Genomic DNA, 144,179 nt, shown 5'->3' with positions numbered 1-144,179 from the left:
ATATAAGGGAGGCATAGCGTGGGGACAGGTCCACTCAGTCATATAAGGGAGGCATAGCGTGGGGACAGGTCCACTGTGTCATATAAGGGAGGCATAGCGTGGGGACAGGTCCACTCTGTCATATAAGGGAGGCATAGCATGGGGACAGGTCCACTCAGTCATATAAGGGAGGCATAGCGTGGGGACAGGTCCACTCTGTCATATAAGGGAGGCATAGCATGGGGACAGGTCCGCTGTCATATAAGGGAGGCATAGCGTGGGGACAGGTCCGCTGTCATATAAGGGAGGCATAGCGTGGGGACAGGTCCACTCTGTCATATAAGAGAGGCATAGCGTGGGGACAGGTCCGCTGTCATATAAGGGAGGCATAGCGTGGGGACAGGTCCGCTGTCATATAAGGGAGGCATAGCGTGGGGACAGGTCCACTCTGTCATATAAGGGAGGCATAGCGTGGGGACAGGTCCACTCTGTCATATAAGGGAGGCATAGCGTGGGGACAGGTCCGCTGTCATATGAGGGAGGCATAGCGTGGGGACAGGTCCACTCAGTCATATAAGGGAGGCATAGCGTGGGGACAGGTCCGCTGTCATATAAGGGAGGCATAGCGTGGGGAGAGGTCCGCTGTCATATAAGGGAGGCATAGCGTGGGGACAGGTCCGCTGTCATATAAGGGAGGAATAGCGTGGGGACAGGTCCACTGTCATATAAGGGAGGCATAGCGTGGGGACAGGTCCACTCAGTCATATAAGGGAGGCATAGCGTGGGGACAGGTCCACTCTGTCATATAAGAGAGGCATAGCGTGGGGACAGGTCCACTCTGTCATATAAGGGAGGCATAGCGTGGGGACAGGTCCACTCTGTCATATAAGGGAGGCATAGCATGGGGACAGGTCCACTCAGTCATATAAGGGAGGCATAGCGTGGGGACAGGTCCACTCTGTCATATAAGGGAGGCATAGCGTGGGGACAGGTCCGCTGTCATATAAGGGAGGCATAGCGTGGGGACAGGTCCGCTGTCATATAAGGGAGGCATAGCGTGGGGACAGGTCCGCTGTCATATAAGGGAGGCATAGCGTGGGGACAGGTCCGCTGTCATATAAGGGAGGCATAGCGTGGGGACAGGTCCACTCTGTCATATAAGGGAGGCATAGCGTGGGGACAGGTCCGCTGTCATATAAGGGAGGCATAGCGTGGGGACAGGTCCGCTGTCATATAAGGGAGGCATAGCGTGGGGACAGGTCCACTCTGTCATATAAGGGAGGCATAGCGTGGGGACAGGTCCACTCTGTCATATAAGGGAGGCATAGCGTGGGGACAGGTCCGCTGTCATATGAGGGAGGCATAGCGTGGGGACAGGTCCACTCAGTCATATAAGGGAGGCATAGCGTGGGGACAGGTCCGCTGTCATATAAGGGAGGCATAGCGTGGGGACAGGTCCACTCTGTCATATAAGGGAGGCATAGCGTGGGGACAGGTCCACTGTCATATAAGGGAGGCATAGCGTGGGGACAGGTCCACGCTGTCATATAAGGGAGGCATAGCGTGGGGACAGGTCCCCTGTCATATAAGGGAGGCATAGCGTGGGGAGAGGTCCGCTGTCATATAAGGGAGGCATAGCGTGGGGACAGGTCCGCTGTCATATAAGGGAGGCATAGCGTGGGGACAGGTCCACTCTGTCATATAAGGGAGGCATAGCGTGGGGAGAGGTCCACTCTGTCATATAAGGGAGGCATAGCGTGGGGACAGGTCCGCTGTCATATAAGGGAGGCATAGCGTGGGGACAGGTCCACTCTGTCATATAAGGGAGGCATAGCGTGGGGACAGGTCCACTCTGTCATATAAGGGAGGCATAGCGTGGGGACAGGTCCACTCTGTCATATAAGGGAGGCATAGCGTGGGGACAGGTCCACTCTGTCATATAAGGGAGGCATAGCGTGGGGACAGGTCCACTCTGTCATATAAGGGAGGCATAGCGTGGGGACAGGTCCACTCTGTCATATAAGGGAGGCATAGCGTGGGGACAGGTCCGCTGTCATATAAGGGAGGCATAGCGTGGGGACAGGTCCACTCTGTCATATAAGGGAGGCATAGCGTGGGGACAGGTCCACTCAGTCATATAAGGGAGGCATAGCGTGGGGACAGGTCCGCTGTCATATAAGGGAGGCATAGCGTGGGGACAGGTCCACTCTGTCATATAAGGGAGGCATAGCGTGGGGACAGGTCCACTCAGTCATATAAGGGAGGCATAGCGTGGGGACAGGTCCACTCAGTCATATAAGGGAGGCATAGCGTGGGGACAGGTCCGCTCAGTCATATAAGGGAGGCATAGCGTGGGGACAGGTCCGCTCTGTCATATAAGGGAGGCATAGCGTGGGGACAGGTCCGCTCTGTCATATAAGGGAGGCATAGCGTGGGGACAGGTCCGCTCTGTCATATAAGGGAGGCATAGCGTGGGGAGAGGTCCACGCTGTCATATAAGGGAGGCATAGCGTGGGGACAGGTCCACTGTCATATAAGGGAGGCATAGCGTGGGGACAGGTCCACTGTCATATAAGGGAGGCATAGCGTGGGGAGAGGTCCACTGTCATATAAGGGAGGCATAGCGTGGGGACAGGTCCACTCAGTCATATAAGGGAGGCATAGCGTGGGGACAGGTCCACTCAGTCATATAAGGGAGGCATAGCGTGGGGACAGGTCCACTCTGTCATATAAGGGAGGCATAGCGTGGGCACAGGTCCACTCTGTCATATAAGGGAGGCATAGCGTGGGCACAGGTCCACTCTGTCATATAAGGGAGGCATAGCGTGGGGAGAGGTCCACTGTCATATAAGGGAGGCATAGCGTGGGGACAGGTCCACTCTGTCATATAAGGGAGGCATAGCGTGGGGACAGGTCCACTGTCATATAAGGGAGGCATAGCGTGGGGACAGGTCCACTGTCATATAAGGGAGGCATAGCGTGGGGAGAGGTCCACTGTCATATAAGGGAGGCATAGCGTGGGGACAGGTCCACTCAGTCATATAAGGGAGGCATAGCGTGGGCACAGGTCCACTCTGTCATATAAGGGAGGCATAGCGTGGGGAGAGGTCCACTGTCCTATAAGGGAGGCATAGCGTGGGGACAGGTCCACTCTGTCATATAAGGGAGGCATAGCGTGGGGACAGGTCCACTCTGTCATATAAGGGAGGCATAGCGTGGGGACAGGTCCACTGTCATATAAGGGAGGCATAGCGTGGGGACAGGTCCGCTCTGTCATATAAGGGAGGCATTGCGTGGGGAGAGGTCCACTCTGTCATATAAGAGAGGCATAGCATGGGGACAGGTCCACTCTGTCATATAAGGGAGGCATAGCGTGGGGACAGGTCCACTCTGTCATATAAGGGAGGCATAGCGTGGGGACAGGTCCACTCTGTCATATAAGGGAGGCATAGCGTGGGGAGAGGTCCACTGTCATATAAGGGAGGCATAGCGTGGGGACAGGTCCGCTCTGTCATATAAGGGAGGCATAGCGTGGGGACAGGTCCACTCTGTCATATAAGGGAGGCATAGCGTGGGGACAGGTCCACTGTCATATAAGGGAGGCATAGCGTGGGGACAGGTCCACTGTCATATAAGGGAGGCATAGCGTGGGGACAGGTCCACTCAGTCATATAAGGGAGGCATAGCGTGGGGACAGGTCCACTCAGTCATATAAGGGAGGCATAGCGTGGGGACAGGTCCACTCAGTCATATAAGGGAGGCATAGCGTGGGGACAGGTCCACTCTGTCATATAAGGGAGGCATAGCGTGGGCACAGGTCCACTCTGTCATATAAGGGAGGCATAGCGTGGGGAGAGGTCCACTGTCATATAAGGGAGGCATAGCGTGGGGAGAGGTCCACTGTCATATAAGGGAGGCATAGCGTGGGGACAGGTCCGCTCTGTCATATAAGGGAGGCATTGCGTGGGGAGAGGTCCACTCTGTCATATAAGAGAGGCATAGCATGGGGACAGGTCCACTCTGTCATATAAGGGAGGCATAGCGTGGGGACAGGTCCACTCTGTCATATAAGGGAGGCATAGCGTGGGGACAGGTCCACTCTGTCATATAAGGGAGGCATAGCGTGGGGAGAGGTCCACTGTCATATAAGGGAGGCATAGCGTGGGGACAGGTCCGCTCTGTCATATAAGGGAGGCATAGCGTGGGGACAGGTCCACTCTGTCATATAAGGGAGGCATAGCGTGGGGACAGGTCCACTCTGTCATATAAGGGAGGCATAGCGTGGGGAGAGGTCCGCTGTCATATAAGGGAGGCATAGCGTGGGGACAGGTCCGCTGTCATATAAGGGAGGAATAGCGTGGGGACAGGTCCACTGTCATATAAGGGAGGCATAGCGTGGGGACAGGTCCACTCTGTCATATAAGGGAGGCATAGCGTGGGGACAGGTCCACTCTGTCATATAAGGGAGGCATAGCGTGGGGACAGGTCCACTCAGTCATATAAGGGAGGCATAGCGTGGGGACAGGTCCACTCAGTCATATAAGGGAGGCATAGCGTGGGGACAGGTCCGCTGTCATATAAGGGAGGCATAGCGTGGGGACAGGTCCACGCTGTCATATAAGGGAGGCATAGCGTGGGGACAGGTCCGCTGTCATATAAGGGAGGCATAGCGTGGGGAGAGGTCCGCTGTCATATAAGGGAGGCATAGCGTGGGGACAGGTCCGCTGTCATATAAGGGAGGAATAGCGTGGGGACAGGTCCACTGTCATATAAGGGAGGCATAGCGTGGGGACAGGTCCACTCAGTCATATAAGGGAGGCATAGCGTGGGGACAGGTCCACTCTGTCATATAAGGGAGGCATAGCGTGGGGACAGGTCCACTCTGTCATATAAGGGAGGCATAGCATGGGGACAGGTCCGCTGTCATATAAGGGAGGCATAGCGTGGGGACAGGTCCGCTGTCATATAAGGGAGGCATAGCGTGGGGACAGGTCCACTCTGTCATATAAGAGAGGCATAGCGTGGGGACAGGTCCGCTGTCATATAAGCGAGGCATAGCGTGGGGACAGGTCCGCTGTCATATAAGGGAGGCATAGCGTGGGGACAGGTCCACTCTGTCATATAAGGGAGGCATAGCGTGGGGACAGGTCCACTCTGTCATATAAGGGAGGCATAGCGTGGGGACAGGTCCGCTGTCATATGAGGGAGGCATAGCGTGGGGACAGGTCCACTCAGTCATATAAGGGAGGCATAGCGTGGGGACAGGTCCGCTGTCATATAAGGGAGGCATAGCGTGGGGAGAGGTCCGCTGTCATATAAGGGAGGCATAGCGTGGGGACAGGTCCGCTGTCATATAAGGGAGGAATAGCGTGGGGACAGGTCCACTGTCATATAAGGGAGGCATAGCGTGGGGACAGGTCCACTCAGTCATATAAGGGAGGCATAGCGTGGGGACAGGTCCACTGTGTCATATAAGGGAGGCATAGCGTGGGGACAGGTCCACTCTGTCATATAAGGGAGGCATAGCATGGGGACAGGTCCACTCAGTCATATAAGGGAGGCATAGCGTGGGGACAGGTCCACTCTGTCATATAAGGGAGGCATAGCATGGGGACAGGTCCGCTGTCATATAAGGGAGGCATAGCGTGGGGACAGGTCCGCTGTCATATAAGGGAGGCATAGCGTGGGGACAGGTCCACTCTGTCATATAAGAGAGGCATAGCGTGGGGACAGGTCCGCTGTCATATAAGGGAGGCATAGCGTGGGGACAGGTCCGCTGTCATATAAGGGAGGCATAGCGTGGGGACAGGTCCACTCTGTCATATAAGGGAGGCATAGCGTGGGGACAGGTCCACTCTGTCATATAAGGGAGGCATAGCGTGGGGACAGGTCCGCTGTCATATGAGGGAGGCATAGCGTGGGGACAGGTCCACTCAGTCATATAAGGGAGGCATAGCGTGGGGACAGGTCCGCTGTCATATAAGGGAGGCATAGCGTGGGGAGAGGTCCGCTGTCATATAAGGGAGGCATAGCGTGGGGACAGGTCCGCTGTCATATAAGGGAGGAATAGCGTGGGGACAGGTCCACTGTCATATAAGGGAGGCATAGCGTGGGGACAGGTCCACTCAGTCATATAAGGGAGGCATAGCGTGGGGACAGGTCCACTCTGTCATATAAGAGAGGCATAGCGTGGGGACAGGTCCACTCTGTCATATAAGGGAGGCATAGCGTGGGGACAGGTCCACTCTGTCATATAAGGGAGGCATAGCGTGGGGACAGGTCCGCTGTCATATAAGGGAGGCATAGCGTGGGGACAGGTCCGCTGTCATATAAGGGAGGCATAGCGTGGGGACAGGTCCGCTGTCATATAAGGGAGGCATAGCGTGGGGACAGGTCCGCTGTCATATAAGGGAGGCATAGCGTGGGGACAGGTCCACTCTGTCATATAAGGGAGGCATAGCGTGGGGACAGGTCCGCTGTCATATAAGGGAGGCATAGCGTGGGGACAGGTCCGCTGTCATATAAGGGAGGCATAGCGTGGGGACAGGTCCACTCTGTCATATAAGGGAGGCATAGCGTGGGGACAGGTCCACTCTGTCATATAAGGGAGGCATAGCGTGGGGACAGGTCCGCTGTCATATGAGGGAGGCATAGCGTGGGGACAGGTCCACTCAGTCATATAAGGGAGGCATAGCGTGGGGACAGGTCCGCTGTCATATAAGGGAGGCATAGCGTGGGGACAGGTCCACTCTGTCATATAAGGGAGGCATAGCGTGGGGACAGGTCCACTGTCATATAAGGGAGGCATAGCGTGGGGACAGGTCCACGCTGTCATATAAGGGAGGCATAGCGTGGGGACAGGTCCCCTGTCATATAAGGGAGGCATAGCGTGGGGAGAGGTCCGCTGTCATATAAGGGAGGCATAGCGTGGGGACAGGTCCGCTGTCATATAAGGGAGGCATAGCGTGGGGACAGGTCCACTCTGTCATATAAGGGAGGCATAGCGTGGGGAGAGGTCCACTCTGTCATATAAGGGAGGCATAGCGTGGGGACAGGTCCACTCTGTCATATAAGGGAGGCATAGCGTGGGGACAGGTCCACTCTGTCATATAAGGGAGGCATAGCGTGGGGACAGGTCCACTCTGTCATATAAGGGAGGCATAGCGTGGGGACAGGTCCACTCTGTCATATAAGGGAGGCATAGCGTGGGGACAGGTCCACTCTGTCATATAAGGGAGGCATAGCGTGGGGACAGGTCCACTCTGTCATATAAGGGAGGCATAGCGTGGGGACAGGTCCACTCTGTCATATAAGGGAGGCATAGCGTGGGGACAGGTCCACTCTGTCATATAAGGGAGGCATAGCGTGGGGACAGGTCCGCTGTCATATAAGGGAGGCATAGCGTGGGGACAGGTCCACTCTGTCATATAAGGGAGGCATAGCGTGGGGACAGGTCCACTCTGTCATATAAGGGAGGCATAGCGTGGGGACAGGTCCACTCAGTCATATAAGGGAGGCATAGCGTGGGGACAGGTCCGCTGTCATATAAGGGAGGCATAGCGTGGGGACAGGTCCACTCTGTCATATAAGGGAGGCATAGCGTGGGGACAGGTCCACTCAGTCATATAAGGGAGGCATAGCGTGGGGACAGGTCCACTCAGTCATATAAGGGAGGCATAGCGTGGGGACAGGTCCGCTCAGTCATATAAGGGAGGCATAGCGTGGGGACAGGTCCGCTCTGTCATATAAGGGAGGCATAGCGTGGGGACAGGTCCGCTCTGTCATATAAGGGAGGCATAGCGTGGGGACAGGTCCGCTCTGTCATATAAGGGAGGCATAGCGTGGGGAGAGGTCCACGCTGTCATATAAGGGAGGCATAGCGTGGGGACAGGTCCACTGTCATATAAGGGAGGCATAGCGTGGGGACAGGTCCACTGTCATATAAGGGAGGCATAGCGTGGGGAGAGGTCCACTGTCATATAAGGGAGGCATAGCGTGGGGACAGGTCCACTCAGTCATATAAGGGAGGCATAGCGTGGGGACAGGTCCACTCAGTCATATAAGGGAGGCATAGCGTGGGGACAGGTCCACTCTGTCATATAAGGGAGGCATAGCGTGGGCACAGGTCCACTCTGTCATATAAGGGAGGCATAGCGTGGGCACAGGTCCACTCTGTCATATAAGGGAGGCATAGCGTGGGGAGAGGTCCACTGTCATATAAGGGAGGCATAGCGTGGGGACAGGTCCACTCTGTCATATAAGGGAGGCATAGCGTGGGGACAGGTCCACTCTGTCATATAAGGGAGGCATAGCGTGGGGACAGGTCCACTGTCATATAAGGGAGGCATAGCGTGGGGACAGGTCCGCTCTGTCATATAAGGGAGGCATTGCGTGGGGAGAGGTCCACTCTGTCATATAAGAGAGGCATAGCATGGGGACAGGTCCACTCTGTCATATAAGGGAGGCATAGCGTGGGGACAGGTCCACTCTGTCATATAAGGGAGGCATAGCGTGGGGACAGGTCCACTCTGTCATATAAGGGAGGCATAGCGTGGGGAGAGGTCCACTGTCATATAAGGGAGGCATAGCGTGGGGACAGGTCCGCTCTGTCATATAAGGGAGGCATAGCGTGGGGACAGGTCCACTCTGTCATATAAGGGAGGCATAGCGTGGGGACAGGTCCACTGTCATATAAGGGAGGCATAGCGTGGGGACAGGTCCACTGTCATATAAGGGAGGCATAGCGTGGGGAGAGGTCCACTGTCATATAAGGGAGGCATAGCGTGGGGACAGGTCCACTCAGTCATATAAGGGAGGCATAGCGTGGGGACAGGTCCACTCAGTCATATAAGGGAGGCATAGCGTGGGGACAGGTCCACTCTGTCATATAAGGGAGGCATAGCGTGGGGACAGGTCCACTCTGTCATATAAGGGAGGCATAGCGTGGGCACAGGTCCACTCTGTCATATAAGGGAGGCATAGCGTGGGGAGAGGTCCACTGTCATATAAGGGAGGCATAGCGTGGGGAGAGGTCCACTGTCATATAAGGGAGGCATAGCGTGGGGACAGGTCCGCTCTGTCATATAAGGGAGGCATTGCGTGGGGAGAGGTCCACTCTGTCATATAAGAGAGGCATAGCATGGGGACAGGTCCACTCTGTCATATAAGGGAGGCATAGCGTGGGGACAGGTCCACTCTGTCATATAAGGGAGGCATAGCGTGGGGACAGGTCCACTCTGTCATATAAGGGAGGCATAGCGTGGGGAGAGGTCAACTGTCATATAAGGGAGGCATAGCGTGGGGACAGGTCCGCTCTGTCATATAAGGGAGGCATAGCGTGGGGACAGGTCCACTCTGTCATATAAGGGAGGCATAGCGTGGGGACAGGTCCACTCTGTCATATAAGGGAGGCATAGCGTGGGGAGAGGTCCGCTGTCATATAAGGGAGGCATAGCGTGGGGACAGGTCCGCTGTCATATAAGGGAGGCATAGCGTGGGGACAGGTCCGCTGTCATATAAGGGAGGCATAGCGTGGGGACAGGTCCGCTGTCATATAAGGGAGGCATAGCGTGGGGACAGGTCCGCTGTCATATAAGGGAGGCATAGCGTGGGGAGAGGTCCGCTGTCATATAAGGGAGGCATAGCGTGGGGACAGGTCCGCTGTCATATAAGGGAGGCATAGCGTGGGGACAGGTCCACTCTGTCATATAAGGGAGGCATAGCGTGGGGACAGGTCCACTCTGTCATATAAGGGAGGCATAGCGTGGGGACAGGTCCACTCTGTCATATAAGGGAGGCATAGCGTGGGGAGAGGTCCGCTGTCATATAAGGGAGGCATAGCGTGGGGACAGGTCCACTCTGTCATATAAGGGAGGCATAGCGTGGGGACAGGTCCACTCTGTCATATAAGGGAGGCATAGCGTGGGGACAGGTCCACTCTGTCATATAAGGGAGGCATAGCGTGGGGACAGGTCCACTCTGTCATATAAGGGAGGCATAGCGTGGGGACAGGTCCACTCTGTCATATAAGGGAGGCATAGCGTGGGGACAGGTCCACTCTGTCATATAAGGGAGGCATAGCGTGGGGACAGGTCCGCTGTCATATAAGGGAGGCATAGCGTGGGGACAGGTCCGCTGTCATATAAGGGAGGCATAGCGTGGGGACAGGTCCGCTCTGTCATATAAGGGAGGCATAGCGTGGGGACAGGTCCGCTGTCATATAAGGGAGGCATAGCGTGGGGACAGGTCCGCTGTCATATAAGGGAGGCATAGCGTGGGGAGAGGTCCACTGTCATATAAGGGAGGCATAGCGTGGGGACAGGTCCACTCAGTCATATAAGGGAGGCATAGCGTGGGGACAGGTCCGCTCTGTCATATAAGGGAGGCATAGCGTGGGGACAGGTCCGCTCTGTCATATAAGGGAGGCATAGCATGGGGAGAGGTCCACTCAGTCATATAAGGGAGGCATAGCGTGGGGACAGGTCCGCTGTCATATGAGGGAGGCATAGCGTGGGGACAGGTCCACTCAGTCATATAAGGGAGGCATAGCGTGGGGACAGGTCCGCTGTCATATAAGGGAGGCATAGCGTGGGGACAGGTCCGCTGTCATATAAGGGAGGCATAGCGTGGGGACAGGTCCACTCTGTCATATAAGGGAGGCATAGCGTGGGGACAGGTCCGCTGTCATATAAGGGAGGCATAGCGTGGGGACAGGTCCACTGTCATATAAGGGAGGCATAGCGTGGGGAGAGGTCCACTGTCATATAAGGGAGGCATAGCGTGGGGACAGGTCCACTCAGTCATATAAGGGAGGCATAGCGTGGGGACAGGTCCACTCAGTCATATAAGGGAGGCATAGCGTGGGGACAGGTCCACTCTGTCATATAAGGGAGGCATAGCGTGGGCACAGGTCCACTCTGTCATATAAGGGAGGCATAGCGTGGGCACAGGTCCACTCTGTCATATAAGGGAGGCATAGCGTGGGGAGAGGTCCACTGTCATATAAGGGAGGCATAGCGTGGGGACAGGTCCACTCTGTCATATAAGGGAGGCATAGCGTGGGGACAGGTCCACTGTCATATAAGGGAGGCATAGCGTGGGGAGAGGTCCACTCTGTCATATAAGAGAGGCATAGCATGGGGACAGGTCCACTCTGTCATATAAGGGAGGCATAGCGTGGGGACAGGTCCACTCTGTCATATAAGGGAGGCATAGCGTGGGGACAGGTCCACTCTGTCATATAAGGGAGGCATAGCGTGGGGAGAGGTCCACTGTCATATAAGGGAGGCATAGCGTGGGGACAGGTCCGCTCTGTCATATAAGGGAGGCATAGCGTGGGGACAGGTCCACTCTGTCATATAAGGGAGGCATAGCGTGGGGACAGGTCCACTGTCATATAAGGGAGGCATAGCGTGGGGACAGGTCCACTGTCATATAAGGGAGGCATAGCGTGGGGAGAGGTCCACTGTCATATAAGGGAGGCATAGCGTGGGGACAGGTCCACTCAGTCATATAAGGGAGGCATAGCGTGGGGACAGGTCCACTCAGTCATATAAGGGAGGCATAGCGTGGGGACAGGTCCACTCTGTCATATAAGGGAGGCATAGCGTGGGCACAGGTCCACTCTGTCATATAAGGGAGGCATAGCGTGGGGAGAGGTCCACTGTCATATAAGGGAGGCATAGCGTGGGGAGAGGTCCACTGTCATATAAGGGAGGCATAGCGTGGGGACAGGTCCGCTCTGTCATATAAGGGAGGCATTGCGTGGGGAGAGGTCCACTCTGTCATGTAAGAGAGGCATAGCATGGGGACAGGTCCACTCTGTCATATAAGGGAGGCATAGCGTGGGGACAGGTCCACTCTGTCATATAAGGGAGGCATAGCGTGGGGACAGGTCCACTCTGTCATATAAGGGAGGCATAGCGTGGGGAGAGGTCCACTGTCATATAAGGGAGGCATAGCGTGGGGACAGGTCCGCTCTGTCATATAAGGGAGGCATAGCGTGGGGACAGGTCCACTCTGTCATATAAGGGAGGCATAGCGTGGGGACAGGTCCACTCTGTCATATAAGGGAGGCATAGCGTGGGGAGAGGTCCGCTGTCATATAAGGGAGGCATAGCGTGGGGACAGGTCCGCTGTCATATAAGGGAGGCATAGCGTGGGGACAGGTCCGCTGTCATATAAGGGAGGCATAGCGTGGGGACAGGTCCGCTGTCATATAAGGGAGGCATAGCGTGGGGACAGGTCCGCTGTCATATAAGGGAGGCATAGCGTGGGGAGAGGTCCGCTGTCATATAAGGGAGGCATAGCGTGGGGACAGGTCCGCTGTCATATAAGGGAGGCATAGCGTGGGGACAGGTCCACTCTGTCATATAAGGGAGGCATAGCGTGGGGACAGGTCCACTCTGTCATATAAGGGAGGCATAGCGTGGGGACAGGTCCACTCTGTCATATAAGGGAGGCATAGCGTGGGGAGAGGTCCGCTGTCATATAAGGGAGGCATAGCGTGGGGACAGGTCCACTCTGTCATATAAGGGAGGCATAGCGTGGGGACAGGTCCACTCTGTCATATAAGGGAGGCATAGCGTGGGGACAGGTCCACTCTGTCATATAAGGGAGGCATAGCGTGGGGACAGGTCCACTCTGTCATATAAGGGAGGCATAGCGTGGGGACAGGTCCACTCTGTCATATAAGGGAGGCATAGCGTGGGGACAGGTCCACTCTGTCATATAAGGGAGGCATAGCGTGGGGACAGGTCCACTCTGTCATATAAGGGAGGCATAGCGTGGGGACAGGTCCGCTGTCATATAAGGGAGGCATAGCGTGGGGACAGGTCCGCTCTGTCATATAAGGGAGGCATAGCGTGGGGACAGGTCCGCTGTCATATAAGGGAGGCATAGCGTGGGGACAGGTCCGCTGTCATATAAGGGAGGCATAGCGTGGGGAGAGGTCCACTGTCATATAAGGGAGGCATAGCGTGGGGACAGGTCCACTCAGTCATATAAGGGAGGCATAGCGTGGGGACAGGTCCGCTCTGTCATATAAGGGAGGCATAGCGTGGGGACAGGTCCGCTCTGTCATATAAGGGAGGCATAGCATGGGGAGAGGTCCACTCAGTCATATAAGGGAGGCATAGCGTGGGGACAGGTCCACTCTGTCATATAAGGGAGGCATAGCGTGGGGACAGGTCCGCTGTCATATGAGGGAGGCATAGCGTGGGGACAGGTCCACTCAGTCATATAAGGGAGGCATAGCGTGGGGACAGGTCCGCTGTCATATAAGGGAGGCATAGCGTGGGGACAGGTCCGCTGTCATATAAGGGAGGCATAGCGTGGGGACAGGTCCACTCTGTCATATAAGGGAGGCATAGCGTGGGGACAGGTCCGCTGTCATATAAGGGAGGCATAGCGTGGGGACAGGTCCGCTGTCATATAAGGGAGGCATAGCGTGGGGACAGGTCCACTCTGTCATATAAGGGAGGCATAGCGTGGGGAGAGGTCCACTCTGTCATATAAGGGAGGCATAGCGTGGGGACAGGTCCGCTGTCATATAAGGGAGGCATAGCGTGGGGACAGGTCCACTCTGTCATATAAGGGAGGCATAGCGTGGGGACAGGTCCACTCTGTCATATAAGGGAGGCATAGCGTGGGGACAGGTCCACTCTGTCATATAAGGGAGGCATAGCGTGGGGACAGGTCCACTCTGTCATATAAGGGAGGCATAGCGTGGGGACAGGTCCACTCTGTCATATAAGGGAGGCATAGCGTGGGGACAGGTCCACTCTGTCATATAAGGGAGGCATAGCGTGGGGACAGGTCCGCTGTCATATAAGGGAGGCATAGCGTGGGGACAGGTCCACTCTGTCATATAAGGGAGGCATAGCGTGGGGACAGGTCCACTCTGTCATATAAGGGAGGCATAGCGTGGGGACAGGTCCACTCAGTCATATAAGGGAGGCATAGCGTGGGGACAGGTCCGCTGTCATATAAGGGAGGCATAGCGTGGGGACAGGTCCACTCTGTCATATAAGGGAGGCATAGCGTGGGGACAGGTCCACTCAGTCATATAAGGGAGGCATAGCGTGGGGACAGGTCCACTCAGTCATATAAGGGAGGCATAGCGTGGGGACAGGTCCGCTCAGTCATATAAGGGAGGCATAGCGTGGGGACAGGTCCGCTCTGTCATATAAGGGAGGCATAGCGTGGGGACAGGTCCGCTCTGTCATATAAGGGAGGCATAGCGTGGGGACAGGTCCGCTCTGTCATATAAGGGAGGCATAGCGTGGGGACAGGTCCACTGTCATATAAGGGAGGCATAGCGTGGGGACAGGTCCACTGTCATATAAGGGAGGCATAGCGTGGGGAGAGGTCCACTGTCATATAAGGGAGGCATAGCGTGGGGACAGGTCCACTCAGTCATATAAGGGAGGCATAGCGTGGGGACAGGTCCACTCAGTCATATAAGGGAGGCATAGCGTGGGGACAGGTCCACTCTGTCATATAAGGGAGGCATAGCGTGGGCACAGGTCCACTCTGTCATATAAGGGAGGCATAGCGTGGGCACAGGTCCACTCTGTCATATAAGGGAGGCATAGCGTGGGGAGAGGTCCACTGTCATAAGGGAGGCATAGCGTGGGGACAGGTCCACTCTGTCATATAAGGGAGGCATAGCGTGGGGACAGGTCCACTCTGTCATATAAGGGAGGCATAGCGTGGGGACAGGTCCACTGTCATATAAGGGAGGCATAGCGTGGGGACAGGTCCGCTCTGTCATATAAGGGAGGCATTGCGTGGGGAGAGGTCCACTCTGTCATATAAGAGAGGCATAGCATGGGGACAGGTCCACTCTGTCATATAAGGGAGGCATAGCGTGGGGACAGGTCCACTCTGTCATATAAGGGAGGCATAGCGTGGGGACAGGTCCACTCTGTCATATAAGGGAGGCATAGCGTGGGGAGAGGTCCACTGTCATATAAGGGAGGCATAGCGTGGGGACAGGTCCGCTCTGTCATATAAGGGAGGCATAGCGTGGGGACAGGTCCACTCTGTCATATAAGGGAGGCATAGCGTGGGGACAGGTCCACTGTCATATAAGGGAGGCATAGCGTGGGGACAGGTCCACTGTCATATAAGGGAGGCATAGCGTGGGGAGAGGTCCACTGTCATATAAGGGAGGCATAGCGTGGGGACAGGTCCACTCAGTCATATAAGGGAGGCATAGCGTGGGGACAGGTCCACTCAGTCATATAAGGGAGGCATAGCGTGGGGACAGGTCCACTCTGTCATATAAGGGAGGCATAGCGTGGGCACAGGTCCACTCTGTCATATAAGGGAGGCATAGCGTGGGGAGAGGTCCACTGTCATATAAGGGAGGCATAGCGTGGGGAGAGGTCCACTGTCATATAAGGGAGGCATAGCGTGGGGACAGGTCCGCTGTCATATAAGGGAGGCATAGCGTGGGGACAGGTCCGCTGTCATATAAGGGAGGCATAGCGTGGGGACAGGTCCGCTGTCATATAAGGGAGGCATAGCGTGGGGACAGGTCCGCTGTCATATAAGGGAGGCATAGCGTGGGGAGAGGTCCGCTGTCATATAAGGGAGGCATAGCGTGGGGACAGGTCCGCTGTCATATAAGGGAGGCATAGCGTGGGGACAGGTCCACTCTGTCATATAAGGGAGGCATAGCGTGGGGACAGGTCCACTCTGTCATATAAGGGAGGCATAGCGTGGGGACAGGTCCACTCTGTCATATAAGGGAGGCATAGCGTGGGGAGAGGTCCGCTGTCATATAAGGGAGGCATAGCGTGGGGACAGGTCCACTCTGTCATATAAGGGAGGCATAGCGTGGGGACAGGTCCACTCTGTCATATAAGGGAGGCATAGCGTGGGGACAGGTCCACTCTGTCATATAAGGGAGGCATAGCGTGGGGACAGGTCCACTCTGTCATATAAGGGAGGCATAGCGTGGGGACAGGTCCACTCTGTCATATAAGGGAGGCATAGCGTGGGGACAGGTCCACTCTGTCATATAAGGGAGGCATAGCGTGGGGACAGGTCCACTCTGTCATATAAGGGAGGCATAGCGTGGGGACAGGTCCGCTGTCATATAAGGGAGGCATAGCGTGGGGACAGGTCCGCTCTGTCATATAAGGGAGGCATAGCGTGGGGACAGGTCCGCTGTCATATAAGGGAGGCATAGCGTGGGGACAGGTCCGCTGTCATATAAGGGAGGCATAGCGTGGGGAGAGGTCCACTGTCATATAAGGGAGGCATAGCGTGGGGACAGGTCCACTCAGTCATATAAGGGAGGCATAGCGTGGGGACAGGTCCGCTCTGTCATATAAGGGAGGCATAGCGTGGGGACAGGTCCGCTCTGTCATATAAGGGAGGCATAGCATGGGGAGAGGTCCACTCAGTCATATAAGGGAGGCATAGCGTGGGGACAGGTCCACTCTGTCATATAAGGGAGGCATAGCGTGGGGACAGGTCCGCTGTCATATGAGGGAGGCATAGCGTGGGGACAGGTCCACTCAGTCATATAAGGGAGGCATAGCGTGGGGACAGGTCCGCTGTCATATAAGGGAGGCATAGCGTGGGGACAGGTCCGCTGTCATATAAGGGAGGCATAGCGTGGGGACAGGTCCACTCTGTCATATAAGGGAGGCATAGCGTGGGGACAGGTCCGCTGTCATATAAGGGAGGCATAGCGTGGGGACAGGTCCGCTGTCATATAAGGGAGGCATAGCGTGGGGACAGGTCCACTCTGTCATATAAGGGAGGCATAGCGTGGGGAGAGGTCCACTCTGTCATATAAGGGAGGCATAGCGTGGGGACAGGTCCGCTGTCATATAAGGGAGGCATAGCGTGGGGACAGGTCCACTCTGTCATATAAGGGAGGCATAGCGTGGGGACAGGTCCACTCTGTCATATAAGGGAGGCATAGCGTGGGGACAGGTCCACTCTGTCATATAAGGGAGGCATAGCGTGGGGACAGGTCCACTCTGTCATATAAGGGAGGCATAGCGTGGGGACAGGTCCACTCTGTCATATAAGGGAGGCATAGCATGGGGACAGGTCCACTCTGTCATATAAGGGAGGCATAGCGTGGGGACAGGTCCGCTGTCATATAAGGGAGGCATAGCGTGGGGACAGGTCCACTCTGTCATATAAGGGAGGCATAGCGTGGGGACAGGTCCACTCTGTCATATAAGGGAGGCATAGCGTGGGGACAGGTCCACTCAGTCATATAAGGGAGGCATAGCGTGGGGACAGGTCCGCTGTCATATAAGGGAGGCATAGCGTGGGGACAGGTCCACTCTGTCATATAAGGGAGGCATAGCGTGGGGACAGGTCCACTCAGTCATATAAGGGAGGCATAGCGTGGGGACAGGTCCACTCAGTCATATAAGGGAGGCATAGCGTGGGGACAGGTCCGCTCAGTCATATAAGGGAGGCATAGCGTGGGGACAGGTCCGCTCTGTCATATAAGGGAGGCATAGCGTGGGGACAGGTCCGCTCTGTCATATAAGGGAGGCATAGCGTGGGGACAGGTCCGCTCTGTCATATAAGGGAGGCATAGCGTGGGGACAGGTCCACTGTCATATAAGGGAGGCATAGCGTGGGGACAGGTCCACTGTCATATAAGGGAGGCATAGCGTGGGGAGAGGTCCACTGTCATATAAGGGAGGCATAGCGTGGGGACAGGTCCACTCAGTCATATAAGGGAGGCATAGCGTGGGGACAGGTCCACTCAGTCATATAAGGGAGGCATAGCGTGGGGACAGGTCCACTCTGTCATATAAGGGAGGCATAGCGTGGGCACAGGTCCACTCTGTCATATAAGGGAGGCATAGCGTGGGCACAGGTCCACTCTGTCATATAAGGGAGGCATAGCGTGGGGAGAGGTCCACTGTCATAAGGGAGGCATAGCGTGGGGACAGGTCCACTCTGTCATATAAGGGAGGCATAGCGTGGGGACAGGTCCACTCTGTCATATAAGGGAGGCATAGCGTGGGGACAGGTCCACTGTCATATAAGGGAGGCATAGCGTGGGGACAGGTCCGCTCTGTCATATAAGGGAGGCATTGCGTGGGGAGAGGTCCACTCTGTCATATAAGAGAGGCATAGCATGGGGACAGGTCCACTCTGTCATATAAGGGAGGCATAGCGTGGGGACAGGTCCACTCTGTCATATAAGGGAGGCATAGCGTGGGGACAGGTCCACTCTGTCATATAAGGGAGGCATAGCGTGGGGAGAGGTCCACTGTCATATAAGGGAGGCATAGCGTGGGGACAGGTCCGCTCTGTCATATAAGGGAGGCATAGCGTGGGGACAGGTCCACTCTGTCATATAAGGGAGGCATAGCGTGGGGACAGGTCCACTGTCATATAAGGGAGGCATAGCGTGGGGACAGGTCCACTGTCATATAAGGGAGGCATAGCGTGGGGAGAGGTCCACTGTCATATAAGGGAGGCATAGCGTGGGGACAGGTCCACTCTGTCATATAAGGGAGGCATAGCGTGGGGACAGGTCCACTCAGTCATATAAGGGAGGCATAGCGTGGGGACAGGTCCACTCTGTCATATAAGGGAGGCATAGCGTGGGCACAGGTCCACTCTGTCATATAAGGGAGGCATAGCGTGGGGAGAGGTCCACTGTCATATAAGGGAGGCATAGCGTGGGGAGAGGTCCACTGTCATATAAGGGAGGCATAGCGTGGGGACAGGTCCGCTCTGTCATATAAGGGAGGCATTGCGTGGGGAGAGGTCCACTCTGTCATATAAGAGAGGCATAGCATGGGGACAGGTCCACTCTGTCATATAAGGGAGGCATAGCGTGGGGACAGGTCCACTCTGTCATATAAGGGAGGCATAGCGTGGGGACAGGTCCACTCTGTCATATAAGGGAGGCATAGCGTGGGGAGAGGTCCACTGTCATATAAGGGAGGCATAGCGTGGGGACAGGTCCGCTCTGTCATATAAGGGAGGCATAGCGTGGGGACAGGTCCACTCTGTCATATAAGGGAGGCATAGCGTGGGGACAGGTCCACTCTGTCATATAAGGGAGGCATAGCGTGGGGAGAGGTCCGCTGTCATATAAGGGAGGCATAGCGTGGGGACAGGTCCGCTGTCATATAAGGGAGGCATAGCGTGGGGACAGGTCCGCTGTCATATAAGGGAGGCATAGCGTGGGGACAGGTCCGCTGTCATATAAGGGAGGCATAGCGTGGGGACAGGTCCGCTGTCATATAAGGGAGGCATAGCGTGGGGAGAGGTCCGCTGTCATATAAGGGAGGCATAGCGTGGGGACAGGTCCGCTGTCATATAAGGGAGGCATAGCGTGGGGACAGGTCCACTCTGTCATATAAGGGAGGCATAGCGTGGGGACAGGTCCACTCTGTCATATAAGGGAGGCATAGCGTGGGGACAGGTCCACTCTGTCATATAAGGGAGGCATAGCGTGGGGAGAGGTCCGCTGTCATATAAGGGAGGCATAGCGTGGGGACAGGTCCACTCTGTCATATAAGGGAGGCATAGCGTGGGGACAGGTCCACTCTGTCATATAAGGGAGGCATAGCGTGGGGACAGGTCCACTCTGTCATATAAGGGAGGCATAGCGTGGGGACAGGTCCACTCTGTCATATAAGGGAGGCATAGCGTGGGGACAGGTCCACTCTGTCATATAAGGGAGGCATAGCGTGGGGACAGGTCCACTCTGTCATATAAGGGAGGCATAGCGTGGGGACAGGTCCACTCTGTCATATAAGGGAGGCATAGCGTGGGGACAGGTCCGCTGTCATATAAGGGAGGCATAGCGTGGGGACAGGTCCGCTCTGTCATATAAGGGAGGCATAGCGTGGGGACAGGTCCGCTGTCATATAAGGGAGGCATAGCGTGGGGACAGGTCCGCTGTCATATAAGGGAGGCATAGCGTGGGGAGAGGTCCACTGTCATATAAGGGAGGCATAGCGTGGGGACAGGTCCACTCAGTCATATAAGGGAGGCATAGCGTGGGGACAGGTCCGCTCTGTCATATAAGGGAGGCATAGCGTGGGGACAGGTCCGCTCTGTCATATAAGGGAGGCATAGCATGGGGAGAGGTCCACTCAGTCATATAAGGGAGGCATAGCGTGGGGACAGGTCCACTCTGTCATATAAGGGAGGCATAGCGTGGGGACAGGTCCGCTGTCATATGAGGGAGGCATAGCGTGGGGACAGGTCCACTCAGTCATATAAGGGAGGCATAGCGTGGGGACAGGTCCGCTGTCATATAAGGGAGGCATAGCGTGGGGACAGGTCCACTCTGTCATATAAGGGAGGCATAGCGTGGGGACAGGTCCGCTGTCATATAAGGGAGGCATAGCGTGGGGACAGGTCCACTCTGTCATATAAGGGAGGCATAGCGTGGGGACAGGTCCACTCTGTCATATAAGGGAGGCATAGCGTGGGGACAGGTCCGCTGTCATATCAGGGTTGCATAGCGTTTTACCCCTTTCCTATGACTGTCCTGCAGAGTGGAGCACGTCTGCCCTCTACCTGCAGACACCTATCCTCACCCGCTGCACGTTATCCTCCGGTATCTGCACTCGCCCGCGGAGTCTTTCTGGCACAAACACAACAGACATGTTCCCGGCCAGCTTGCAGTTCTGGCGCACACTGATTACGTCACTATTCCCGCGCACTCAATGAACTCATCGCCACGGGGGGGGGGAGTGCCTGCCCTAGTCACATGACGTCAACCTATAGCAGTGAACTGTCAATTTCCTAAAACGCAAGAAAATATTTATTAAACACATTATTTATAGAGTTAGCGACAACTAAAGACGTCGGAACGGGATGTGATATGAGAAGAAATGAGGGGAAACGAAATGAAACCGGAAGAAGCAGTAACAAGGCCCGCCGGCTACAGCTTGGACACAGCTTACTCGGGAAGTCACGTGACATACAGACAGAGATTCCCCTGTAAGCTCGCCATGCTGGAGACTGGATTTCACATACAATGTACAGAGGGTCTCCACACTTCACTCAGGATTGCCAGGGAGCAGAGGTTGGGAGGAAAAATACAATCTTTGTTTGGCCCAGCAGAAGTGCCCCAATGACGTCACATACATGGTGCAGTGCACGTGACCACCGAGGGTACAGAACAGCTATCATGTTCTCTGCCTCCTGGAATGGGGTGTGCAGCCCAGAGAACCCCTTTAGGTCACAGTCCATTTCGGCATTGAGGATACAGCTCTTCTTTTTGTGCGTTTTTCTCCTCGCCTTTTAAGAGACATAATTCTTATTTTTTATCCACAGACCTGTACAAGGGCTTGTTGTTAGTGCATATAATTGTACTTTGTAATGACACATTTAACCCCTTGGGGACGGAGCCCATTTTGACCCTAAGGACCAGAGCAATTTTTTGCACATCTGACCACTGTCACTTTATGCATTAAAGGAGTAGTCCAGTGGTGAACAGCTTATCCCCTATCCTAAGGATAGGGGATAAGTTTGAGATTGCGGGGGTCCGACTGCTGGGGCCCCTGCGATCTTCTGTACAGGGCCCTGACAGCCCGCGGGAAGAAGGTGTGTCGACCTCCGCACGAAGCGGCGGCCGACACGCCCCCTCAATACAACTCTATGGCAGAGCCAAAGTGCTGCCTTCGGCAATCTCCGGCTCTGCCATAGAGATGTATTGAGGGGGCGTGTCGGCCGCCGCTTCGTGCGGAGGTCGACACCCGCTATCTGGCCGGAGAGCCTGGCCCCTGTACAGAGAGATCGCAGGGGGCCCCAGCGGTCGGACCCCCCGCGATCTCAAACTTATCACCTATCCTTAGGATAGGGGATACGTTTTTCACCACTGGACTACCCCTTTAATAACTCTGGGATGCTTTTACTTATGAATTTGATGCCGAGAATATTTTTTCGTGACATATTCTACTTTATGTTAGTGGTAAATTTCCTTCGATACTTGCATCATTTCTTGGTGAAAAATTCCCAAATTTCATGAAAACTTTTTTAAATGTTGCAGTTATATAAATTTGAAGCTCTCTGCTTATAAGGAAAATAGACATTCTACATACATTATATATTGATTCACATTTACAATATGTCTACTTTATTTTGGCATCATAAAGTTGAGATGTTTTTATTCTTTGAAGACATCAGAGGGCTTCAAAGTTCAGCAGCAATTTTTCCCAAAAATTTCAAAACCTGAATTTTTTTAGGGTCCAGTTCAGTTTTGAAGTAAATTCGAGGGTCTTTATGTTAGAAATACCCCATAATTGACCCCATTATGAAAACTGCACCCCTCACCGTATTCAAAATGACATTCAGAAAGTTTGTCTATTCACAGGAATAGCAGCAAAGTGGAGGCAAAAATTCTAAATCTTCATTTTGTACACTAACATGTTCTTGTAGACCCATCTATTTTTTTTTACATAGGGTAAAAGGAGAAAAAAAAATTTTTAACCCAATTTCTCTCGATTAAGAAAATACCACATATGTGGATGTAATGTGATCTGTGGGTGCACTAGAGGGCTCGGAAGGAAAGGAGCAACTCCCAGCATGCCTGGGCATGCTGAGAGTTGTAGTTTTGCAACATCTGGAAGGACAGTGGTCTCCAAACTGTGGCCCTCAAGATGCTGCAAAACTACAACTTCCAACATGCCCAGACAGCCAAAGGCTGTCTGGCATGCTGGGAGTTGTAGTTTTGAAACTCCTTGATACAGCTGTGAAGATAACTTTACGGTGATCTTCACAGCTGCATCTGACACCACTGCCACTTGCCTGCCGCCGGCCTCCTGTCAGCTGCTGGTCCTGGTCCCCGTTTCGGAGGTAACTGCGACCGGTCCCCGCCACATCATCACCGCCATCTTTCCCCTGCTTTGCCCCGACATCCAGGGGCGGGCAGAGGGGGGAAAATGAACTTTCACTCCTGACAAGCCAATCGCAGGGGATAGAAGGAGGTGGCACACCTCACTCCTATCCTTCAGGATGGTCGGAGCTGACCGCTCCAATCATCCCTATTTTCCGGGCTATCGGGTCATCAGGCATCCCGGTCCGATCCCCGTCCAGCTAGCGTCGGGGATCGAAATTCCCACGGGCTTACAGGTACGCCCTTGGTCCTTAAGTACCAGGGCGCAAGGGCGGACCCATATGCCCGTGGTCCACAACAGGTTAATTTTACCATAAAAATTAAGGTGAAACCAAGAAATTATTTAAGGGGGAAGGTGGTCGGATTGACCCAATAAAAAGCAATTTTGCTACTTTTGAAGGGCTTTGGTTTTACATTGCATTTTCCGTAAAACTAGCATGTTTTGTCTATCCTGTGGGTCAACAACATTAAAACGATACCTATGTTCACATGCTTTTCTATTGTACTACTAATAAAAAATACTCTTATAGTGTGTATGCAGTTCAGCATACAAGATAATTAACCCCTTGGGGACGAAGACCATTTTGACGAAAGGACGAGAGCATTTTTTGCACATCTGACCACTATGCATTTATGCAATAATACCTCTGGGATGCTTTTACTTATAAATTTGATTCAAAGATTGTTTTTCTCTATCGGCGCCATTGGGAGACACAGACCGAGGGTGTATCTTGCTGTCTCTAGGAGGTGTGACACTATGGTAATAAAAAAAAAAGTCAGTTCCTCCCAGCAGGATACACCCGCCTTCAGGCTCTGAGCTAGTCAGTTTAAGCTTAGTGTCTGAAGGAGATGGACATGGGCTGGATTCTCCAGACCAGGTCTTTTGTTTTTTGTTTTCCTAGTATAAGGACGTGTTAGTTTTTTTATTCCTTTTTCTTTCTGTTTTCAGGTGGGGACTCAGGGACTGCGGTTCCCTGTTTCCCCATTGCGAGTGAGGGGGCACAGACATTGCATATATGCGCTGTTAACCCCCCTCCAACGGTCAGCGCCTGGGTGGTACCTCATGGGTCCGGGTCCCCCTATGTCTCTGCTCGCGCATAGCAGCCAGACGTGATGCAGGAACCATAAGCTGGCTGAAGACTTCACTGAAGACTCCATTAGGTAAGTTCTTCTGACTGAGGTAAGTACCTTTTTCCACAGGTACAGCCTCGCAACCTCTGGAGACCCCCTGTTTTGGCCCACCTCAGTTTTTGGGGCTTTTTTAACAGGGGCTGCATTTGCTGGAGGAGCAGTTTCACTAAGGGGGCATATATTACAAAAATTCCTTTATTGTGTGTGTGTGGTGTGTATTTTTTGGACACTACTTAGCGCCTCATATGCAGGTGTCAGCCGCGGAGCTTTTCAGCTCGAGCGCTCTCAGCGCCGACTTATATCTCCCTTCACAGCGCCTTATACGCGGCTCAGTTTTACTTTCATTTCGCCGGCAGAGGCTGCCGCCGCTCTGGCCGCCCACTCCGTTCCCCCGAGCGCATATACAGTCAGATGGGCGCTCGGGACAAGGAGCGGGGGCCATGACACTTCTTCCTCGACGCTTGTAGCTCCGCCCACTGACCGGGGGGAGCTATCAGAGGCGCGAGGCAGCGCCCAATCAGCACCGTGGGCACGATTTTCTGTGTTTAGGGGTCAGTTACTTCGTGCCTTGCTCCAGGCACGCCCCTCCCTCCCTATTGGCTGGCCTTATGAGTCTAGCTAGCTGCATGGAGCAATTTCTCCTCACTGCAGGGGACACAGATCTGGGTGAGAAAGTGCCTGTTTTCTCCTTTTTACCCCATTATGTCCGTACCCAGGGCTGTTCATCCCTCTAAACAGAAACCTGGGAATTTAGTGTCTTACTATACCTGTAAGCACTGTAATACCAAGATGCCTGGCTCCGCTGAGCCCGCTTTCTCTGCCTGCTCCCCCAGACCCCCTGATGCCCCTTCGGTCCCGGTGGGTTCAGCCGCTCCTCCAGCCTGGGTTTCTTCCCTGACCCAGTGTATGGCTGACTTGTCCCAAGTCTCCCGTTCGGTGGCTGAGGCCTCCCGCAATATGGTGTCCGCTTTGAAAGGGTCATCCCGGCACAGGACCTCTGAGAGGGCCCGCTCTTCGTCCCCTCGTACCTCACGCTCTCACAAGCGTGCTAGGGGTGCCTCATCTGACTCTTCCATTGAGTCTTCGGATAGACGTGGGCGTTCCCCTCGCGGGTCCCACCCCTCCCTATCATCTGGGCACAAACGTCGCTCCTCTAGAGGATGTTCTTGGAGTCGCCGCTCTGCCACGCCAGAGTCGCGTACCCGGTCTGGATCGCCCCCCTACAAGACTGCCTCTACTCATTCACATTCCCCTGGTGAACTAGTGGACGAGGCTTCCGAACCGGCATCTGACCCAGAGGACCGCTCGGACTCAATTGCTATGGTGAACTCATTGGTGACAGCCATAAGAGACACCTTTCCCTTGGAGGACCCAGGATCTTCGGATGTTAATCCAGAAGTATCCTTTCATCGTACTAAGCCAGCACCTAAAAGGTTCAGCTCTCTCGCTGACTTTGATGACATTCTGGAATCCGCATGGAAACATCCAGACATGAGATTCCCGGGAATCAAGACAATTCAAGAACGTTATCCATTTGACAAGGACCTTGTCACTAAGGTGGCTTCCCCTCCCTCTGTGGATCCACCAATCTCCCGGATCTCTAAGGCGACTACTGCCTCTGGCAGATGCCGCTGCCTTCATGGATCCCACGGACAAGAAGGTAGAATCTTTAGCGAAGTTCGCTTCTGAAGCAGCTGGTTCTTCTCTTATTCCCATCTTCGCCTCGACATGGGTGTCCAAGGCCCTGTCGGAGTGGTGCCAAAAGCTCCATCGGGAGCCCCCCCCAGCGGCTCAATCTGCTCTGGCTCTCCAATGTGCTAAAGCTGGGGACTTTCTGTGCGCAGCTTCCATGCAGGCAGCCCGTTGTTCTGCCTTTGCTGTGGGTCACCTAGCGGCCCTCCGCCGCTCTATGTGGTTTAAAGCTTGGAATGCGGATTCCGCTTCCAAAAGGTCTCTCACTGAGCTTCCCCTTACGTACGGCCGTCTTTTTGGCAATCGCCTTGATGAGATTATCTCTGAGGCAATGGGAGGTAAGAGTTCCTTGTTACCTCAAACTACAGCTCACCCTACTTCCCAAAGGAAGTCCTTTTCCTTTCGGTCCTTTCGGGTTCGCCCTACCTTATCTGTTCCCTCTTCTTCCGCTCCTTCCCAGGGTGCTGAGGAAGCTCGAGGCAGAGGAAGTCTCTGCCATTCTGGTAGCTCCAGATGGGCCCCGAAGGTCGTGGTAAGCCGACGTAGTCAAGTTCCTGAACGATGCTCTTCTGCGCCTTCCGCCCCACCTGGACCTAATCTCTCAGGGTCCACTTTGCCACCCCAATTTACAGTCGCTGTATTTGACGGCGTGGTGGTTGAGACCGCGGTTTTGAGGGCCCGCGGGTTCTTTTCCCCAGTATTTCACACCAGGCTCAAGGCTCGTAAGCCCTCCTCCTCAAGAATTTACCACCGTACTTGGCGGTCTTATTTTCGTTGGTGTGAAACTCAGGACTTCTCCCCGGTGACCTTCTCGGTCCCCCGTCTTCCAACCCGACTGCAAAAAGGAGAGAACTGGGGTTGTCTCTCAGTTCCCTTAAAGGTCAGGTTTCGGCCCCTACTGTTCTTTTCCAGCGGCCCCTGGCTTCTAATCCTCATGTCCGGTCCTTCCTGCAAGGAGTGGCGCACGCTGTTTCTCCTTATCGGTCACCTTCTCCCTCTTGGGACGTGAATTTGGTTCTGAGTGCCCTCCAGGGTGCACCCTTTGAGCCTCAGAGAGGTGTCTCTCCACCTCCTTTCTTGAAAAGTGGTGTTTCTTGTGGCTATCACCTCCTTCCGGAGGGTGTCTGAATTGGCAGCTTTTTCCTGCCGTTCTCCATTTCTGGTGATCCACCTGGACAAGGTCGTTTTCCGGCCAGATCCTTTCTTTTTACCTAAGGTGGTCTCGGCCTTTCCTCTCAATGAGGAGATTGTCCTCCCGTCCTTTTGTCCTGTTCCCTCTCATTCTAAGGAGCACTTACTACACAAGCTGGACGTAGTTCAAGGTGTTCGGTCTTATCTCTCCATCACTTCTTCGTTTCGTCAGTGTGATTCCTTTTTCGTCCTTACGGAAGGTCGTCGCAAGGGACAACCTGCTTCCAAGGCCACCATTTCTCGGTGGATCCGGTCTGCCATTTCGGAAGCCTTCGCTGTAAGGGGAAGATTCCTCCTTTCAGGGTTGTGGCTCATTCCACACGTTCTGTTGGGGCATCCGGGGCTCTCCAGAATAGAGCCTCGGCCTCGCAGATTTGCAAGGTGGCTACCTGGTTGTCTTTGCATACTTTCTCAAGGTTTTTACCGAGTTCATACTTTCGCATCGGCTGAACAGGAATAGCAGCAAAGTTGCGGAGAAAAATCTAAATATAAATTTTTTTACACTAACATGTTATTGTAGCCCCATTTTTTCATTTTTACAAGGGGAAAAGGGAAAAAGCAGGGCTCTGTGCGCTGAGGACAAACAGGGCTCTGTGCGCTGAGGACAAGCAGGGTTCTGCGCGCTGAGGACAAGCAGGGTTCTGCGCGCTGAGGACAAGCAGGGTTCTGCGCGCTGAGGACAAGCAGGGCTCTGCGCGCTGAGGACAAGCAGGGCTCTGCGCGCTGAGGACAAGCAGGGCTCTGCGCGCTGAGGACAAGCAGGGCTCTGCGCGCTGAGGACAAGCAGGGCTCTGCGCGCTGAGGACAAGCAGGGCTCTGCGCGCTGAGGACAAGCAGGGCTCTGCGCGCTGAGGACAAGCAGGGCTCTGCGCGCTGAGGACAAGCAGGGCTCTGCGCGCTGAGGACAAGCAGGGCTCTGCGCGCTGAGGACAAGCAGGGCTCTGCGCGCTGAGGACAAGCAGGGCTCTGCGCGCTGAGGACAAGCAGGGCTCTGCGCGCTGAGGACAAGCAGGGCTCTGCGCGCTGAGGACAAGCAGGGCTCTGTGCGCTGAGGACAAGCAGGGCTCTGTGCAGTGAGGACAAGCAGGGCTCTGTGCAGTGAGGACAACCAAGGCTTTGTGCACAGAGGACAAGCAGGGCTCTGTGCACTGAGGCTCACACAGCGGGATGATTGACAAGCCAAGAGCCTGCACAGAGCCCTGCTTGTCCTGTCCTCACTTCCTGTATTTGGACTCCACACAGGCAGTAGCTGCAGGGACAGCATTTTTTCACCCAAAAATATACAAATGTTTTAATCAATGGGGGAGATTTATCAAAAACCTGTCCAGAGAAAAAGTTGCAGAGTTGCCCATAGCAACCAATCAGATCGTTTCTTTCATTTTTCAGAGGCCTTTTCAAAAATGAAAAAGAAGTGATTGGTTGCTATAAGCAACTCAGCAACTTTTCCTCTGGACAGGTTTTGATAACACCCCCCCCCCCCCATGTTTATTACAAATATACATATAATGGTATTGTCTACATTATAGCAAAAGTTTTTCTTAACGACATGCACACTTTAAAATCAAAAAATGCAGGCAGTGTTCCCATAAAACAGTTCCTATGCCATTAACTCATATATATTACCACAAACCACCAATGCCACAAGGTAAAAAGGTAAAAAATGCAAAGTGTACTAAATATAAAAAAGATACAATGGGGGAGATTTATCAAAGGATTTAGACTGTTTTTTCTCATCTAAATTTGTTGCACAGAAATTCGCATTCTAAATATGTGCAACTGTTTTGCAACTTTTGCTTTAGAGGATTTTTAGAACATGATGCATTCTAGTCTATTTTAGACAGAAAATGCATTGGTGCCGAATTCATCAAAAGCAACTTTTCAGCGACAAGTCGCATCGGCTGAAAGTACGACGAAATGTCAGACCATGCTGGAGCAGGTTTAACACTTTAACGACGCAGGACGTATATTTACGTCCTGCGCCGGCTCCCGCGATATGAAGCATCACATCACGTCGGTCCCGGCGCTCATCAACGGCCGGGACCCGCGGCTAATACCACACATCGCCGATCGCGGCGATGTGCAGTATTAACCCTTTAGAAGCGGCGGTCAAAGCTGACCGCCGCTTCTAAAGCGAAAGGAAAAGTATCCCGGCTAGTCAGTCGGGCTGTTCAGGACCGCCGCGGCATCTCGAACAGCTTGCAGGACACTGGGAGGGCCCTTACCTGCCTCCTCGGTGTCCGATCGACTAATGACTGCTCCGTGCCTGAGATCCAGGCCGGAGCAGTCAAGCGCCGATAACACTGATCACAGGCGTGTTAATACATGCCAGTGATCAGCATAGGAGATCAGTGTGTGCAGTGTTATAGGTCCCTATGGGACCTAGAACACTGCAAAAAAAGTAAAAAAAAAGTGTTAATAAAGGTCATTTAACCCCTTCCCTAACAAAAGTTTGAATCACCCCCCTTTTCCCATAAAAAAAATTAAACAATGTAAATAAAATAAACATATGTGGTATCGCCGCGTGCATAAATGTCCGAACTATAAAAATATATCATTAAACCGCACAGTCAATGGCGTACGCGCAAAAAAATTCCAAAGTCCAAAAAAGCGCATTTTGGTCACTTTTTATACCATTAAAAAATGTATAAAAAGTGATCAAAAAGTCCGATCAAAACAAAAATCATACCGATAAAAACTTCAGATCACAGCGCAAAAAATGAGCCCTCATACCGCCCTATATGTGTAAAAATAAAAAAGTTATAGGGGTCAGAAGATTACATTTTTAAACATATAAATTTTCCTGCATGTAGTTATGATTTTTTCCAGAAGTACGACAAAATCAAACCTATATAAGTAGGGTATCATTTTAACCGTATGGACCTACAGAATAATGATAAGGTGTCATTTTTACCGAAATATGCACTGCGTAGAAATGGAAGCCCCCAAAAAATTACAAAATGGCGTTTTTTCTTCGATTTTGTCGCACAATGATTTTTCCGTTTCGTGGTGAATTTTTGGGTAAAATGACTGATGTCACTGCAAAGTAGAATTGGTGACGCAAAAAATAAGCCATAATATGGATTTTTAGGTGGAAAATTGAAAGGGTTATGATTTTTAAAAGGTAAGGAGGAAAAAACGAAAGTGCAAAAACGGAAAAACCCTGAGTCCTTAAGTGGTTAAATACAGTGTAAAGCATAGATCATGAAGTCCGTGCACAGAATTTATCAATAGCTTTGCGACTTTTGATAAATTAGGCACACAATTGACCAGCGTAATGCTCTGTAGTTTGGTCTATATTGATGCAGGACAGACAGCTTTGATAAATCTCCCCCAATGTATCCAACAGAGGAAAAGTAACAAACAAGCATTACCAAGTGGAAGGTAAGGATAGTAAGCCTCCAACACCCAACATTTCGCACCAATGGCTTCTTCCAAGGCGTCCAGGAAGAAGCCATTGGAGCGAAACATTGGGGGTTGGAGGCCTATTATCCATACATTTCACTTGGTAATTATTGTTTGTTACTTTTCTTCTGTTGGATACTTTGTATTTTTTTGCCATTAGACTATATTTATTAAGTACACTATGCATTGTTTACCTTGTCGCATTACTAGGGTTGCCTACTCTATGGGGGTATAGTACCTTATATCCACTCACCTAATAATTCTATCTATTGTCTATTTGTACTTGTAAGCCTTCATCTCTGTTCGATTCATACCAGTATTACTCTCTATGATATTACATATATTTTATGGATTTTAAATGTATGTGTTTTGCATTTGTGTATTAATAAAGATAATTTTTTTAATACTTGATCTATATAGGTCTTGGTGGTTTGTGGTTATACGCTTTAAAACCAAAAAGAAAACCAGCACTGTTATGTTCTTAGTAGAGAATTAAATATTTTGATTTGCGACCTATGGTAGGACTGGAAGGAGCGGCAATTTGTTACAATATAGAGCTGGGGTAGGAAAAATTTGGCATTGACTGCAGATATAGTGGATATAGACTACACAAGTACATCTTCAATCATAAAGATTTTCAACTTTCACCCCCATAGATAAGGAGGATGGGCCAGTGTCTAAATATAGCGAGAACATCTTTGCAAAACATTTTAAATGCACTTTAACCCCTTAAGGACCAGGCCATTTTACACCTTAAGGACCGGAGCGTTTTTTGCAATTCTGACCACTGTCACTTTAAACATTTATAACTCTGGAATGCTTTTAGTTATCATTCTGATTCCGAGATTGTTTTTTCGTGACATATTCTACTTTAACTTAGTGGTAAAATTTTGTGGTAACTTGCATCCTTTCTTGGTGAAAAATCCCCAAATTTGATGAAAAAAATGAAAATTTTGCATTTTTCTAACTTTGAAGCTCTCTGTTTGTAAGGAAAATGGATATTCAAAATATATTTTTTTTGGGTTCACATATACAATATGTCTACTTTATGTTTGCATCATAAAATTTATGAGTTTTTACTTTTGGAAGACACCAGAGGGCTTCAAAGTTCAGCAGCAATTTTGAAATTTTTCACAAAATTTTCAAACTCACAATTTTTCAGGGACCAGATCAGTTTTGAAGTGGATTTGAAGGGTCTTCATATTAGAAATACCCCATAAAAGACCCCATTATAAAAACTACACCCCCCAAAGTATTCAAAATGACATTCAGTAAGTGTATTAACCCTTTAGGTGTTTCACAGGAATAGCAGCAAAGTGAAGGAGAAAATTCAAAATCTTCATTTTTTACACTCGCATGTTCTTGTAGACCCAATTTTAGAATTTTTGCAAGGGGTAAAAAGGAGAAAATTTTTACTTGTATTTGAAACCCAATTTCTCTCGAGTAAGCACATACCTCATATGTCTATGTTAATTGTTCGGCGGGCGCAGTAGAGGGCTAAGAAGGGAAGGAGCGACAAATGGTTTTTGGGGGGCATGCCGCATTTAGGAAGCCCCTATGGTGCCAGGACAGCAAAAAAAAACACATGGCATACCATTTTGGAAACTAGACCCCTCAGGGAACGTAACAAGGGGTAAAGTGAACCTTAATACCCTACAGGTGATTCACGACTTTTGCATATGTAAAAAAAATATATATATTTTTTACCTAAAATGCTTGGTTTCCCAAAAATGTTACATTTTTAAAAAGGGTAATAGCAGAAAATACCCCCCAAAATTTGAAGCCCAATTTCTCCCGATACAGAAAACACCTCGCATGGGGGTGAAAAGTGCTCTGCTGGCGCACTACAGGTCTCAGAAGAGAAGGAGTCACATTTGGCTTTTTGGAAGCAAATGTTGCTCTGGGGGTATGCTGCATTTAGGAAGCCCCTATGGTGCCAGAACAGCAAAAAAAAAAACACATGGCATACCATTTTGGAAACTAGACCCCTCGGGGAACGTAACAAGGGGTAATGTGAACCTTAATACCCTACAGGTGTTTCACGACTTTTGCATATGTAAAAAAATATATATTTTTTTTACCTAAAATGCTTGGTTTCCCAAAATTTTTACAATTTTAAAAAGGGTAATAGCAGAAAATACCCCCAAAAATTTTAAGCCCAATTTCTCCCGATTCAGAAAACACCCCATATGGGGGTGAAAAGTGTTCTGCTGGCGCACTACAGGTCTCAGAAGAGAAGAAGTCACATTTGGCTTTTTGAAAGCGAATTTTGCTCTGGGGGCATGCCGCATTTAGGAAGCCCCTATGGTGCCAGGACAGCAAAAAAAAAAACCACATGGCATACCATTTTGGAAACTAGACCCCTCGGGGAACGTAACAAGGGGTAATTTGAACCTTAATACCCTACAGGTGTTTCACGACTTTTGCATATGTAAAAAAAAAATTTTTTTTTTTTTACCTAAAATGCTTGTTTTCCCAAAAATTTTACATTTTTAAAAAGGGTAATAGCAGAAAATACCCCCCAAAATTTGTTAGGCAATTTCTCCCAAGTACGGCGATACCCCATATGTGGCCCTAAACTGTTGCCTTGAAATACGACAGGGCTCCAAAGTGAGAGCGCCATGCGCATTTGAGGCCTAAATTAGGGACTTGCATAGGGGTGGACATAGGGGTATTCTACGCCAGTGATTCCCAAACAGGGTGCCTCCAGCTGTTGTAAAACTCCCAGCATTCCTAGACAGTCAACGGCTATCTGGCAATACTGGGAGTAGTTGTTTTGCAACAGCTGGATTCTCCGTTTTGGAAACAGTGGCGTACCAGACGTTTTTCATTTTTATTGGGGAGGGGAGGGGGGTTGTATAGGGGTATGTGTATATGTAGTGTTTTTTACTTTTTATTTTATTGTGTGTTAGTGTAGTGTAGTGTTTTTAGGGTACAGTCGCACGGGCGAGGGTTCACAGTAGTTTCTCGCCGGCAGTTTGAGCTGCGACAGAAATTTTGCCGCACCTCAAACTTGCAGCCGGATACTTACTGTAATCCTCCGCCCATGTGAGTGTACCCTGTACATTCACATTGGGGGGGGGGGGGGGAACATCCAGCTGTTGCAAAACTACAACTACCAGCATGTACGGTCTATCAGTGCATGCTGGGAGTTGTAGTTTTGCAACAGCTGGAGGCACACTGGTTGTGAAACACCGAGTTTGGTAACAAACTCAGTGTTTTGCAACCAGTGTGCCTTCAGCTGTTGCAAAAGCTACAACCCCCAGCATGTACGGACAGCAGAAGGGCATGCTGGGTCTTGTAGTTATGCAACAGCTGGAGGCATATTACTTTGGCTGGGGATGCTGGGGATTGTAGTTATGCAACAGCTGGAGACACACTGGTTTGCTACTTAACTCAGTGTGCCTTCAGCTGTTGCAAAACTACAACTCTCAGCAGTCACCGACAGCCAACGGGCATGCTGGGAGTTGTAGTTATGCAATCACCAGATGCACCACTACAACTCCCAGCATGCACTTTAGCTGATTGTGCAAGCTGGGAGTTGTAGTTATACAACAGCTGAAGGTACACTTTTCCATAGAAAGAATGTGCCTCCAGCTGTTGCAAAACTACAAGTCCCAGCATGCCCATAAGGGAATGCTGGGAGTTGTGGTGGTCTGCCTCCTGCTGTTGCATAACTACAGCTCCCAGCATGCCCTTTTTGCATGCTGGGAGCTGTTGCTAAGCAACAGCAGGAGGCTGTCACTCACCTCCAACGATCCTCGCCGCACAGGTCAGTCCCTCGTCGTCGCCGCCGCTGCTCCTGGGGCCCCGATCCCAACAGGGACGCCGGGGATCGGGGTCCCCAGCACCCGGGGTGCACGTCCCGCACCCGTTCACGTCCTCCGGAAGAGGGGCGGAGCGGGTTGCGGGAGTGACACCCGCAGCAGGCGCCCTGATTGTTCGGCCGGTAATCCGGCCGACGAATCAGCGCGATCGTGAGGTGGCACCAGTGCCACCTCACCCCTGCTGGCTCTGGCTGTTCGGGGCCGTCTCTGAAGGCCCCGATCAGCCAATAATTCCGGGTCACTGGAGACCCGATTGATCCGGAATCCGCCGCAGATCGCTGGACTGAATTGTCCAGCGATCTGCGGCCATCGCCGACATGGGGGGGTCATAATGACCCCCTGGGCGATATGCCCCGATGCCTGCTGAACGATTTCAGCAGGCATCGGGCACCGGCTCCGCTCCAGTTGGTTGCGGGGGGCCGGTAAAACACATGACGTTCTCATACGCCATGTGTCCTTAAGGACTCGGAAATGGAGACGTATGAGAACGTCATGTGTCCTTAAGGGGTTAAAGTGCTTCAAAGTATAAAGTTAACTCAAGAACAACATGGCAGGGAAGAGGCAATGAAATGGATTGGGTACACAGATTTACGAGTCACAACGAACGAAGATGAGGATTAGTTCAAATAATGGAGACATGGACTGTTTCAAGGAAAAATTAGCTAAATCTGTTTGACAAATATTATTAAAATGAAAGACAAAAATTCAAAAAGTTTGGCTGCTGCCCGGAGGGTATCTATTTGCACTGACATGTGGTCCCAAAAAGGACTAACAGCTACATTCCTTGCTGTAAGTTCATGCTCTTTTTGGCCCTTGAACAAGCAGCACACCTACACACTGCAGTCAACTGTGGCATAGCTATAGAGGTCACAAATGCGACCATGCCCCATAGCCACTATACTATGTGCTACAGCAGCAAATCGGACTGATAGGTCGGGCACCCGGGCACTGCCCGGGGGGGGGGGGGGGGGGAGGGAGAGGACTGATTTCTTCTAGCACATTCTTTTTTTCTTAAATACTTTTAACAGTGCGAGCCCTTTAAAAAATCAATGCAGAGCGGGACAGCCTAGGCGCTGCTGGAAGCAGACTTGCCCCGCGCAGCCACTCACGTCTGCTCCAAACCCCTGACGCCTACCTGTGTATGTATGATAAGTGTGTATGTGTGATAAATGTGTGTATGTATGATAGATGTGTGTATACTGGATGTATGATAGATGTGAGTGTATGTATGATAGATGTATGTACATAAAGAAGAAAAAGAAAGCAGTCATGGAATATCACACGCCAACTACAAAAATGAAAAAATATTTATTTTACATAGGAAAAAAAACATTTGAAAACATTCATGTATGGAGTGGAGGCTCACACATCTCTAGCCTGCTTTACTTACCCCTGCAGGGATATTAGGAACCCTCAGTTGCCATCTATCCTACAGGGGTGAGTGTAGCAGGCTAGAGATGTGTGAGCCTCCACTCCATACAATCTATTTAAATGTTTTTAAATGTCTTTTTACATTTTTGTAACCTAGTTGGTGTGCAATATTCCATGACTGCTTGTGTCATGACCGACCAGGGGGACAGGGAGAGTGAGCCCTAATCTGACTCTAAAACATCTCTCCCTGCCTACTTGCCCATGCATCCTAAATGATGGATCGACAACTGGGCGCCGGTCCCTTCCTGCGCTAAAGTGCAGTGGCGTAAAAACACATATTATACATAGTCGGTTAGAACAGAAACGGGAAACTACTAGACAACCAGAAATACCAAACAGGATAGAAGAATATAAACAGGCAAACTGATACAGGAACATAAGACACTGTTCACAAACAGGTACAAGTACAAGGATAAAGATCAGATCAACCAAACAGGATATAAATACAGGACACTGGAACACAGAACAAATAAATTGGACACCCCACTACACAAAATGAGTAGCCATTAATAATAAAGCCAAATTGGCTACTGGCCAGCGGACACACTCCACCATGTGGACAAGATGCTGGCCCAGTAGGAAACAGAAATAGAATACATGAAACACTAGACTAAAACCGGATGAGTCTGAATAGACTCCAGAATACCAAACATGAATATAACATACAGAGCACAGGGTACAAGCAAGACAGTGTGAACACAGACAGAGCAGAACGAACAAACATAATCCTAAAACCGACTAATGTAACACAGACTAAAATACAAGGAGCATGCTATATAACCATGGCTAAAAACCCAGATAAAATGACAAGATAAATATAAGGTAAATGCTCAAGCAGACATAGTCAGAATATTGCACAAATAGACATAGTGGCAGTAAACTAAATAACCAGCACCAGAATGCAGGAGAACTCTGGTTAAATAACTCCACCCGAGTTCTCATTTGTTCAGAGCATTATCTATTCCCTATCCAGGTAGAATAGCAAACTGCTCTAAACAAACTAGTGGTGAATACACACCTAAACAGAAAAATACACAAACAAATAAACGGACATTACAGCTTGCTTTTTCTTCTTTATGTACATACACACATATCTACCATACATACATCTATCATATATACATACATCTATCCTACATACACACATGTATTCTACATACATCTAGTATACATACACACATCATACAACTATCAAATACACCCATCTATCATATCTATCACATACATACATACAGTACAGACCAAAAGTTTGGACACACCTTCTCATTCAAAGAGTTTTCTTTATTTTCATGACTATGAAAATTGTAGATTCACACTGAAGGCATCAAAAATATGAATTAACACACGTGGAATTATAGACATAACAAAAAAGTGTAAAACAAGTGAAAATATGTCATATTCTAGGTGAAAAGTGTCCCCAAGTGCAGTCACAAAAACCATCAAGAGCTACAAAGAAACTGGCTCACATGCGGACCACCCCAGGAAAGGAAGACCAAGAGTCACCACTGTTGCGGAGGATAAGTTCATCCGAGTCACCAGTCTCAGAAATCGCAGGTTAACAGCAGCTCAGATTAGAGACCAGGTCAATGCCACACAGAGTTCTAGCAGCAGACACATCTCTAAAACAACTGTTAGGCCCCGTTCACACTACAGAATTCTCGCGGCTGAATTCCGCGAGCCGCCGGTGGAGATACTTCTGCGCTAGGGCCGCGGGGCACTGAGCCGTCACCATTGACGGCTATGGTCCGCTCGCGGAATCCGCGCAAAGAATGAACATGTTCTTTCTTTGCGCGGAACACTTTCAGCGGCGGAAATGTCGCGCGCAGACCCGTTCACACTAATGTTAAAGTTCACACCGCGGAATTCCGCCAGGAAATTCCGCGGCAATTCTGTAGTGTGAACGGGGTCTTAAGAGGAGACTGTGTGAGGCCTTCATGGTAGAATATCTGCTAGGAAACCACTGCTAAGGACAGGCAACAAGCAGAAGAGACTTGTTTGGGCTCAAGAACACAAGGAATGGACATCAGACCAGTGGAAATCTGTGCTTTGGTCTGATGAGTCCAAATTTGAGATCTTTGGTTCCAACCACCGTGTCTTTGTCCGACGCAGAAAAGGTGAACGGATGGACTCTACATGCCTGGTTCCCTCCGTGATGCATGGAGGAAGAGGTGTGATGGTGCTTTGCTGGGGACACTGTTGGGGATTTATTCAAAATTGAAGGCATACTGAACCAGTATGGCTACCACAGCATCTTGCAGTGGCATGCTATTCCATCTGGTTTGCGTTTAGTTGGACCATCATTTATTTTTCAACAGGACAATGACCCCAAACACACCTCCAGGCTGTGTAAGGGCTATTTGACCAAGAAGGAGAGTGATCGGGTGCTGTGCCAGATGACCTGGCCTCCACAGTCACCAGACCTGAACCCAATGAAGGCAAAAGGGCCAACAAGTGCTAAGCATCTCTGGGAACTCCTTTAAGACTGTCGGAAGACCATTTCAGGTGACTACCTCTTGAAGCTCATCAAGAGAATGCCAAGAGTGTGCAAAGCAGTAATCAAAGCAAAAGGTGGCTACTTTGAAGAACCTAGAATATGATATATTTTCAGTTGTTTCACACTTTTTTGTTATGTCTATAATTCCACATGTGTTAACTCATAGAGGATCTGCTGACAAAGTGAGGAACCAATAATGTCAGTGTGTCAGACTCTGCAGAGAAAATGTAGCTGGAAGTAGATATGGCATCTGGACAAGAAGAAGAAAAAAACGAAAGACAGCAGAAAAGACGTCGTCTGTGAGTTGTATCATTTTGTATTCTGTCTGACTGTCCCATCATTGCTGTAGTCACTTGTAAGTTCTGCAGGGATAATGGGTGACAATGTTCCCCAGTCTGTGGCTCTCCAGCTGTTACAAAACTACAAATCCCATAATGCCTGAGGCTCTTCGGACATGATAGGAGTTGTAGCTTTGCAACAGCTGGAGAGCAACTTGTAACAAGGTGATCGGTGAAGGTCCTAGCCAGGGCTGGTGCAAAGATTTTTGCAATCCTAGGCTAAAGCTAATTTTGCCGCCCCCTTGACTTGTCCTATTGACACGCCCCACCTTACTACTGGGGTGATACACCGTGACAAACCTCCTCCTCATGTATTCTCCTTAGTACTGGGATCACACACTGATTACACACTGTAACAAACCCCCTCCTCATGTTTTGTCCTTACTACTGGGGTGACACACTGTAACAAACCCAACGGCTGTCAAGACCTGGAGAAATACATTTCTTGCGGAGGGCAGAACGGCGCCCCATCAAGAGGGCACTCTAGGTGGCTGCCTATTTTGCCTATAGGTGGAGCCGGCCCTGCTCCCAGCAGTTGGACTTCCCCCAATAAAATGGGCTGCTTATTCTAAAATGCCAGGGCCATTTTTTGGTCCCAGTCCAGCCCTGGCATGGGAAGGGGGTTAAGGACAATATTTTGCACCGGGCCCTGTAGTTTCTAGCTATGCCCCTTGGCAGTCCATCAAGTCGTGTGCAAATGCATGCGACAGTTGAATTTACCAAACAATACAATTCTTACAGTGATAACTGATAATGGGAGTAATAAGGTGACAGCATTTAAACACACTGTAGCAGAAAGTGGACCTACCTCTAGCCAGTAAGGAAGACTCCCCTAATATTATGGAAAGTGGCGCTGTGACTGAATTTGAAATTAAAGGGGTATTCTGAGATTTTTTTTTTACTCTGCTACAAGGGCTGTAAAGTTAGTATAGTTCATAATATATGTTTCATGGTGGTCTCGCAATTCTTCTGTGATTTTTGCCCCAAGGTTTATTTTTAACAGCATACAAAATGATGTCTCAGATTTTCCTAGGTTGCAGTGCATCCAGAGACATAACATCACTAGTCAGGTGTTCAGAGGGAGCATGTCTCTGCTTCAATGGGTGGGGCGACCACTGGGTAGGAGGAAGTTCATACCGTTTTTCAACAGCCGGAGGCACCCTGGTCAGAAAGCACTGGTCTATGGCATTGAAGAGTTCACGGGTGTGTTTCAATGGGTGGGCTAGCTAATGTGTGAGAGGGAAAAAAGTGACCTCACACTTACAAACAAGGAATTATGGGATGTATAGTTTAAGGGAACAAACTCCAACAGGAAATAGCCTCAGTTTTATGGTAATCTCACAACATAGCCATTGGGCCCCAAGACAAGCGTGGATCCTTCCTAAGCATGTCCATTACTGCCTGGCAGATAAGTACTAAAATCACCTTATGGTGGATAACCCCTTTTATGTGATTTTTTTTAATCCATTCTATTATATGTAAGCAAAGTTTGTTCAAATGATTGTTCTTAGATCCATCGGATGAAAAGTTCTTTCCACTTACGTCAGCTACTTATTTTGTGAACACCTTATTGATGTGGCTGATAATATGCAGGAACTACTTAGGCAGACAGAGGAGAATATAGCAAAGAAATCCACATTGCCACATGATGTCAATGGAGCAACCATTATTTTGGTTTCCCTCAAAATACCACAAAAGACCCACGCAAAAGAGCTCCATAAACTGCATTATGCAGCAGATAAGAAAATATAAGAAAAAGCTTTCACAAAAACAACCCATCAAAGATGGTACCGTGACAGAAACTGTTTTTTAGCTGGAAAAGAATGGCACTTTGGATTATCAGTTAAAACCTTTTGCTTTGGACCTATTGGCTATACTAGCTTATTAAGCTATTTAGGTGACCTCTAGAAGAGGGCATTTAGGTGACCTCTCTAGAGGCTGTGGTAATAGAGCAAGGGTCATATTGGCTGGAAAGCTTTCCTTAAAGGGGTTATCCACCATAATGTGATTTTTAGTACATACTTGCCAGACAGTAATGGACATGCTCAGGAAGGATTTGTGCTTGTCTTGGAGAAAAACCGGCTATGTTCTGAGTCAACCATAATGCTGTGGCTTTTTTTGGGGAACTGGCTATTTCCTGTTGGAGTTTCCTCCCTTGAACTACAAGTTCCTTAATTCCTTGTTTGTATGTGTGAGGTCACTTTTCTCCCTCTCTCACATCAGCCACCCCACCGATTGAAACACACCTGTGACCTCATCAATGCAATAGACTAGTGTTTTCTGACCAGGGTACGTCCAGCTGTTTCAAACCTACAATTCACTGCAGAATGATCTCCCTCCCACCCAGCAGTCGCTCCACCCATTGAAGCAAAAAACAGGCTCCCTCTGAACACCTGTTTTTTTCATGCTTTGGTTCTTTGATTTTCCCAGGGGTTGTGATGATTATGTGATTATTCATGTCACATCAGGGGAATTTCTTTATGTCAGCATCTTACAGTGGTAGGACATATCAGGTATTTAAGCATGTTATCTTTAGTTATATTATATGACATGATTAAGAGCCGTAAATATTGAAACGCGTCCGTTTCTCTTCCTTTTTAAGAGACATGGCTTGCTTTCATATTGGATTTTAAGATTACTTAAATAAACTTGAGTTTAAGTAGAGCTGGATACTATACCAGTAGAGCTGGATACTATACCTCTGGATTGTCATTTCCTGTTTGTCTAAACATGAGCTACCCCTTAATTTTTAAGTATTTATTTAAAAACAGTATATATTTATCAACACGGAACAAAGATAAAACAACCCACAGCCAGAGATAGACCCATCCCCACCACCCTCCAAAAAAACAGGGGCAAATGAGCAGCAGGACAACACGCCTGAAGTAAAGGAGATCTACCCCCGGCTGACAGCAAAACACTTAGCAAAAACGCAGACAGCACACACACACACTCACATACATTCCCGGAGTATCCCCAGCTTCCTCTCCCAAGATAGAGACAACCAACCTACCCAACTCGTTCCGGAGGGACAAGCAACTCTCCTATAAGGAGCCAGGGCATCCAGACTTTATCAAATTTCTTGGGGCACTTGCGACTAATGTACAGCATCCTATACAACTGGACATATTTGTTAACTAAGTTGAACCATCGTGCAATAGGAGGGGAAGTACCCGTCCAGGCAATAATCAGAACTTTTCGAGCTCAAAATGAGGATTTCCCCACAGGGGGTGCCCTTGGCGACATTAGTGGTAAAGGAAAGTGTCTAGAAACCACTGACCACACCTTGGCCACAGTCTTAAAGGGTACCTTTCATCAAAGAAACGTTTGATATATTATAGATTAATGTATGCAGAATAACTTTCCAATAGCATGTTATTAAAAAAATATGCTTCTTTCTATTTAATTTTCCACTTTGAAAAAATAACCACTAGGGGTCTCCCTACCAGTCCTTTTTTATACATTTCAGACTTATGCAGGAGTCCTAAATCTCATACTGCAGCCGGAACACAGACAAACTCAGCACTGCTCACTGCCAGGGAGCAGTGTAGAGCTTGTCTGTGTCCCGGCTGCAGTCCGAGATTTAGAACTCCTGCATGAGTCTGAAATCTATAAAAAAAAAAAAAAAAAAGGACTGGTAGGGAGACTCCTAGTGGTCACTTTTTCAAAGTGGAAAATTAAAAAGAAAGAAGCATATTTTTTAATAACATGCTATTGAAAAGTTATTCTGCATACATTAATCTATAATATATCAAAAAAAATTTGATCAAAGGTACCCTTTAATAGGGGATAATAAATACCCACATGTGACCCCATTTTGTAAACTACACCCCTCACGGAATGTAACAAGGGGTATAGTGAGCCTTAACACCCCACAGGTGTTTGACAAATTTTTGTTAAAGTTGGATGTAAAAATGAATAAAAAAAAAAAATTACCCTACATTTTTCATTTTCACAAGGGAGAATAAAAAAAAAAAAGCCCCCCAAAATTTGTAACCCCATTTTTTCTGAGTAAGAACATACCCAATATGTGGATGTAAAGTGCTCTGCTGGTGCACTACAATGCTCAGAAGAGAAGGAGCGCCATTGGGATTTTGGCAAGAGAAGGTGTCTGAAATTGAAGGCCATGTTGTGTGTTTACAAAGCCCCCATAGTGCCAGAACAGTGGACACCCCCCCCAACATGTGACCCCATTTTTGAAACTATACCCCTCATGTAATGTAATAAGGGGTTCAGTGAGCATTTACGCCCCACAGGTGTCTGACAGATTTTTGGAACAGTGATCCGTGAAAATGAAAAAAATTATTTTTCATTTGCACAGCCCACTGTTCCAAAGATCTGTCAAACGCCAGTGGGGTGTAAATGTTCACTGCCCCCCTTATTATATTCTGTGAGGGGGGAAGTTTCCAAAATGGGGTCACATGTGGGGGGGGGGGTCCACTGTTCTGGCGCCACCGGGGGCTTTGTAAACACACATGGCCTTTCACTTCTATTCCAACCAAGTTCTCTCACCAAAAGATCAATGATGCTCCTTCCCTTCTGAGCATTGTAGTTCACCCACAGAGCACTTTACATCCACATATGAGGTATTTCCATACTCAGAAGAAATGGGGTTACACATTTTGGGAGGCTTTTTCTCCAATTACCCCTTGTGGAAATGAAAACTTTGGGGTAACACCAGCATTTTAGTGAAAAAATGCTAATTTTTTATTTTCACGCCCAACTTTAGCAGAAATTTGTCAAGCACCTGTGGGGTATTAAGGCTCACTGTACCCCTTATGTTACTTGAGGGGTGTAGTTTCCAAAATAGTATGCCATGTGGGTGTTTTTTTTATTTATTTATTTTTTTGCTGTTCTGGCACCATAGGGGCTTCCTAAATGCAACATGTCCCCCAAAAACCATTTCAGCAAAATTTGCTTTCCAAAAGCCAAATGTGACTCCTTCTCTTCTGAGCATTGTAGTGCGCCAGCAGAGCACTTTTAGTCCACACATGGGGTATTTTACATTCTCAGAAGAGGTGGGGTAACAAAATTTGGGAGGCATTTTCTCCTATAACCCCTTGTAAAATGTAGAATTTGGGGGGAAACCAGCATTTTAGTCAAACAGCTGTGGTGTGTTCAGGCTCAGTGGACCCTTAGTATGCCATTTGTTTTTATTTATTTATTTTTGCTGTTCTGGCACCATAGGGGCTTCCTAAATGTGACACGCCCCCCAAAAGCAATTTCAGGAAAACTCACTCTCCAAAATCCCATGTCGCTCCTTCCCTTCTGAGCCTTGTAGTGCACCCACAGAGCACTTGACATCCACCTATGAGGTATTTCCTTGCTTGAGAAGATTGGGTTACAAATTTTGGGGGGCTTTTCCTTCTTTTACCCCTTGTAAAATTTCAAAAACTGGGTCTAAAAAAATGAAGATTTAGAATTTTCTCCTTTACCTTGCTGCTATTCCTGTGAAACACCTAAAGGTTTAAAACACTTACTGGGTGTCATTTTGAATACTTTGGGGGGTGCAGTTTTTATAATGGGGTCATTTATGGAGTATTTCTAATAAGAAGACCCCTCAAATCCACTTCAAAACTGAACTGGTCCCTGAAAAATTCAGATTTTGAACATTTTGTGGAAAATTGCTGCTGAACTTTGAAGCCCTCTGATGTCTTCCAAAAGTAAAAACATGTCAACTTTATGATGCCAACATAAAGTAGACATATTGTATATTTGAATCAATATATAAATTTATTTGGAATATCCATTTTCCTTACAAGCAGAGTGTTTCAAAGTTAGAAAAATGCAAAATTTTCTAAATTTTCATGACATTTTGGGATTTTTCAACAAGAATGGATGCAAGTAACGATGAAAATTTATCACTGTGTTGAAGTAGAATATGCCACGAAAAAACAATCTTGGAATCAGAATAATCGGTAAAAGCATCCCAGAGTAATTAATGCTTAAAGTGAGTGGTCAGATGTACAAAAAAGGGCTGAGTCGTTAAGGTGAAAAAGGGCTCAGTCCTTAAGGGGTTAAAGGTAATGTATCACTTTTTTTTAGATTATGGGGCAACCATAAAGAGCTGCTTTACAGCAAGCTTAATGGATTTAAGCAACAGCACACTGTCTAACTTCCCCTCTCTGCGGCACTTCATTAATCAGGCCCCAGGTGACGGTTTCTCCCAGATCAAGTAGGGAAATACACCTTTTATATGCTGTACATCTTGGCTCAACATTAACCCTTCTAATATACTTCATAAAAAGAAAAAAAAATATCTCCTTTAAAAAATAAAAAGGGAAGGGGGGGACATAATCATGTCTGGCTACAGAATTGTCTTTGTCCAAGCTCCAGCATAGGCATAGTCCAGTGTAAGTGAGACTAGCACTCTTCTGTGCTTACTCCTGTCCTATCAGACTGCAGCATGAAAACAGAGAGGAGAGGGTTACAGAGCAGCCTGCAGTGATTAGATTAAGAGACCCAGCACAGCAGAAGTGAATGCATGGTGATTGAGGGTGGTCTCAGTGCTTGCCGTGGACACGCCCCTTCCTGAGAAGTGGATGGCAGAATGAGTGAGCAGCAGTAAAGAGGCATTTGTGAACCAAATACAGAGGCTAGACACATTTAAAGAAATCAGCACGACCTTGTGAGTAACATACATAAGCATTATTTTTTCCTGTTATATGAGAAGTACACCAACATTGCACCAAACACATTGTTTTATTCGTCGTTTTTGCAGTCCTTCTGGACATAATCTTAACTACTTTAAAGAGTACCTTTCATCAAAAAAGTTTTTGATATGTTATATCTGATTATATATATAGAACAACTAATAGGATTTTTTTTTTAAATGCTTCCTTGAAAATGTGGCTACTCGGGGTCTCCCTAGGAGTCCCTGGCCACAAGCTTTTGCATTGATTTCGGACTCACACCAGCCTTGCAGTAACGTGACGAGCGGGGCTCTGTGTGCAGAGGACAAGCAGGGCTCTGTGTGCCCAGGAGAAGCAGCACTCTGTGCGGTGAGGACAAGCAGGGCTCGCTCGCACCCCATCCCCCCTGCTGCTCTCCTTGGCAAAGTGAGGGCAGAAGCAGTCTCCCCCCCCCCCCCCCAACAGGCTTCAGTGACGTAACGCCTGCTGGGGCATGCCCACATCCTCCTGCCAGCAGCTCACAAGAGGAGCAAGAAGAGGTAATATAAAGGAGCTTTTTAAAAAAAATAAAATAAAAGGGCGGGGGGGGGGGGGGGGGAGGTAGGGGGGTTAGAGGTGTTAGGAGTAGTTTGGGCATCATATAGCCTGAGTTAGTTTAGAAAAGTTTATTTAGTACTTTTATGGTTTTTAAACCGGAGACAAAAAAGTGGTCAACCATGCTTTTGACCCCGGTTTAAAAACCATTCTGCAACCGCATAAGTTTTATTTAACATGGACGTCAATGGGAAACGCACATGTATACAGTTCCATACGGGAAACCGTATACGGTTTTTACTTTGCATATGTGCATTTGCATCCTAAAGTCCCCACCTAACACCCCCCCCCATTAAAAATGGACATCTTCCAAAACTTATGTTTTTTTTTTTTTTTTATATAAAAACGGACTGAACTGTATGCACTTTTAAAAACAGTATACGGTTTAACCCCTTAAGGACTCAGGGTTTTTACATTTTTGCACTTTCGTTTTTTCCTCCTTACCTTTTAAAAATCTTAACCCTTTCAATTTTCCGCCTAAAAATCCATATTATGGCTTATTTTTTGTGTCACCAATTCTACTTTGCAGTGACATTAGTCATTTTACCCAAAAATGCACAGCGAAACAAAAAAAAAAAAATCATTGTGCGACAATCGAAAAAAAACGCCATTTTGTAACTTTTGGGGGCTTCTGTTTCTACGCAGTGCATATTTTGGTAAAAATTACACATTATTCTGTAGGTCCATACGGTTAAAATTATACCCTACTTATATAGGTTTGATTTTGTCGCACTTCTGGAAAAAATCATAACTACATGCAGGAAAATTTATACGTTTAAAAAGGTCATCTTCTGACCCCTATAACTTTTTTATTTTTCCACGTACAGGGCGGTATGAGGACTCATTTTTTGCACCGTGATCTGAAGTTTTTATCGGTATGATTTTTGTTTTGATAGGACTTTTTGATCACTTTTTATTCATTTTTTAAATGGTATAAAAAGTGCCCAAAATACGCTTTTTTGGACTTTGGAATTTTTTTGCGCGTACGCCATTGACCGTGCGGTTTAATTAATGATATATTTTTATAGTTCGGACATTTACGCACGCGGCGATACCACATATGTTTATTTTTTTACACTGTTTTATTTTTTTATGGGAAAAGGGGGGTGATTCAAACTTTTATTAGGGAAGGGGTTCAATGTTAACACTTTTGTTTTACTTTTTTTTGCAGTGTTATAGGTCCCATAGGGATCTATAACACTGCACACACTGATCTCCTATGCTGATCACTGGCGTGTATTAACACGCCTGTGATCAGCATTATCGGCGCTTGACTGCTCCTGCCTGGATCTCAGGCACGGAGCAGTCATTCGTCGATCGGACACCGAGGAGGCAGGTAAGGGCCCTCCCGGTGTCCGATCAGCTGTTCAGGACGCCGCGATTTCACCGCGGCGGTCCCGAACAGCCCGACTGAGCAGCCGGGTCGCTTTCAGTTTCACTTTAGAAGCGGCGGTCAGCTTTGACCGCCGCTTCTAAAGGGTTAATGCCGCACATCGCCGCGATCGGCGATGTGTGGTATTGGCCGCGGGTCCCGGCCGTTGATGAGCGCCGGGACAGACGCGATATGATGCAGGATCGCGACGCGATCCCGCTTCATATCGCGGGAGCCGGCGCAGGACGTAAATATACATCGTTATGGGGGTTAAAAGCTTTTTCCCATACTGTTCCATCCTTTTTTTGCCATAGGGTTTTCTTTAGAGAAACTGATTGAAAACAGTATGGCAAAAACGTAATGTGAACCCAGCCTTACTTATCTCTTATTTCTGAATTCAGATCTTCAGACATTTTATTCATCCTGTTTGGAGAACAAAATAAGGGCAAAAGAGCCAGTGAAGCCTCCTAAACTCACTGGATTAAAGATGTAATCAGTGTTATTCCATGGAAAGTCTCCAGTGTCCACTAATATTCGTGCACATTCATGGGCGGAGAGAAATTTTGTTCCTCTTGTAGAAATCTGTAAAGCCTAGTCTGTAAACCTAGTCATCGTCTGTTTATGAGGCACCACAGATTCCACTCCACGATCGTTTGACAAATAAACGATCAGAGGAGCCATTAGTATTTAGTACCCTCCCTTTCTTTCTATTGCTTTGCATGTCCCATTCGTGTGCTGCCTGAGGGCGATAAGGAAGTAGAAAATTTACTTACCTGAAATTTTCATTTCCTTGAGTCCGAAGGCAGCAAAAAGATCCCTCCCAATAAATAATGTATTGCTGCATACAATACATGTGGGCGAGTTCTGTTCAGAAGGTTATACCCTAAGCTAGCATGTCATTGGTCAGTTCATTAACTATTCTCTTTGTTTACTGCTAGTTAACCCTCTTCTACCTGGGTAGTAGGAGACGTATACCCCATTCATGTGCTGTTTTTGGAAATGAAAATGGTGAATTATACTCACCGATAATTCCTTTTCTGGAAGTCTCCACGACAGCACCCATGAGATTATCTCCTCCTCCCGATTGGGACAGGAAAAAACACTGAGAGGTTAAATTCCCCACCCCTACCTGTCCACACCAGTGTATTTATAAAGAACACCGAAGGAAAGGAAAAAAAAGTGCACCAAAAACACTAATAAAACAACCAAAGGGTGGGATGTATGGGTGCTGTCGTGGAGACTTCCAGATAAGGAATTATCGGTGAGTATAATTGGAGATTTTCCTAGTCCTTATGAAGGAAAATATGGATTTTATTAAAGACAGGAGGCGAACATTTTGCAATCTCTTCTTTACTACTTTAACTGTTAGCAGCAAGATAAAACAATAAAGTTTATAGAAAAAAAACGTTACATATGCAAATGAAGTGTATTATGCAGCCAATGAGAGGCTAGCACAGGTGATATGAGGCAAGGTAACATACAATACTTCCTCTTCTTTGATGCAAAACGTTATAATAAAATAACATAGGGAAACAAGACAATAAAGTCCTATAAGAATTTGTTGGAGTGAAGAAACAATATCTGAAGAAATAAATCATCTTCAACTAGCATAGTTTTTAGGAGTCTGAGAAGATTGTGGATAACAGGTCTGAAGAGGGATAAACAGGAGTGAACTTCATGAGAAACTGGAAACCGGTCTTATAAGATGTGGAATGGATGAATTTTCTGTTGACACGAAGATCCTTGACAGTCCGTGAATTACACTAAAAAGATAGAGACAGAAAACAACAATAATAATAAAGGGATGGGATAAAGGGAGGGAAAATGTTCGCCTCCTGTCTTTAATAAAATCCATATTTTCCTTCATAAGGACTAGGAAAATCTCCAATTTTATTACAAGACTGGAGGCTCCATTTTGCAAGTTTAAAGCATAAATAATAATAATAAACTTGATCAGATTTAACAATAAAGCATGCAGAAATGAACAACATTAAATAATATTCATAGAAACATGGGGATCTGGTCGGAAATAAAAGGTTTTAAAAGTTGATTCCGAAAACCAATTAGCTGCTTTAAGGATATCCGACAAGGATACTCCTGATTGTTTTAATTTTGTGGACATGGCTCCTCTGGAGGAGTGGGCTTTAAAGATAGAAATGTCAACTCCTGCCGAATGCATGATCTGTTTCATCCATCTGGCTAAAGAAGGAGATGATACAGGACGGTAGGGTTTACAGAAAGAAATTAGTAATTGAGAGTCAGAATGGTTACGAAAAGGTTGAGTTCTCAGTTCATAAGCCTGAAGGCAGGAAACTACGCAAAGGTGTTTTTGATGAGGAAAAGAGGGATAAAATACTGAATGAAGAGAAGTTTTAGTGCGTTTGTGAATAGAAAAACGAACACCATCAGGTAGGTATTGCCTATGAGAAATATCTAAGGCTCTAACGTCAGAAATTCGTTTAAGAGAAATTAGGCAAAGTAAGGCAGTGAGTTTCAAGGATAGGGACTTTAAGGAAAGGGAATGATTATCCCCTAAGGAAATGATATACTGCAAGAGAATATTGACATCCCAAGTAGATTGGTATCTGGGTAAAGGCGGACGTCTGAATTTTATGCCTTTGAGTAATTTACAAATTAAAGGATGTTTACCTACAGAAAGGGAATTGATAGGAGCGTGGTAAAAAGAAATGGCAGATCTGTAAACGTTTATGGTACGGTAGGCCTTACCCAAATCAAAAGATGAAGATAGAAAATTTATAATATGATTTAAAGGTGCATGTATGGGATCCAAATCCCGTTGCATGCACCAACTAGTCCAAATTTTCCAGGCTGATCTGTAAGCAGATCCGGTACCTGGAGCCCAGGCGCTTGAGAGTATTTCTCTAGCTGAGTTAGAAAGTTCGCAACTCGGGTCTGTTGACCCGAAACATACCAGGCTATCAAAGGAAGATTGTTGGAGGTTATGAGAGGATGAGGGTTCCCCACAGGGTCCTGAAGTAGAAACGGATGAGAGGGAATTAGGCGAGGAAAATCGATAAGCATTTCTAGAATCTGAGGGAACCAAGACTGTGTTGGCCATAGAGGGATAATGAGAATTACCGTCGATTTCTGGGATTTGATGAGAAGGAGAACTCTCGGAATCAGAATAAAAGGAGGGAATGCATATAGGTTCTCTGGGGGGCCAGTATTGGAGAAGGGCATCTATGCCCTCTGCTTCCGGATCGGGGCGCCAGCTGTAAAAACGGTGAACCTGACGATTCAGTCGTGAAGCAAAGAGGTCTAGGTGAATAGGACCCCAAAGAGAATTGATGCTGGAGAATATTTGAGGGTCCAATTGCCAATCGCTGGAATCCGCAAGAAATCGGGAATTCCAGTCCGCAATGATGTTGGACAGACCTGGTAAGTATTCTGCTTTGATGGTGATGTTCCTGTGAAGACAGTAATGCCAAAGGTCTTTGGTAATGTTGGCCAGATGAAAAGATTTTGTACCACCAAGCTTGTTGATATATTGTACAGCGGAGATATTGTCCATTCGTAAAAGAATGCAACAATCTGATCTGTTCTTCGCAAAACTCTTGAGAGCGAAGAAACCCGCCAGTAATTCCAAGCAGTTGATGTGGAAGAGTGATTCCTCTGGGGACCACTTTCCTCCTGTCGAAGAGGAACCGCAGCGGGCTCCCCAACCCGAACGGCTGGCATCTGATTCTATGATCAGATCTGGAACGGAATTGAATATAGTCTTCCCGTTCCAATCCTGGAGGTGTCTTAGCCACCACAGAAGCTCTTCTGTGGTATCTGAAGTAAGAGCTATTTCGTCCGAGTAGCCCAAACCGTTCCGAAGGTGTTGAGCTTTCAATCTCTGGAGAGCTCGATAATGAAGCGGAGCTGGGAAAATCGCTTGAATCGAAGCAGAAAGAAGCCCTACTACGCGAGCTATCGAACGAAGAGAGACTGTTTGTTTGTTCAAAATGGAATGAATCTCTCTTCGAATGGTTTTCATCCTCCTGGGGGGAAGACTGAGCTGGGCAGATTGAGTATTTATTAGAAATCCCAAAAATTCTATCTCCCTGGAGGGGGAAAGGATGGATTTTTCTGTATTGATAATAAAGCCCAGATTGGAGAGGAGAGACATAGTCCATTGAATGTGGAGCCGAATTAGAGATAAGGATTGAGCCATGAGGAGGATGTCGTCCAGATAAATAATCAAACGGACACCTCTGGCCCTTAGGATTGCCACAACCGGTTTGAGCAGTTTTGTAAAGCACCATGGGGCCGAGGATAGGCCGAATGGTAGGCAGGTGAATTGCCATTTTTGATCCTTCCATAAAAATTGGAGGTAAGGTTGAGATTCGTGATGCATGGGAACCGTAAGGTATGCATCTTTGAGATCTATTTTTGCCAACCAATCGTGTGGTAACAGTAGATCTCTCAAAAGATGGATGCCCTCCATCTTGAAATGTTGATAGAGTACATAATTGTTTAGGGTCTTTAGATTTATAACAGGCCTGTACCCACCGTCTTTCTTTTTTACTAGAAAAAGATTGCTCAGGAAACCTTGAGAATGCATGGGTACTTGGATGATTGCCTTTTTGGAGCTTAGTTCTATGATCTCTGAATCTATGAGTGATCTGTTTTCCTCTGAAAAATGAATTGGATGAGGGATTAAAATTTGAGGAGGAGGTTGAACAAACTGTATCTGATAACCCAGGACTGTGTTTAGAATCCACGGGTCGGATGTTATTATGGCCCAGGTATGGAAAAAATTTGCAATCCTTCCTCCTAATGGAAGTGGGGAAGAAAATATCGGATAAAGACTTACCAGCGTTGGGTCGAGATCTGGGATATCCGCGATGTCCTCTGGCTCTCCACGGTCTTCCTCTTGTTGGAAAGAATGGACTGGATTGATAGGTGGAGGTAGGGTTCTGGAATCCGTCTGTTCTTGGGGGGGCACGTGTATATTGTCTCTCTTGAGACTGGCGGCTGGGAAAATTGCCCCTTCTTTTCCCAGCCCTGGGTAAAACCCGAGGTTGAAAAACCTTCTTAAGGGATGTTTGGGCCTTATCAAGAGATGAAAATAATGCTACATATTTATTTATCTCTTTAATAAACGTGTCTCCAAAGAGAAGGCCCTCGGTGGAGGATTCAGGTTCAGTTGTAGCTAGGTTAATCAACTGAGGATCCAATTTTAATAGAATGGACCTTTTACGTTCAGTGCAGATGGTAGTATTAATGCCACCAAATATACACAGGGCCCTTTGAGCCCATCCTTTAAGGACTTCTAAGTTCACTGGGTTGCCAGAGGAACTAGCCTCCTCAGTGAGGTCCAAAATTTTTGTTAAGGGACCCAGAAGGTCTAAAAATCTGTCCTGGATTGTCTTGAAAGAGCGATCTATACCTTTTTTGGGATTTTTCCCTGATTTGTTTAGGTATTTAATCAATGGAGGGTCAATCTCTGGGGTAATGGATAGTTTCTTTGGAATATTAGGTCTAGGGCATTCTGCTCGCAACCTGTTGCGAGTGGCTCTATCTATAGGTTTTCTGACCCATAGAGTTAAAAATTGGGTCACCTGAGGATGAGGATCCCATTCTCCAGAACGTGGATGTTTAAGTAGGCTTGGGTCAAAATACGGGATTCCCGCACTGTCCATAATGACTGCCTTAGGGTCCTCAATAGCCATAGTAGGCTCTTCATTATCAGAGATGTCCTCATATTCAGAGTCTGAGGCATATTCCGAGATCTCACCTTCCTCAGATGAGGATTGGTCAGGGGAGGTGTTATAAGAGTCCGGTTTTTCTCTCCGGGATACTCTTTTAACCCGGTTATCATGTTTCTCCTCCCGGGTGGAGGGTATGGGATGCGATTTTTTAGCATCAGTATGTCTGCTTTTGGTAACAGCAGAAGATGGAACCTGGTCCTTAACCACTTTAGGTTTTTTATAGGATTTTGAAGGACCGGTAGTAGGCATAGGCCGTTTATGGGTGGCCTTCCCAGACTTTCCCCATCCCCTGGCTAAATTTGAAGTAGAGTCCTCCGCGGACCAAAAATGATCCGACGGGGTAGAAGGACCAGCCTTGGTGGGTTGCTGATACTTATCATGGGACATGAATAGAGCCATGGATTGGGCCACAATCTCTGGTATACTGGCCATTGCATTCCGGACTGATAAGTCCACCATAGACTGCATGGAGTTGCTATCCATAGGTTGGGCATTAATGGACTCCATGTCTTTAACAGTTTGTTCATTGGCCATAATGCAATATATGTTAAATATATAGGAATAAGGATAGATATATATATATATATAAATGAGGTAAAAATATATAATAAACTGGCCAAATGAGCAGAAAATCTATATGAAGAATTATATCACCGGCACCGGAGTAAATGTGACAGAAATTGTTAATAATAAATATAAAAGTATGCCAGTAGGAGTTACTATTGGAAGAAAACAATGAAAGGGGGAAAGAAAATTGACTTAAAGAGCGCTTTCAGTAAGCGAAATGCCGCGGTCGTCTCTGAGGGAGCGAACACTCTGACTGACAGAAGACGTCTGATAGTTCAGTCACAGAGTGGAGAAAACCACAGAGCGGGGGATAACCAAAGAGCGCGAAGCTGAGGACCAGCTCGCGTAGTATCGCGAGAAGTCCGGCAATGCCGAGACCAGCGATACTGAGGAGAAGAATGAATAGGTATATGGAGGGGAGAAAAGAGGGTAAGAACGGAAGGTAAACGGTAAGGACCAGGGGTAATGATATAAGCTAGAGGTGAATAAGACCTGAGGAAAAAGTGATATATAAGTCTATGCTTGTCAGACAAAATAAAATAAGGAATGAATGGCAGCGGAGATAAAAATGTAAAGCAACTGTATAGGGTGTTAACTGAGGGTATGTTTAAATATAGATAAATGTATTTTTTAAAACGATAATAGTATGTTTGCAGAGCAAAAATGTGAGATATACTTAACTTCTGAGTAGCAGCAAAGAAGAGGAAGTATTGTATGTTACCTTGCCTCATATCACCTGTGCTAGCCTCTCATTGGCTGCATAATACACTTCATTTGCATATGTAACGTTTTTTTTCTATAAAACTTTATTGTTTTATCTTGCTGCTAACAGTTAAAGTAGTAAAGAAGAGATTGCAAAATGGAGCCTCCAGTCTTGTAATAAAATTCCCCATTTCCCCCCACGTCTCCACGACAGCACCCATGAGAAATACCAAAGAATTTATTAAGGAGGGACTACAGCACTGAACTTTACGTCCAAAGGCCATATCCTCAGAAGACAAGATGTGAACTCTATAATGTCTGTAAAAGGTATGAAGGTTTTTCCAAGTGGCAGCTTTGCAAATCTGTTCTACAGAAGCGCCAGCTCTCTCTACCCATGATGAGGAAATTGCTCTAGTAGAATGGGCCTTCAATTGGCTAGGAGGGGCTTTTCCTCTGGTCACATAAGTCTCTGAAATTGCGGTCTAAATCCCTCTGGCTATAGAACTCCTAGAAGCTTTCTTGCCTCTATTAGGGCCAGCAAACTGAATAAACAGATTGTCATCCTTCCTCCACTGACTAGTCCTTTCAATGTAGATGAGGACAGCTCTTCTAACATCCAAAAGACTATGATTTTTCTAAGTCATTTTTTGGATCTGAACAGAAGGATGGAACCACAATATCCTGTGATCTATGAAAGGTAGAGACAACTTTAGGGAGGAAATTAGGATCAAGCTTAAAAATGATTTTGTCATCCAAAATTCTGATATAAGGCTCTCGGATAGAAAGAGCCTGAATTTCACCTACTCTCCTAGCTGTAGTGATGGCGATTAAAAATATAGTTTTAAGAGTCAAAAATTTTTCACCGTGATCTGTAGGTTTAATTGGTGCCACTTTTGAATATATTTGTCTTTTTGATCACTTTTTATTCCTAGTTCTAGGATGTGATCAAAAATCATAATTTTTTTTATATCATTACCATTATATTATAACCCCCTTAAGGACATTTGAGTTTTATTAATTACATTTTTTCTGATATGTGATTACAAAATTAGTATTTTGGGTGTTTGGTATTTTTCTTTTTTTTTGTAAAATGGGAAAATAAGGGTGATTTTATTAAGGGAGGATGATGTATATAATTGAGACTTAAATTGTATTATTTTTTTTTTTACTTCTTAAAGGAGATAAGATTGCTTTCACTGTATAATTCTATGCCTATGGCATAGCATTATACAATGTGATTGGCAATCCACTGATATTGCCTGGCTAAGCCAGGATACATCAATGAATTTGCAGCAGAAGCCTGGTAAGGGGACCCTCCGCCATTTTAGCTCATGGAACCCCCCACAATGTGCACCACGTAGCTACTGGCAACTTACACTTTCATTTTAGACACAGTGATCAGCATTGATCACTGCGTCTAAAAGGGTTATAGGCGAGGCATCTGCGGATTGCCGCTGCTTGGAATAAGCAGTGAGGGTCTTGTTACTGATGGACAGACACTCACTGCTCTGAAGAGAGCACAGCTCCTGTCCTTGCTTTAAAGCCTCTTTAGGCTACAGGGCATACAGCTACGCCCTTGGTTTTTAAGTACCTGTTAGGTCCTTAAAGAGGCATTCCGTCAGTAGACATCTTATCCCCTATCCAAAGAATAGGGGATAAGATGTCTGATTGTAAGGGGCTCGCCGCTGGGACCCCCGCGATCTCTGTGCAGCACCTAGCATTCTGTGCTGGGCTGCTGCTCTAATCTCGGAAACCTGAGTTTCCGGGACTGGAGATGTGACATCACGTCACACCCCCTCCATTCATGTCTATGGGAGGGGCGTGACGTGATACCCCCCCCACCCCCCTCGATCATATATCTTATCCCTTATCCTTTGAAGTGGATAACATGTCTATGGGCGGACTACCCCTTTATCATTTTAATACTTTGGAAATTTCCGCACAGAGCAATACCAAAATCTCTTTTTTTTTTCATAAAAGGAGGAAGAGGCTTATTCACATATAAATAGTTCCACAGAGGAATAATACCAATACTGATCAGTGCTGTGCATAGACATAACACTGATTAGTGTTATCTGTGAACCTGTTCTATGGTCCCAGGAGTGGCAATGGTAAGTAAGTCTCCGGGCACCATCGCACCACAGCGGTCCATTGAGTCTCTGTATGTCCCCCTAAAACTTCAGATGCTGTGATCCGTATTAATCACGGCATTTGAAAGGTTTATGGTGAGCATCAGCTGATGGTTGCTGATGTCTGCTATTACCTGCGGGTCCCCGACTGCTGATACCAGTCGGGACCTGCAGTCTATGAAGCGCGCGCAGCTCCTGTGCTTGCTTTATAGTCCAGACGGGACTCAGGACGTACCTATACGTTCTGGTGCGCCAAGTACCAACCAGCTAGGGTTTACAGGGGATATAGAGATCTAAAAAGTTGGAATTTTTTTCTCCTATATCCTGTGAGTGCTGGAGTCTCTTCTACAAGGAATTCTGTTGAAGAAGAATGATTGCCACCACAGTACGGAAGTGTGCTTTCCTGTGCATCATGGAGAAAGTTTAATAGCCTATACACTATACACAAAAAGAGGTGGGCTCAGCCAATAACTAATCACTAGGGTGCTATCACATGTATCATAGCCAAACACTACACAAAAAAGAAAAAAAAGAGATACAATAATGGATGCACACCTACTTATTCTACAAAATATAATATCTTTATTACATATATAAATTGATACAAGACAACTCAAAAAGGACATTTAAAAACACCTAAAAAGGCTCCAATGCCTCCACAAACAGGGGGGGACCCACAAAAATGAGCCCCTCCCAGGACACCCGCAAATGTAGTAATTGCACTAAACCACCTAGCCTATTGAATGACAATAAATCTTAAGTATATATACAATCTGGTAATACATCCATACTCCTGGACAATAAAAAATACAACCTGCACCAAACGTCTGTAAATGCTAAACACAGGAGAAAACAAGTTGTAGTTTTGGATGAAGGTGACCATGCAGGTGTCCCCCCAAACCCCACGCGTTCCGTTGTCCGCCGACAACTTCCTCAGGGGTCCAGGAGTATGGATGTATTACCAGATTGTATATATACTTAAAGATTTATTGTCATTCAATAGGCTAGGTGGTTTAGTGCAATTACTACATTTGCGGGTATCCTGGGAGGGGCTCATTTTTGTGGGTCCCCCCCGTTTGTGGAGGCCTTGGAGCCTTTTTAGGTGTTTTTAAATGTCCTTTTTGAGTTGTCTTGTATCAATTTATATATGTAATAAAGATATTATATTTTGTAGAATAAGTAGGTGTGCATCCATTATTGTATCTCTTTTCTTTTTTATGTAAAGTTTAATAGCCATCTACTGGGATACAGTGAGCTGTAAATCTCTTTCATCATACACAAATACACACTTGTGAACTGAAGACACAAAACGTTGGAGTTTTAGTTTCATTGAACTTTTATTCTGCCTTAGAATAAAAATGTGGACTTTGCAGGGTACTCCATAAGAATTACAATGTTGTCCTTTGTACAAGTACAAAAAAAAAAAAAAGAAAAAAATATATATAACCCTGATCCTTTGTCCACACGCTTCAGTAATATGCAATGTATGGAGCATCACAGCAGCATCATCCACAATACAGTTTTTGCATTATATCAGGCCACAGACATCACTTCCTGTCATCATTGATAACAATGAGATTCACAGCCAGTCATATACTGTTAGAGGAACAGATATAGTTGTAAAGCCGTGTAGCACCATGCTTTAGACCAGTGTGTCCCAACAAGGGTGCCTCCAGCTGTTGCAAAACTACAACTCCCAGCATGCCCGGACAGCCAAAGGCTGTCCGGGCATGCTGGGAATTGTAGTTTTGCAACAGCTGGAGGCACCCTTGTTGGGAAACACTGCTTTAGACAGTCAGCACTCCTGAACACATCCTCTATTCTGAACATATCTTGATTTAGTTAGATCCAAGTGCAAATACCTCTTGATTTACATGTCTTGTACTCCATTCACCCCAAAGGCAACATTGCATGGTACTATAAAGTGAGCATTTACTTCTGCTCCTACTAATTCTTCACTCTCACTCAGGTAGAGTAAAATGCTTGGCATCAACACCACAATTCCTGTAATACTCTTTTCAAGGGGTACTCCGGTGTTAAACTTTTTTTTTTTTTTAATTGGTGTCAGAAAGTTAAACAGATTTGTAAATGACTTCTATTAAAAAATCTTAATCCTTCCATTACTTATTAGCTGCTGAATACTACAGAGGAAATTATTTTCTTTTTGGAACACCGTGCTCTCTGCTGACATCTCTGTCCATTTTAAGAACTGTCCAGAGTAGAAGAAAATCCCCATAGAAAACATATGCTGCTCTGGACAGTTCCTAAAATGGACAGATGTCAGCAGAGAGCACTGTGGTCATGATGTCAGCAGAGAGCTCTGTGTTCCAAAAAGAAAAGAATTTCCTTTGTAGTATTCAGCAGCTAATAAGTACTGGAAGGATTACGTTTTTTTTTTATGGAAGTAATTTACAAATCTGTTTAACTTTCTGGCACCAGTTGATGTAAAAAAAAATAAAAATAAAAATAAAGTTTTCCACCAGAGTACCCCTTTAAGGGGTACTCCGCTGTTCAGAGTTTGGAACAAACTGTTCAGAACACTGGAGCCGGTGCCGGGAGCTCATGGCATCATAGCCCCTCAATGTAAGTCTATGACATCACGGGCTCCCGGCGCCGGCTCCATCGTTCGGAACAGGTTTGTACCGCAGCGGAGTACCCCTTTAATATAATAGAAATTCTGTATTAGAATTTTTAAGGCAGCTCTAGATTGTAAAGGTTTTCACATTTTATGTATAAACTAGCGATTTAAATGACTACCTCCTAAAGTAAATAGGTAAGCCGCTGCTGCCATGGCTTTATATTGCGTGTCTCTGAATGTCATGCCAAAAAACAGGTCTCCTGTTCATGTTTTTGCATGGTACACCGACCTATAGTCTATAAGATGGATCCTGCATTAACAGACTATGGGTAAACTTCATGGGGGAGATTTATCAAAACCTGTGCAAAGAAAAAGTTGCCCAGTTGCCCCATAACAACCAATCTGATCGCTCCTTTCATTTTGCAGCGGCCTTGTTAAAAATGAAAGACGCGATCTGATTGGTTGCTATGGGTAACTGAGCAACTTTTCCTCTGGACAGGTATTGATAAATCTCCCATGTTCTCGCTCGGACACTGCCTTGCCTAGTAAAGTGTAGGCAGTCACATTTAGCCACTGTTTGTTAAATGCGGACAGGTAATACAAATTCATTGAGGAAACGGAATAGAGGAAAGAAAACCTGTGCTTCAGGGCGGCAATTGTTCTCAGGATAACAACCAGCATGCTGGGAGTTGTAGTCTCACAACCACACAGATCATGTTCCTACATTCCTCAGTAGAGCATGCATTGCCAGTTTACAACAACAAACCGTGGTCCTGTGGCTAAATATGGCTGTCTACACCTGTACTAAAAGGTTCAAGAGCAAAAGAGTTCGCCTTAGCAAGCAATATATATACACAAGTTGTTTGCCTTTTACCCTGTTTTAAAGTGCCATATCTGTACATTTCCCACGCTACAGACTATCAAAAGGGCATTGGCTGACAGTGTAGGGCATTGTTTCCCAACCAGGGTGCTTCCAGCTGTTGCAAAACTACAACCCCCAGCATGCCCGGACAGCCTTTGGCTGTCCGGGCATGCTGGGAGTTGTAGTTTTGCAACCTTTGGAGGCACCCTGGTTGGGAAACAATGGTGTAGGTAGAGTCCTTGCAGAGGGCCGTACATTGTCATTTCATAATAGAATGCCCTTTGCTGGAAGGAGGTGCATTACAATCAGACCACATTAAAAGGGGTACTCCAGTGGAAAACTTTTTTTTTTAAATGAACTGGTGCAAGAAAGTTAAACAAATTTGTAAATTACTTCTATTAAAAAAATCTTTATCCTTCCAGTACTTATTAGCAGCTGTATGCTACAGAGGAAATGCTTTGCTTTTTGAATTTCTTTTTGGTCTTGTCCACAGTGCTCTCTGCTGACACCTCTGTCCGTGTCAGGAACTGTCCAGAGCAGCATAGGTTTGCTATGGGGATTTCCTCCTGGTCTGGACAGTTCCTGATATGGGCATCAGGTGTCAGCAGAGAGCACTGTGGACAAGACAAAAAAAAAAAAAGAAAAGAATTTCCTCTGTAGCATACAGCTGCTAAAAAGTACTGGAAGGGTAAAGATGTTTTAATAGAAGTCATTTACAAATCTGTTTAACTTTCTGCCACCAGTTGAGTAAAAAAAAAAAATTATTTTCCACCGGAGTACCCCTTTAAACTAGAAGTGATACTTAGTGGATACTTAGGTCACCTTCACATGACAGTATTTAGGTCAGTAGTTTCGAATTTGTAAGCCAAAACTGGGATCTTTCCATTAGGTTGTGTACCAGTTTGTTTCACTCCTGGTTTTGGCTTATAAATACTGATACAAAACACTGATGTGTGAATGGCTATAAATAGAGATGAGCGAACTTACAGTAAGTTTGATTCGTCACGAACTTCTCGGCTCGGCAGTTGATTACTTATCCTGCGTAAATTAGTTCTGCCTTCAGGTGCTCCGGTGGGCTGGAAAAGGTGGATACATTCCTAGGAAAGAGTCTCCTAGGAATGTATCCACCTTTTCCAGCCCACGGGAGCACCTGAAAGCTGAATTAATTTATGCGGGAAAAGTCATCAACTGCCGAGCCGAAAAGTTCGTGACGAATCGAATTTACTGTAAATTCGCTCATCTCTAGCTATAAAGGGTGTTCTGGAAACAACTGTATTTTGACAGTTTTTGAGCCAGTGTAAAAAGTAAACTTGAGGGCTGAGTATTTCAGACATGCAGTAACAGTAAACATTACTAAGTTAGTAAGATATTGTGCAGTATAAGGAAGTTCCACATGGGAAACAATGTTTCTTAAGCAATACCTCAAGTCCTGGCTGGAAAAAAATCATAGCAGACAGTGACCTGTGCCTTGGCCATCAGAAGAGGCAAATAAATTATGGTGGTGGACAATGCTACTTTAAAAAACTTCAGTTTTGCCTAAACCAGTTTTATTTTAACAATTTGTCACAATTTTAAACACAAAAATCTAGCAGAGCAAATGTTTGTTTTCTTATTAGAAAAAAACCTTATGACATCTTTGGATCCCTTTTTGCAGTATTCACAGACAGGATGTCCCTGTTTTTAAGTTAACCCCTAATACAAAAGATTCAAACCCAATGACAACTGGTTCAGGGGAAGAGAGTGGCATATAATGACATGTCGGCATTCATCTCCTTAAGGTTTAGTCGTCCGTCCCCCCCCCCAGAATAATGCATAGGTGTCTTCACTGGACTAGTCCTTGTAATGGAAAAAATAACTTTTACTCTGGTGTAAAATAGGGGATTTTAAGACCGGGAAACTCACATCTTTAAAGGGGTACTTAAAAAAAAAAAAAAAAAAAAAAAAAATGGTTACAGATTTGTAAATTACTTCTATAAAAATTTTTTAACCCTTCCAGTACTCATCAGCTGCTGTATGCTACAGATGAAGTGGAGGAGTTTTTTTTGTCTGTCCACAGTGCTCTCTGCTGACACCTCTGTCTGCGTCAGTAACTGCCCAGAGTAGGAGAAAATCCCCATAGCAAACCTACCATGCCCTGGACAGTTCCTGACAGACAAAGGTGTCAGCAGAGAGCACTGTGATCAGACTGAAAATAACTACACAATTTACTGTGGAGCATACAGCAGCTGATAAGTACTGGAAGGATTAAGATTTTTTTTTATAGAATCTGTTTGATTTGAACCATTTGGAACCATTTGATTTGAAAAAATATTGCTTTCCATTGGAGTACCCCTTTAATCTTCAAGTGTCTTCTATCTCTCTCTAATATATATAGTTAAAGGTCAGCTCAGTATTTCCCAATTAAAGTTAACCTATTGCCTAGGCAGCAGAGAAAGCCACGTTGTACATAGGACCATCACCAGTAAAGTAGCCGACTTGCTAATTTACCCACTGACCAGGTCTGGTTAGACAGCAGAACACTTTGCCCGACAAGATGGCCATTTACCACATTTCGGAAGGTGTAAACTGTAACTACAGAAACTAGTGCCTTCATAAGTAGTCTATATAGTTAGTGTTTCCATAATACAAAGAACTTCGTATTGCATCATGGGATCACAGATCAAACACCTGGTCAGGCTCACACATTTACAGAGGATAGCTAAAGAAACTTCCAAGGGCAACTCGGTGCCAATAGAGAAGCAAAATACATGAAAACCAAATAGATGCACAGTGTAAGGGTGGGTTTACACTACGTTTTCCCCCATACAGGAGCGCATACGGCAGGGGGGAGCTAAAACCTCGCGTTCCCGTATGCCTTTGTATGCGCTCCCGTATGTCATTCATTTCAATGAGCCGGCCGGAGTGAAACGTTCGGTCGGCTCATTTTTGCGCCGTATGCGCTTTTACAACCGGACCTAAAACTGTGGTCAACCACGGTTTTAGGTCCGGTTGTAAAAGCGCATACGGCGCAAAAATGAGCCGACCGGACCGAACGTTTCACTCAGGCCGGCTCATTGAAATGAATGACATCCGGGAGCGCATACGAAGGCATACGGGAGCGCGAGGTTTTAGCTCCCCCCTGCCGTATGCGCTCCCTTATGGGGGAAAACGTAGTGTGAACCCACCCTAACACTGGTGCAAGATACCTGGTGAAAGACGTCAGTGGATGCGAATGCTTTCAGACTAAAAACAATGACTTCCGCTGCTGCATGCAGGTCATAAGAAAACTATGGCTGGGATTCCACTTGGCAGGTTTTCTTCTGGATTTTTATTTATTTCTAAACTGCACTTGCCGTTTATAAGCCAAAGCCAGAAGTGGATCTATGAGGAGGAAGAAGTACAAGTCCTTCCTTTACAACAGTGGTCCCCAAACTGTGGCCCTCCAGATGTTGCAAAACTACAATTCCCAGCATGCCTGGACAGCCGTTGGCTGTCCAGGCATGCTGGGAGTTGTAGTTTTGCAACATCTGGAGGGCCACAGTTTGGGGACCACTGCTTTACAATTCCCATTCCTTGCAGATCCACTTAACCTGAAAACTGCAATGGCATTTCTCCCAAAAAAAAAACAAAGTGGAATCCCGGCCTAAAGCCAACATTTAGCTACTCCTGTGCCCAATGTATTAAAGTTCAGAGGCTGAAGACTGGTAAAGTTTAACATTGCGAAACGTCAAAATATGTATTTTCTCTCTGCCTACAGAAAATAAACTTTACATCTAATGGAAGCATCTCACAGAAGGAAAGAAAAACAACATTGGCCCAGAATGAGATCAACTTGTCAAAGCCATTAGATGTGCTGGATACAAAGGTATTCCTTTTTACAGCTATATAAAGCTTGGGATTTCTTTGGCAGTGGGATTTACTCAATCTCACAACTATATAAAAAAAAGTGTCCTTTGCCTAACAAACTGTATGAAGGTTGTTTTTCTTGTACTGTACCCAATAAATGTGCTGCTATCAAGAGTCTGAGACCTTGAAAAATATGGAAAAGGGGGGGGGGGGGGTGGTAAGTGGAAGGATTGTGGAGCGGGGTCACCCCTTATACATTAATATAAAAAACCCAACCCTTCAGGGAATTAAACCTCCCACACTGAATTCTTTTTGCAGCAAGGAAAAAAACATTTTAGTGAAAAAAAACAAAACAAAAAACCCACAACAAATAAACAGACCTCACTTTCCGCTGATTATCACGTCAATCTATCCAAACCAAATGACTTCAGTCTTCTATTTCAAATGGATTTAATGCTGAACGCAAGTAAAGATTTTTTTCCTGCCAACTATTCCAAGTCCTTTAGTGTTGCAGGGACCTTCACAAGGAAATAAAAAAAATGGAGAAACAAGAGTTTCTGGCAGGACCCTACTGCACTGAAGAAGCTTTGTAAAGAAGTTTTAACCCCCCTCCCCCAGTGCTGGTGACAAAATATACAGCAAAATAAATGTCATTTTTCACAAAAGACTGAAAACGAGTTCTCCAGATTGTGACAAAAAATCCCAGACCCCATTCATCCTTGACTAGGCGGCCACCTTGTTGTCTTTCTGCAAAAGAACAGTAAAAAATAAAAATTAGGTTATGGAATCTGTATGTAGAGTAACAGCAAGTTTCAGAAGAGTTTTACTGGTTTAAAGGTGTGTGTGTGTGTGTGTGTGTGTGTGTGTGTGTGTGTGTGCGTGCATAAGACAATTTTCTTCATACTCCATTAAGGCTAGGTTCACACAGCCATGGTCCCCTGTCCCACTTTTCCTGTGTCTCTGCCTCCTAAACAGACCGTACTACTAACGGATGCAAAAGAATACCATTTGTGGCATCATTTTGCATCCGGTTAGTATGAAAAGTCAGCCGCCTACAGACTCCTGCATCCGGGACTACTACTACTCCCATCATGGAACAGACTTGTTTCCATGATAGGCGTAGTAGTTCCACGGTTGCGGGAGTCTGCAGGCAGCTAGGGAGGCTATATTAGTGTTTGTAGTACTACCACCATCATGGAGCAGAGTCTGTTCCATGTTGGGAGTAGTAGTAGTAGTAGTACAGGGGCTGAGGGATGCGATCAGAAGTTCTTAAACAGGGGAGCGGGCGGCATGATCCGCAACCCTGCGATGTATAGAGTGTGTATTTACTTTCATTTTTAAATTCCCCACGGTGAGCCCTGAATGGGCGGCAGGGAGGAGCCATTCAGGGCTCCCGGCGGGGTTTTTAAACTTAGAGGGACATTTATCAAGAGATTTAAGCATTGTGGGTAAGCATAAAATACCAGTCAGCCCTACCTAAGCAATTTTCAGTTTTCACTTTGCAGTGGTCGGGAATTTATCAAGTGTGAAAGTCGCACGTAAGCAAAAAAAAAAATAATTTTACGACTCGAACCCCCTTCAAAAAGACGCAAGTGTAAGCCAGGTCAGACATGGCTTACAAACTTGCTTTTGACAGAATTTTTAAAATGTCGCACAAAAAGTCGTGCAACTTTTTGAAAAGCTCTGCTCCCCAGCACCTGCTTACAGCTACCACCTGCCCGCAAGTTGTTGGCTGGGGAGCGGAGCTTTACAAAAAGTCGCACGTGCGACTTTTTGTGCGCCCTTCTTAAAGCTCCGAGCAGGACTAAAATTTTCAGCATGCCCTTACAGTGAGGACATGCTGGGAATGAGCATGTCCTCACTGTAAGGGCATGCTGGGAGTTTTAGTCCTGCAATAGCTAGCGGGCGGGTGGCCGGGGAGCAGAGCTTTAAGAAGGGCGCACAAAAAGTCGCACTGCATCTATCACCTGTTCGCTAGGCATTGCAGAACTACAACTCCCAGCATGCACTTACAGTGAGGACATACTGGAAAAAGACTATAAGACTAACTCCAAAAGACTATAACTCCCAACATGTCCTTACTGCAAGAGCATTCTGGGAGTTGTACTGTAGACATGTAGCAAAGGAAGGTGACAAGCTTGTCACTCGCCCCTGTCGCATGACTACAACTCCCAGCACGCCCTTTCTTTAAGGGCATGCTGGGAGTTGTAGTCCTGCAGTGGGGGCGGGCGATGTGCTTTTCACCCGCCCCTGCTGCACGACAACAACTCCCAGCATGCCCTTGCAGTAAGGGCATGTTGGGAGTTTTAGCTGAGCGGCGGAGACAGATGACAAGCACATCTCCCGCCTGCCGTGTCACACAACTACAACTCCCAGCATATCATTACTGTAAGGGCATGCTGGGAATTGTATTCGTGCTGCAGGGGCAGGTTACAAGCTTGTCACCTGCCCATCTCCCGTCCATGCTGCACGACTCCAACTCCCAGCATGTCCTTACAGCAAGGGGATGCTGGGAGTTGTAGTTGTGTGGGTCAGGTGGCAGGAGATGTGTGATCAGGTAATAAATGCAGCAACCTATTTTCCGTGTTTTTTTTCTTATTTCAGAACCGTATATCCTGTGGACTACTTCAGATGCGGTAGACTACGTTGAAGACCAGCATTTTTTTTTTGCTTAATATTAAGAAAATGGTTAACGAAGGCTTGCGGGGGAGTGTTTTTTGGAATAAAAGTTTAATTAAATGTGTTTTTTATATATATTTTTTATTTACTTTACAGACGTAAGAGGTAGTAGAAGCTGTCTTATACACTAAATCCATTACTAAGCCAGGGTTTAGAGTTAGCCACAAAAACATCTAGCACTAACCCCCAATTATTACCCCGATACTCACCGCCACAGGGGTGCCAAGAAGAGCTGGTACCAACAGGCCCGGACCATCAAAAAAGGCGCTCCTGGGCCTAGGTAGTAACAGGCTGGTGTTATTTAGGCTGGGGAGGGCCAGTAACAATGGTCCTCGCCCACCCTGGTAACGTCAGGTTGTTGCTGCTTGGTTGGTATCTGGCTGAGAATAAAAATAGGGGAAACCCTATGCTTTGTTTTTTAAAATATTTAATTGTTTATGAAAAAAAAACGTTTGTGGTTACCCATATTTTTATTCTCAGCTGATACCAACCAAGCAGAAACAGCCTGACGTTACCTGGGTGGGCGAGGACCATTGTTACTGGCTCTCCCAAGCCTAAATAATGCCAGCCTGTTACTGCCTAGGGATGTCATTTTTGAAGCTCACGGCCTGTTGGTACTGACTCTTCCCAGCACTCCTGTGGCGGTGGGTACCGGGGTAATAATTGGAGGCTAGCGCTAAGCCCCAGCTTAGTAATGGACTCCGTCTATAAGACAACTTCCATTACTAAGCCTGTAAAGTAAATAAAAAAAAAAACACCACGTTTAAAAAAACAAACAAAAAAACATTATTTCAAAATACACCACCACAGCCCTTGTTAACCATTTTATGAATATTAAACCAAAAAACAATGGTCATCATACTCCACCAAATCAAAAGTAGTTCACAGGATAAATACTTTTCACATTCAAGATAGCAACACAAGCTCTTGTGATGCTCTTGGATGGAGTTCTCTCACTGGAAGAATACAGTGTTCTATATTCATCAGAGTCGTGGACCCACTTTGTTCTGTTCTTGTTGATCTTTCGCTCTCTTCCTGTATATCTTTACTTTTCTCACTTTGTAATTTTCCATTCCATGCTTATCTCCTATATTTGTGCTCACATATGTAGCTACTAGCATTATTTTCATACTGTTCATTAGGGATCGACCGATTATCGGTTTGGCCGATATTTTCGGCCGATAATCACGATTTTGGGCATTATCGGTATCGGCAATTACCTTACCCCTTTTTCTGTATCCCTCTTTTCCTTAGATTATTAGTTATAGCTGAGTAAAGCAAGCAGCTGCGCACTTCACTCAGCGCAGAGTCTGACCGATTACAAGTGACAGGCTCCATTATTATCAGAAGCAAGCTGCTGTGTACTTCACCTAGCTATAACCAACAATTAGAGGGGGTCTCAGCTAGGGGTGTGAATCGCCAAGAATTTGGCGATTCGAATCACGATACCAGTGTGGAGATTCGATATATCCCGATATATCGCGATACTGCTAGGTGACGATACATCGATACGATATATCCCGATTCTGTCTAAAAAAACAATGTATTTTACACTTTTATTAAAACTTTATTTTTTTTTGTTTGTTTTTTATACACTTTATTCATCTGTCTGAGGAATCTAATGATTCCTAAAAGACTAATAGAGTTCTATTGAACTCCATTTATCTGCGATCCATTGATAGAGCCTGGTCCAGCCAGGCTCCATCAATGACAGAGCCACGGAGAGCAGGGAAGCAGAGGTAAGCCCTCCGGCTACCTCCACAGTGGATCGCCCGCGATCTAGCCCACCAGGGAGCATACACGTCCCTTTAGATGCCGCTGTCAGCTTTGACAGCAGCGATCTAAAGGGTTAATAGCCAGCCGCGGCGATCGCCGCATGCTGGCTATTAGCGACGGCCCCCGGCTACTGAGAACAGCCGGGGGCTGCAGAGTATGGAGCGGGCACGAGTCGGGAGCCCGCTCCATACACACTGCAGAGCACCGCATGCTGGATATTAGCGGCGATGATGCATCAGCGGCCCCCGGCTACTGAAATCAGCCGGGGGCCGCAGAGTATGGAGCGGGCACGAGTCGGAGCCCGCTTCATACACCCAGAGCGCCGCCGCGTCAGATCCGGCTGACAAAATGTGGAACTTGTATCTCCTGATGCCCGGGACATGCTGTTCCGGGGATCAGGAGATACAAATTCCACATCACTAAAAGAATCGATTCAAAAATATTTTGAATCGATTCAGTATCGGCAAGTGAAAAATCGCGATAATCGATTTTTTCTTACATCCCTAGCCTCAGCACAACCAATCTTAATTTTTTCTGTACAACTGTAGAGTTCAATTAACTCCAGTACAAGCAACATTAAACATTGAGCTGATCAGTGGGGGGGGGGGGGGGGGGGGGTTCTCAGAGTAGGACTGAGGATAGGTAGTCCGTTTCAAAAGGCTTTGTAAACTTAAAAATAGCAATAGAATTTACCATAAATAACACTTGGCAACGTGTTACATATGGTCAAATATTTATCCTCACTATCACCGGGAACATTTCCCCCCCCCCCCCCAAAGAATGGTGAGGATAAGAAGTTTGTAAGTTACCCTGCTTCCCCTTAAGCAGTCCCCTGGATGGGGAGCTGTACTTACCTAGTCCAGTCGCTCAAGCAGCGGTGGCGCTCCCTCATCATGATTGACAGCCTGTGTCACTGCTCTGTCTGCTTAGGCAGCAGAGCAATGACATGGGCTGTCAATCACGCGGAGTGGGGCGTCGCAACAGGCTGAGTGATGGGACTAGTAAATATATCTCCCCACTCTGGGGACTCCTTACGGGCAGCAGGGATAACTTACAAATCTCATATACTCACTATCCACGGGGGGCAAAAACTTCCACCAGGGAAGGAGAGGATAAAGATTTTAATATTAATATATATATTAGGGATGTAAGAAAAAAATCGATTCGCTTTTTCACTTGCCGATACCGAATCGATTCAAAATATTTTTGAATCGATTCTTTTAGTGATGTGGAATTTGTATCTCCTGATGCCCGGAACAGCATGTCCCGGGCATCAGGAGATACAAGTTCCACATTTTGTCAGCCGGATCTGACGTGGCGTCGCTCTGGGTGTATGGAGCGGGCTCCGACTCGTGCCCGCTCCGTACTCTGCGGCCCCCGGCTGATTTCAGTAACCGGGGGCCGCCACTAATAGCCAGCATTCTGCGATCACCACGGCTGGCTAACCCTTTAGATCGCCTCTGTCAAAGCTGACCGCAGCATCTAAAAGGGATCCGTGAATGCTCCCTGGTGGGCTAGTTGGGTGGATTGCCCCCCCCCGCAGCACGATCGCGAGCAGGCGATCCACTGTGGAGGTAGCCGGAGGGCTTACCTTTGCTTCCCTGCTCTCCGTGGCTCTGTCATTGATAGAGCCTGGCTGGACCAGGCTCTATCAATGGATCGCAGATCAATGGAGTTCAATAGAACTCTATTCATCTGTCTGAGGAATCTAATAATTCCTAAAAGACTAATAAAGTGTATAAAAAAATAAAGTAAAAATAAAGTTTTAATAAAAAAAAGTGTAAAATACATTGTTTTTTAGACAGAATCGGGATATATCGCAATGTATCTTCACCTAGACGGTATCGCAATGTATCAGGATATATCGAATCGCCACACTGGTATCTCGATTCAAATCATATTGCCAAATTCTTGGCGATTCACACCCCTAATAAATAAAAAAAATTATATATATATATATATATATATATATATATATATATATATATATATATATATATATATATATATATATATATATATATATATATATCTCGTATATACTCGAGTATAGGCCGAGTTTTTCAGCACGATTTTTTGTGCTGAAAACACCCCCCTCTGCTTATACTCGAGTGAACTCCCCCACCCGCAGTGGTCTTCAACCTGCGGACCTCCAGAGGTTTCAAAACTACAACTCCCAGCAAGCCCGGGCAGCCATCGGCTGTCCGGGCTTGCTGGGAGTTGTAGTTTTGAAACCTCCGGAGGTCCGCAGGTTGAAGACCACTGCGGCCTTCAACATCATCCAGCCCCCTCTCACTCCCTTTAGTTCTGAGTACTCACCTCCGCTCGGCGCTGGTCCGGTCCTGCAGGACTGTCCGGTGAGGAGGTGGTCCGGTGGGATACTGGTTCCGGGCTGCTATCTTCACCGGGGGCGCCTCTTCTAAGAGCTTCGGGCCCGGCCTCAGAATAGTCACGTTGCCGTGACAACGACGCAGAGGTGCGTTCATTGCCAACGTACTTCTGCGTCATTGTTAAGGCAACGCCTCTATTCCGGGCCGGAAGCGCGGAGAAGAGGCGCCCCCGGTGAAGATAGCAGCCCGGACCACCTCCCCACCGGACCACCTCCTCTCCGGACAGCCCTGCAGGACCGGACCAGCGCCGAGCGGAGGTGAGTACTCAGAACTAAAGGGGGTGAGAGGGGGGCTGGATGATGTTGAAGGCCGCAGTGGTCTTCAACCTGCGGACCTCCGGAGGTTTCAAAACTACAACTCCCAGCAAGCCCGGACAGCCGATGGCTGCCCGGGCTTGCTGGGAGTTGTAGTTTTGAAACCTCTGGAGGTCCGCAGGTTGAAGACCACTGAGGGCGAATGATGAGAAGAGGATGATGAAGGGGGGGGTGTGGGGATGATGAAGGGGGGTGGGGATGATGAGGGGATGATGAAGGGGGGATGTGCGGGATGATAAGGGGATGATGAAGGGGGGATGTGCGGGATGATAAGGGGATGATGAAGGGGGGATGTGCGGGATGATAAGGGGATGATGAAGGGGGGATGTGTGGGATGATAAGGGGATGATGAAGGGGGGATGTGTGGGATGATAAGGGGAGATGATGAAGGGGGGATGTGTGGGATGATAAGGGGATGATGAAGGGGGGATGTGTGGGATGATAAGGGGATGATGAAGGGGGGATGTGTGGGATGATAAGGGGATGATGAAGGGGGGATGTGTGGGATGATAAGGGGATGATGAAGGGGGGATGTGTGGGATGATAAGGGGATGATGAAGGGGGGATGTGTGGGATGATAAGGGGATGATGAAGGGGGGATGTGTGGGATGATAAGGGGATGATGAAGGGGGGATGTGTGGGATGATGATGAGGATGTTAATGACGGGTCTGGATGATGACAGGGGGGGGGATGAGGTATTTCCCACCCTAGGCTTATACTCGAGTCAATAACTTTTCCTGGGATTTTGGGTTGAAATTAGGGGTCTCGGCTTATACTCGGGTCGGCTTATACTCGAGTATATACGGTATATATATATATATATATATATATATATATATATATATATATATATATATATATATATATATATATATGTATATATATGTATATATATATATATATATATATATATATATATATATATATATATATATATATATATAAAGAGAGATCTCTATCTATATCTATCTATATCTATCTATATCTATATAGATATAGATCTATCTATCTATATATTCTATCCATCTATATACCCTCACCTGCCTCCGTCTGTCTCCAGGGGTCTTTTGCTCTGGTCTGAGATCGAGGAGAGCAGAAGATCGCCGATAACACTGATCAGTGCTATGCCCTATGCATAGCACTGAACAGTATTAGCAATCAAGTGATTGCTGTAGATAGTCCCCTATAGGGACTATTAAAGTGTAAAACAACAAAAAAGTACAATAAATGCAAAAAAATCCCCTCCACCAATAAAAATGTAAATCATCCTTTTTCCATTTTACCCCCAGAAAGTGTAAAAAAATATAACAAACATTTGTTATCACCGTGTGCGTAAATGCCTGAACTATCAAAATATATTTTTATTGATTCCGTACAATGAACGGCGTAAACGTAAAAAAAATTTTTTTTTAAACCCAAAATTGCTGCTTTTCTGTCACATAATATTGAGAAAAAATATTTCTTCTAAAATTTATTGAAAGTTTCATATATGCAAATGTATCAATAAAAAGTACAGATCACAGCGCAATAAATGAGCCCTCATGCCACTGCTTATACGGAAAAATGAAAAAGTTTTAGGTCGTCAAATTAGAGGTACCGTATATACTCGAGTATAAGCCGACCCGAGTATAAGCCGAAACCCCTAATTTCAACCCAAAATCCCAGGAAAAGTTATTGACTCGAGTATAAGCCTAGGGTGGGAAATACCTCATCCCCCCCTGTCATCATCCAGACCCGTCATTAACATCCTCATCATCCCCTTGTCATCATCCCACACATCCCCCCTTCATCATCCCCTTGTCATCATCCCACACATCCCCTTATCCCACACATCCCCCCTTCATCATCCCCTTGTCATCATCCCACACATCCCCCCTTCATCATCCCCTTGTCATCATCCCACACATCCCCTTATCATCCCACACATCCCCCCTTCATCATCCCCTTGTAATCATCCCACACCCCCCCCTTCATCATCCCCACCCCCCTTCATCATCCCCACACCCCCCCCCCCCTTCATCATCCTCTTCTCATCATTCGCCCTCAGTGGTCTTCAACCTGCGGACCTCCAGAGGTTTCAAAACTACAACTCCCAGCAAGCCCGGGCAGCCATCGGCTGTCCGGGCTTGCTGGGAGTTGTAGTTTTGAAACCTCCGGAGGTCCGCAGGTTGAAGACCACTGCGGCCTTCAACATGCGGACCTCCAGAGGTTTCAAAACTACAACTCCCAGCAAGCCCGGGCAGCCATCGGCTGTCCGGGCTTGCTGGGAGTTGTAGTTTTGAAACCTCCGGAGGTCCGCAGGTTGAAGACCACTGCGGCCTTCAACATGCGGACCTCCAGAGGTTTCAAAACTACAACTCCCAGCAAGCCCGGGCAGCCATCGGCTGTCCGGGCTTGCTGGGAGTTGTAGTTTTGAAACCTCCGGAGGTCCGCAGGTTGAAGACCACTGCGGCCTTCAACATCATCCAGCCCCCTCTCACCCCCTTTAGTTCTGAGTACTCACCTCCGCTCGGCGCTGGTCCGGTCCTGCAGGGCTGTCCGGTAAGGAGGTGGTCCGGTGAGGAGGTGGTCCGGGCTGCTATCTTCACCGGGGGCGCCTCTTCTCCGCGCTTCCGGCCCGGAATAGAGCCGTTGCCTTGACAACGACGTATCTGCGTCGTTGTCAAGGCAACGTGACTATTCTGAGGCCGGGCCCGAAGCGCTTAGAAGAGGCCTCCCCGGTGAAGATAGCAGCCCGGACCACCTCCTCACCGGACCACCTCCTTACCGGACAGCCCTGCAGGACCGGACCAGCGCCGAGCGGAGGTGAGTACTCAGAACTAAAGGGGGTGAGAGGGGGCTGGATGATGTTGAAGGCCGCAGTGGTCTTCAACCTGCGGACCTCCGGAGGTTTCAAAACTACAACTCCCAGCAAGCCCGGACAGCCGATGGCTGCCCTGGCTTGCTGGGAGTTGTAGTTTTGAAACCTCTGGAAGTCCGCAGGTTGAAGACCACTGCGGGTGGGGGAGTTCACTCGAGTATTAGCCGAGGGGGGTGTTTTCAGCACGAAAAATCGTGCTGAAAAACTCGGCTTATACTCGAGTATATACGGTATTTTAATCCATCAGGATCCAACAAAAAACATTTTTTTAAATATATCACTGTACCTAATCCAGGTCATGTACATCACATTTTTATGTGTCTAGCACATTTTTTTACACTTAAATTTAGCTCACTAGTCTGAATTCCTCCCAAAGGACGTGGCCTCACTGCAGGTCTCCGCCCCCCCTTTAGTATGCTGTCTGCTCACATCTCCCCTGGCATTCGCAAAACGACAACTCCCAGCTTGTCCTCACTTACAGTACGGGACAAGCTGACAGTGGGAGGACTTTTCCTCCAGCTGTGTGCCCTGCGCTCAAAGCTGTCAATCAAGGAAGTGTGTCCATGACATAGGTGATGATGCATGGACACGGCAGGACTAGTATGTGTCCAAGCAGGCAGGAGGGTAGTTGTTTCACTGGCTTTTTCAGTATGAAATACTGAAAATTTTCTAATGAAAGCAATAGCAAAACCTATTGGTTATACATGCTTTACAACATATCAAAAGTTTTTGTATCTGACAGTGCCCATTTGGGAGGCGGCCAACCGGCATTGCGGTATGGGAAAAATTTATATCGTGCAGGAAAAAAAGTTCGGTATTCGGTATGAACCGGTATACTGCCCAGCACTATGTGACCCTACCCTTAACCTGTCTCCTCTCCCTAAAGTAAAGGGGAAGCATCCTGGTGTTATGGTACTGTCATGAATGGGAATGCTGCAGAAAAAAATGACAGTAATGAATTCTACTTTTTCCTTCCTGCTAGATACAAAAGGTTTTGGCTGAAAACACTGCTGCCGCTTCCTGTAAAATCTCTTTCTCAGAGCTTCTATTGGGGGACACAGGAACCATTGGGTATATGCTGCTTGCCACTAGAAGGCTGACACTAGGCAAAAAACAAAGTGAAGTCAGCTCCACCTGACAGGATATACCTGCGACTGACTGAGCTAATTAGTTTAGTCCCAAAGCAGTAGGAGAAACAGACCGAGAGAGAAAACAGTCCAATCAAAACCCAGACAAAAATGACCGACCTAACACACAACTACCAACAGGTGGCCGAACCTGGCTGGCCACAAAACCACCAAAACCAATGGGTGGGTGCTGTGTCCCCCAATAAAAGCTCAAAGAAAGAGATTTTACAGTAAGTATAAAAAAAATATCTACTTTTCTCGGTCGCTTCAGTTGGGAGACACCGGAACCACGGGGCGTCCTTAAGTCCCTGGGGAGGGAACACAGATCTCAACCATGGAATACTGAACCACCGCCTGTAAAACCTTGCGGCAGAGAAGGTTTGCAGATGCAAAGGTAGGAACACGATAGAACTTAGAGAAAGTGTGCATTGACGACCAGGTAGACCCCTTTCAAACTTGCAAACCAGAAGCCCTGTGGCCCTGTGACATAGAAACTAGAAGAAAAAAAAATAAAATTGAGAAAAGACCAGGTCTGGAGCTTGTGTCTGCCTCCTACTGACACTAAGCTAAAACTGATTAGCTCAGAGTCAGGGGGCGTGTATATCCTTGCCAGGAAGAGCAGACTTCCTTTTGTTTTTTGCCTAGTGTCAGCCTCCTAGTGGCAAGCAGCATATACCCATGGTCCTGTGTCCCCCAATTGAAGCGACCGAGAAAAGAAAACCACACGTGAGAAATCTCAATCTGTAGCTTCCTTAAATGGGTTGTCCAGAGAATTTTTACATTGGTAGTCAGCAGCAAGTGTTTTTTTAATCACACCCTGAGTACATTTAAATTTTAATACCCCAGACAACTATGAGGACAATACTAAACCTACAAACATTTCATTTAAAAGTATATTCGCACACAGCAGGTTTATTGCAAAAATTACTGCAATTGATAGAAGTGTCATTAATCTGGATTTGTTTTGGTGTCAGATGTTTTATTTCCTGCAACCTCCATCCAAATAAATGAATCAGTCACATAAATCTCTGCAATAATTCACCAAAATGTGTGCATAACTATATCGAGGCACAGGTTATTGACTTAAAGTTTTAAATCCTCCTTGATCTTACCCTGTATTCATAGTCTGCAAATTCTCTTCCTCCACGTCCTCCTCCTCTGTATCCTCCACGGAAACCTCGTGGAGCCCCATAGTTGCCTCCTGAAGGAGCACCTCTCCTTTCTCCTCCGCGCCCTCTGCCTCCACGGAAGCCCATTCCCCCTCCTCCACCTCTACCTCGGAAGCCTCCACGGCCCCTGTTAGAACGCAGAGGGAGTCCAAATGTCTCTGCATTAATCCTTCTTTCCTCTGCCCACGTGGGTCTTCGATCTCTGAAAAAGGGGGAGAAATTATTTTTGGGAGACTATGTGTACATTTCAAATTAACGAAAACGACAGTTAATTTAAAAAAGCAAACTTTCTAATTTAACATAGAACTTCATATCTCAACAGATGATTGTTGCCATCAGTTTGATCTGGGACAAACAAGCAGATCAGGATAATAACTGGACTGATTTTTGTTCTTAAAGGAGTACTCCGGCGGAAATTTTTTTAATCAACTGGTGCCAGAAAGTTGAACAGATTTGTAAATTACTTCTATTACAAAATCTTAATCCTTCCAGTACTTATTAGCTGCTGAATACTACAGAGGAAATTCTTTTCTTTTTGGAACACAGTGCCCTCTGCTGACATCTCTGATCATTTTAGGAACTGTCCAGAGCAGCATATGTTTGCTATGAGGATTTTCTCCTATTCTGGACAGTTCTTAAAATGGACAGAGATGTCAGCATAGCGCAATGTGCTCGTGATTCAGCAGAGAGCTCTGCGTTTCAAAAAGAAAAGAATTTCCTTTGTAGTATTAAGCAGCTAATAAGTACTAGAAGGATTAGGATTTTTTAATAAAAAGTAATTTACAAATCTGTTTAACTTTCTGGTACCAGTTGATTTAAAAAAAATTAAATAAAATAGAAGTTTTCCACCAGAGACTCTCTCCTAGGCCGGTATCCACCTTTTCCAGCCCACCGGAGCACCTGAAAGCTGAATTTATGCAGGCTTAAGTCAGCAACTGCAGAGCCGAGAGGTTCGTGACAAATAGAATCACTAACTTCGCTCATCTCTATTAATTGGCAAAAAACAGACAAAATAATTCACTGATTATGGATGAAAATCAGTGAGTGAGATAAGATACGTTGGAGATTCTACCGCTGTGTGAAGTCGGCCTAAGGAACAGCAGGCCATGTTTCACAGAATGGAGAGACATCATGGGGGAGATTTATCAAAACTTGTCCAGAGGAAAAGTTGACCTGCTGCCCATAACAACCAATCAGATCACTTCAATTTTTTGAAAAGGCCTCTTAAACATGAAAAGTGAGCTGATTGGTTGCTATGGGCAACTGGTTAACTTTTCCTCTGTGGAGAGGTTTTGATAAATCTCCTCTCATGTGTCTGCTAATGGACTAAATCACTAGTACAGCACAGAATCCTACCTCTTAAAAATCATAACCTTTTCAATTTTGCACCTAAAAATCCATATGATTGCTTATTTTTTGTGCCCCAAATTTTACTTTGTAACAACGTCAGCCATTTTACCCAAAAATCTACGGCGAAACGGAAAAAAAAATCATTGTGCGACAAAATTGAAGAAAAAACACAATTTTGTAACCTTTGGGGGCTTCCGTTTCTACGCAGTACATTTTTCGGTAAAAATGACACCTTATCTTTATTCTGTAGGTCCATACGGTTAAAATGATACCCTACTTTTATAGATATGATTTTGTATTACTTCTGAAAAAATCATAACCACAAGCAGGAAAATTTATATGTTTAAAATTGTCATCTTCTGACCCCTATAACTTTTTTATTTTTCCACATATGGGGCGGCATGAGGGCTCATTTTATGCGCCGTGATCTGAAGTTTTTAGCAGTACCATTTTTGTATTGATCAGACTTTTTGCATAATATAAAAAGTGACCAAAAACACACAATTTTGGACTTTGGAATTTTTTTGCGTGTAAGCCATTGATCGTGAGGTTTAATTAACAATATATTTTTATAATTCGGACATTTCCGCACACGGCGATATAACGTTTATTTTTATTTACACTTTTTTTTTAAATGGGAAAAGGGGGGTGATTCAAACTTTTATTAGGGAAGGGGTTAAATGATCTTCATTCGCTTTTTTTTTGCAGTGTTATAGCTCCCATAGGGCTATAACACTGCACACACTGATCTTTTACATTGATCTTTATTATCTCATAGGACAGCAGTCTTCAAACTGTGGCCCTCCAGCTGTTGCAAAACTACGACTCCCAACATGCCCGGACAGCCAACGGCTGTCCGGGCATGCTGGGAATTGTAGTTTTGCAACAGCTGGAGGGCCACAGTTTGAAGACCACTGTCATAGGATAACATAGATCAATGATTCTGCCACTTGACTGCTCATGCCTGGGTCTCAGGCACTGAGCAGTCATTTGGCGATTGGACAGTAAGGGACCCTCCTCGTGTCCTACAGCTGTTCGGGATGCCGCGATTTTGCCGCAGCGATCCCGAACAGCCCCGAGTTAACCGGCAGTAGTTTAGTTTGACTTTAGACGCAGCGATCAACTTTGAACACCGCGTCTGAAGGGTTAGTAGCGCCGTGCCATGCGCTATCAGCCACGGGTCCCGGCCGTTGTTAGGTGTCGGGCCCGACTTGCTATGACGCGGTGCCACACCATAGCCCCTGCGTTGTAGTAAGGGAGAGGACTCAGGACGTATCGGTACGTCGCATTGGCTATGTCTTCCTAAGAATTTGACTCCTTTGTAATGTAAAAGGTAAACTCTGTGCAGATGTTTCAGCAGATTCATGGCAAAGACATATGGGAGTTAAAAAAAAAAAAAAAAATGTCACATGTGAATCTTCCCTAACTATCTAGGGCCTGACTACATCTTTGGAGTATTGAGGCGAATGTGAACCAAGCCACTAACCTGTGATTAAGAACCTGCACAACACGGTAAGCAGACATTCCAAGCCACCAGGATCACAACATATTCCATACCTGTTATCATCACAGGAGATATTATCGAAGAAAGATTTGGTTTTGTCATAGTAACAGCTCGCTGTCACTTCCTCCTCCTCTGCATTTCCTTCACTGTTCTGAGTGTCTACCCCAGAGTCTGCTTTATCTTCTCCATTTACCGGTTTCTCTGGTTTATCATCTGTAATATCATAACCATATACGCAAAATTATACTTTCAGACATCACCATAATTCTGAGCAAATAGGCAGAAGAAGAAGAAAGCAAAAGGCTGATGCCACACAGTTCTGCAATACAGGGAACATAACCTACAGATGACATATAAAGGGTCTGTCCTGGCACATCCAGTCACAACAGCACAAAACAATCTAAACTACCCACCTTTTATTTTTAACTTATTGTGAAATTCTCTGTCAATTTCTTCTTTGTTAAACTGTGCATTAGCACTTTCAAAGTCAAAGTCTTTTTCAAACTTCATCGGGCCATCTCTTCTTACACTAAACCTTCCACGGCCGCCCCGATGACCACCACGACCTCTCCTGGGCTGAGGTCCACCTATAGGAGCTTTAACAGTCAAATAGGAAATACATCTCACTACAAAAGGTAAAATAAGTATTACATACAAATTGATGCTGATCCAGTATTTGCTCTGAGGAAATTAAAAACAAGCTTTGGAAATATTAACTACTGTATTTATCGGCGTATAACACGCATTTTTTAGGCTAAAATTTTTAGCCTTAAGTCTATCTGCATATTATACGCCGATAAGCCGCTGCAGTTCAATTATTTAAAGCGGGTGCTTTAAATCCATGAACTGCAGCGGCTTTTGCAGGTCCAGAGAGAGCCAGCGCTGCCGGTTTCTCTGCCCCTGCCTGTCCTGGGGTCCAGAGACTGCCGGCGCCGCTGCCCCATTACCTCCCCCATCCCCCCCGGTTTTTCTGACCTGGCAGAAGCCCCCAGTAAAGGCAGGGGCAGAGAGGCCGGCGCTGCCCGCTTCTCTCCCCCTGCCTTTCCTGGGGTCTAGAGCCCTAGTGCCTCCGCTTCTCTCCCCCTGGCTATCGGTGCTGCTGCCCCATTGCCTCCCCCATCCCCGGTTTTATGATTACCTGTTGCCAGGGTGGGGTCGGCACGGCTTCTGGCTCCGGTGTGGCGTCTATGCGTCGTTGCTATGCGCTGCGAGGCGCAATGACGAGTGATGCGCTGACACTCGTCATTGAGTAGCGCATAGCAACGACGCATTGACGCCACACCGGAGCCAGAAGCACCGCGGACCGGAGCCAGAAGCAGTGCCGACCCGACCCCGGCAACAGGTAATCATAAATCCGGGGATGGGGGAGGCAATGGGGCAGCAGCGCCGATAGCCAGGGAGAGAGAAGCGGAGGCAGCAGGGCTCTAGACCCCAAGAAAGGCAGGGGGAGAGAAGTGGGCAGCGACTGCCTCTCCCCCCCCTGCCTTTCCTGGGGGCTTCTGCAGGGTCAGAAACAGTGTATCGGGGTATACACATGCACACACACGCACCCTCATTTTACCAAGGATATTTTTGTGTAAAATTTTTTTTTACCCAAATATCCTTGGTAAAATGAGGGTGCGTGTTATAGACCGGTGCGTGACATACCCCGATAAATACGGTATTTAAAGGGGTACTCTGCCCATAGACATCTTATCCCCTAATCAAAGAATAGGGTATAAGATGTCTGATCGTGGGGGACTGGCCGCTGGCACCCATGATCTCTGGCACGGCACCCCAGTCATCTGGTGCACAGAGTGACCTCCGATCCCTGCCGGATGACTGGCAACCACAGCAGTCATGCTCCCTCCATGCGATCCCTGGCCGTTACAGCGGCGTTCTGAAGACAGAAGCTTGGAGCTTCCGTGTTTGTGATGTTTATGTCTATGGGAGGGGGGAGTGAGGGCTAGTACATAGCCATCATGACTCCTCCCATACACATGCCATGCCCCCTCCATTCATGTCTGTGGAAGGGGGCGTGACAGGTAGTACAGAGCCGTCACAACTTCTCACATAGACATGAAAGGAGGGGCAGCTGTGGTCGCCCATCATCCAGCATGGAACAGAGTTCGCTCTGTGCAACAGATGACTGGGGTGCCACTCCGGAGACCGGCCACTTACACGACACACCCCCCCCCCCCCCCGTGACCAGATATCTTATCCTCTATCCTTTACATAGGGGATATGATGTTTAGGGGTGGAGTACCCCTTTAATACAATTACTATACTGACTTTTTTTTACATTAAGGGATCAATAACTAGGACCTCATGGGAACCCCACCGACGCTGATAAGGTGAACTTAGGTTCCTTGAATAGCAGTATCACTACACAGCTGTGTAAAGAAATGTGAATGCTGTGGCCCTTCAGTCTAAGGAGGGATGAGAGGCATAAAGGTCTAACCCCTGTCCATCATATGATATGGCCTATTGCCATGGTCACATAGCAGGCACTTACATCAATAGTATTTCAGAATTAACAATTGTTAAGCTGGACAATAACGTACATACTTACTCACCTGCTTGCCTCTTGTTTGGGTCCTGTTTGTCATTTCTGAGCAGGTCTGTATCAGGCCTTGAAAATCTGTGTGCATCAGCTGCAAAGTAACAAGCACATGAAGATCCTGCACATGGCAGAGGCGTGGTCTGTGCTACAAATACTGGATCTTAGCTCACCTTTTCTTTGCTCCGAACACTCTAATGTCTTTTGGCTTGTGGATGGCAAAGATCTTGAAGTTACCGGACTTCTTCTACCTGCTGCCATTGATGCCTGGGCAGCAGGTGCAGTTTGGACACCTTGTTCAAGAGTTGGGCTCTTGCGTAAAGGGTCTAGCAAGGGGCTTGATCTCCCTGCACAAAGTGGGAAGAAGTTGTTAGTACAGATCACCATAGACAATCATACCAGTAGTGTAGACAGTATTAGGGTGCATTCACACCACATTTTTGCAATACAGTTCCCGTATCAGGTTTTTGATGAAAAACGGATTTCTCAGAACCGGACTAAACTGTATCAAACTGTGTATACATTTTAGCCCGTTTACGGTTAAACCATATGCAGTTTGAAAAATGATGTGCGGTTGCATCCGTTTTTTTTAAAGAAGAAACCGTATACATTTTTAACTTTTCACTCCATCATAAATAAAGTTTCACTTGTTTTATTCAAATTCCAAGAAAAACTGTGCAAAGTCAAAAACCGTATGGTGCATACGGTTCTGTAGGGTTCCCATTGACTCCCATAGAAAAAAAAAAAACGCATAAGGTATAAAACTGTTTTTCACCCGGACCAAAAAACAGTGGTAGGCTGGGTTCACCTCACGTTTTTCCAATACGGGACTGCATACGGCCGGGGGGGGGGGGGTTAGCTAAAACCGGGCGCTCCCGTATCCCTGCCGTATACTGCCCCTTTGTAATGTATTTCAATGAGTGTACCGGAGTGAACTGGTCGGCTCATTTTTGCCTGTATGAGTTTTTCCACCGGACCTAAAACTGTAGTCAACCATGGTTTTAGGTCCGGTAGAAAACCACATACGGGCAAAAATGAGCCGACTGGTTCACTCCAGTTCATTGAAATACATTACATATGGGCGGCATAAGGCAGGGATACAGGAGTGCCCGGTTTTAGCTCCCCCCAGCGGTATGTGGTCCCGTATTGAGAAAAATGTGATGTGAACCCAGCCGTAGGCTGGTAGGCTACAGTTTTGGGTATGGAAAAAAACACGGACAAAACCCTACAAGACAAAACAAATGCAACTGGATGCCTCGTTTGGCGGTTTTCAATGGAAAGTCAATGCGTACGGTTTTCCCATTGAAAATGTATAAGGAAAATGTATTGCAAAAACGTAGTGTGAATGTCCCCTATACTTTTCACCAGTGAGCTTCAGTATAAAGGCAAACAATGCATAGTTCTTAAAGTTAACAATATGCCCCTTTACAGCAAAGAAAGGTAAGAGAGGGATCCCTATACTAGCCACAGAAAAAAGCATCTCATTCTGAAGAATCTGATCAGATACGATAAAGAGGACACAGCATTAAAAAACGCACCAATGATAACCATACCTTGAGATAACTGTGTTTTCAGAGCCCTTGTTTCTTGACTGAATGAGGAGCCCACAGCACTGGTTGGGGGAAGTGGAGCACCTGTTGTGTTATCGCCACCAAATGAGGTCAAGGCATTTCCTGCTTTTAGAAGCAAAAAGGATCTTGAAAAAAATAAGCCAACTGCTGCCCAATGCAAGCAACAATCAACTAGATAAGCTTTCATTTGAAAAGCTGCTTACACGGGTTGGTTACATGGTTCAGGCAGGTAGGGTCACCCAAATGATCGCTGGAACATTTGTGCAACCTTTACGTCTACACAGGGTGAGTATCGGTCACAGGGTGAATATCGACCTGTGTAGTAGGGGCCTAAAAAAGCTTCCTCACTAAATCAACCAAACACTAGGGGGATGGTACCACACACACTAACATTATTTTGCTATTCCAGCATAAAGCAATTACATTTTATTCACAATTCATTAGACTTATCAGTTTGCAGACTGAGAAGTGAGACACTATACAATAATATTGATGAGGAGAAAATTAAGTATTTTCATAGATTCCGCATGTGGCAATAACAAATATGCTTATTTGCATTTTGCATTATATGCAATTTTTACATGAAAAATAGTAAAAGGGGAGGTAATCTTTATGAAAGGTTTAGGTTTTTCTTTAGTGTTTCTCTCTTGGAACTTAAGTCCAGTCTCTGCATTTGCCAGCATGTGCCAGCTGTATGACAGAGGTGGCTCCTGCCACTTCATGAGCCTCCCCATATGTGGTGACACTCATGCGATGTAAAAGGCACGTACTGTCACTAAGGGGTTAGTTATGTAATGACTTCACATTATGCATCAACTGTCAGATGGTGGCAGGGATGTGGAAATGATATCGCCCAACGCACATGCAGCTCTGCTTCGGGCAAGTAGGGCTAAATGCCTGAGGAATTCACATATAACTGGGCAAGCATTCTTGCCCCATCATTAAACTCCTATAGACTGCAGCTGTATCCTGCAGCCTATAGCGAGCTGCGCAGGACGTAAGCATCATGGCGTAGGCGTGTGCGATGATGTCACTCAGCCCGGAACAAGGATGCGGTCCGGCAACATAACCGCAGAGCCCCTGAGCGTAACGGAGCACACATGGGGGCGGAGACAGGTAGGATCAGAGGAGGGAGGGGGGTTTGGTAAATAAGTGAATAATGTGATCCAGGAGAGGTGGGCTGAAATAGGACACAGGGGGCATCTTTGTATCAAAAATACTGGCAATGGTATTGTCGATATTTTTCAAGGGCAGAGACCAGCCGGCATCAGATTAACTGTAAAGGTTTAGCCAGGGACAGGTTAACCATTTGCATACCTGGTACTCCTGCTCCAGGCCCCATGCAGCCACTTTTAAACAGCTCTGCCACTTTAAGAGCAGAGCTGTTTCAGCAAGTGGCAAGTTCTGACCTCGGCGGTGCTGCTGTGTCACGCTCTGCTGCCCGCTGAAGAGGAACTGAACAGCCGCAGAGTTGGGGAGAGTGGCTGCCTTTTACCCTCAGTGCTCCACCACCCACCTTCACTATCTTTTCATCGCCTGCCTGCCAGAGCCGCCGCCACTCATGGGGAGATCCGGTAAAAAGTTTCTATGGCCAGATTTAGCATTTGTCCTGCCTGCTGAACACACGGAGGGAGCAGGTAGACCGCAATCTGGATAAAAGTATATACTATACACAGCCTTCAGCTTACCTGCTCCCTCTATATGTGTTCTGCAGGCAGGACAAATTATGCTAAATCTGTACAGTATATTCCAGTATTTCCCAAGTAGGGTGCCTCCAGCTATTGCAAAAACAACAACTCCCAGCATGCTCAGACAGTCAAAGGCTGTCAGAGCACGCTGGGATTTGTAATTTTCCAACAGCTGAAGGCTCCCTGTTTGGGAAACACTGGTATATACAATTACAGTCTACTCACTCCCGTCATATGTGTTGTGCAGGCAGGACAAATAAATCTAAAGTAATGTTAATTGGCGCCGATAATGGCATAAATGTAAAGAAAAAATGTGCAGAATAGCAGTTTTTTGGTCATTTCATGTACTCGGGAAAAAAAATAAAACACACATTAAAAAGTGCCATCAATAAAAAAATAAAAAAAAATACTACCAATAAAAACAACATATCATGGAGCAAAAAATAAACCCTCATTTAGCCCCGGATTACTTGATTAAAGGGGTACTCTCCGTTGAAATTAATATTTTTTTTTAAACAACTGGTGCCAAAAAGTTAAACAGATTTGTAAATTACTTCTATTAAAAAATCTTAATCCTTCCAGTACTTATTAGCTGCTGAATACTACAGAGGAAATTCTTGTCTTTTTGGAACACAGTGCTCTCTGCTGACATCACGAGCACAGTGCTCTCTGCTGACATCCTACTCTGGACAGTTCTTAAAATGGACAGAGATGTCATCAGGGAGCTCTGTGTTCCAAAAAGAAAATAATTTTAGTATTCAGCAGCTAATAAGTACTGGAAGGATTAAGATTTTTTTTTTTAATAGAAGTAATTTACAAATCTGTTTAACTTTCCACCACCAGAAAGTTCCACCAGAGTACCCCTTTAACCCCTTAGGGACCCAGCCAATTTTCAGTGTAGGATCCGGCCATTTTTGCACATCTGACCACTGTCACTTTAAGCATTAATGACTCTGGGATGCTTTTACTTTTCATTCTGATTCAGAGACAGTTTTTTCGTGACATTCTACTTTATGTTAGTGGTAAAATGTTGACAATGTTCAGGAGAGAAGGAATCACATTTGGCTTTTGGAAGGCAAATTTAGCTGAAATGGTTTTTGGGGGGCATGTCGCATTTAGGTGCCAGAACAGCAAAAAAAAAACCTACATGGCATACTATTTTGGAAACTACACCCCTCAAGGAACGTAACAAGGGGTACAGTGAGCCTTAACACCTCACAGGTGTTTGACGACTTTTTGTTAAAGTTGGATGTGTAAATGAAAAAAAAATTCTCACAAAAAAGCTGTTTTTCCCCCCAAATTTTAAATTTTTACAAGGGGTAATAGAAAATGACCCACAAAATTTGTAACCCCATTTCTTCTGAAAATGGAAATACCCCATGTGTGGACGTCAAATGCTCTGCTGGCGAACTACAATGCTCAGAAGAGGAGGAGCGCCATTGAGCTTTTGGAGAGTGAATTTGTTTGGAATGGAAGTCAGGGGCCATGTGCGTTTAGGGCCCCCGTGGTGCCAGAACAGTAGACCCGCCCCACGTGACCCCATTTTGGAAACTACACTCCTCACCGAATTTAATAAGGGGTGCAGTGAGTATTTACACCCCACTGGCGTTTGACAGATCTTTGGAACACTGGGCTGTGCAAATGAAAAATTACATTTTTCATTTTCACGGACCACTGTTCCAAAAATCTATCAGACACCTGTAGGGCGTAAATGCTCACTGTACCCCTTATTACATTACATGAGGGGCGTAGTTCCCAAAATGGTGTCACATGTGGGGGGGGGTGTAAGGTCCATTGTTCTGGCACCAGGGGGGATTTTTAAACACATGTGGCCTTCAATTCCGGACAAATTTTCTCTTCTAAAACCCAATGGCGCTCCTTTTCGTCTGAGTATTGTAGTTCGCCAGCAGAGCACTTTACATCCACATATGGGGTATGTTCTTACTCAGAGAAAATTGGGTTACAAATTTTGTGGGGCTTTTTTCCTATTTTCCCTTGTGAAAATGAAAAATTTAGGGTAACACTTTTCCCATCCAACTTTAATGGAAATTCTTCAAACACCTGTGGGGTGATAAAGCTCACTGTACCCCTTGTTACGTTCCGTGAGGGGTGTAGTTCCCAAAATGGGGTCACATGTGGGTATTTATTTTTTTGCGTTTATGTAAGAACCGCTGTAAAATCAGCCACCCCTGTGCAAATTACCAATTTAGGCCTCAAATGTACATAGTGCGCTCTCACTCCTGAGCCTTTTGTGCGCCCGCAGAGCATTTTATGCCCACATATGGGGTATTTTTTTCCTTTTACTGCTTGTGAAAATAAAAAGCATGGGGCAACACCAGAATGTTTGTGTATTTTTTTTACACTAACAGGCTGGCGTAGCCCCAACTTTTCCATTACATAAGGGGTAAAAGGAGAAAAAGCCCCCCAAAGTTTGTAGTGCATTTCTCCGAAGTACGGAAATACCCCATATGTGGCACTAAACTGTTTCCTTGAAATACGACAGGGCTCTGAAGTGAGAGAGCGCCATGCGCATTTGAGGACTAAATTAGAGATTGCATAGGGGTGGACATAGGGGTATTCTACGTCAGTGATTCCCAAACAGGGTGCCTCCAAACTCCCAGCATGCCTGGTCAGTGGCTGTCCGGAAATGCTGGGAAATGTTTTGCAACAGCTGGAGGCTCCATTTTGGAAACGCTGCCGTACGATACGTTTTTCATTTTTACCGGGGAAGAGTGTAAGAGGGTGTATATGTTGTGTTTTACCCTTTATTATGTGTTGTGTAGTGTTTTTAGGGTACATTCACACTGGCGGAGGTTTACAGTGCGTTTCCCGCTAGGAGTTTGCGCTGCGGCGAAGAATTTGCCACAGCTCAAACTTCAAGCAGGAAACTTACTGTAAACCCGCCCGTGTGAATGTACCCTGTACATTCACATTGGGGGGGGGGGCAAACCTCCAGCTGTTTCAAAAGTACAACTCCCAGCATGTACTGACAGACCGTGCATGCTGGGAGTTGTACTTTTGCAACAACTGGAGGCACACTGGTTGGAAAACCTTCAGTTAGGTTCTGTTACCTTAATCAACGGGGTGGTCCGGAATTCCCCTATGATGTACGCATACATCATGGGTCCTTAAGTACCAGGGTGCCATGACGTACGTCAAGGGTCCTTAAGGGGTTAAGGTGTGATTAAGCAAAATTTCCCCCGCATATGCATCTCTTACATCACTTCCTGTGAAGTCACGCATATATAATTCATTATGCAAATTAGCATGGCCGGTATTTAGGAGGCATCAGAGGAGGAAGGGGGTATAATGGCACAGGGAGCATAGAGGGGGGAGAAAATATGATGGCAAATGTAGGACAATTAGATTGTGTTCCGTTTTAGTCCCTTGGGCAAGCAGTTTTTTTTTTCATTTCCACACCCCTGTGGTGGGTATAAGACTAAGGCTATGTTTCCCCCATATATTTAGGGTGTACCATGGTGTTCTCTTGATGGGCCTATTGAGCTTAAACAAATATTGCAGCGGCACATTTTAACAAAGATTTTTTAATATATTTTTTTAACCCCTTAAGGACCGGGGGGGGGGGGGGGGTCAGTTTTTGCACTTTCGTTTTTTGCTCAAAAAGTGCGCTGAGAGCCTTTAAAAAATATATAAAATTTTTTGATAAAATGTGCCGCTGCAATTTTTGTGTTTGTATACTTTGCATTTGCCACAGCAGCATGCACTCGTATATCATGTAGTTGTGCTAGCGATTTACGATTTTTATCATTTCTGAAGACATACGAGTTTTACAGTAAAAAAAATAAAGCTTACCAACTCCAACAGATCCAAACTGCTGGGGAACTAAAGGGGTAGTACTGAACTGGCTATATGCTGGCATCCTGTTGAACGGTGCATAGGAGCTTACAGTCTGGAATGAAGATGCTGCAGTGGATCCTAGGGAGGACTAAAAGAAAAAATTTTGAGGATGGTTGTTGCTAATATCCCATGCTGGATGCACAGTATGGCAGAGGGGGATCTGACACCACTCCATGTGTGTCTAATTTAGCAAATACAGTAACCCCCCCGACCTACGATGGCCCCGACATATGATAAAATCGACATACGATGGCCTCTCAGAGGCCATCGCATGTCGATGTCAGCATCGACATACAATGCTTTTATATGTCGGGGCCATCGCATTAACTGCTATCCGACAGCGCAAAATGCTTAACCCCTTAAGGACTCAGGGTTTTTCCGTTTTTGCACTTTCGTTTTTTCCTCCTTACCTTTTAAAAATCATAACCCTTTCAATTTTCCACCTAAAAATCCATATTATGGCTTATTTTTTGCGTCGCCAATTCTACTTTGCAGTGACATTAGTCATTTTACCCAAAAATGCACGGCGAAACGGAAAAAAAAATCATTGTGCGACAAAATCGGAAAAAAACGCCATTTTGTAACTTTTGGAAGCTTCCGTTTCTACGCAGTGCATATTTCGGTAAAAATTACACCTTATTATTCTGTAGGTCCATACAGTTAAAATGATACCCTACTTATATAGGTTTGATTTTGTCGTACTTCTGGAAAAAATCATAACTACATGCAGGAAAATTTATACGTTTAAAAATGTCATCTTCTGACCCCTATAACTTTATTTTTCTGTGTATGGGGCGGTATGAGGGCTCATTTTTTGTGCCGTGATCTGAAGTTTTTATCGGTATGATTTTTGTTTTGATCGGACTTTTTGATCACTTTTTATTCATTTTTTTTAATGGTATAAAAAGTGACCAAAATACGCTTTTTTGGACTTTGGAATTTTTTTTGCGAGTACGCCATTGACCGTGCGGTTTAATTAAGGATATATTTTTATAGTTTGGACATTTACGCACGCGGCGATACCACATGTTTATTTTTATTTTTTTTACACTGTTTTATTTTTTTTATGGGAAAAGGGGGGTGATTCAAACTTTTATTAGGGAAGGGGTTAAATGACCTTTAACACTTTTTTTAAATTTTTTTTTGCAGTGTTATAGGTCCCATAGGGACCTATAACACTGCACACACTGATCTCTCATCCTGATCACAGGCGTGTATTAACACGCCTGTGATCAGCATCATCGGCGCTTGACTGCTCCTGCCTGGATCTCAGGCACGGAGCAGTCATTCGTCGATCGGACACCGAGGAGGCAGGTAAGGGCCCTCCCGGTGTCCGGTCAGCTGTTCGGGACGCCGCGATTTCACCGCGGCGGTCCCGAACAGCCCGACTGAGCAGCCGGGTCACTTTCAGTTTCACTTTAGAAGCTGCGGTCAGCTTTGACCGCCGCTTCTAAAGGGTTAATACCGCACATCTCCGCGATCGGCGATGTGTGATATTAGCTGCGGGTCCCGGCTGTTGATGAGCGCCGGGACCGACGCGATATGATGCAGGATCACTGCGCGATCCCGCTTCATATCGTGGGAGCCGGCGCAGGTCGTAAATATACGTCCTGCGTCGTTAAGGGGTTAAGCTGCTGTCGGATAGCAGTTTAAGCATCCCTGGCAGGTTCGCTTACCTATTCCCGCTGCTCCGGGTCCACTTCGCGATCCTCCGGTGTCTTGCGCATCTTCTCCAGGGTCCAGGCCTTGCTTTCCGGCGTCGTTATTACGTCACTACGCACGCCGCACCAGCGCAGCAGCGTAATAACGTCACCAGAAAGCGAGGCCCGGACCCTGCAGAAGATGTGGAAGACACCCGAGGATCGCAAAGAAGACACCGGAGCAGCGGGACAGCATCGGGAGCCCCTGGGACAGCATCGGGAGTGGTGAGGACCTGGTCCGGAGCGACGGGGACAGGTGTGTAAAGCTTCCTGTACTTTACATTGCACGGATCCCTCAACATACGATGGATTCGACAAACGATGGGTTGTTTGGAACGAATTACCATTGTATGTTGAGGGACCACTGTATATGTATTCTTCAAAAAAATTGATCTGGAAAATCTTTTGTTAAAACTATTTTAAGTTTAAGGGAAAAAAAACCTACAGAATGGTTATTTCATGGGAAATAAAAAGCATTCACTATGTCAGCCAAAAATAATGAGTAATGTTTAACCAAGTACAAATCTGCAATTGTAATTTTAAAAAATACATTTAAAAAAAGCACACAATTTGGACACAAAGTGAACCATGCTAGAAACACTGGGATCCCCTGCACAGTTTAAGGCTATGACCGAACAGGGTTCACAGTTATGCAATAAAAAAAAGCTGGGACAACACAATACAGACTTGCAATGGAGATTCAGCGCCGCAACTTCACAGCAAATTACAGTACTATATAAGTGGATGGGGTTTTTAAAGCCCTCTCCATGTGTGCCAATTCCCCCCCCCCCCCCAGAAATAAGGATTTTTTTTTAAATTTACCACGTGTTCACTGCAGTTTTACACTGCATTTGCGTTTTGCGTCTTCACAACAGCCAACATTTTTGCTACATCTACAGTATAAAATGATTAGGCTAGTATAGAACACCGGTGCAGAGGAACAGTTGGCCATAACTAACCAGAATGCTTATTTTATTTTTCAGAGACCTTTTTAAAGATTAAAGAAGCAATCCGTTGCTATGGGCATCTGGTCATTTTTTTCTCCTTGTACAGGGATTGATAAACCTCTAAGTAATTTAAGTACCCATTAAAGGATTCTAAGTTAAATAAAGGTCCCCTATTTAGGACGCTAAACCATAGTGCCTACAAAGTCTCTTGTGATTGAGGACAAGTAAGCTGCACATACCTGGACAATTGCAGGGTCTTGGGGCAAGGAGCACTGAGGTTTAGGGGGTTCACACACAGTAAGGTCCTTAATATCGCTCCCCCTGAAGATGATATACTCAAACACTTCATCTCGAGGAGGAATAGGTCGGTCTGTAGGTCGATCCTCTGTTCCAAAAGAGCGGACTGCCAGAAAGAAAAACAAACAGCTTAGTAAGAAATGTAACTAAAAAAAAAAAAAGTCTGTAGTTTGAGACAGTGTTTCCCAGCCAGGGTGCCTTCAGCTGTGGCCAAACTACTACTCCCAGTATGCCCGGACAGCCTTTGGCTGTCCGGACATGCTGGGAGTTGTAGTTTGGCCACAGCTGGAGGCACCCTGGCTGGGAAACACTGGTGTGAGACATGGCTGGTGTTAGGGCCTAGTATAAAATCAAGTGGTGGAGCTGCCAGTAAATAATAATAATGCTCCCCTATAAGATGCCAGATATTTACAATGTAGGTGTATTCGGTCACATTAGTGCACCAGGAAACATAATGGTGAAAGTAAGAACTATGCGAATATATGCGCGTATATTTGTGACTCTCCACATCTCACTTTACACAACGTACATGTAGCAGCTGCACAATCTTTTTTTAACCAACTGTTAATTGGCTTCAAATGTGTAAATGATTCTCCTTCCTTTAATGGAAATCCGTACTATATGACTTCCTGTAGTGTAAAGCATGGGGGAAGAAGAGAACAGCAACCGTAGCCTTTGATGAAACCGGGTGTATACTTTGAGAATAAAGCTAAGCAGGCATGACTAAATGTTTGCTCGGCCGACATCCATGTCTACTGATCTCCTCACGCGCACAAACATTCGGCACAATCAAACTTTCACACGTTCTCATTGGAGAGAGGTAAGCCCCCGCCAGCAACTTATCTCTCTGAGAACAAAAGTGTCTGGCAGTTGAAATCCAACATACCCTATTCTTCTGTAGCAGGAGTGCCAAGAGATTCCCATATACCTTAGTCAGCTGGTCCCACCAAAGTTGTCAGGTTCGGCCAATTTAACTAATAGTTTAGGAACTATAAATTGTCACTTATTTTGAACAACTTTTGACATGTCAGTAGTTCTGACCATTGATCTCCAGACCTCACCAGGAGAAGGATGCAGTAGCACTACTGCGCATTTCTCCCAATGCCATCTGCAGGGCTTAAACGGGCACTGTCAGATTACCAGCGACCACGGGGCCGTCGGCGTGTGACGTCACGCCTCCGCCCCTCAATGCAAGCCGATGGGAGGGGGTGTGACAGCTGTCACGCCCCCTCCCATAGGCTTGCATTGAGGGGCGGAGCGTGACGCCACACGCCAACGGCACCGTGGTCGCCGGCAATCAGACCCGGAGCGAACGTACTCCGGGGACTGACTTAAACCAGGGTGCTGCATGCAAGATTCCGTGCGCTCTCTCCTGCCTGATAGGGGCACTCCTCCGTGCGCTCTCTCCTGCCTGATAGGGGCACTCCTCCGCGCCCTCTCCTGCCTGATAGGGGCACTCCTCCGCGCCCTCTCCTGCCTGATAGGGGCACTCCTCCGCGCCCTCTCCTGCCTGATAGGGGCACTCCTCCGCGCCCTCTCCTGCCTGATAGGGGCACTCCTCCGCGCCCTCTCCTGTCTGATAGGGGCACTCCTCCGCGCCCTCTCCTGTCTGATAGCCCTCCTCCGCGCCCTCTCCTGTCTGATAGCCCTCCTCCGCGCCCTCTCCTGTCTGATAGCCCTCCTCCGCGCTCTCTCCTGTCTGATAGCACTCCTCCGCGCTCTCTCCTGTCTGATGGCACTCCTCCGCGCTCTCTCCTGTCTGATGGCACTCCTAGGTGCTCTCCCCTGTCTGATGGCACTCCTAGGTGCTCTCCCCTGTCTGATGGCACTCCTAGGTGCTCTCCCCTGTCTGATGGCACTCCTAGGTGCTCTCCCCTGTCTGATAGCACTCCTAGGTGCTCTCTCCTGTCTGATAGCACTCCTAGGTGCTCTCTCCTGTCTGATAGCACTCCTAGGTGCTCTCTCCTGTCTGATAGCACTCCTAGGTGCTCTCTCCTGTCTGATAGCACTCCTAGGTGCTCTCTCCTGTCTGATAGCACTCCTAGGTGCTCTCTCCTGTCTGATAGCACTCCTAGGTGCTCTCTCCTGTCCGATAGCACTCCTAGGTGCTCTCTCCTGTCCGATAGCACTCCTAGGTGCTGTCTTGTGACATAAGACAGGAGAGAGCACAGAGGAGTGCTATCAGACTTACTGGATTTTGTCCATGCCTGTGCTTCAGCTTGGACAAAGCCATGACTTCTATAATAAGGAAATAATATTTTCTTATGAAGTATATTAGAAAGTTTAATGTTTTGCCAAGATGTACAACATATAAAAAGCTTTTGTACCTGACACTGTCCATTTAAACATTCAGGGGGAGATTTATCAAGACCTGTGCAGAGGAAAGGTTGACAAGTTGCCCCTAACAACCAATCAGATCGCTTCTTACATTTTTTAGAAGCCTTTTAAAAAACTTAAAAGCAGCAATATTATTGATTGCTATGGGCGACTGGTCAACTTTTCATCTGCAAAGGTTTTGCTAAATCTCATCAGACCTGATTTATCAAAACTTTTGACATGACAGCAGTTTGTGTAAAGCAAAGTTTGTGTAGCATCACTGTTTACATAACTGCGGTAATGAAGTAAACAGTGCTACTCTTTGCGCAACTCTCATTAAAGTCAATAGGAGTTAGGCAAATTACATAAATCACCCACGTTGGCTGTTTTTGGTTTCCAGACCACCTCCATCAGCCGCAAACAAGCCAGAGGGGGCTGGGAGCTATATTTAAACAAGGTGGGAATACCTCTAAGGGAGCAATAATGGCACAATCTGAAGTATTTCTGACAAACTGTTGTAAAATCATAGAGACCCTCCTGACATATAAAACATAGAATGTGTCGGCAGATAAGAACCATTTGGCCCATCTAGTCTTACCAATAATCTGAATCCTAGCAATATTTTGCACCTACAGACTCATGAGAGCTTATTGTTTGCGCCACCAATTGTACTTTGTAATGACACCAATCATTTCACCACAAAATTTACTGTGAACCCAGAAAAAAATTTTTTAAGCGAAATTGGAAAAAAATGCCATTTTGTAACTTTTGGGAGCTTCCCATTCTATGCAGTACACTTTTCGGTAAAAATTACATCATATTTATTCTGTAGGTCCATATGGTTACAATGATACCCAATTTATACAGATTTTCTTTATTTTACTACTTAAAATTAAAACTACATACCCGAAAATTAGTATTTCTAAAATTGTCCTCTTCTGACCCCTATAACTTTTTTTTTTTCCCGTATATGGGAGGTATGAGGGCTCATTTTTTGATCCATGATCTGAAGTTTTCATCGGTACCATGATTGTTTTGATCACTTTTTATAAATTTTTTTAGGGTATACAAAGTGACCAAAAATACGCTAGCGGTGCCCTCCTTGTTGTGTTTGTTGCGGCCGCCGGCGCTGACACAAGGTAAACAAAATAAACTAACGCATGTTGAGACGTCGGCCTTACGCTGGGGACTGGAACGTCAGACAGCAGTCAGCCTATCACCGGTCGCAGCGATGTTCCGCCTTAGCCGCTGAGGCTGAGCCCACCGTCATGTAAGGAGCTCTGGACGGCTTCTTACATGACAGTGGGCTCAGCCTATCAGCGGCCGAGGTGGAACATCGCTGCGGACAGTGATAGGCTGACAGCTGTCCGACGTTCCATTCCCTAGGAAGCAGATGAGGCCGGTACCTGACCAACGGGAGGTAAGATGAAGTTTATTTTGTTTATTTTTTGCAGCCCGGGCATAGGGATACCGCACAGTATAGAGCAGTGGTCTTCAACCTTCGGACCTCCAGATGTGGCATGCTGAGAGTTGTAGTTTTGCAACATCTGGAGGTCCGCAGGTAGAATACCACTAGTATAGAGTGTCAGCGCCGGTGGCCGCAACAAACAGGAGGATGGGGACAGCACTAGGCTGATAATTGGGGGCAGAACAGCGCTCGCGGGCAACATTTCATAAGTTCCCCAATGTGGGGACAGCGCAGCGCTGACTCATTCATTCCCGAGGGGGAGGGGCCAAACCGGTATTGCAGTATGGGTTAAAATTCATATCGTGCAGCACAAAAATGTCGGTATTCAGTATGAACCGGTATACCGCCCAGCCCTAGTACTGCGCACAATACTCCAAGTGAGGCCTCACCAGTGTTCTGTACAGCGGCATGAGCACTTCCCTCTTTCTACTGCTTATACCTCCCCCTATACATCCAAGCATTCTGCTAGCGTTTCCTGCTGCTCTATTACATTGTCTTCCTACCTTTAAGTCTTCTGAAATAATTACTCATAAATCCCTTTCCTCCAATACTGAGGTCAGGACTGTGTCAAATATTCTATATTCTGCCTGAGGGTTTTTACGCCCCAGGTGCATTATCTTGCACTTATCCACATTAAATTTCAGTTGCCAGAGTTCTGACCATTCTTCTAGTCTTCCTAAATCCTTTTCCATTTGGCGTATCCCTCCAGGAACATCAACCCTGTTACATATCTTTGTGTCATCAGCAAAAAGACACAACTTACCATCGAGACCTTTTACGATATCACTAATGAAGATATTAAACAAAATTGGTCCCAGTACAGATTCCTGAGGTACCCCACTGGTAACAAGACCTTGCTCTGAATATTCTCCATTGACTACAACCCTCTGTTGTCTGTCACTCAGCCACTGCCTAATCCACTCAACAATATAGGAGTCTAAGCTCAATGACTGTAGTTTATTGATAAGTCTTCTATGTGGGAAAGTCAAAAGCCTTACTAAAATCTAGATATGCGATGTCTACTGCCCCTCCACAATCTATTATTTTAGTCACTCAGTCCCAAAAAAATCTATAAGATTTGTTTGACATGATCTCCCTGAAGTAAACCCCTGTTTTTCATCTTGCAAACCATGGGATTTTAAATGTTCCACAGTCCTATCCTTTAGTAGGGTTTCCATTAATTTCCCTACTATTGATGTCAGACTTACTGGCCTATAGTTGCTTGATTCCACCCTACTACCTTTCTTGTGAATGGGCACGACATTTGCTAATTTCCAATCTTACGGGACGACTCCTGTTACCAGTGATTGGTTAAAGGAAATCTGTCAGTAGCATCACCCGCACTAAACCTGTCACAGTGTCTTGTAGTGCGGGTGATGCTGATTAAAACGGTACTTACATTGTCCAGATTCGCCCAGCCATTTTTCTATTTATGATAATGAGGGCCTTGGGGAATGGGCGGAGCTCCAACCCGAGCTTGGGGCACGCTGACGTCATCATTTTTGTGGGGACGGCCTCGCCCCCTGGCTCATCAATATTCATAACCCCTTCCATTCTTCGCCTGCGATAGTGTACGGCGAATGCCGCTTCCGGGAGTACAGATTAAGTGGCGCATGCGCCGTACACTAACACGGAGCGAAGGAGCAGGGAGGGGTTATGAATGATTAGCCGGGGGAGCGGCCGCGCGGCAAATATAACATCAGCGTGCTCCAAGCTTGGATCGGAGCTCCGCCAATGCCACAAGGCCCTCATTAGCATAAATAGAAAAAAGCGATCTGCGTCGGAACGGCTGGGCGAATCTGGACAATGTGAGTACCGTTTTATTCAGCATCACCCGCACTATAAGCCTGTGTGGCAGGTTTAGTGTGGGTGACACTACTGACAGATTTCCTTTAAATAAATCTGTTAACGGTTTTGCTAGTTCACCGCTAAGCTCTTAATAATTTTGGGTGTATCCCATCAGGCCCCTGGGACTTATTTGTCTTAACTTTAGACAGTAAACGTAGAACCTGTTCCTCTGTAAAGACACATGCATCAAACAATTCATTATTCTTCCTCCCTAATGGAGGTCCTTTTCTTCTGTAAAAACAGAACACAAGTATTCATTAACCCCTTAAGGACACATGACGTACTGGAACGTCATGAGTCCACTCCCGATCTATAACGCGGGGCCATGGCGTGGCCCCGTGTCATAGCGGGTCGGGCCCGGCCTCTAACAACGGCCGGGACCCGTGGCTAATAGCGCGCGGCATTGATCGCTGTGCCGCGCGCTATTAACCCTTTAGACGCGGCGTTCAATGCTGGTTAGCTCAGTGGGCTGTTCGGGATAGCCGCGGCGAAATCGCGGCATCCCGAACAGCTTACAGGAGAGCGGGAGGGTCCCTACCTGCCTCCTCGCTGTCCAATCGGCGAATGACTGCTCAGTGCCTGAGATCCAGGCAGGAGCAGTCATGCGGCAGAATCATCGATCACTGGTTTCTTATGAGAAACCAGTGATCAATGTGAAAGATCAGTGTGTGCAGTGTTATAGGTCCCTATGGGAGCTATAAAGCTGCAAAAAAAAAAAAAGTGAATAAATACCATTTAACCCCTTCCCTATTAAAAGTTTGAATCACCCCCCTTTTCCCCATTTAAAAAAAAAAACAAAAAACAGTGTAAATAAAAACATATATGGTATCATCGCGTGCGGAAATGTCCGAATTATAAAAATATATAGTCAATTAAACCGAACGGCCAATAGAGATGAGTGAACTTACAGTAAATTCGATTCGTCACGAACTTCTCGGCTCGGCAGTTGATGACTTATCCTGCGTAAATTAGTTCAGCCTTCAGGTGCTCCGGTGGGCTGGAAAAGGTGGATACAGTCCTAGGAAAGAGTCTCCTAAGACTGTATCCACCTTTTCCAGCCCACCGGATCAATAAGTCCTATCAATGCAAAAATGGTACCGTTAAAAACTTCAGATCACGGCGCAAAAAATGAGCCCTCATACCGCCCCATGCACAGAAAAATAAAAAAGTTATAGGGGTCAGAAATTACTATTTTAAACGTATTAATTTTCCTGCATGTAGTTATGATTTTTTCCAGAAGTATGACAAAATCAAACCTGTATAAGTAGGGTATCATTTTAATCGTATGGGCCTACAGAATAAATATCAGGTGTCATTTTTACCGAAAAATGTACTACGTAGAAATGGAAGCCCCCAAATTTACAAAACGGGGTTTTTTTCAATTTTGTCTCACAATGATTTTTTTTTTCCGTTTCACCAGTTGATTTGAAAACCTTTGTTTTCCACTTGTTTCCACTGGAGTTCCCCTTTAAAACCCCTTAAGGACCGGGGTTTTCCGTTTTTGCATTTTCATTTTTTTTGCTCCTTGCCTTTAAAAAATCATAACTCTTTCAATTTTGCACCTAAAAATCCATATGATGGCTTATTTTTTGCGCCACCAATTCTACTTTGTAATGACGTCAGTCATTGTGCCCAAAAATCTACGGTGAAACGGGAAAAAAAAAAATAATTGTGAGACAAAATTGAAAAAGAAACGCCATTTTGTAACTTTTGGGGGCTTCCGTTTCTACGTAGTACATTTTTCGGTAAAAATGACACCTTATCTTTATTCTGTAGGTCCATACGATTAAAATGATACCCTACTTATACAGGTTTGAATTTGTCGCACTTCTGGAAAAAATCATAACTTCATGCAGAAAAATTTATATCTTCTGACCCCTATAACTTTTATTTTTCCGTGTATGGGGTGGTATGAGGGCTAATTTTTTGCGCAGTGATCTGAAGTTTTTAACGGTACCATTTTTGCATTGATAGGACTTATTGATCGCTTTTTATTCATTTTTTCATGATATAAAAAGTGACCAAAAATGCACTAATTTGGACTTTGGAATTTTTTTACGCGCACGCCATTGACCGAGCGGTTTAATTAACAATATATTTTTATAATTCGGACATTTCCGCACGCGGCGATACCATGTTTATTTTTATTTACACTATGTTTTTTTTTTTTATGGGAAAAGGGGGGTGATTCAAACTTTTAATAGGGAAGGGGTTAAATGATGTTTATTCACTTTTTTTGCAGTGTTTATCATTGATCACTGTTTTCTCATAAGAAACCAGTGATCGATGATTCTGCCGCATGACTGCTCATGCCTAGATCTCAGGCACTGAGCAGTCATTCGGCGATCGGACAGCGAGGAGGCAGGTAGGGGCCCTCCCGCTGTCCTGTAAGCTGTTCGGGCTGTCGCGATTTCGCCGCGGCTATCCCGAACAGCCCACTGAGCTAGCCGGCATGCTTTCGGTTTCACTTTAGACGCGGCGTTCAACTTTGAACGCCGCGTCTAAAGGGTTAATAGCGCGCGGCACAGCGATCAATGCCGGGCGCTATTAGCCACGGGTCCTGGCCGTTGTTAGAGGCCGGGCCCGACCCGCTATGACGCGGGGCCACGCCGTGGCCCCGCGTTATAGATCGGGAGTGGACACATGACGTTCCAGTATGTCATGTGTCCTTAAAGGGGTAGTCCAGTGGTGAAAAACTTATCCCCTATCCTAAGGATAGGGGATAAGTTTGAGATCGCGGGGGGTCCGACCGCTGGGGCCTCCCGCGATCTCTCTGTACGGGGCCCCGGCTCTCCGCCGAGATAGCGGGTGTCGACCCCCGCACGAGGCGGCGGCCGACACGCCCCCTCAATACATCTCAATGGCAGAGCCGTAGATTGCCGAAGGGAGCGCTTCGGCTTTGCCATAGAGTTGTATTAAGGGGGCGTGTCGGCCGCCGCTTCGTGCGGAGGTCGACACGCCCCCTTCCCTCGGGCTGTCGGGGCTCCGTACAGGAGATCGCAGGGGGCCCCAGGGGTCGGACCCCCCGCGATCTGCAACTTATCCCCTATCCTTAAGATAGGGGATAAGTTGTAAACCACTGAGTCACCACTGGACTACTCCTTTAAGGGGCTAAGGCAGTCCGCTAGCTGTTTATTCTCTACTACATTTTTTAAGTTATTCCTTGTTTTATTTCCTTTTTTCATTTATATATGCTTTAGGGAGAAATGCAGCATCCATGGGCAGGGAAACATCCTTCCAGTAACAGAAGGGAATGGTTACTTGAGCCATACTATTTAAGAGCAAAAAATCAGCACTGCAACATAACAAGCAGGTGTTCTAAGAATTTGTCTTATTGTTCCAGACATTTACCTCTGATCTATTACCATTAGGGGAGAGGACCTGGGTGGATGAGCGATACTGTCAAATCCATGTGATGAACTCTGAGCAGAGAGGGAAACAACCTGCATCTGTCCAATAAATTGAACCTGGAAATAGTATCTGAACTTGTTATGTACGTGTTTCCCAAACAGCATTTGGCTGTCCGGGCATGCTGGGAGTTGTAGTTTTGCCACAGCTGGGGGAACCCTGGTTGGGAAACAGTGATTTATGTGTTGTAGACAGGTGCTGCTATCTAGGAGTCTCATCAGATTAATGCTGCCAGAACTACAAGGCACTGGAGCAGTGCTTGGTGGCTTCAGCCAGCCTTGAATGATCGACCAATCAAGTCTGCTGGGGTGGAAGGACACAAGGGACAGCCTAGATGGCTTGTGGTTTAGGCAGCATGAAATTAAAGGAAAACTGTCACATTTTCTCCCGCACAATCCACATGTACTAGTGGATAGTGCGGGAGGCGCTGATTAAAACGAGCCCTACCTTGGTCTGATCCGCGCCGCCGTTCGCCCGCAATTGTAGTTTTAATCTCTGTGTATATCCTGCTGTAACTGGCAAAGGCGGGGCTTCTGCGGGCTGCTCGTGAATACTCATGAGCGGCGCTGACGTCAGTGTCCGTTAGCCCGCAGAAGCCCCGCCTTTGCCAGTTACAGCAGGATATACACAGAGATTAAAACTACAATTGCGGGCGAACGGCGGCGCGGATCAGACCAAGGTAGGGCTCGTTTTAATCAGCGTCTCCCGCACTATATCAATACCGGTGGATAGTGCGGGAGAAAATATGTGACAGTTTTCCTTTAATGACAGGAACTTCTATACAGTAGCACCTGCCTACAACACAGAAATAGTTCAGATACTATTTCCAAGTTCAATTTGACAGATGCAGGTTGTTTCTCTGTTCAGAGTTCAGCACATAGATTTGACAGTATCGCTCATCCAGCCAGGTCCTCCCCCTAATGGAAATAGATCAGCGTTAACCCCTTTAACGTTTTTCCGTTTTTGAATGTTCATTTTTTCCTCACCACCTTCTAAAAATCATAACTTTCAATTTTGCACATAAAATTTCCAGATGATTGCTTATTTTTTGCGCCACCAATTCTACTTTGCAGTGACATTAGTCATTTTACCAAAAAATCCAGTGCGAAATAGAAAAAAAAATTAATTGTGCGACAAAATTGAAAAAAAAATGCCATTTTGTAATGCCTTTTGGGGGCTTCCATTTCTATGCAGTGCATTTTTCGGTAAAAATTACACCTTATTATTCTGTAGGTCCGTACGGTCAAAATGATACCATACCTCAGTGTGCGTGCGTCTACGTAGTGTATTAGTACACCTCAGTGTGCGTGCGTCTACATAGTGTATTAGTACACCTCAGTGTGCGTGCGTCTACATAGTGTATTAGTACACCTCAGTGTGCGTGCGTCTACATAGTGTATTAGTACACCTCAGTGTGCGTGCGTCTACATAGTGTATTAGTACACCTCAGTGTGCGTGCGTCTACATAGTGTATTAGTACACCTCAGTGTGCGTGCGTCTACATAGTGTATTAGTACACCTCAGTGTGCGTGCGTCTACAGTGTATTAGTACACCTCAGTGTGTGTCTACAGTGTATTAGTACACCTCAGTGTGTGTCTACAGTGTATTAGTACACCTCAGTGTGTGTCTACAGTGTATTAGTACACCTCAGTGTGTGTCTACATAGTGTATTAGTACACCTCAGTGTGTGTCTACAGTGTATTAGTACACCTCAGTGTGTGTCTACAGTGTATTAGTACACCTCAGTGTGTGTCTACAGTGTATTAGTACACCTCAGTGTGTGTCTACATAGTGTATTAGTACACCTCAGTGTGTGTCTACAGTGTATTAGTACACCTCAGTGTGTGTCTACATAGTGTATTAGTACACCTCAGTGTGTGTCTACATAGTGTATTAGTACACCTCAGTGTGTGTCTACATAGTGTATTAGTACACCTCAGTGTGTGTCTACATAGTGTATTAGTACACCTCAGTGTGTGTCTACATAGTGTATTAGTACACCTCAGTGTGTGTCTACATAGTGTATTAGTACACCTCAGTGTGTGTCTACATAGTGTATTAGTACACCTCAGTGTGTGTCTACATAGTGTATTAGTACACCTCAGTGTGTGTCTACATAGTGTATTAGTACACCTCAGTGTGTGTCTACATAGTGTATTAGTACACCTCAGTGTGTGTCTACATAGTGTATTAGTACACCTCAGTGTGTGTCTACATAGTGTATTAGTACACCTCAGTGTGTGTCTACATAGTGTATTAGTACACCTCAGTGTGTGTCTACATAGTGTATTAGTACACCTCAGTGTGTGTCTACATAGTGTATTAGTACACCTCAGTGTGTGTCTACATAGTGTATTAGTACACCTCAGTGTGTGTCTACATAGTGTATTAGTACACCTCAGTGTGTGTCTACATAGTGTATTAGTACACCTCAGTGTGTGTCTACATAGTGTATTAGTACACCTCAGTGTGTGTCTACAGTGTATTAGTACACCTCAGTGTGTGTCTACATAGTGTATTAGTACACCTCAGTGTGTGTCTCTATAGTGTATTAGTACACCTCAGTGTGTGTCTACACATAGTGTATTAGTACACCTCAGTGTGTGTCTACACATAGTGTATTAGTACACCTCAGTGTGTGTCTACACATAGTGTATTAGTACACCTCAGTGTGTGTCTACATAGTGTATTAGTACACCTCAGTGTGTGTCTACATAGTGTATTAGTACACCTCAGTGTGTGTCTACATAGTGTATTAGTACACCTCAGTGTGCGTCTACATAGTGTATTAGTACACCTCAGTGTGTGTCTACAGTGTTTAGTACACCTCAGTGTGTGTGTCTACAGTGTTTAGTACACCTCAGTGTGTGTGTCTACAGTGTTTAGTACACCTCAGTGTGCGTCTACATAGTGTATTAGTACACCTCAGTGTGTGTCTCTATAGTGTATTAGTACACCTCAGTGTGCGTGCGTCTACATAGTGTATTAGTACACCTCAGTGTGTCTACAGTGTTTAGTACACCTCAGTGTGTGTCTACATAGTGTATTAGTACACCTCAGTGTGCGTCTACATAGTGTATTAGTACACCTCAGTGTGTGTCTCTATAGTGTATTAGTACACCTCAGTGTGTGTCTACAGTGTTTAGTACACCTCAGTGTGTGTCTACAGTGTTTAGTACACCTCAGTGTGTGTCTACAGTGTTTAGTACACCTCAGTGTGCGTCTACATAGTGTATTAGTACACCTCAGTGTGTGTCTCTATAGTGTATTAGTACACCTCAGTGTGCGTGCGTCTACATAGTGTATTAGTACACCTCAGTGTGTCTACAGTGTTTAGTACACCTCAGTGTGTGTCATAGTGTATTAGTACACCTCAGTGTGTCTCTATAGTGTATTAGTACACCTCAGTGTGTGTCATAGTGTATTAGTACACCTCAGTGTGCGTCTACATAGTGTATTAGTACACCTCAGTGTGTGTCTCTATAGTGTATTAGTACACCTCAGTGTGTGTCTACATAGTGTATTAGTACACCTCAGTGTGTGTCTACATAGTGTATTAGTACACCTCAGTGTGTCTCTATAGTGTATTAGTACACCTCAGTGTGTGTCATAGTGTATTAGTACACCTCAGTGTGCGTCTACATAGTGTATTAGTAAACCTCAGTGTGTGTCTCTATAGTGTATTAGTACACCTCAGTGTGTGTCTATAGTGTATTAGTACACCTCAGTGTGTGTCATAGTGTATTAGTACACCTCAGTGTGTGTCATAGTGTATTAGTACACCTCAGTGTGTGTCTACATAGTGTATTAGTACACCTCAGTGTGTGTCTCTATAGTGTATTAGTACACCTCAGTGTGTGTCTACATAGTGTATTAGTACACCTCAGTGTGTGTCTACATGGTGTATTAGTACACCTCAGTGTGTGTCTCTATAGTGTATTAGTACACCTCAGTGTGTGTCTACATAGTGTATTAGTACACCTCAGTGTGTGTCTCTATAGTGTATTAGTACACCTCAGTGTGTGTCTCTATAGTGTATTAGTACACCTCAGTGTGTGTCAGTGTATTAGTACACCTCAGTGTGTGTCTACATAGTGTATTAGTACACCTCAGTGTGTGTCTCTATAGTGTATTAGTACACCTCAGTGTGTGTCTACATAGTGTATTAGTACACCTCAGTGTGGTTCTCTATAGTGTATTAGTACACCTCAGTGTGTGTCTCTATAGTGTATTAGTACACCTCAGTGTGTGTCTACAGTGTTTAGTATACCTCAGTGTGTGTCTACAGTGTATTAGTACACCTCAGTGTGTCTCTATAGTGTATTAGTACACCTCAGTGTGTGTCTACATAGTGTATTAGTACACCTCAGTGTGTGTCTACATAGTGTATTAGTACACCTCAGTGTGTGTCTACATAGTGTATTAGTACACCTCAGTGTGTGTCTACATAGTGTATTAGTACACCTCAGTGTGCGTCTACATAGTGTATTAGTACACCTCAGTGTGTGTCTACATAGTGTATTAGTACACCTCAGTGTGTGTCTACATAGTGTATTAGTACACCTCAGTGTGTGTCTCTATAGTGTATTAGTACACCTCAGTGTGTGTCTCTATAGTGTATTAGTACACCTCAGTGTGTGTCTCTACATAGTGTATTAGTACACCTCAGTGTGTGTCTACATAGTGTATTAGTACACCTCAGTGTGTGTCTACATAGTGTATTAGTACACCTCAGTGTGTGTCTACATAGTGTATTAGTACACCTCAGTGTGTGTCTCTATAGTGTATTAGTACACCTCAGTGTGTGTCTACATAGTGTATTGGTACACCTCAGTGTGTCTACATAGTGTATTAGTACACCTCAGTGTGTGTCTACATAGTGTATTAGTACACCTCAGTGTGTGTCTACATGGTGTATTAGTACACATCAGTGTGTGTCTCTATAGTGTATTAGTACACCTCAGTGTGTGTCTCTATAGTGTATTAGTACACCTCAGTGTGTGTCTACATAGTGTATTAGTACACCTCAGTGTGTGTCTACATAGTGTATTAGTACACCTCAGTGTGCGTCTACATAGTGTATTAGTACACCTCAGTGTGTGTCTACATAGTGTATTAGTACACCTCAGTGTGTCTACATAGTGTATTAGTACACCTCAGTGTGTGTCTCTATAGTGTATTAGTACACCTCAGTGTGTGTCTCTATAGTGTATTAGTACACCTCAGTGTGTGTCTCTATAGTGTATTAGTACACCTCAGTGTGTGTCTACAGTGTTTAGTATACCTCAGTGTGTGTCTCTATAGTGTATTAGTACACCTCAGTGTGTGTCTCTATAGTGTATTAGTACACCTCAGTGTGTGTCTACATAGTGTATTAGTACACCTCAGTGTGTGTCTCTATAGTGTATTAGTACACCTCAGTGTGTGTCAGTGTATTAGTACACCTCAGTGTGTGTCTACATAGTGTATTAGTACACCTCAGTGTGTGTCTCTATAGTGTATTAGTACACCTCAGTGTGTGTCTACATAGTGTATTAGTACACCTCAGTGTGGTTCTCTATAGTGTATTAGTACACCTCAGTGTGTGTCTCTATAGTGTATTAGTACACCTCAGTGTGTGTCTACAGTGTTTAGTATACCTCAGTGTGTGTCTACAGTGTATTAGTACACCTCAGTGTGTCTCTATAGTGTATTAGTACACCTCAGTGTGTGTCTACATAGTGTATTAGTACACCTCAGTGTGTGTCTACATAGTGTATTAGTACACCTCAGTGTGTGTCTACATAGTGTATTAGTACACCTCAGTGTGTGTCTACATAGTGTATTAGTACACCTCAGTGTGTGTCTACATAGTGTATTAGTACACCTCAGTGTGCGTCTACATAGTGTATTAGTACACCTCAGTGTGTGTCTACATAGTGTATTAGTACACCTCAGTGTGTGTCTACATAGTGTATTAGTACACCTCAGTGTGTGTCTCTATAGTGTATTAGTACACCTCAGTGTGTGTCTCTATAGTGTATTAGTACACCTCAGTGTGTGTCTCTACATAGTGTATTAGTACACCTCAGTGTGTGTCTACATAGTGTATTAGTACACCTCAGTGTGTGTCTACATAGTGTATTAGTACACCTCAGTGTGTGTCTACATAGTGTATTGGTACACCTCAGTGTGTCTACATAGTGTATTAGTACACCTCAGTGTGTGTCTACATAGTGTATTAGTACACCTCAGTGTGTGTCTACATGGTGTATTAGTACACATCAGTGTGTGTCTCTATAGTGTATTAGTACACCTCAGTGTGTGTCTCTATAGTGTATTAGTACACCTCAGTGTGTGTCTACACATAGTGTATTAGTACACCTCAGTGTGTGTCTACATAGTGTATTAGTACACCTCAGTGTGTGTCTCTATAGTGTATTAGTACACCTCAGTGTGTGTCTCTATAGTGTATTAGTACACCTCAGTGTGTCTACATAGTGTATTAGTACACCTCAGTGTGTCTACATAGTGTATTAGTACACCTCAGTGTGTGTCTCTATAGTGTATTAGTACACCTCAGTGTGTCTACATAGTGTATTAGTACACCTCAGTGTGTCTACATAGTGTATTAGTACACCTCAGTGTGTGTCTCTATAGTGTATTAGTACACCTCAGTGTGTGTCTCTATAGTGTATTAGTACACCTCAGTGTGTGTCTCTATAGTGTATTAGTACACCTCAGTGTGTGTCTCTATAGTGTATTAGTACACCTCAGTGTGTGTCTACAGTGTTTAGTATACCTCAGTGTGTGTCTACATAGAATGTCTGCATACACTCTGAAGTATATCCAGAAACTGTATTGTCACATACTGACGTATATACTGATGTGTGTATCCAGACTGAAGTGTATACAACTACACTAAATAGACACACACTGACGTACACAGCTCCATGTACACAGTACGGGGTGATATACTGGGGTGCGGGGTGATATACTGGGGGGTAAGGTGTTACGGCCCTGGCTCCCGCCGCCTCCCCTCACAGACAGGCCCCACCGACCGTCTCCCCTCCGGTACCTTTGGCCAGGGCCACAGTGGAGTTCTCGGTGTCGATGGTGTACAGGATGCCTTCATATCGGATCTCCGCCTTAGAGATGAGGCTGATCTTACTGCCGATGTACGGCGTCCCGCCGCTCATGGTGCCTCCCCGGCCGGATGGATGCGGATTGCTGGCGCCCGGGGTACTCGCTTCTTCCGCCTATTCCTTCCTGCGTTCTCCGGACAAGGGCCTAAACTAACATGGCCGCCGCCGCCTTCATGATCTAGCGCCTAGGGACGCTGGGAGCTGCTGGCGCTGAATTCTCGCGAGACTTGGTTGGTTGGCAGGCGCGATCTACATACTGCCAACCAGCGTTTAAAGGTACAGTACTATCAAAAGAAAGAGAAGATAAATCTGGCTTTTGGCTTCTTATATTGTTTTTGACATTTTGTAACAGAAAAAAGGGACTCAGGTTAGTTTTAATCCATCACTTCACTGCATGGATTAGCAGTTTTGTTTTACATATCTTTGGTCACTGGTAAAGTTGGTGTCACCAAGCTCAAGGCACAGCTACATAGCTATCCAGAGGTGCATCCCCAAGAAAAGATGGATGGTAATCCAGCATTTTACTGTGTATTTCTATGTAGTACTAGCAGTGTTGTGAACCAGCTGTGTTCGTACCATGATAGGATTTATATGGATGTGATACAGTGCTTTGTCATTGGTATTCAAGTAAAGGAATCAAGATCCAAGGAAATAACAAAGCCATTCAAAGATCATCACCTCCTGCATTACCTTAGAGATAAAACAGGCCCCTGAAAAGGAAAACTTTCTAAAGATCCTCCATTGGCTAATTATTTGCTGAGCACAGGACATGACGCTAATGCCAGAAAGATGTTTTTTTGTAAGCAAGGTACGGTAATTCATTTTTTGTTTGTATTTGCCCCAGCATCTTCCACAGAGCTGTACAGAGATTGTTAGTGAAATAGGGGCTGTGTAAATTGGGTGTTAAAAGCACTTTATTGGTTAAATCTCCTCCTGCGTATTCCTTATCTCTGTCATATTCAAATCCAGGACGCCATCTCCCAAACTCAATGGAGAGAGGGAAGGAGCATTTCAGGTGGAGGAGGAGGGAGTAGTTTAGTTCAGCAAAGAATTTGGTATGCAGGGTTACCTTAAGGACCAGGCCAATTTTATTTTAGCATTTTTGCTTTTTCCTCCACGCCTTCTAAAAATCGTAACTCTTGTATAGTTTCATCCACAGACTAGTATGAGGGCTTGTTTTTTGGGCGACCACTTGTCCTTTGTAATGACATCACTCATTTTACCATAAAATGTATGGCGCAACCAAAAAATACTATTAGTATGGGGAAATTAAAAAGAAAACCGCAAATTTTGGAAGGTTTTGTTTTCACGACGTCAATACGATTAAATGATACTCATGATTACGTACATTTCTATTATTATTGCAAACTTTTTAACCAAATTTACCAATTTTATACAAATCCCTCTATGTGATGACCTATACATTTTTCATTTTTCCGCATAAGCGGCGGTATGAGAGCTCATTCTTTGCGCCGTGATCTGTACTTTTTATCAAACTTTTATAAATGTTTTTATAATTTTTTTTTTAAATAAAATGTGACAAAAAAAAGCAGCAGTTCATGCCTTTTTTTGTTTTGTTTACGTTCACACCGTTCACTGTACGGGATCATTAACATTATATTTTAATAGTTCGGACATTTGTACACGCGGCGATACCAAATATGTTTATTTTTTTATTTTTTTTTACACTTTTTGGGGGTAAAATGGGAAAAAGGGACATTTTACATTTTCATTGGGGTAGGGAATTTTTCTAATTTTTTAATCTTTTTTTAACTTCTTTTTTTTACACTTTAACAGTCCCCATAGGGGACTATTTATAGCAATCATTTGATTCCTAATACTGTTCAGTGCTATGCATAGGGCATAGCACTGATCAGTGTTATCGGCAATCTGCTCTGGTCTCTTCGATCTCAGATCAGAGCAAGAGAAGTCGGGAGGGCAGCGGAGGCAGGTGAGGGGACCTCCATCTGCCATGTTGGCTGATCTGATCCCTGCAGCGGTGCCGCAGGCGATCAGAGCAGCATAAAATGTAGCCGCGCTGCCGCAGATGCCGTGATCTGTATTGATCATGGCATCTGAGGGGTTAAAGGGGTACTCCAGTGAAACCCTTTTTTTTTTTTTTTTTTTATCAACTGGTGCCAGAAAGTTAAACAGATATGTAAATTACTTCTATTAAAAAATCTTAATCCTTCCTGTACTTATTAGCTGCTGAATACTACAGTGGAATTTATTTTTTTTCTGTTTGAAACACAGAGCTGTCTCCTGACATCATGAGCACAGTGCTCTCTGCTGACATCTCTGTCCATTTTAGGAACTGTCCAGAGTAGGAGAAAATTCCCATAGCAAACATATGTTGCTCTGGACAGTTCCTAAAATGGACAGAGATGTCAGCAGAGAGCGCTGTGCTCATGTCAGCAGACAGCTCTATGTTTCAAAAAGAAAAGAATTTCTGCTGTAGTATTCAGCAGCTAATAAGTACAGGAAGGATTGAGATTTTTTTAATAGAAGTAATTTACAAATCTGTTTAACTTTCTGGCACGAGTTGATTTAAAAAAAAAAGTTTTTCACCGGAGTACCCCTTTTAATGGCAGCCAACCGCGCGATCGCTGCACATGACCCAAGCATCGCTCCAATGCTAGCAGGCCTGTAGTGGATTGATATGTACTAACATATAAATACTAATATTAAAATGCCTGGGGGGGCCTGTAGTGGATTGATATGTACTAACATATAAATACTAATATTAAAATGCCTATTTTTAACTCCTTAACGACCAAGGACATGAATGTACGTCCTGGTGTGACGGTACTTCGCGCACCAGGACGTGCATTCATGTCCTTGGTTGTTAAGGGGTTAAAAATAGGCATTTTAATATTAGTTTTTATATGTTAGTACATATCAATCCACTACAAGCCCCCCATAAAATGACTATTTTGCCTATCCCTTAAAGGGTACCTTTCATCAAAAAAACTTTTGATATATTATAGATTAATGTATGCAGAATAACTTTCCAATAGCATGTTATTAAAAAATATGCTCCTTTCTATTTAATTTTCCACTTTGAAAAAATGTCCACCAGGGGTCTCCCTACCAGTCCTTTTTTATAGATTTCAAACTCACCACTGCTCCCTGCCAGGGAGTTTGTCTGTGTTCCGGCTGCAGTCTGAGATTTAGGACTCCAGCATGAGTCAGAAATCTATAAAAAAAAAAGGACTGGTAGGGAGACCCCTGGTGGACATTTTTTCAAAGTGGAAAATTAAATAAGAAGCATATTTTTTAATAACATGCTATTGGAAAGTTATTCTGCATACATTAATCTATAATATATGAAAAGTTTTTTTGATGAAAGGTACCCTTTAACTGGTCACTCTCATTAAAAATTTTTTTGCTATTGAACTCCTTATGGTACATAAAAAATATTTCTAATATACTTTGTTTAAAAAAAATTATTCTATGCTTTATCTGTGCTTAAAAAAAGCTCAAGAGCACATTTTCCCCCATCTCATACACAGACTTTGGACCAAAGCCCATCCAAGCATAGCTGGACTGGTGTCCAGCCTCATCCAATCATAGCTCCTCTCACACTTAACTGCCATATGCTGTTGTTGGACACATCCCTCTCAGCACTCCAGGCTGCACTTCCTGTGTTTGCGCTTCGGTCCAAAATCTATGTATGAGATGGGGGAAAATGTGCTCTTGGGCTTTTTTAAGCACAAATAAAAAATAGAAAACGTCATTTAAAAAAAAAAAAAAAGTGTATTAGAAATATTTTTTATTTACCATAAGGAGTGCAATAGCAAAAATTTTTTTTAATTAGAGTGACCATTTAACATGTGCCTAACTCAACTGTCCTTATATGCCCTGGAACTCTTTTGAGCTGCACATTAGATGAGCAATGGCGCATGAGGAAGTCAGATGTTTTCCCTAAGAGTCTATAAGTTTGTAGTTGACTGGTAAACTTTGTGTGGTGTCCCGGTACCGCATCCTATCCGGTACCTGTGTATATAGGTCCCCATAGCCAGAGTCCCTAGGACGTCGGGTCCTTTTTGTCTGGTCTGCCCCTTGTCACCTCTCATCTAGATAGTCATTAAACTAATAGTTTATTCAGGATTTATGTAAATATAATAGTACTAATGTATATAACTAGTTAATTACCTGTCCGGAGCGTAGCAGGACCTGCGGGTCACGTGATCAGGTAAACTCTATGGTTTTTTGCTTAAGGACCTTTGGAGGTCCCTGTGATGTATTGCACCCACCATGCTTTGTGACGGTGAGTGACAGATGTTCGGACCAATCAAAACAACCCCGCCACTGCCCATATAAGGGAGCGGTGGCCATGATTCTCTCTCTTGTTCCTGTGCAGCCAAGCAGTAAGCATCTCTCTTGTTCTCGGGTTGTCAAACAAGCAGGATCTGCGCAGCTATCTTCCGCAGTGAGTTAGGCCCGAGCCTTGTGGCAACGGCTGATCTATTCAGAATCGTGAGTGTATCATTCCCTAAGCACTCTGCACGATCACCGGACCTTATCTATCCCCTAAATCCGGACAGATCTTCGCAAATTACCCTAAATTCAGAGACTTGTATTACTATTCAAGGTCCGCAACAACTGTCAGTCACTGAACTATATAGAGACTGTTTGCATGAGACTGTTATTGTGCATTGGATGTACCGCAAGCCTTTCAGTAAAGTTTATCCTAGTTCAAGTTCAAGTACCTTGTGGACCTTCAGTCATTTTGTGCATGCACTTATTGTTAGTGGGAAGGGCGGCGATAGGCCGGAGAATTACCTTAGCATACTAGCCCTCAGCCTGGCGTCACAAACTATAGGGTTAACCTTAACCCCTCATCTACCTAAACAACACCCCAATTACCATACACCCCCCAAGGGCTACCACATTTGTAATGGAGTGTAAGGCTTATCATAGTCATCAGGACGATCTGTATTCAGTATGGTAGGTGAACTGATCACTGCTGTCTTTTCACAGAGTTTCTTTAACCCCTTAAGGACGCAGGGTTTTTCCGTTTTTGCATTTTAATTTTTTCCTCATTACCTTCTAAAAATCATAACGCTTTCAATTTTGCACATAAAATTCCATATGATGGCTTATTTTTTGCGCCACCAATTCTACTCTGCAGTCACATTACTCATTTTACCCAAAAATGCACGGCGAAACGGAAAAAAAAAAATAATTGTGCGCCAAAATTGAAGAAAAAAATTTCATTTTGTAATTTTTGGGGGCTTCCGTTTCTACGCAGTGCATTTTTCGGTAAAAATAATACCTTATCTTTATTCTATAGGTCCATACGATTAAAATGTTACCCTACATATATAGGTTGGATATTGTAGTACTTCGGAAAAAATCATAACTACATGCAGGAAAATGTATATGTAAAAAATCTTCTAACCCCTATAACTTTGTTATTTATTCATTTTTTCATGATGTAAAAAGTGACCAAAAATACGCTATTTTGGACTTTGGAATTTTTTTGCGCGTACGCCATTGACCATGCAATTTAATTAATGATATATTTTTATAGTTCAGACATTTACACAGTTTTATTTTTTTTATGGGAAAAGGGGGGTGCTTCAAACTTTTATTTGGGAAGGGGTTAAATGACCATTGTTAACTTTTTTTTTCCACTTTTTTTTTGCAGTGTTATATCTCCCATAGGGAGCTATAGCACTGCACACACTGATCTCTTATGCTGATTCCTGCAAAGCCATAGCTTTGCATGGATCAGCGAGATAGGGGCTCGATTGCTCAAGCCTGTAGCTCAGGCTTGGAGCAATCAAACCCAGATCGGAGGCGACGGAGCAAGGTAAGGGGGTCTCCGCTTGTGTCCTAGCTGATCGGGCCATCGAGATTTTATCGCGATGTCCCGATCAGCCCGACTGATTTGCCGGGAAGCGTTTACTTTCACTTTCAGATGCGGCGGTCAACTTTGATCGCCGCGTCTGAAGGGTTAATAGCGCGCGGCACAATGAACGGTGCCACGCGCTGTTAGCCGAGGGTCCCGGCTATGAATAGCAGTCGGGACCGACCCGGTGTGATGCAGGGTCACGGTGTGACCCCGTTTTAAACACCGGGACTGGGCGTAGGGCGTACAGGTACGCCCTACGTCCTGAACAGGTTAAGCAGGGTTATCAAGATAATGGCCCTCAGAGTGGAGTGGAGGTTTCTTTGTGGGTTTTAATTCTCTACAATTTATTTTCCACGGTATTTACTAAGGTTTCCCTACATTTTCCACTTTCCCTACACTTTGCTTTTTTTAATTAATTTATTTATTTTACACATGCTCTGTTGGGTTTTCCGCAGCTAAAATCCACAACATTTTCTGTGGAAACCTTTGTAAATATGTTGGGATTTTGTTAAAATGTTGGGAACACGCCCCCTTTCGGTGACCACATCCCCTTTTCCCAACAGCCATGCCCTTTTTTCTGGTTTTCTTAGCAAAATGGAGAGTTAGTTGGGGTTTTTTCAATCCTGGCGCAAATTCTGTCGCAGACAGAATTTCTGGCGCACAACCCGACAAAAACCGATAGGTCTTCTAATTTCTTAATAGCCTTTGTAACTTTCCCATTTGGACTGGTATTATCAGGAAGATAGGTATAGCAGGTCTCTCCTATCATTTTACAGACTCCACCCTTCTCAGCCAGGACCATATCAAGGGCCATTCTATTTTGGAAAGTCATGGTGGAGGTGGTCCTAATTGGTTTGCTAGGCCTTGGAGTGCATTTATTGTATAGTTGACAAATGTCTGTTGGTTGTAATAGATAGAATTGATCCAGTCCACATTTTTGTTAATAGTGACCATTATGAATGATTCAAATCCTGCTTTTACTTGGTCCCTGGCTTTAAATTCATTGGACACCCCCCTTGGGACTCCTATGGTATCTATGTATACATGGGGATCAAAACTACCTGCAGGAGTAGACCTCTTTCTTCTGGCTGAATGACTCTCTGGTCTTTCTTGGTCCACTCCATCGGTGATAATATGTATGGGCATGAGGACCTTGGCCAGGACACACTGTCCTACCCAGTCACCTTCTACTTCTTATTTTATGGTACCCACAGATCCAATAGATGTCCCCTAAAGACTTTACTTGATTTTGCAACTGGGGGCCTATCAGCTTACTGAAATTGAAACAATGGCCTTTTGTAAAGTTGCCCAGGAATCTGCCTTTACCATCCCTACTCACATAGCAAGTGTAAACCCCTTTGTAAATTGTGATACAAAAAGAGTATGACTGGGCTGGTGCAGTCTGTGGATCCACTTCAACAAGTGCTGTGTTCTTCTTACAATGGGAGGCGTGGATCCAAGTGCTCTTGCCGTCTACTTTGACAGACGTAGCAGTGGTCATCAAGACCTTGTATGGGCTGTCGCTAAACTATGTCTAGAAAATATAATCGAAAATAGACACACGTTTAAAAGGATGCATTGTGTTATATCTCCTGCCTAATAAGTATATATGTATAAGTATCTGTACACCAGCTATGCTCATAGAAATCTATGTATGTTATCCACATTTGGACAAATAGGAAATACTGTCCCACACTGTACTACTGTGAGAGCAGACACACTGTCTATTAAAACCAATGACACAGCCCCTCTCAACGTTTCACCACATCTGTGGCTTTGTCAAAATGCATATGAACACCCTGTCATTTTAAAAAACTTTTTTATATTTTGTAGTACTACTGATAATGTGGTGAACCAGGAGAGTTGTGGTGTCTGGGGTGTTGCGGTAATGTTGCAGGGTCTGGTGGTATTAACCCTTGAATGTGGTGACGCCAGGGTGGGGTTTGCTTAGAGTTAATGGTCCTACCGCCAACCTGCCCAGAAACGGCAGGGAATAAACGGAATGTCCACAGCAGATTTTATGAATTAAAGGGGTTATCCAGAAAAAAACTTTTTTATATATATCAACTGGTTCCAGAAAGTTAAACAGATTTGTAAGTGACTTCTATTAAAAAATCTTAATCCTTTCAGTAGTTATAAGCTGCTGAAGTTGAGTTGTTCTTTTCTGTCTAAGTTCTCTCTGATGACACCTGTCTCGGGAACTGTCCAGAGTAGAAGCAAATCCCCATAGCATACCTATTCTGCTCTGTGTAGTTCCCGAGACAGACAGAGATGTAAGCAGAGAGCACTGTTGTCAGACAGAAAAGAACAACTCAACTTTGGCAGCTGATAATTATTAGAAGGATTAATATTTTTAACCCCTTAACGACGCAGGATGTAAATGTACTTCCTGGTGAGGTGGTACTTAACGCACCATGACGTACATTTACGTCCTAAGCATAACCGCGAGCATCGGAGCGATGCCCGGATCATGCGCGGCAGGTCCCAGCTGCTGATCGCAGCCAGGAACCCGCCCGTAATGCCATTAACCCCTCAGATGCCGTGATCAATACAGATCACGGCATCTGCAGAATCGCGGTCATTAAAATGGATGATCGGATCGCCCGCAGCACTGCCGCGGCGATCCGATCAACCAGCATGGCAGACGGAGGTCCCCTCATCCTGCTCCGCTGCCTTCCTGGCGTCTTCTGCTCTGTTCTACCTACCCGCAGACCAGAGCAGAAGATGACCGATAACCCTGATCAGTGCTATGTCCTATACATAGCACTGAACAGTATTAGCAATCGATTGATTGCTATAAATAGTCCCCTATGGGGACTATTAAAGTGTAAAAATAAAAGTAAAAAAATAAAGTAAAAAAAAATTAGAAAAACCCCCTCCCCCAATAAAAACATAAATTGTCCTATTTTCTCTATTTCACCCCAAAAAAGTGTTAAAAAATATTTTATATACATATTTGGTATTGCCGTGTGCGTAAATATCTTAACTATTAAAATAAAATGTTAATGATACCATACGGTGAACGGCGTGAACGTAAAAAAAAGAAAATCCAAAATAGCTGCTTTTTTTTAACATTTTATTCCAAAAAAAATTAATAGAAAATGGATTAAAAGTTTTATATAAGTAAATATGGTATCAATAAAAAGTGCAGATCACGGCGCAAAAAATGAGCCCTCATACTGCTGCTTATACAGAAAAATGAAAAAGTTATAGGTCTTTAAAATAGGGGGATTTTAAACTTACTAATTTGGTTAAAAAGTCTGTGATTTTTTTTAAGCACAACAGAAATAGACCTATACCGGGACACCACTGTTACGCCGAGCGCTCCGGGTCCCCGCTCCTCCCCGAAACGCTCGCAGCGTTCTCTCATTCGCAGCGCCCCGGTCAGACCTGCTGACCGGGTGCGCTGCGATATTACTCCCAGCCGGGATGCGATTCGCGATGCGGGACGCGCCCGCTCGCGATGCGCATCTCGGCTCCCGTACCTGACCGGTTCCCCGTCTGTGTTGTCCCGGCGGGCGCGCGCGCGCCGGGTCTCTGCCATTTAAAGGGCCGCTGCGCCACTGATTGGCGCAGCAGGCCTAATCAGTATTCTCACCTGTGCACTCCCTACTTATACCTCACTTCCCCTGCACTCCCTCGCCGGATCTTGTTGCCATTGTGCCAGTGAAAGCGTTCCCTTGTGTGTTCCTAGCCTGTGTTCCAGACCTCCTGCCGTTGCCCCTGACTACGATCCTTGCTGCCTGCCCTGACCTTGTGCTACGTCCGACTTTGCTCTTGTCTACTCCCTTGTACCGCGCCTATCTTCAGCAGTCAGAGAGGTTGAGCCGTTGCTGGTGGATACGACCTGGTTGCTACCGCCGCTGCAAGACCATCCCGCTTTGCGGCGGGCTCTGGTGAATACCAGTAGCAACTTAGAACCGGTCCACCAGCACGGTCCACGCCAATCCCTCTCTGGCACAGAGGATCCACCTCCTGCCAGCTGAATCGTGACAACCACAATAAGATTACTTTTTTAAATATTTATTTACTAGCTTAATACCCGGCATTGCCCGGTTTTTCCTTTCTAATCCTTGTTGGGGAGGAAAATAAACAAAGGAGGAAGCTTTTGACTTCATATCCCGTCCTCATATATTGTTGTCATATCCCAACCCCACATCCTGACCTCCTATCCCGACCTCCTATCTCGACCTCCTATCCCGTCCTCCTATCTCATCCTCCTATCCCGGTCCTCCTATCCCGACCCGTAATATGTGCACCAGGTTTTGAAATATCTCCAGCCGTACGGAAGTTATGTGGGAATATACATTTCCCATTGATTTGTATGGGACTTTAAACAAAAACCCTGACCCTCACAAACGGGGGTAGTTACGGGTTAAATTAACTATCCTATATTTTAAGTGGACATATAAGTAACATGTGACCAAGTATTATCGAAATCTCTCCAGCCGTTTGGAAGTTATGCAGTAACATATTTCCCATTGACTTGTATGGGACTTTAAACATAAACTCCGCCCCTGGCAAATGGGGGTGAGTAAGGGTTAAATTACCTATCCTATGTTTGTTGTTGACATATAAGTAACGTGTGCCAAGTTTCATGTTAATATCTTTAGCCGTTTGGACGTTTTTGTGGAACATACATACACACATACATACACACACATTGGCCCTCATTTACTAAGAGTGTCGGGTTTATCTCTGAGTGTTTCTTCATTTACTCTGTGTATTTTTCTCCCTGATTTACTAATGTGTCGCATGGGAAAAAAAATTGTGTCCCACGGGTTGGAAATTGTGTCGCACGGTAAATTGTATATATGTCCCCCGCACAGCGCATGTTATATATGTCCCCCGCACAGCGCTATCATATGCCCTGCACAGCGCATGTTATATATACCCCCTGCACGGCGCAATCATAAGCTCCCGATAGCGCTATCATTGACAAGAATTTTATTAGCAGAGCATCTCTCCGGGAAGCTGCTGCCTGATGCTCTGCTAATGCTCCGCTTGTGAGTGATAGCGCTTCAGAGGCATATGTGTATAGAAGCGAAGTGAGGACCAGACATATAAGCGTTATCTGGTCCCCACTTCGCTTCTATACACAATCTTCCTGAGTACAAACATCACAGCTGCCCCATCGCCTCCCCCATCCCCGGTGTTATAATTACCTGTTCCCGAGGTCCGCGCTTCTTCTGGCCCCAGCGCTGTCATTGTGCGCACTGACGGTGACATCGGATTTGGGGACGTCACTCGTCATTGCGCATCGCAGCGCACAGGGACAGCGGCGGAGCCATAAGGATCGTGGACCTCAGGAACAGGTAATTATAACACCGGGGATGGGGGAGGCGATGGGGCAGCTGTGGTGTTTGTACTCAGGAGGACTGTGTATAGAAGCGAAGTGGGGACAAGTAGTCCCCACTTCGCTTCTATACACATATGCCTCTGAAGCGCTATCACTCACAAGCGGAGCATTAGCAGAGCATCGGGCAGCGGCTTCCTGGAGAGATGCTCTGCTAATAAAATGCTTGTCAATGATAGCACTACCGGGAGCTTATGATTGCGCTATTCGGGGGGCATATATAACATGCGCTGTGCGGGAGACATATATAACATGCGCTGTGCGGGGGACATATATAACGCGCTGTGTAGGGGACATATATAACATGCGCTGCTGAGGGCATATAATAGCGCGGAGGGGGGACAAGATATATAGAAGCTGTGGGGACATATACATTCCCCCCAGCGATTCTATATATATTTCCCCACCGCAGCTCTTCTATTTGAGAACCCTGCAGGGATCCCTGAATGGCTCTTCAGTAACGGCCATTCAGGGATCCGGGCGGGGAATTTGAAAATGAAAGTAAAATACATCATACATCGCTGGGGAGCGGACCATGCCGCCCGCTCCCCTGCTTAATAACTTTTGATTGGATCGGGTCTCACTTCTGATGCGATCAACCCCTTTGACCCTGTACCACTACCCCCAACATGGAACAGACCCTGTTTCCATGATGGGGGTAGGATTTAGTCAGTTTTGAGTAGTTTCCCGACAGCTGAGAGCTGTCGGGTTTTGGTCAAGAAAAATTCACCGGTTTTCCTGTAAATTTTTCATCATACTCCGAGTGTTTTTTCTTTTTTGTCGGGAACACGTCCCTTTTTGTGATAACCACGCCCATTTTGATGGGTTTAAAAAACACTCTGAGTGATGATATATTTTGTTGGGTTGTGCGACCAAATTTGTGTCGCATGGGCTATGCGACACAAATTTGGTCGCACAACCCGACAAAAAGAGTCGGGTTCACATTAGTAAATGAGGGCTATTGAGTTTTATATATATAGATTTAAAATTTTTTACTTTTACTAAAAAATAAAAATTATGGGAGTTGTAGTTTTGCAACAGCTGGGGGTACAATCTTTGTAAATCTCTGTTTTAGAGCTGTGTATTCTCCAGCTGTGTGCCTCCAGCTCTTGCAAAACTACAAAGGATGTGTGGGCATGCTGGGAGTTGTAGTTTGCAATAGCTAAAGGCAACAGTATTCTAACACAGTGCTTTACAAACACTGCAGCTCCAGCTGTTGCACAACTACAACTCCCAACATGCTTGAGCAGTCAAGGCTTTCTCTGACTCCTGAATGACAAAGAAGCTGATCAGACATTCAGGAGTTTATAAAAGCTGAATGACATACATAATGACAGCTATGGTGATTAGCATCCAGCTTTACTAGGAACAGATAGCAAATGTATGCATAAAAACTACTATGCAGTGATTTGCAGACTACCAGGCTGCTCCCAGGCTCAGAGCAGATGAGTCATCACAGAGAGAGAGAGAGAGAGAGAGAGAGAGACACACACAGACACGCCCCCTCCACAAGGCAAGAAGACAAAGCAAGTGAGCAGCATATAAATGCTATTTGTTAGGGACATATAGGTCCTAGACACATACAATTTATATGTACATGATCAGGATTAGGTACTGAGTAACATCACTTTTTTTTTTTTTTACACTATGACAGGTACGCTTTAAGTATTCCTGCGTGGTGTGCCTGATGGCCATTCCAGCCATGGTTAAGTTATTGAAGTAGATAAAACCAGGAAAATGTATTTGCGGTGGCGCTGCTCATCTATGATCGATTCCACAAGGAGTCTGGGATTAAGAAGTATCAATTTTATTATATTGACACAGTAAACATAAAAAACAAGGGAACAACTTTAGTTTTTTCAATAGGAAGAGGGTCATGTGACACGTCAAACTTATTGGGAATTTCACAAGAAAAACAATGATGTGCTTGGTTTTAATGTAACTTTATTCTTTCATGAGTTATTTACAAGTTTCTGACCACTTATAACATGTGGTCAATGTGCTGCCCATTGTGTTGAATTGTCAATGCAACCCTCTTCTCCCACTCTTCACACACTGATAGCAACACCACAGGAGAAATGCTAGCACAGGCTTCCAGTATCCGTAGTTTCAGGTGCTGCACATCTCGTATCTTCACAGCATAGACAATTGCCTTCAGATGACCCCAAAGATAAAAGTCTAAGGGGGTTAGATCAGGAGACCTTGGGGGCCATTCAACTGGCCCACGACAACCAATCCACTTTCCAGGAAACGGTTCATCTAGGAATGCTCGAACCTGACACCCATAATGTGGTGAACAAAATCTTCTGCGTAAACTGAGGGTCCTGTTCCAAGTTTTGTTTTGCCCATTCTACAAATTCAGTGCGCCAATCTGGGTCATCCTCGTTGAGATGCTGCAGTAGCTGGAGTTTGTAAGGGTGCCATTTGTGAGTAGCTAATATCCGCCGAAGGGATGTTCGACTAATCCCACTCTCCAGTGACTTGCGGCGAGTGCTACGCTGTGGGCTCTTGCTTAATGAAGCTTGGACAGCCACTGATGTTTCTTCATTAGTGACAGATTTCATGCGTCCACATTTTGGCAAATCCAACACTGAACAAGTTTCATGAAACTTAGCAAGCAGTTTGCTAACTGTAGCATGGGAGATGGGTGGTCTTGTAGGGTGTCTTGCATTGAAATCTGCTGCAATGACCCGGTTACTGCGTTCACCAGACATCAAGACAATTTCTATCCGCTCCTCACTTGTTAACCTCGACGACATGTCAATGGCTGTAAACAAAGAGAAACTTGTAAATAACTCATGAAAAAATAAAGTTACGTTAAAACCAATAACACCAGTGTTGTGAAATTCCCAATAAGTTTGATGTGTCACATGACCCTCTTCCTATTGAAAAAACAAAAGTTGGATTCAAAATGACCGACTTCAAAATGTCCGCCATGGTCACCACCTATCTTGAAAAGTTTCCCCCCTCACATTTACTAATGTGCCACAAACATGAAGTTAATATCACCAACCATTCCCATTTTATTAAGGTGTATCCATATAAATGGCCCACCCTGTACACATCCCATAGTTCAATAATTTGTCCTCCCTCCCACACATCAGCCACCCCACCCATTGAAACACACCTGTGATCCCTTCAATGCAATACACCAGTGTTTCCTAATCAGGGTGCCTACAGCTGTTGCAAAATGATCTCTCTCCCACCCAGCGGTCGCTACACCCATTGAAGCAGGACAGACTCCCTCTGATCACCTGACTACTGATGTCAGGTCTTGATGCACTGCAACCTGGGAAATCCCGAGACATGAGTAATTTTGTATGCTGTTAAAAATAAATATTGGGGTGACAGTCACAGAAGAATTGTGAGACCACTGTCACAGACAGGTACAGATACTATACTATGAACTACACTAACTTTACAGCCCCTGTAGCATAGTCAAATAAAAAAGATCCTGGAATACCCTTTAAGGGTACATTCCCACACGGCGTATTTGCTGCGTATTTGCTGCTGCGTATTTTATTTTCTCTGTTGAAGTCAATGGGTAGGAAAATACGCAGCACCAAATACGCAGCAAATACGCAGCAAAATACGCCGTGTGGGAACGTACCCTTAGGGTACGTTCCCATGTACAGGATCTTGTGCAGATTTGATGCGCAGGATTTGTAACTGCCGATTAGAAGCTGTACTCAGTCATTTAGTTTACATTGAAAATCTGCAGCAGAAAATCCTGTGCATCAAATCCTGCGCATCAAATCTGCGTACGTGTGAATGTACCCTAAAAGAAAAAAGAAATAGGTTATTTATAAGGCTTTGTTTGCACAGCATTAAAGGGGTACTCCAGGGGAAAACTTTGTTTTAAATCAACTGGTGCCAGAAAGTTAACAAATTTGTAAATTATATTACCTACAAGCCCAAAAGGCTAATTAGACTCAAAAGAATCTACAAAAATTATCCCAAAAATATCCAAAATTTCATTTTTATTCATGTATACAAACAGGTAGAAAACACCCATAAAATAACCCACCCTTAAAATTCCCCCCAACAAAAGCTAAGCAGAAAACCACTGGGTTATATACAGAAATCACAATGCTGCCAATAGTACAATCCTACAGTGTCAGTCAGTCAGCACACAATAAAACGATATCTTAGGTCAAGACTTTACCTGATTGTGACATGCTGACGACTCCTAAGTGGTTGTCCTGCTACCTCGACACGTGTTTCGGATAATCCCTTTCTCAAGAGGCGCTACATGAGAGTGGGAACTACCAGCTCTTTATAATGCTCGCCCTCCAATGGCGCATGCAGCGGAATCGGACGCCGGCTGACTTCCGGGAGGTGTCATCGGCGGATGCGCATCATAACTTGAAGCACATCCGCCCGTACTGACTGCCCTCCGAAAGACGGCATAGCGCCACGAATCCGCGCATGCGCTCCGGGCGTGTATCACCTTTCATGTTAGGTAACCACCAGGGGAGCCGCACCGCATATCCCAATAAGGGGCAAACTACATCACATTTTCAGTTATCTATACTATTTATATTTTAGAGAAACATTAAATCATACATTAAATAATGGGAAATACCATAATGATGGTCTACTCAAGACAGATCCCTAATACCATCCTTCCAAAATAATTAGATGATAAACCCCATTGTTTACTAAAACAATACAGAGTTCAAATCACCAATAAGTAAAAATCAACAATGAAAATATGATATAATAATTAGGATCTATTTCCCATACTAGCATCTATATCAATCATATAGTGTATTCCTGTATCTCACACCCATATATCCATAGGGTGCCCCCTACAGAATGGTATGGAGACTTACACATAAACGCCCGCAGCATAGGCCCAACCATGGAACATCCAATGACAGATAATCTGATCTTAACACCCATTACATAAGTACCAGTGAATAAATATCAAAATCATAAAAAATAATAATAAGATAAATAATTATAATAACCCCAGAAGAGAGCCCAGTGATAACACCCCTCCCTTTTTGTTTTATATGCTTATAATATATAGTGTATAATTGAAATTAAAAGTGTAAATACTATGTATAATTGTGTGTGATTGACCCTAGATTATAACTCCACTGGAGTACCCCTTTAACCCCTTAACCCTTTAAGGACCCCGGGTTTTTCCATTTTTGCCTTTTCTTTTTTTCCTCCTTACTTTAAAAAAAATCATAACTTTCAATTTTGCACCTAAAAATCCATATGATTGCTTATTTTTTGCGCCACCAATTCTACTTTGTAATGACGTCAGTCATTTTACCCAAAAATCAACAGCGAAATGGAAAAAAAAATCATTTTGAGACAAAATAAAAAAAATAAAGCCATTTTGTAACTTTTGGGGGCTTCCGTTTCTACAGTAATTTTTTTGTTAAAAATGAAACCTTCTCTTTATTCTGTAGGTCAATGCGATTAAAATGATACCCTACTTATATAGGTTTGATTTTGTTGTACTTCTGGAAAAAATCATAACTACATGCAGGAAAATTTATACGTTTAAAATAGTCATATTCTGACCCCTATAACTTTTTTATTTTTCCATGTATGGGGCAGTGTGAGGTCTCATTTTTTGCGCGTACGCCATTGACCGTGGGGTTTAATTAACAATATATTTTTATAATTCTGACATTTACGCACGCGGCGATACCACATATGTTTATTTTTATTTACACTGTTTTTTGTTTTTTTTTAAGTGGGAAAAGGGGGGGGGGTGTGATTTAAACTTTTATTAGGGAAGGGATTAAATGATCTTTACTCACTTTTTTACACTTTTTTTTTGCAGTGTTGTAGCTCTCATATGGTGCCATAACACTGCACACACTGATCTTTTACATTGATCAATGGTTTCTCATAGGAAACCATTGATCAATGATTCTGCCGCCTGACTGCTCATGCCTGGATCTCAGGCACTGAGCAGTCATTCAGCGACAAGGTAAGGGACCCTCCAACTGTTCGGATTTCACCGCGGACATCCCGAACAGCCCCCTGAGCTTAACCGGGAATGATTTACTTTCACTTTAGATGTCTAAAGGGTTAATAGCGTGCGGCACCGCGATCAGTGCCGCGCGCTATTAGCCATGGGTCCCGCCCGTTGTTAGAGGCCGGGCCCAACCTGCTATGACGTGGGGCCATGCCGTGGCCATGCGTTATAGAACGGGACCGATCCTTAAGGGGTTAAGCATTGAAGTTAGTGGGGAAAATCTGCAATAAACCTTCACTGTATTTGCAACCAATATTGATATACTGCATATTTAAAAAAATAAAATAAAATACTGTGGAAAAAGATAGCATTTCTGCACTAAAATTCTTCAGATACCATTGGACAGCTTCAGAGGTAATGAGGGATCCATGACTTGCCAGATAATAGCTGTCTATCACTGATCTGCATTCAACACCTGGACCAATGACATGATTGATTGCTGTCCGTTTATTCAGATGTAAACAGAATAAGTAGCATCGGCAACCCCCATCGCACTTTTCCCATCTGATCAAGATGGTATTGGAAAGCAAAACAGCCTTGACGGAAGCCTTTTGTCCTGCAGCTGCTAAAATCGCAGCGTTTATAGAGCCGTTACGTAATGACAAATATTGTGTTTTGCTGTTGCGAACAATTGTTTTTAGCAGAATTTCCTATATATCTTAATATTCATCTTGATAACTGATCAAAGCAAAGTGATGCTTGAAACTAAAACAAATGACTGTTTAACATGCTGTGCATGAAACAGGCAGCGAGATGCGAATTGTCTGCAAGCAAGAGTATAATTGACAGAGGTTCTCGGTTTTTTCAGAACCACAATGTATCTGCATCCTGTCAGAAAGGGAGGGCTTGTCACTTAAACTGCCTCTTGTATCTTCTCCTCTGCTGTGGGGCACACATTAGATCCCTTTTAGGCATGATTAAGCCAAAAAAGCTACATCCTCAATTTAATTCATCCCAGTCATCTAAATTTAGACAAATTGATATTGGCCCAAGACCATAGCAATGTAAGTAAACTCTTCTTCCAGGGATGACAGGAACAGGGAGACGCAGGAACTCTCTCGCAGTTTATTAAGTTCTTTTCTTTGCAAGATGTTCATCTTTAGAGATTTATTGCAGAATGAATTGATATTTAATTATTTGGAGAGGCCATATCCTTTAGAATTTAGCCGCCAGGCTATGGATAAAATTGCAACAACAAAACAATAGGAACTATAATTTGCTGTTTTTCTTTCTGACAGTCGGCACATTTGACTATTTGTATTGTGAGGATTCTGCTAAATTGCTGCATATTTAAGAAAGGAGGGGTGCCCCTATTAGAGGAAGCTGGGTGACAAGCCCTATGGGAGCTGTAAGGTTAGTAGCATTACGATAGACAGTCATAATGAACAGCGAACAAACAGGGACAGCATAATACCCGCCAAATTGAGTTTTTGGGGACAAAACGGCTGCAGACAGATGTTAGCTAGTAGAAAAATATATAATGCCACGTGTGTGTTTTCACACATTAGTGGTGTTTTAAGACCCAGTCACTGGTTTTCCATCACAGCATGCTTTGAGTATAGCTGGGTTCACACAGCGTATAATTCAGTCCATATTTTCAAATATGCACCAAACTTAAATACGTGCCGAAAATTTTACACAGTTTGAACCCAGCCTATGGCTGTTTTTATAAGAAATTGTGGCGTTTTGCTTCCCATCTCTTCAATAGACATCCACAATTCACATGAAAGACTCACATGACATATAATAGTGAAAACACAGGGGGCCAAACAGCAAATAAAAACTCCTATACTAATACTATTTTTGAAAAAAGTCCCAAAAACTGCATCATGGAGGAGAAAAATGATGGGGCATTTTTTTTTTCGTGCCATAAAAATGCCATGCAAGTCTTGATAGTGTAGGGAACAGTTCACACAGGGGGTCGGCAATGACAGGCACACAGGCAGTAGGTTTCAAATGTCCAAGAGGATGTTTTATTTGAATGAGTTTAGGCACAAAGCATAGTGCAAACAAAACAAAAAAACCTAAGCCTGTCCGGCTCTAACTAAACATCAGGATTCCTCGCTATCCTACTATGGGCCTAATGTCTGGCCCCAAGTAAACTCACAAAAATGTCCATAAAATAAAGTTTAGACCTGGTAGGTGTCAGCTGCAGCTCTGGCTGTGTCTGTTTCTCCTCTGTCTCTCCAGCAATCAGCAGTCCCCAACCTCACCTGAGGACACCTTGAAATTGGGAAACCCATAGTGGACTAGAGTTGTGGACTGGAGCACTCCCACATCCAACCTGTCCTCCATTCCTGGAAAACCAACCCATGAAGTTTAACCCCTTAAGGACCAGGCCATTTTACACCTTAGGACCAGAGCGTTTTTTGCACATCTGACCACTGTCACTTTAAACATTAATAACTCTGGAATGCTTTTAGTTATCATTCTGATTCCGAGATTGTTTTTTCGTGACATATTCTACTTTAACATAGTGGTAAAATTTTGTGGTAACTTGCATCCTTTCTTGGTGAAAAATCCCAAAATTTGATGAAAAATTTGAAAATTTAGCATTTTTCTAACTTTGAAGCTCTCTGCTTGTAAGGAAAATGGACATTCAAAATATTTTTTTTATTTTATTCACATTTCCAATATGTCTACTTTATGTTTGCATCATAAAATTGATGTGTTTTTACTTTTGGAAGACACTAGAGGGCTTCAAAGTTCAGCAGCACTTTTCCAATTTTTCACAAAATTTTGAACCTCGCTTTTTTTCAGAGACCAGTTCAGGTTTGAAGTGGATTTGAAGGGTCTTCCCATTAGAAATACCCCACAAATGACCCCATTATAAAAACTGCACCCCCCAAAGTATTCAAAATGACAATCAGTAAGTGTTTTAACCCTTTAGGTGTTTCATAGGAATAGCAGCAAAGTGAAGGAGAAAATTCACAATCTTTATTTTTTACATTCGCATGTTCTTGTAAACCCAATTTTTGAATTTTTACAAGGGGTAAAAGGAGAAAATGTATACTTATATTTGTAGCCCAATTTCTCTCGAGTAAGCACATACCTCATATGTCTATGTAAAGTGTTCGGCGGGCGCAGTAGAGGGCTCAGAAGTGAAGGAGCGACAAGGGGATTTTGGAGAGTACGTTTTTCAGAAATAGTTTTTGGGGGGCATGTTGCATTTAGGAAGCCCCTATGGTGCCAGAACAGCAAAAATAACCCACATGGCATACCATTTTGGAAACTAGACCCCTTGGGGAACGTAACAAGGAATAAAGTGAGCCTTAATACCCCACAGGTGTTTCACGACTTTTGCATATGTAAAAAAAATTAAAAAAAATTTCACTAAAATGTGTGTTTCCCCCCAAATTTCGCATTTTTGCAAGGGTTAATAGCAGAAAATACCCCCCAAAATTTGTTACCCCATCTCTTCTGAGTATGGAGGCACCCCATAAGTTGGCATGAAGTGCATTACGGGCGAACTACAATGCTCCGAAGAGAAGGAGTGATATTTGACTTTTTGAAAGCAAATTTTGCTCGGGGGGCATGTCGCATTTAGGAAGCCCCTATGGTGCCAGAACAGCAAAAAAAAAAACACATGGCATACCATTTTGGAAACTAGACCCCTTGAGGAACGTAACAAGGAATAAAGTGAGCCTTAATAACCCACACGGGTTTCACGACTTTTGCATATGTAAAAAAAAATATATATTTTTTCACTAAAATGTGTGTTTCCCCCCAAATTTCACATTTTTGCAAGGGTTAATAGCAGAAAATACCCCCAAAATTTGTAACCCCATCTCTTCAGAGTATGGAGGTACCCCATAAGTGGACCTGAAGTGCACTACGGGCGAACTACAATGCTCAGAAGAGGAGGAGCACCATTGAGCTTTTGGAAAGAGAATTCGTTTGGAATGGTAGTCAGGGGCCATGTGCATTTACAAAGCCCCCCGTGGTGCCAGAACAGTGGACCCCCCCACATGTGACCCCATTTTGGCAACTACACCCCTCACAGAATTTAATAAGTGGTGCAGTGAGCATTTACACCCCACTGGCGTTTGACAGATCTTTGGGACAGTGGGCTGTGCAAATGGAAAATTACATTTTTCATTTTCACGGATCACTGTTCCAAAAATCTGTCAGACACCTGTGGGGCGTAAATGCTCACTGTACCCCTTATTACATTACATGAGGGGTGTTGTTTCCAAAATGGGGTCACATATGGGGGGGGTCCATTGTTCTGGTACCATGGGGGCTTTGTAAACACAAGTGGCCTTCAATTCCGGGCTCTCACTCCTTAGCCTTGTTGTGCGTCCGCAGAGCATTTTACGCCCACATATGGGGTATCTCCGTACTCAGGAGAAATTGCGTTACAGATTTTGGGGGTCTTTTTTTCCTTTTACCTCCCGTGAAAATGAAAAGTAAAGGACAACACCAGCATGTTAGTGTAAAAAAAAATTTTTTTTTTACACTAACAGGCTGGTGTAGACCCCAACTTTTCTTTTTCATAAGGGGTAAAAGGAAAAAAAGCCCCCAAAATTAATAACACAATTTCTCCCGAGTACGGAGATACCCCATATGTGGCCCTAAACTGTTTCCTTGAAATACGACAGGGCTCCGAAGTGAGAGAGCGCCATACGCATTTGAGGACTAAATTAGGGATTGCACAGGGGTGGACATAGGGGTATTCTACGCCAGTGATTCCCAAACAGGGTGCCTCCAGCTGTTGCTAAACTCCCAGCATGCCTGGACAGTCAGTGGCTGTCCGGAAATGCTGGGAGTTGTTGTTTTGCAACAGCTGGAGGCTCTGTTTTGGAAACACTGCCGTACAATAAGTTTTTTATTTTTTATTAGGGGGACAGTGTAAGGGGGTGTATATGTAGTGTTTTACTCTTTATTATGTGTAAGTGTAGTGTAGTGTAGTGTTTTTAGGGTACATTCACACTGGCGGGTTTACAGTGAATTTACCGCTAGGAGTTTGCGCTGCGGTGAAAAATTTGCCACAGCCCAAACTTGAAGCAGAAAACTTACTGTAAACCCGCCAGTGTGAATGTACCCTGTACGTTCACATGGGGGGGGCAAACCTCCAGCTGTTTCAAAACTACAACTCCCAGCATGTACTGACAGACCGTGCATGCTGGGAGTTGTACTTTTGCAACAGCTGGAGGCACACTGGTTGGAAAACCTTCAGTTAGGTTCTGTTACCTAACTCAGTATTTTACAACCAGTGTGCCTCCAGCTGTTGCAAAACTTCAACTCCCAGCATGTACTGATCGCCGAAAGGCATGCTGGGAGATGTAGTTATGCAACAGCTGGAGGGATCGCAACTACAACTCCCAGCATGCCCAGAGAGCTGTTTAGGCTTGCTGGGAGTTGCAGTTTTGCAACATCTGTAGAGCTATAGTTTAGAGACCACTGCATAGTGGTCTCCAAACTGTGGACCTCCAGATGTTGCAAAACTACAACTCCCAGCATGCCCAGACAGCAAACTGCTGTCTGGGCATGCTGGGAGTTGTAGTTTTGCAAGATCTGGAGGTGCACAGTATAGAGATCACTTTGCAGTGGGAAAACTGTAGACCTCCAGCTGTTGCAAAACTGCAACTCCCAGCAAGCCTAAACAGCTTTCTGGGCATGCTGGGAGTTGTAGTTTTGCAACATCTGGAGGGTTACAGTTTAGAGACCACTATAGTGGTCTCAGACTGTAGCCCTCCAGATGTTGCTAAGTAACTCACCGGCTTCCGTTGGATCCAGGGAGCTGCGTCGCGGTCCTCCTCTTCCGCCGTTCGTCGCCCGCTGCCGCCGCTGATCGTCGCCGCTGCCGTCGCCGATGGGTAAGTGGATCTTCGGCGCCGGTCCCTGTCAGTTTCCCCGTCCTGCCCCGCCTATTGTGGGAGGGCAGGACGGGGAAACCGAAAGTAAACCCCTCCGCCCCCGATCTGCTATTGGTGGTCGCGTCTAGACCACCAATAGCAGAGATAGGAGGGGTGGCAACCCTGCCACCTCACTCCTATCGCTACAGGGGGATCGTGGGTGTCTAGGACACCCGCGATCCCCCTTCTATTCCGGGTCACCGGGTCACCATAGACCCGTATGACCCGTAATCGGCGCAAATCGCAAGTGTGAATTCACTTGCGATTTGCGCCGATCGCCGACATGGGGGGGTCTAATGACCCCCCTGGGCATTTGCGCGGGGTGCCTGCTGATAGATATCAGCAGTCACCCCGTCGAAATCCCCGCCCGGCGCGCGGCGGGGACCGAAATTCCCACGGCGTACAGGTACGCCCTTGGTCCTTAAGTACCAGGGAGCAAAGGCGTACCTGTACGCCCTTGGTCCTTAAGGGGTTAAAGAAAAGAGGCCTAGCAGACTAGCTCGGCTAAAGCAGCATATCCTTCTGGATTTCCTTTATCATGCCTGGCTGAGGAAACCAGGTGAAATATACACCCCATCCACCACTTTCCCGTACACTTTACCACAATAGCCTGTATGTTCATAGCTTTACTGATGAATTTTATTTATGGTGAAATATCTTTTTATAAAGATATTTCAGGAAGATATTGAAACCAGAGGCGTAGCTCCTGGGCCTTAATACAAAATCTGTATCAGGCCCCCATGTATCATATGCCATTTTTTAATAATGTTGTCTTTTTCTGTGGTAGTGGAACCTTTGGGCCCTCTCAGTCACTAGGTAACGTATAACTGCTGCCTCTATACCTCCATAGCTACATCTTTGTTAAAAAGTTATAACCAGGGGCCAAGTCCTGGGAAAAAAGTGTGAGAACACACTTCCAGCCACACTCCTACCCCTAACCACACCCTCGGCCACACCCCCAGAATATATATATATATATATATATATATATATATATATATATATATCTCCAGCACCACTGAGGTGGGCACAGATAGAGGGTTGGCATTTGATTTTCCAGGCTTTCATCTGCGCTGGTAGCAGAATTTCCACTGGAGGAAATATGACACAGACTCAATTGACTTTGATGGGTCTGCAGAAAATCTGCAAATCTGACACTATTGCAGGCTTTCTGCTGATTGATTGAAGTCAATAGTAGCAAAATCTGCTGTGGATTTTCTGCAGCAAAAATCTGTACAAAATTAGCTTGCGTTTACAGACCCTAAGGGCTCGTTCACATGGGCGGATTTCATTGCGATTTAGCAAAGTGTGTCCTGCTGCTACATGGAGGCGGGCTATCTATTGCAGATTTTCGACAGCAGAATTTACCGTACATACTCGAGTATAAGCCGACCCGAATATAAGCCGAGGCCCCTAATTTTACCCCAAAAACCCAGGAAAAGTTATTGACTCGACTATAAGCTTAGGGTGGGAAATACATCATCCCCCCATGTAATCATCCAGACCCTGTCATCATCCAGACCCCTGTCATCATCGCCCCCTTCATCATCACCCCGTCAATCCCTTCATCAGGGGTCTTCAACCTGCGGTCCTCCAGATGTTGCCATCAGCTGTCCGGGCATGCTGGGAGTTGTAATTTTGAAACATCTGGAGGTCCGCAGGTTGAAGACCACTGCGGCTTTTGCCATCATCCAGACCCCATCATCATCCCCCCTGTCAATCCCTTCATCAGTGGTCTTCAACCTGCGGACCTCCAGATGTTGCAAAACTATAACTCCCAGCATGCCCGGACAGCCATTGGCTGTCCAGGCATGCTGGGAGTTGTAGTTTTGAAACATCTGGAGGTCCGCAGGTTGAAGACCACTGCAGCCTTCGTCATCAACTCCCCCCCCCCCCCCAATCATCACCGCCTGTCAATCCCTTCCTCAGTGGTCTTCAACCTGCGGACCTCCAGATGTTGCTAAACTACAACTCCCAGCATGCCCGGACAGCCAGAGGTTTCAAAACTACAACACCCGATGGCTGTCCGGGCATGCTGGGAGTTGTAGTTTTGCAACATCTGGAGGTCCGCAGGTTGAAGACCACTGATGAAGGGATTGACAGGGGGTGATGATGAAGGGGGGGATGATGACGGGGGTCTGGATGATTACATGGGGGGGATGATGTATTTCCCACCCTAGGCTTATAGTCGAGTCAATAACTTTTCCTGGGTTTTGGGGGTAAAATTAGGGGCCTCGGCTTATATTCGTGCTGAAACGTCACTACTCTGGGGCCGGGCCGGAAGCGCGGAGAAGAGGCCCCACCCGGTGAAAATGGACAGCCAGCAACGACTGACCATCCCCACCGGACGGTACCTGCAGCCTAGATGGCCCGGACCAGCTCACCCTAACGTCCCGCCGAGGGGAGGTGAGTACAAAACAAAAGGGGGGGGGGGGGGGGCTGGATGATGACGAAGTCCGCAGTGGTCTTCAACCTGCGGACTTCCAGAGGTTTCAGAACTACAACACCCGATGGCTGTCGGGGCTTGCTGGGAGTTGTGGTTTTGCAACATCTGGAGGTCCGCAGATTGAAGACCACTGATGAAGTGATTGACAGGCAGAGTTCACTTGAGTATAAGCCGAGGGGGGCGTTTTCAGCACGAAAAATCGTGCTGAAAAACTCGGCTTATACTCGAGTATATACGGTGCACTTCGGAAAATCAACCGCAGACCCCATTGAAGGCCTGCATCCTTCCCCCTACCATTAATTCTAATGATACTTCAAATAGCCCCCCCAGCAGACTGCAGTGCACAGGGGGACAAGCCAGCTACAGTCCCCTCCAATATACGGTCCCATGTACATATCACTTCCCTAACTTAAACTTAGACTAAGTTTATCCTCTCAAGGACTCAGGGTTTTTCCGTTTTTGCACTTTAGTTTTTTCCTACTTACCTTTTAAAAATCATAACCCTTTCAATTTTCCACCTAAAAATCCATATTATGGCTTATTTTTTGCGTTGCCAATTCTACTTTGCAGTGACATTAGTCATTTTACCCAAAAATGCACGGCGAAACGGAAAAAAAAAATCATTGTGCGACAAAATCGAAGAAAAAACGCCATTTTGTAACTTTTGGGGCCTTCCGTTTCTACGCAGTGCATATTTCGGTAAAAATTACACCTTATCATTATTCTGTAGGTCCATATGGTTAAAGTGATACCTTACTTGTATAGGTTTGATTTTGTCGTACTTCTGGAAAAAATCATAACTACATGCAGGAAAATTTATAAGTTTAAAAATGTCATCTTCTGACCCCTATAACTTTTTTTTTTTGCCACGTACAGGGCGGTATGGGGACTCATTTTTGCACCGTGATCTGAAGTTTTTATCGGTATGATTTTTGTTTTGATCGGACTTTTTGATCACTTTTTATTAATTTTTTAATGGTATAAAAAGTGACCAAAAATGCGCTTTTTTGACATTGGAATTTTTTTTGCGTGTACGCCATTGACCGTGCGGTTTAATTAATGAAATAATTTTTATAGTTCGGACATTTACGCATGCGGCGATACCACATATGTTTATTTTTATTTTTTTTACACTGTTTTATTTTTTTTATGGGAAAAGGGGGGTGATTCAAACTTTTATTAGGGAAGGGGTTAAATGACCTTTATTAACACTTTTTTTTTACTATTTTTTTTTTGCAGTGTTATAGGTCCCATAGGGACCTATAACACTGCACACACTGATCTTTTACACAGATCACAGGCCTGTATTAACACACCTGTGATCAGTGTTATCGGCGCTTGACTGCTCCTGCCTGGATCTCAGGCGCGGAGCAGTCATTCGCCGATCGGACACCAAGGAGGCAGGTAAGGGCCCTCCCGGTGTCCTGCAAGCTGTTCGGGACGCCGCAATTTCACCGCGGCGGTCCCGAACAGCCCGACTGAGCAGCCGGGTCACTTTCGCTTTCACTTTAGTCAGCTTTGACCGCCGCTTCTAAAGGGTTAATACCGCACATCGCCGCGATCGGCGATGTGTGGTATTAGCCGCGGGTCCCGGCCGTTGATGAGCGCCGGTACCGACGCGATATGATGCGGGATCACGGCGCGATCCCGCTTCATATCGCGGGAGCCTCTTTCCCATAGGCATATGCAGATTTACACCCTCCTCTTTCCCATAGGAATATGCAGAGTTACATCCCCCTCTTTCCCATAGGTATATGCAGAGCTACACCCCCCCTCCCTCCCTTCCCCATAGGTATATGCAGACCTACACCCCCCTCCCTCCCTTCCCCATAGGTATATGCAGACCTACACCCCCCCCTCCCTCCCTTCCCCATAGGTATATGCAGACCTACACCCCCCTCCCTCCCTTCCCCATAGGTATATGCAGACCTACACCCCCCTCCCTCCCTTCCCCATAGGTATATGCAGACCTACACCCCTCCCCTCCCCATAGGTATATGCAGACCTACACCCTCCCTCCCCTCCCCATAGGTATATGCAGACCTACACTCCCCCCTCCCCTCCCCATAGGTATATGCAGACCTACACCCCCCCTCCCCTCCTTATAGGTATATGCAGACCTACACCCCCCCCTCACCTCCCCATAGGTATATGCAGACCTACACCCCCCTCCCTTCCCCATAGGTATATGCAGACCTACACCCCCCCTCCCTTCCCCATAGGTATATGCAGACCTAAACCCCCCACCTCCCCTCCCCATAGGTATATGCAGACCTACACCCCCCCTCCCCTCCCCATAGGTATATGCAGACCTACACCCCCCCTCCCCTCCCCATAGGTATATGAAGACCTACACCCCCCTCCCCATAGGTATATGCAGACCTACACCCCCCCTCCCCTGCCCATAGGTATATGCAGACCTACACACCCCCTCCTTAGGTATATGCAGGGTTAAAAATAAAATAAAAAAGGATGCTCACCTGATATCCCACGCAGCGATCTCCTCAGCTGCAGGGCCCGCGTCTTCTCCCCTCCACAGTACAGGCGCCGGATGAGTGACGTCACCGGCGCCTGTACTGCGTGCTGCGTGGGGGCGGAGGTCACGTCTCCTCTGTGTAGCTGCAGATGCGGCTCACACAGAGGGGACGCCTTCTCCTGTATGTGCGTGTATCGCGCATACAGGAGAAGGCACCGCTGTCTGCTGGGAATCTGGGACGAGTGTCCCAGATCCTCAATAGTGGCGGCGGCAGGTCAGTCCGCCCCTGGCACCCCCCTTGTGAGCGGCACCCGGGGCGGGCCGCCCCCCCGGCCCCCCTTGGTACGCCACTGGTGCAGGGGACCATAGAAGAGTGGCCGGCCGCATCTATAAATTATACAGAAGGATCGCAACGGGTGTCAAAAGTACAGGTGCTACTACTCCCATCATGAAACAGTGTGTTCCATGCTGGGAGTAGTAGTACTACCTAAAAAATGTAAAAAAAAAAGTGAAAAACACACACACACTAAACTTTTATTATTGTCGCCTACATTTTTAGATTCTGGCCCACCCATATAAATTGTTCCCTGTTTTAACAATCAATAAAAATTTGTTATAAAAAAGATACATTTCGCTAGATACAATTTGTCCCATCACTACTGTATCTTTTTTTTTTTTTTTTTTTTTTATGGTACCCTATGAAATTTTATTAAAAAAAGGTATCTCTTTTTTGGATCGCTAAAGTCCAAAAAAGAATAAAAACCGCCTGCAAAAAGTTAAAACCCACATGTCGTTTTTCTTGGTGTTTTTTTTACTGTGAGAAAAATGCCATGATTTCAGGGGGAAAAATGCCATATGCTCAACATGCTGCGACTTTGCAAAACTGCCAAGGAGCTAAAAAAAAAGAGTGAAAAAACACCAAAAGGATTTTAAAAAATGCCAAACTGAAAAACGCAAAGTGAAAAAAGAATTTAACGATTTTGCATTGATTTACAGCTAACATCAGATTCAATGAAAAAATGCCATGGGGGCCATTTGGCGTTTTTTTGGGAAAAAATGCACACAAAAAACCTAGCCTGACACATTCATATGTAAATAACATTACTCCCCTCTCCTACATACATTCCTATATAAGTAACACAACCCCCCCTCCACTATACAGTCCCACGTAAATAACACTACTCCCTGTTCCTACATACAGTCCCATGTAAATACCACTACTCCACTCTCCTACATACAGTCCTATGTACATTACACAACCCCCCTCCACTATACAGTTGCATGTAAATGATACCACCCCCTTCTCTTCAACATACAGTCTTATGTAAATTACACTACTTTTCTCTCTCCAACATGCATTCCCATGTACATAACACTGCTCCCATCTATCCAACAAACAGTCGTATGCAAATAACCCCACCCCCTCCAACATACAGTCCCATGTAAATAACACCACCCTGTCTCTAAAACATGTAGTCACATGTGAATAACACTTCCCTCTCTTCAACATACAGTCCCATGTAAATTAGACTATTCCCCTCTCTCTAACAAACAGTCCCATGTAAATAGCACCACCTCCTCTCTAACACACAGTCCCATGTAAATAATATCACTGCCCCCTAAGACACACTTAGCACTTGCTGCTGAGCAGCCACAGTCCAGCCCAGCAGCCAAAAGGTTCGGGCACAGGGTTGGTCCTGCAGGTCGACTGCTAAAGGGAACGGCGTTCCTGCTGTGAAAAAAAGTGCAGAGACGCCGTTCCTATGAGTTCCTGTAGGACTATAGCCCTGGTTATAACCATTACAGAGCATCAAAGACTTGTGAGACTTGACCCAAATGAACATATTTTGCAGACCTCCTCACTCAAGCTCATTTCCTTACTAAATTCTACTTTGCAGCTCTGGTAGACCATGTTTACACAAAAATTAGCTTTTAGCAAAAAATCTATGAAAGAAATCCAAAGCAATCTATAAAAATATTTCTGCTGCAGGTTGTCCAGTCGATCCACAAACAGATGAGGGGTTTTCAGAGATTTTTGCATCAGTCAGAGGTTTATGTACAGGAGAGTTGCCCAGAGAAAGCCAGTCTGTAGAGACTTGCCAGGGTTCACTCGACAAAGGTGAAGGCCTCATCTTGTAGTTGGAGCAGGGCTGTGGACAGCTGCCATACTGGGATGTGCTGAGTGGCAGGAAGCAGAAGAGGTGAATGAGACCTTAAAGGGGTACTTCACTGCCCCAGGGTCTGGAACATTTATTTCCGAATGCTGGGTATGGGCTGCGGTGGTCGTGATGTCACACCACGCCCCCTCAATGCAAGTCTATGGGAGGGGGCGTGACGTACATCACGCCCCCTCCCATAGACTTGCATTGAGGGGGTGTGATGTCACAAGGGGCGTGGCCGTGACGTCATGACCCCCACACCCAGCGTTCTGAACTAAACATTCTGGACGCTGGGGCAGTGGAGTACCCCTTTAATCAGAGATGCCCAGAAACAGAAAATCCAGGTGGAGTACTACCTTCATTCAGTTGATCCAGAAGTGTCTTGATACAAACGTGAAGTGTCTGCAATCATGACCCACACCATTTTGCAAATGTGATCAGTAATATGGCTTTACCAAACAAAGAAGTATGAGTTCAATAAGGCGGACAGTACTGGAAAGAAGGTGGAAGTCCCCAAGGGACTGTCCACCGAGTAGGGCTGAATGTACACTTCACAAAACGTGAACATTGTCAGACTTTGTGGTGCCTGGGTGACTGAAGTGAACAGACGCACTTGAGAGACTAGAGACACTGGGAGTTGGATATGGAAGAGACTGATGTAAGCTAACAATGTCAGGAGTGTATCAACTGGGAACTCTGTCTCTAGTAGGAGACGTTCTGTGAAGTATGTGGAAGCTACATTTGAAGAGAATACTGTTATTAACTAGTGTGCCTGTTCATATATATATCTGTTACAGCTTCTGTGATGGGCAGCCAGTAGTGCAAGTGGGCCCTCATTCTCCATGCACGGAGGCTAGACGTTCTACCCTTTGCATTCACTTCCAGGCAGTGCAACAGATAGGTGTTATCTGGTAACTATAAAAGCAAGTACAATAAGCGATTGTGTGAGCTAGCGATTGTGATTGCGTGAAGTTGTAGATTAGTATGTACTAATATAAATACTTATACTAAAATGTCTATTTTTCCCTAAACTGCATTGTTTATCCTCCTTCACCTGAAATGCTCCTTCCCCCTCCCATCAACAATCGAAGATGGCGCTGGAATGTAGCAGAGATAAGGAATGCTACTTTCTAAAAAAAGTATGCAGAAGGAGATTTAATAAAGTTCTTTTAACACCCAATTCACACAAACCCTTATGCAGACATCACTATCATCTATATAAACCTTGTACAGTCTCTTCCTGGTTTAATAAAGAAAGTATCATACAATCAGCTTGTGTTGTACTTTCTAGCGTGCACACCGCTTCTGATAAAACTAATCAGGAAAGGGGCAGATCTTCACTTGGTACAACCAATATCTATTTCAAAGTATACAAGTGGGTGTAAGTATAAAAATGAGGGGAACTGTACTGCCAACCTAATGTGGGGGGAACTGTACTGCCAACCTAATGTGGGGGGAACTGTACTGCCAACCTAATGTGGGGGGAACTGTACTGCCAACCTAATGTGGGGGGAACTGTACTGCCAACATAATGTGGGGGGAACTGTACTGCCAACCTAATGTGGGGGAACTGTACTGCCAACCTAATGTGGGGGAACTGTACTGCCAACCTAATGTGGGGGAACTGTACTGCCAACCTAATGTGGGGGAACTGTACTGCACCTAATGTGGGGGAACTGTACTGCACCTAATGTGGGGGAACTGTACTGCACCTAATGTGGGGGAACTGTACTGCACCTAATGTGGGGGAACTGTACTGCACCTAATGTGGAAGGAACTGTATTGCACCTAATGTGGGGGGAACTGTACTGCACTTAATGTGGGGGGAACTGTACTGCACCTAATGTGGGGGGAACTGTATTGCACCTAATGTGGGGGGAACTGTACTGCACCTAATGTGGGTTGAACTGTATTGCACCTAATGTGGGTGGAACTGTATTGCACCTAATGTGGGTGGAACTGTACTGCACCTAATGTGGGGGGAACTGTACTGCACCTAATGTGGGGGGAACTGTACTGCACCTAATGTGGGTGGAACTGTACTGCACCTAATGTGGGGGAACTGTACTGCACCTAATGTGGGGGGAACTGTACTGCACCTAATGTGGGGGGAACTGTACTGCACCTAATGTGGGGGGAACTGTACTGCACCTAATGTGGGTGGAACTATATTCCACCTAATGTGGGGGGAACTGTACTGCACCTAATGTGGGGGAACTGTACTGCCAACCTAATGTGGGGGAACTGTACTGCCAACCTAATGTGGGTGGAACTATACTGCCAACCTAATGTGGGGGAACTATACTGCCAACCTAATGTGGGGGGAACTGTACTGCACCTAATGTGGGGGAACTGTACTGCCAATCTAATGTGGGGGGAACTGTACTGCCAACCTAATGTGGGGGGAACTGTACTGCCAACCTAATGTGGGGGAACTATACTGCACCTAATGTGGGGGTAACTATACTGCCAACCTAATGTGGGGGAACTATACTGCACCTAATGTGGGGGAACTATGCTGCCAACTTAATGTGGGGGAACTATACTGCCAACTATACAAAAATATAAGATTGTACTATTCTGATCCCTATAACTCTTTTATTTTTCTGTATATGGGGATGTATGATGGTAATTTTTTGCGCTTTGATTTGTAGCTTTTATCGGTACCATTTTGTTTTGATGGGACTTTTCAATTGCTTTTTAGATATTTTTTCTGGTATTTGAAGTGACCAAAAATGTGCAAATCTGTTTAGCGCACTATTCTGACTTTTGGGGCCCCACTTTTGATTTTGCCTAGGGCCACGTTAAGCCTCAAACCGGCCCTGCAGGGACCAGTGGGTGACAGGAGGCGGCAGGCAAGTGGAGGCAGCGGGCGGCATCAGAGGCAGCAGTGAAGATCGCCGTAAAGTGATCTTCACTGTTGCTTCAAGGAGTTTCAAAACTACAACTCCCAGCATGCCCAGACAGCCTAGGCATATTGGGAGTTGTAGTTCTTTAACATCTGGCCCTTCAGCATGCTGGGAGTTGTAGTTTTGCAACATCTGGAAGGGCACTGTTTGGAGACCACTATATAATGGTGTCCAAACTGTAGCGCTCCAGATGTCAATCCAAAGCATGCTGAGACTGTTCAGGCATCCTGGGAGTTGTAGTTCGGCAACACCTGGCCCTTCAGATGTTGCCAAACTACAACTCCCAGCATGCCTGGGCATGCTTGGAGTTGAAGTTTTGCAACTTCTGGAGGGCTACAGTTTGGAGACCATTACACAGTGGTCTCCAAACTGTTTTCCTCCAGTTGTTGCATAACTACAACTCCCAACATGCCATTCGGCGGTCTGGGCATGCTGGGAGTTGTAGTATTGCAACAACTGGAGGAACACTGGTTAGGAAATATTGTCTGTTTCCTAACTCAGTGTTTCCCAATTTGCACAGGGGTGGCTGCTGGTTACAGCGGTTCTGACATAAACACAAAAAAATAAATACCCACAAGTGACCCCATTTTGGAAACTACACCGCTCATGAAACGTAACAAGGGGTGCAGTGAGTATTTACACCCCACAGGTGACTGACAGATTTTTGGAACAGTGGTCCGTGAAAATGAAAAATGTAATTTTTAATTTGCACAGCCCACTGTTACAAAAATCTGTCAAACGCCAGTGGGCTGTAAATGCTCACTGCACCCCTTGTTACATTCCTTGAGGGGTGTAGTTTCCCAAATAGTGTGCCACGTGTGGTGTTTTTTCGCTGTTCTGGCACCATGGGGGCTTCCTAAATGTGACATGCCCCCCGAAAATCATTTCAGCAAAATTTGCTTTCCAAAAGCCCAATGTCGCTCCTTCCCTACTGAGCCCTCTAGTGCACCCAACAGATCACTTTCCACATATGATATATTTACTTACTCGAGAGAAATGGTGTTTCAAATTTTGGGGGACAGTTTCACCTATTACTCCTTATGAAAATGAAAAATTTGGGCTAACATCAACATTTTAGTGAAAAAAATTAAAATTTTCATTTTCATGCCCAAATTTATTGAAAATTCGTCAAACACGTGGGGTGTTAAGGCTCACTGTACCACTTGTTACATTCCTTGAGGGGTGTAGTTTCCCAAATAGTATACCATGTGGGGTGTTTTTTGCTGTTCTGGCACCATAGGGGCTTCCTAAATTTCCAAAAACAATTTCAGCAAAGTTCGTTCTCCAAAATCCCATTGTCTCTCCTTCTCTTCTGAGCCCTCTAGTTACATCCACATATGAGGTATTTCCTTACTTGAGAGAAATTGGGTTACAAATTTTGGGAGGCTTTTTCTCCTTTTACCCTTTGTAAAAATAAAAATATGGGTCTACAAGAACATGTTAGTGTAAAAAATGAACATGTAGAATTTTCGCGTCCACTTTGCTGCTATTCCTGTGAAAAAACCTAAAGGGTTAACAAACTTTCTGAATGTCATTTTGAATACTTTGAGGGGTGCAGTTTTCATAATGGGGTCCATAATGAGGTATTTCTAACATAACGACCCTCATATTCACTTCAAAACTGAACTGGTTCCTGAAAAATTCAGATTTTGAAATTTACTTGAAAAATTTGAAAATTGCTGCTGAACTTTGAAGCCCCCTGATGTCTTCAAAAAGTAAAAACATGTCAACTTTATTATGCAAACATAAAGTAGACATATTGTATATGTGAATCAATATATAATTTATTTGGGATGTCTATTTTCCTTACAAGCAGAGAGCTTCAAAGTTATAAAAATGCTAAATTTTCAAAGTTGTCATGAAATTTTGGAATTTTTCACCAAGTATCGATGAAAATTTACCACTAACATAAAGTAGAATATGTCACGAAAAAACTATCTCGGAATCAAATTCATAAGTTCAAGCATCCCAGAGTTATTAATGCTTAAAGTGACAGTGGTCAGAATCAGACTGGACAGGGGGAATCGCTGGAGTTGTATATCTTGATTTTTCCAAAGCATTAGATACAGTAACATAGTAACATAGTTCATGAGGTTGAAAAAAGACCAGAGTCCATCAAGTTCAACCTATATCCCTACTGAGTCCCTACTGAGTTGATCCAGAGGAAGGCAAAAAATCCTCATACTAGAGGTAAAATTCCTTCCCGACTCCAAATATGGCAGTCAGAATAAATCCCTGGATCAAAGTTCTGTCCCTATAAATCTAGTATACGTAACCAGCGATGTTATTCCTCTCCAAAAATGCATCCAGAGCCGTTTTAAACTCTTTTACAGAGTTCACCATGACCACCTCCTCAGGTAGAGAATTCCACAGTCTCACTGCTCTTACAGTAAAGAACCCCCATCTGTGCTGGTGTAGAAACCTTCTTTTCTCTAAATGTAGAGGATGCCCCCTTGTTATAGATACAGTCCTGGGTATAAATAGATCATGGAAGAGATCTCTGTACTGTCCCCTGATATATTTATACATAGTTATTAGGTCGCCCCTAAGCCTTCTTTTTTCTAAACTAAATAACCCTAATTCTGATAATCTTTCTGTGTACTATAGTCCTCGCATTCCCCGTATTACTCTGGTTGCCCATCTTTGAACCCTCTCCAGCTCCACTATATCTTTCTTGTACACTGGTGCCCAGTACTGTACATAGTATTCCATGTGTGGTCTGACTAGTGATTTGTACAGTGGTAGAATTATTTCCTTGTCGTGGACATTTACGCCCCTATTGATGCACCCCCCTGATTTTATTAGCCTTGGCAGCAGCTGCCTGACACGGGTCACTACAGCTAAATTTACTGTTAACTAAGACTTCTAAGTCCTTTTCTATGTCAGTTGTCCCAAGTGTTCTCCCATTTAATACATAACCCCAGCCCGGATTTTTCTTCCCCATGGGCATTACCTTACATTTATCCAACCTATCCAGATCCAGTTGTAACAGTGCACTGTCCCCTATTGTGTTTACCGCTTTACAGAGTTTAGTATCATCTCCAAAGATTTGGAATGAGGAAAAAGGGGCAAGGTCCAGCTCCCAGGAAAAACAAATAAAATCCAAAATTTTCATTCAAGCCATTAAAAAGTGAGTGAACAAAAAAAGGGGAGGAATAAAATCATAGCAGAAACACCGATGCGTTTCGGACTATATCGTCTTAATCATTTGTTCACTCACTTTTTAATGGCTTGAATTAAAATTTTGGATTTTATTCGTTTTTCCTGGGAGCTGGACCTTGCCCCTTTTTCCTCATTCCAAGTCTTCACTCCAAGCATGCAGTTGGATGTTGTCCGTGCTTCCTAACTACACGTGAAGTCCTCCTCCTCCTAGAACTTATATGGTGGTGAGCTGGTTTTCCTCTTTCGTAGACTTTTTGTTATCTCCAAAGATTGTTACTTTACTATTCAACCCCTCTACAAGGTCATTAATAAATATATTAAACAGAACAGGACCCAAGACGGACCCCTGTGGTACCCCACTAGTAACAGTCACCCAATCAGAATAAGTACCATTAATAACCACCCTCTGTTTCCTATCACTGAGCCAGTTACTTACCCACTTACACACATTGTCCCCCAGCCCGATCCTTCTCATTTTATGCACCAACCTTTTATGTAGCACCGTATCAAATGCTTTGGAAAAATCCAGATATACGACATCCAGCAATTCCCCCTGGTCCAGTCTGGAGCTCACCTCCTCATAGAAGCTGATCAGGTTAGTTTCACAGGACCGAGCCATGCTGATATGGAGTCATACATTTATTTGTATCAAGATATTCCAAAATAGCATCTCTTAGAAAGCTCTTAAACAAT

The 144,179-nt window shown here is 45.6% G+C and overlaps 2 protein-coding genes across 5 annotated transcripts in view; both read right to left on the bottom strand.

Moving 5' to 3' along the window:
- The window catches only part of SS18L2 (SS18 like 2), a 51,767-nt gene extending 30,366 nt beyond the window's left edge, over positions 1–21,401 (bottom strand). Inside the window, exon 1 of one of the 2 annotated variants that reach the window (XM_056525808.1) lies at positions 21,088–21,401. In XM_056525808.1, the coding sequence (XP_056381783.1) occupies positions 21,088–21,192 (105 nt within the window). In that variant the 5' untranslated portion in view covers positions 21,193–21,401. Of the gene's footprint in view, positions 1–20,534; positions 20,796–21,087 lie in introns of those variants that run through there. The other variant, XM_056525809.1, reaches the window with a different exon arrangement.
- Positions 21,402–63,000: 41,599 nt separating this feature from the next.
- Positions 63,001–107,480, bottom strand: LSM14A (LSM14A mRNA processing body assembly factor). Of its 3 annotated transcripts, none has more exons than XM_056525806.1 (10): positions 107,190–107,480; positions 91,034–91,197; positions 88,103–88,235; positions 82,584–82,703; positions 81,204–81,377; positions 81,047–81,124; positions 78,905–79,087; positions 78,545–78,704; positions 75,581–75,839; positions 63,001–64,068 (listed from the first exon to the last, which is right to left on the bottom strand). In XM_056525806.1, the coding sequence occupies exons 1-10, from the start codon at positions 107,308–107,310 to the stop codon at positions 64,045–64,047; spliced, it is 1,416 nt and encodes a 471-aa protein (XP_056381781.1). In that variant the 5' UTR covers positions 107,311–107,480; the 3' UTR covers positions 63,001–64,044. The 3 variants fall into 3 exon arrangements, with proteins under 3 accessions (XP_056381781.1, XP_056381780.1, XP_056381782.1); XM_056525805.1 differs by having other exon boundaries at positions 82,584–82,706; positions 107,190–107,479; XM_056525807.1 differs by lacking the exon at positions 82,584–82,703 and having other exon boundaries at positions 107,190–107,479.
- Between the last annotated feature and the right edge of the window lie 36,699 nt (positions 107,481–144,179).

The sequence above is a fragment of the Hyla sarda genome, chromosome 6 (assembly GCF_029499605.1).
Source record: "Hyla sarda isolate aHylSar1 chromosome 6, aHylSar1.hap1, whole genome shotgun sequence".
Taxonomy (NCBI): Eukaryota; Metazoa; Chordata; class Amphibia; order Anura; family Hylidae; genus Hyla; species Hyla sarda.
This window is presented reverse-complemented; position numbering and strand designations above follow the sequence as displayed.

What these genes read in the sequence shown, in the direction of transcription:
- LSM14A (XM_056525805.1), bottom strand. Translation starts at nt 107,310, where the DNA reads ATGAGCGGCGGGACGCCGTACATCGGCAGTAAGATCAGCCTCATCTCT. An exon ending in GTTTGGATCTGTTGGAGTTG is followed by an intron (nt 82,707 to 88,102) that starts GTAAGCTTTATT and finishes TGCTTCTAAAAG; the next exon opens with CAGGAAATGCCTTGACCTCA. An exon ending in CAATAAGTTAAAAATAAAAG is followed by an intron (nt 78,705 to 78,904) that starts GTGGGTAGTTTA and finishes ATGATATTACAG; the next exon opens with ATGATAAACCAGAGAAACCG.